Source organism: Mauremys mutica, chromosome 9, assembly GCF_020497125.1.
Source record: "Mauremys mutica isolate MM-2020 ecotype Southern chromosome 9, ASM2049712v1, whole genome shotgun sequence".
In the NCBI taxonomy this organism is placed as follows: Eukaryota; Metazoa; Chordata; order Testudines; family Geoemydidae; genus Mauremys; species Mauremys mutica.
The window spans coordinates 73,679,345-73,823,523 of NC_059080.1; the positions used below are offsets into that span (position 1 = coordinate 73,679,345).

Genomic DNA, 144,179 nt, shown 5'->3' on the forward strand with positions numbered 1-144,179 from the left:
AAATTGACTTTGCACATATGCCAAAGGCTTTTGGGAAAAAGCACCTTCTTGTTTTGGTTTGCCCTCTGACAATAGGGAGCTTAAGCTTACATTGGCTAAATACTGTCAGGAAACAGGGTTAAACTGGCCTCAGGTACTTCCCTTGGTCCTGTTTCACCTTCGTACTCGCCCAACCCGTGTATTGGGATTATCCCCCTTTGAACTGCTCTATGGACACCCCCCTTTCAAAGGCGTGGCGCTACCACGTGCTGATGTTTCACTATTGGGAGGGGATCATAATATGACCGCGTGCCAGTTTCTCTCCCTACAGGCTCGCCTCCGTACCCTTTGGAAAGCGATCCACCCGTTCCAACCAGGGGACTTCGTCTGGGCCAAAAAGTTCGTTCGTGGCGACGCCCTCCAGCCGAGGTTTACTGGACCCCACCAGGTTCTTTTCACAACCCAGACTGCAGTGTTCCTGGAAGGACGCAAATCCTGGATCCACCACTCCCACGTCAAGCCAGCCGTAGTGGACCACAGTGACGAACCAGCAGCTCTTGCCACCACTGAGGATACTGCCTCTAACCAGTGGACCAGCTTACCTCTTTCAGACATCAGACTTAAATTGACTCAAAAAAATGAGAGGACCTTTTATTCTGACAACTGTATGTTTTTTATTATGCCTTTTTATTTTATTTTCTGCTTATGAAAAATGCTGTGTTTTTGTAAACAACACCTACCCTGACACTTTTCAACGTACCAAACATCTAAGGGAAATGGCTAAGAACTACTCCTCTGGCCAGCCACCTTATGATTGGTGGGGAGCCTTATGGAATTGGCTGCCTGGATTTGGGTGGGTTAAAAAACTCTTGGTGGGTGTTGTTGGGGCCATAGTAATCCTTATAATACTGTGTTGCTGTATTCAATGTGTCCCCTCCCTCATAAACTCATGTGGGTCAGTTTATTCTTTTTCTACTTCAGCCAAAGGCCTTACTCTCTTCAAGTTGGCCCAGGCTGAAATTGCCAAGCAACCTTTGGCTCCTTAAAATAGGGTGTAGCTTTGGTAAATAGTTATCCCAAAGCTACAAATGGAGGAATGTTGAGTCTGAACTCTTTATGCACTGAAACTTAACTCAGACTACATGTCTCTGTCTGAAACTTTTAATCAAAAGTTTTGACCTGCGAACTACTCATGACCCTTCCCCTCCCAATAGGTAGCCATAAGTAGCCATCTCCTCCTTTGTCTTCTCCAATTTGCATTTTAACCTGTTTTATCCCGTAGAATCTTGATTGATTATGCATGACCATTATGATCTGTTAATCACTTTGTTTACTTCTGTGTATAAACATTGATGCTCACCCCTAATAAACTTGCCACACTTACTCCGAAGCTCTGCTTTTAAGCTAAGGATGGTGTGAGCCCGTTGATCAACGAATTGTTGTCTGGTCTCTGACAGATTTCTGAGTCCTATACCAACTCCGCACAAACTCGGGTGCTGGAGAGGTGAGTAGGACTTGCTTTTTACCTAACAATGCCACCATCCATTTTTCCTCTTCTCTATATCCTTTCCCCAGCTTTCTTCCCTAAATATTAAGGGGCATTTTGCTTACCAAGTTCTGAGCTCCAAGCTTGCCTCATTATCCTACCCATTGCAAGGGCCTGCGAGAAATAGCCATTCCTACAGCACTCTCTCACTGACTGGTGATCTTCTGTCTTTGCCTCACAGCAACACTCATGCTACAGGCAGAATGAGAAGCAAAGTCCCAGCTGCAGGAAATAGTGCACATCTGGTGGCATGGGAACTGCATAAAGAGAACAGCTCCCAAAACTGAGAGCAGGATCAGGAAGGGAATTATCATTTGATCAAAGTACCAGAGAGAACATAAAAACATAAGAATGATTGTACTGGTCATCAGCCCAATGGTCCACCTAGCCAAGTATCCGGTCTTCAGTGGCCAGTGCCACTACTCTGCCTAATCCTCCCCTTTGTTACACCCCTACCAGCACACTTCACTTCTGGGGCCTTATTCAGCACTCTCTTACACCAGTGTTAACCTGGCGTGACTCCAGCGCAATCAATGGAGTTACACCGGGGTAAAACTTGTGTACGTGATGATGGGAGAGTCAGTCCCCCGACACAAACGCAGCACGCTGCAGTGCGTTTATACAGACGGAGCCAGCGACTCGCGGCGGGGCTGGCAGCGCGCGTCGCACGCTCCCTGCCGCGCGCTCATCAGGCGAGCCAGGCCCGCCGCCCGCATCGCTAGTTCGGCCATCGATTCGCCGCACTTCCCCCCCCCCTCAGCGCGGCCAGTCCCCTTCCCTCTTCAATCGGTGCTCGATTCTTTGCCGCCAGCGCTGAGCCAGGGAGAGAAGCAAGATGGCGGACAAAACGCCAGGCGGGTCGCAGAAAACCAGTGCGAAGGTGAGGCCGCCCCGCGGGCCCTGCCAGCGGCGCCGCTGCCCGGGGCCCGCTCGGGGCAGGGAGGGTGGCGGCATCTATCCCCGGGGGCGGGGGAGCCAGGGCGCGCGGGACGCGCGGGCCCAGGTGCGCAGGCCGTGCGGCCTGCTCCGTCCCCCCCTCCGCGGCGTTGCTGCGGGCTGCTGGCGGCGGGCTGGACGGATGGGGCAGCGGGGCGGCGGGAAAGGGCTGGGGCAGATGGGGCAGCAGGGAGGTCGGGGTCCAGGGCTTCTCCTACTGCCTAGGCAGTATGGGAGGGGGGGTTTCTAAGGCCTGCGGGATGTGCCCCCCACCCTGCACCATCAGCCCGCGGGGCCCCCTCCGGCACCCACTGCTGGCACCACGTTCTCCCCGGGCGGGGGGTGTGTGGGGCAGAGCGGGGTGCATCTGCAGCCTTGCTCCTCTGGGTTTGCCCCCTCCCAACGCTGCACTTTTGGGGGGTGGGATCGATGCCCCCCGTTACCTGGATTCGTGTTAAAATAGTTCTTCTTACTCATTTTGCCACGTTTTTGTTTCATTGAAACACTCACAATCTCAGTAGCTTTACAGGGCCTTGTTTGAAGGCCTTATTTTTAAAGCTTCCTGCTCTGGTGATGAACAGGTTTGTTGTCAATTTCACTTCCAGATTGAAAACATTTTCCTTTTACTCTGTTTTATGCCTAAATTATTTGTTATAACGTCTCTGTTAGGGTGGGGGGCAACTCAGGTATTCTTAGGCCATGTTTACATTACCGTTTATGTCAATAAAACTTATGTTGCTCAGGGACATGAAAGAAACACCCCATGAGGGACATAAGTTTTGCCAGCATAAATGATAGTGTGCACAGCACTATATTGGTGGGGGAGCATCTCCTGCTGTCATAGCTAGCCACTCACTGAGGTGGTCTTATGTCAACCAGAGAGCTCTCTCTCCCTTTGGCATAGAGTAGCTACGTGAGCAATCTTAGGGCTGCATCCATACAGCTGTAAACTTACTAGTGTAGATGTGACCAGTGACTGGAGAAACAGACAGAGAAATATCCACAATTACATGGCAAATCAAAATTTTCTAGTATCTGATTCCTAGTCGTGTGCTCAGACTGCTAGGCTTGACAACTTTGCAGCCTCATGGAATGCATTTTCTCTGTGTTCCCAATTCTCATGGCTGACATTATTTCCTATAATACTGGAATAAGCCAATATTTCCTACAATCCTGCAGCAGCATTTGCACAGATCCTGTGTCCCCATGGAGTCCCGTTGCAGTTGTAGCATTGGGGCCTATGAACTGTAGCCTCTTGACTCAAAAGTCTAGAAATGTTTGGAGTTTATTTTTTTGTGGTAGTGGGTGGAAATGAGGAAGAGGTTGTTATAATAATCAAAGGCCCCAATCCTGCAGACACGTGCATGTGCTTCACTTGATTCATAGGTATTCCCATTTCCTACTTCAGAAATATTAAAACCTGTTTTGGGATTGTTTCCCAATTGTGGATTAGAAATCTGTAGTTACTTTGGGATTGACTTTTCTGTTTCCATCTCCTGCTTCTCACTTCTGGTTGAAAACATTTGTTTTCCGACAGTGAGTCAACTTTATTGTCCATAATTAACACTGTTGAGGATTGAGAGGCTCGAGTCAAAGCTATATGGTAGTCACTGGCTGGCTTGTTTAAAGCCACACAGGAAATCTGCATTTGATCAGGGTGGATGCTTAAGAGTAATACCCAGAAATGGGAGAACCGTTTATTGCCTGAATCTCCCACAAAAGTGAGGAATCAGTAAAGACTATAGTCTACTCCAATGGTTGGGTGCTCTCCAGCACCTGGCAACGATTCTAGGGATAGTGAAGCCATAAATTCTCTTCCACTTAATCCCACTGCAGGTATTAAGTTATGTCTACACTGTGGACCTTACAGTGGCACAGCTATATTGCTGCAGCTGCACCACTGTAAGGTCTCCTGTGTAGCTGCTCTATGATGGTGGGAGATTAAAGCACTCCTAATGAGCGGCAGTAGCTGTGTCAGCGTGAGAGTGTCTCCCGCCGACATAGAGCTGTCCACACCAGCGCTTTTGTTGGTGAAACTTACATTGGTCTGCGGTGTGGTTTTTTTTCACACCTGTGACCAACAAAAGTTTTGCTGATAAAAGTGCTATTGTAGACAAAGCTTTGGAGTGGCCAGCCATAAACAGTATGTAGTTCTTCTTCCTTGCAATTGGCTATTCAGTCTTCCCAAGTGGAAGGCTCATGGTTCAGAAATAGGATATGGGACTTGGAGAGCCAGGATTCTGTTTCCATTGCTACTCAATACGTAAATTATTTAACCTCTTACTCAATTTTTCCTTTCACCAAAATGGGGATAACTTATCCTGCTCAGGGGAAATGCACTATACACCTCTACTCCGATATAACGCTGTCCTTGGAAGCCAAAAAATCTTACCGCGTTATAGGTGTAACTACGTTATATCGAACTTGCTTTGACCTGCTGGAGCACACAGCCCCGCCCCCCCGGAGCGCTGCTTTACCGCGTTATATCCAAATTCGTGTTACATTGGGTCGCGTTATATCGGGGTAGGGGTGTATAAAGGTATTAAATATATAAATGTCCCCCATCACTGGGATGTTTTTTTCCATTGATTTATTCCAAGTATGGTCAGAGAGGCTTATTTCCCCAGCCACTGACTTCAACCAGGAAGCGGACCCAAAGTCTGGGAAGGGAAAATATACTCTCAAGCTGAACTTTATATATGAGGATTTAGGGGATGGAAGTGTTGAAAACTGTTCTTGTATTTAAGGGTAATTAGGAAGAGGTACATTAAAGTGTTGACCTGAATCAATATTTTGCCTTCCTCTGCAGCAATGGGCATGGGACATTAGAGTAAACAGTGGATTCCTTGTAACTTGAAGTCAAAAATTGACATTTTCATCACTTTAACAGTGCAAGGAAGTGTGCACATTGCATTGGTTTAAGTGAAGCGGTGTATTAATAAAAACTGGGAAATAGCACTCACCTACTTATGAGTGGGCAGCTTTCTCTGGTGGGTTACTATGTGCCAGGAACAGTGAAGTAAAATCTACAAAAATGTGCTGAGTTCCAGTGTGGTTGCTGTCCATAGGATTTGAAGGGGCAGTGGTGTTAACTTTCAGGTGGTATTTTAGTTTTCATTGTGTTGCTACCTAAACGTGTAAGCAGGAATAAGAGGGGCAGGTACTCGCTCTTTGGCAGGTGGAAAAATATAAAAGAAATGTGTCCTTCTCTTTCTTCCTCTGCTTTCCAGCAGTGATGGGTTGACTACCAGCTGCGCCTGTTTAGCAGTAGCAGTATAGTAATAAATTCAAATGTCATGTGCTTCAGAAGAAATGACTTCTAATTCTTTATTCAGGTCTACAAGTAATATGGATTTAAATAGTGAAATAGCAAATATTCTTAGGTATAAAACTTAATTTCCAGAAATGTATGCTTATTTTGATATAAACTTATTGTAGACAGGTATGTTAAGAGGTGGGGTGAAGACAGTAGTGGGCCTTGAAAAATGCACTTGCTCTTAGTGAATGGGAAGATTTCCCTTTTGAGCATTGGAATTTAAACTATTAGTTTCTACTGAGTTAAAGTTTATATATGAGTATAAATTTGTAGCCCTTTAAAATTTCAAGATAACCCTTATAATATGGGCAGATACAACATTGTGTGACATGTCACCTTCATGTTGGTGCACATAACAAAATTGATGTGGTGGGGGTGGGGCCGAGGGGTTGGAAATGTGGGAGGGGGCTCAGGGCTGGGGGAGAGGGTTGGGGTGCAGGAGTGTGAGGGCTCTGGGGGTGTGGGCTCTGGGGTGGGGCTGGGAATGAGGGGCTCAGGGCTGGGGCAGAGGATTGGGGTGCATGGGGTGAGGGCTCTGGGGTGGGGCTGTGGATGAGGGGTTGGGGTGCTATGGGGCTATGGTGGGGAGAAAGGTCTCTCTCCTGTAGCAGCAGCACCTGGGGGTGGGGAGAGGCACTTCTCCCCGCTGCGACAGCTCTGGGGTTGGGGCTGCAGGATGGGTGCTCCTCCTCTGGCCCCAGCAGGACATGGGTCCAATCCGGCCATGTCACCCCAGCAGATCCGGTTGACCCATATGCAGCTGGGTCCGGGCTGCTGTGGCCGCCCTTGAGACTGGCCTGGACTGTACTGTAGCAGAGTTGGGGCTGGGGGAGGGGTACCCCTCCCCTGGCTGTGGCAGGTCTGTGGACAGGTTCCCTGAGCGCCTGCGTGGTGCTAAATAGGCTGCTGCACGGCTGTGCAGCTTGCTGGGAACTTAGTTGGCTATGTTCCCAAATTAAGGTTTGTGAAGTATTTTGAAAATAATGCTCTCAGTGTGCATTTTAAAATGGTTTTTCATGTAGTACTGTGGAAGTGATATGACTCTTGTAATCCGACTATATTCGGGCATTTAAATTAAAAAAATAATAAATTAGAATATAAGAACGGCCATGCTGGTCAGACCAAAGGTCCATCTAGCCCAATATCTAGTCTTCAGACAGTGGCCAATGCCAGATGCCCTAGAGGGAATGAACAGCATAGGTAATCATCAAGTGATCCATTCCTTGTCACCCATTCCCAGCTTTTGGCAAAAGAGGCTAGGGACACCTTCCCTGCCTAATAGCCATTGATGGACCTATCCTCCATGAACGTATCTAGTTCTTCTTTGAACCCTGTTATAGTCTTGTCCTTCACAACATCCTCTGGCGAGGAGTTCCACAGGTTGATTGTGTGTTGTGTGAAAAAATACTTTCTTTTGTTTCTTTTAAACCTGCTGTCTATTAATTTCGTTTGGTGACCCCTAGTTCTTGTGTTATGAGAGAGTAAATAACACTTCCTTATTTACTTTCTCCACACTAGTTATGGTTTTATAGACCTCAATCATATCCCCCTTTAGTCGTTTCTTTTCCAAACTGAAAAGTCCAAGTTTTATTAATCTCTCCTCATATGGCAGCCATTCCATATCCCTAATCATTTTTGTTGCCCTTTTCTGAACCTTTTCCAATTCCAATATATCTTTTTTTGAGATGGGGTGACCACATCTGAACTCAGTATTCAAGATATGGGAGTACCATTGATTTATATAGAGGCAATATGCTATTTTCTGTCTTATTATCTATCTCTTTCTTAATGATTCCCAACATTCTGTTTGCTTTTTTAAATGCTGCTGCACATTGAGTGGATGTTTTCAGAGAACTATCCACCAATGACTCCAAGATCTCTTTCTTGAGTGGTAACAGCTATTTTAGATCCCATAACTTTTTTTATAGTTGGGATGATGCCTCATGCTTATCAACATTGAATTTCATGTGCAGTCAATTTTGGACTTGACTAATTTAGTATCATCTGCAAACTTTGCCATATATTTGTTTACTCCTTTTTTCATATAATTTAGGAATATGCTTAATGGCACTGGTCCCAGTACAGATTCTTGAGGGACCCCCACTATTTATTACTTTCCATTTTGAAAACTGACCATTTATTTCTGCCCTTTGTTTCCTATCTTTAACCAGTTACTGATCCATGAGAAGACCTTCCGTCTTATCCCATGACTCTTTACGTTGCTTAAGAGCCTTTTGTGAGGGATCTTGTCAAAGGCTTTCTGAAAGTCAAAATACACAATATCCACTGGATCCCCCCTTGACAACATGTTTGTTGAACCCCTCAAAGAATTCTAATAGACTAGCGAGGGATGATTTCCCTTTACAAAAGCCATTCGACTCTTTCCCAACATATTGTGTTCATGTATGTGCCTGATAATTCTGTTCTTTTACTATAGTTTCAACCAATTTGCCTGGTACTGAAGTTAGGCTTAACTGCCTGTAATTGTCAGGATTGTCTACAGAGCCTCTCTTAAAAATTGGCATCGCATTAGCTACCCTCCAGTTCTCTGCAGCGAAAGCTGATTTAAGCGATAGGTTACGTACCGTAGTTAATATTTCTGCAATTTCATATTTGAGTTCCTTCAGAATTCTTGGATGAATACCATATGGTCCTGGTGATTTATTACTGTTTGTTTAATCAGTTTGTTCCAAAACGTAATCTATTGACACCTCAGTCTGGGTCAGTTTCTCAGATTTGTCCCCTAAAAAAATGGCTCAGGTGTTGGAATTTCCTCACATCTGGTACAGTGAAGACTGTCGCAGAGAATTCATTTAGCTTCTTCACAACTGCCTTGTCTTCCTTAAGTGCTCCTTTTTTACAGTGACCCCACTGCTGGATTGTCAGATTTTGTAAGTACCTCAAAAGCAGGAAGCCTAACAGCAATTTTTTTTTGTCTTTTGCTAGTTGTCCTTCAAATTGTTCTTGGCCTGCCTAATTATATTTTACACTTTACTTGCCAGAGTTTATGTTCCTTTCTATTTTCCTCAGTAGGATTTGACCTCCAATTTTTAAAGGATTCCTTTTTGCTTGTAACCGCCTCTTTTACTCTGTTGGTTAGTGAAGGTGGCATTATTTTGGTCCTCTTACTTACTTACGTATATATAGAGGCGGGCGTTTGGCCTGTCTGCGCGAGTGGGGGTTGGCTGCAGAACCACTGCCTGATGCCACTGCACAAGTACCTAGGATCTGGGAAGTTCTGAAACTGAAGCAGGACATCTATGCCTGCCTGTCTGCTCATTATCTCAAGTCACTACAGGATAATACACAGCCCACCCCAGTTCACCGGAAACCCCTTGGGGTGAAAAATATATAGTTTGAGCCTCTATAATTATGTTTTTAAATAGTTTTCATACAGCTACCAGGCATTTCACACTTGTGACTTTTCCTTTTAATTTCCTTTTAACTAGCTCTCTCCTTTTTGTGTAGTTTTCCTTTTTGGAGTTAAATGCTACTGGGGTGGCATTATACACCTCTTGGACCAGATCCTGTGCCCCATTTAGGACTAAATCAGGAATGGCCTCCTCCTTGTGGGTTCCTTGATTAGCTGCTCCAAGAAGCAGTCACTAATGGTGTCTAGAAATTTTATCTCTGCATCCCATTCTGAGGTGACATGTACCCAGTCAGTATAGGGATAGTTAAAACCCCCATTATTATTGAGTTTTCTGTTTTTGTAGCTAGAGCCCTGTGCAGATACAAAAATGATCCACTAGGATCAACCCATGATTTGACCTGCAATCTGCTAGCTGTCTTTTCATAAAATCCTAGAATATCAGGGTTGGAAGGGATCTCAGGAGATCATCTAGTCCAACCCCCTGCTCAAAGCAGGACCAATCCCCAGATAGATTTTCACCCCAGGTCCCTAAATGGCCCCCTCAAGGATTGAACTCACAACCCTGGGTTTAGCAGGCCAATGCTCAAACCACTGACCTACCCACCCCCAAATAAAAAAAATAAAAATAAAAATGGAGATATACCTATCTCATAGAACTGGAAGGGACCCTGAAATGTCATTGAGTCCAGCCCCCTGCCTTCACTAGCAGGACCAAGTACTGATTTTGCCCCAGATCCCTAAGTGGGCCCCCTCAAGGGTTGACCTCACAACCCTGGGTTTAGCAGGCCAATGCTCAAACCACTGAGCTATCCCTTCCCCCCTGTATCCACATCTGCACCAGCAAGCCATCCCACAAGGGCTAGTGACCGGGAGGGGGGAGGAGAAGGAGGGAGTGGGGGCAGGGTCTAGCAGGGAAGAGACAGCGTGAGGGTGGGGACTGGGGGTAAGGGACAGCATGGGGGTGGGGTATCGAGAAGAAGGGGTGATGCAGAGGAGGGAATGGACATCACATTGTGTGCTGCTCCCGGGGGCTTATGAGCAAGGGCAGCAGTAGTGCATGTTGCATCACAATAGGGTGGAGGGGTGGGGGTGCTGGGGCCCTGTTTGCTCCAGTCCTTGTGGTCAGGGACAAGCCCTGCTGTCCAGGAGCTGCCGGGCATGAGACTGGGAGCGCGTCCAGTGCTGCTGGGTCAGGCCATGGTGGGGACACTGACGCTGCCCGACGGGCCCGAGCTGCTGGACAGGAAGTGGCTGGACTGGCTGCTGGCCCCACAGGCTGCGCAAGCTGGATGGGCCAGGCTCCATCAGTAAGTCCTGTGTGATTGTATCTGCATCTGATTCGTTATCTGCAAAAATGATCCGTGGATATCTGCAGTTTTGCAGGGCCCTATTTGTAGCCTCTCTGCCTGAGTATTTCACAGTCACTGTCACCACCAGCTCAGCGGTTCGTAGTATATTCCTATTGCTGCACTCTTATTAGTCAAGCATTGAATTTCTGTCCATAGAGATTCTGTGTTACAGTTAGATTAATTCCAGTTTTTTACTAAATTTGACTCTATACTTTCTTTCACATATAATGCCCTCCCCCACCAATGCGACCTACTTTGTCATTCCTGTTTATGTTATATTTTGGTATTACCATGTCCCATTGGTTGTAATCATTCCACCAGATTTCTATGATACCTATTATATCAATATCCTCATTTAATACCAAGCATTCAAGTTCATCCATCTTTGTATTTAGACTTCTAGTATTTGTGTTCAAGCACTTATAAAATGTATCAATATTTAGTTGTCTGTCTTTAAGTGATGTAATTGAATAGAACTTTTTTGTCTGACCTTATTATAGTGGACTTGATACTCACCTCTGTAATTTAGGTAGTAAAAATATTTCAGTTCGAAACTCCTGTTTCAGGTGTTTATATCTTTTTTTTAAACTTAGGGTAAACATTTTCAGGGTTTAGACACTGCTTTACATTCAATTATTTTTGGAACATTTGAACAAAATTGTTTGGATGCAAGCAGAGAGGGGGAAAACCAGCAGGCTCTCCGTTAGTGGGCAAAAAGGTATTCTTCTTCGAGTGATTGCTCACATGCATTCCAGTTAGGTGTGCGCGCGCCGCGTGCATGCTCGTTGGAAGACTTTTACCCTAGCAACACTCGGTGGGTCGGCTGGGCGCCCCCCTGGAGTGGCGCCGCTATAGCGCCAGATATATACCCCTGCCGACCCGTCCGCTCCTCAGTTCCTTCTTACCGCCCGTGACTGTCGTTGGAACAGTGGAGTGCGGCACTGCTGTCCTCCACAACCCTAGCTTCTCGCTTGTTTCTCTATCTAGTTGTTGTATATAGTTCATTTTTTTAGTATAGTTGGATTTGTTTATTAACTTTTAGTTCTAGTTAGTACATAGTTACGGGGAAATTGAAGCAGCTCCTAATGGAATCGGCACTTAGTCCTGCGGCGCCGGCACTGACCGCCCTGCAGTCAGCTTTGGTGAGGAGCGTGCCTTCGGCACCAGCTCGATCCGGTACCGACGTCCAGCGAAGACAGCAGCTGGCACCGGCTCTCCGGCACCTTTCCCCTTCGGGGAAACGCAAGGCAGCACTGGCCTCGTCCAAAAAGGACTGTATGTCTAGGCCTGCAAGCTGACCTTCGGCACTGGCGCCGGCACCACCGCCGCCGCAAGCTCCTAGTGTTGCACAGTTGACTCCGGCACCTCAAGAACCGTCGAGTCTGGTTTCACCTTGCTCCCCGGTGCACACCGCGGTCGAGCTCGCTCTCCAGAGACCTTCTCAATGGCAAGAGAGCTGATTGCGCTGGTGGAGCCACCGCAACCTCAACCCCCGGCGCCGCCGGTGCGGGTTATTAAATCAGTGGGCCAGCCGGCCAGAATGAGGCCCCCTTCCCCGATCAGCAGGACAAACGTCACTCCAGATCTCGGTCTCGGAGATGTTCCCGCTCATGCCGGTCTTGATCTTGGCACCGCTCGCAGTCCCGGTACCGCTCTCCATCGCGGTACTGGTCGTACTCGCGGAGACGCTCCTGATCCCGGTCACCGGACAGGCGATATTGGCACCGATCCGGCTCTCGGTACCGCTCATCCCGCAGCCGTTCTCACCATCGAGACTCGAGATCCCGGTCGACCTCCCGGCACCGGCACGGTAGATGGTCCCGATCTCGCTCCTGGCACTGTCAAGACCGGCGCCGCTCCCCGGTACCGTCCAGGGATAGAACGGCAGGATCGGCGGCACTGTCGCACAGCCTCTCGGCACCACCTTGGCCTTCGAGACAACCATCCGTTTCCTCCCATGCTGACAGTGCTGCTTACCAGCAGACTGAGCCTCAAGGCCAGGACCAAGGCCTTCCTCAATGGGCTTTCTGGACTCTGTGGGCGTACCACGAGGCGCAAGGGCCCCATTGGCGACTCAACGCACCAGGCCCTCCGACCATCGAGCTCCGGAAGCCACTGTTAGCAGGCCTCCTCCCACGGACGTGGAAGAGGTGCCACTGGCGTCCAAGGATCCTGAGCCTCCTCTCGCTGTAGAGGCGCCGCAGCCGCTCTCTGAGCCTCCACAGGACCCTCTGGTACCAGGCCTGTCCTCCTCCTCTCCTGATGAGGCAGTTGCAGGAACGTCGTCCTCGGGTCCTCCTCCTATTGACCTTCGGGCACATCAGGACTTGTTGAGGCGGATAGCCCAGTATATGAACCTGCCGGTTGAGGAGGTGGCGGAAGATGAGGACCCAGTCGTGGACATATTAACGCCGGATGCACCCCTTCGGGTGGCCCTGCCGTTTATCCGCACTATTCAGCGCAATGCAGATACCATATGGCAGTCACCGGCCTCCATCCCTCCGACTGCTCGGGGAATGGAAAGGAAGTACATGGTCCCGTCAAAGGGCTATGAGTATTTATACACTCACCCTGCTCCCTGCTTGTTGGTAGTCCAGTCAGTCAACGAGCGTGAACGGCATGGCCAGCAGGCGCCGGCGCCTAAGTCAAAAGAGGCGAGGCGCATGGACCTTTTAGGCCACAAGGTCTACTCGGCCGGCGGCCTTCAGTTGAGGGTGGCCAATCAGCAGGCACTTTTGAGTAGATACACCTTTAATACATTGGTGTCTCTAGCTAAGTTCACCGAGCTTGTGCCCCAGGACTCCCGTCCAGAGTTCACGGCCCTCTTGGAGGAGGGTAAGAAAGCGTCCAGATCGGCCCTCCAGGCCTCCTTGGATTCGGCGGCCAGGACCTTGGCCTCCGGTGTAACTATGAGGCGCATTTCGTGGCTCCAAGCCTTGACTCTCCCGCCTGAATTACAACAGACAATTCAGGATCTGCCTTTCGACGGTCAAGGTCTCTTCTTGGAAAAGACGGACCCAAGACTGCAGAGCCTCAAGGACAATCGCATTACGATGCGCTCCTTGGGCATGCACACCCCGGTAACCCAACGGAGGTCCTTCCGGCCCCAGCCGTACCGCCCCTACAATCAACCCAGGCCGCGACCTGACACCAGGCGCTGTGGCAGGGTGAATCGGCGCAGACAGTCGGGCAACCAGGGGAACCAACCCCAACCGCCCCCGAAACCTGCTCCGGGGTCGAAGCAGAACATTTGATGGGACGCCCGAGGACGGCCCATCAGTTTAGTTACTGGATCCTTCCCCATTTTTTTCCAACCATCTCTCCCATTTTTTCCCGGCTTGGTCCCAGATAACATCCGACAGCTGGGTACTTCGCACGGTGGAAACGGGTTACCACCTCCAGTTTGTTTCGCCTCCTCCCTCCCACCCACCCACTCTATCCGTCCCTCTTCAGGGACCCTTCTCACGAGCAATTCCTCTTGCAAGAGGTCGAGACTCTGTTGAGTTTGGGTGCCATAGGGGAGGTGCCAGAAGGCATGAGGGGCAGGGGTTTTTACTCCCGCTATTTCCTAATCCCCAAGGCGAAGGGAGTTCTGTGTCCAATCCTAGACCTCCGAGAGCTCAACAGATTCCTGGTGAAGCTCAAGTTCCGCATGGTGACCCTGGGGACCATTATCCCCTCCCTGGATCCGGGCGACTGGTATGCCGCCCTCGATATGAAGGACGTGTACTTCCATATCGCCATTTACCCTCCTCATCGACGCTACCTTCGTTTTGTCGTCAATCACCAGCACTACCAGTTCATGGTGCTCCCCTTCGGCCTCTCTACAGCACCGAGGGTCTTCACCAAGTGCATGGCGGTGGTCGCTGCAGCCCTCCGCCGTCGTCGGATACATGTCTACCCGTATCTCGACGACTGGCTGGTCCGTGGGGCGTCCCAACTGCAGGTGTCGCAGCACATGTCCATGGTCACAGGCCTCTTTCACAGGCTAGGCCTCATGATCAACACCGAGAAGTCTACCTTGACGCCAACGCAGAGGATAGAATTCATCGGCGCGGCCCTGGACTCCAACCTTGCCAGAGCCTGCCTCCCTCTGCCTCGGTTCCAGACCATGGCTTCGATCATTCGAAGCTTCCAGTCCTTCCCGACAACGTCGGTGCGCACCTGCCTCAGCCTGCTAGGCCACATGGCCTCGTGCACGTTCGTGACCCTGTATGCGAAGCTCCGGCTTCGAACTTTTCAAACATGGCTCGCGTCCGTATACTGCCCGCTCAGGGACACGATAGACACGGTGGTCACGATCCCGGGGACAGCCCTCGACTCCCTCAACTGGTGGTTAGACCCAGCGGTAGTGTGCGCCGGAGTCCCTTTCCACCCCCCCCAACCTTCCATCACGCTGACCACAGACGCCTCGGCCTTGGGGTGGGGTGCACATCTTGGCAGCCTACACACTCAGGGCCACCCCATGAGCTGGCCCTGCATATCAACATCAGGGAACTGAGAGTGGTTTGCCTGGCGTGCCAGACATTTCGAGTCCATCTGCAAGGACGCTGCGTGTCCATCTTCACAGACAACACGACAACAATGTACTAAATAAACAAGCAGGGAGGGGCGCGTTCCTCCCTGCTTTGCACGGAGGCGATGCGACTGTGGGACTTCTGCACAGCCCACTCCATACATTTAGTGGCATTGTTTCTCCCGGGAGTACAGAACACGCTGGCAGACCATCTCAGCAGGTCATTCCTATCTCACGAGTGGTCGATTCGTCCCGATGTCATTCACACAGTTTTCCAGAGGTGGGGCTTTCCCCAAATAGACCTCTTTTTGCCTCCAAGGAGAACAGGAAATGCCACCGGTTCTGCTCTTACCAGGGACACTCTCAGGGCTCCCTTTCAGATGCTTTTCTCCTCCAGTGGACGAGTTACCTGCTGTACGCCTTCCCTCCGTTCCCCCTCATACACAGAGTGTTGCTCAAGCTCCAGAGGGACAGGGGCCACCTCATTCTCATTGGTCCGGCATGGCCGAGACAGCACTGGTACACCCTGCTGTTCGACCTCTCAGTGGCGGACCTCATTCCCCTCCCGTTATGGCCAGATCTCATAACGCAGGACTTCGGCAGGCTTCACCACCCAGACCTGCAGTCCCTTCACCTCACAGCTTGGCTCCTGCGTGGCTGACCCAAGCGGAGCACACCTGTTCTGCTGCAGTACAGCAGGTGCTGCTAGGGAGCAGGAAACCTTCAACTCGGTCGACTTACCTCGCCAAGTGGAAGCGTTTTGCCCTATGGTGCGATCAGAACGATCTCAATCCTCTCCTGGTGTCTATTCCAAAGATATTGGACTACCTCTGGTCCCTCAAGGAGCAAGGCCTCGCGGTCTCCTCCTTGAAGGTGCACCTGGCGGCCATTTCGGCCTTCAGGCCCAGTGAAGGGGGACGTTCTATTTTTTCTAATCAGATGGTTTCCCGCTTCCTTAAGGGGCTAGAACGATTGTACCCACAGGTCCGGCGCCCGGCCCCTACCTGGGATTTAAACCTGGTCTTAGCCAAACTCATGGGGGCCCCTTTCGAGCCTATGGCCACGTGTTCCCTTTTATATTTGTCCTGGAAAACAGCCTTCCTTGTCGCTATCACTTCGGCGAGACGAGTCTCTGAACTTCGTGCCCTGCCGGCTGACCTGCCGTATACGGTCTTCCACAAAGACAAGGTGCACCTTCGGCCACACCCCTCCTTCCTTCCCAAGGTGGTGTCTGCCTTTCATGTTAAACCAGGACATCTTCCTCCCTGTGTTTTTCCCGAAACCGCACACATCGCGCTGGGAACAACAGCTTCATACCCTAGACGTTCGTAGGGCTCTAGCTTTTTATATAGAGTGAACGAAACCCTTCCGGCGTTCGCCCCAGCTCTTTGTGGCAGTAGCAGACCGCATGAAGGGCATGCCAGTCTCTTCCCAGCGGATCTCGTCTTGGGTGAAATCCTGTATCAAGACATGCTACGAGCTTGCTCAGGTGCAGGCTAGCCATCTCACTGCTCACTCTATGAGGGCACAGGCCTCTTCTGCCGCCTTCCTGGCCCATGTCCCCATCCAGGAAATCTGTCGGGCGGCTACCTGGTCTTCCGTTCACACCTTTGCTTCCCACTACGCATTGGTTCAACAATCCAGAGACGATGCAGCCTTTGGCTCCGCAGTCTTACATTCTGCCACGTCTCACTCCGACCCCACCGCCTAGGTAAGGCTTGGGAATCACCTAACTGGAATGCATATGAGCAATCACTCGAAGAAGAAAAGACGGTTACTCACCGTTGTAACTGTTGTTCTTCGAGATGTGTTGCTCATATCCATTCCAGACCCGCCTTCCTTCCCCACTGTTGGAGTAGCCGGCAAGAAGGAACTGAGGCCATGGCTACACTTGCAAATTTGCAGCGCTGCAGCAGGGTGTGAAAACACACGGCTCCCAGCGCTGTACGTTATTCCCCACAGGGAGGTGGAGTACGGACAGCGCTGGGAGAGAGCTCTCTCCCAGCGCTGGCGCTTTGACTACACTTAGCGCTTTGAAGTGCAAGTGTAGCCATAGCCTGAGGAGCGGACAGGTCAGCAGGGGTATATATCTGGCGCTATAGCTGCGCCACTCCAGGGAGCGCCCAGCCGACCCACCGAGTATTGCTAGGGTAAAAGTCTTCCGAGCGTGCACGCGGCGCGCGCACATCTAACTGGAATGGATATGAGCAACACATCTCGAAGAACAACAGTTACAACGGTGAGTAACTGTCCTTTTTTCAATCAAGTTAGCTTAATATGATTGAAAAGGCCTATTCTAGGCTACAACACAGCTGGATAGCACCTTCAGACTTGTTACTGTGTATCTTAATGAGTGTTAATGTAACACATTTGAAAAGTTCTCTTAACTCAATCTAACACAATCGAAAAATACAACCTTTTGCTGACTCACTTAAATTGTCTACACTTAAACCGCTACAGTGGCAAAGGTGCAGTATCACTTCAGTGGAGAGAGACACTACAGTGACAGGAGGGGTTCTCCTATAGTAGTTAATTCATCTTCTTGAGAGATGGTAGGTAGCATTGTCTTCACAGGAGGTTAGATTGGCTTAACTATGTTATACAGGGGTATGGATTTTTTATGCCTTTGAGTGATGTAACTGGGTTAACCTAACTTTTTCACGTAAACATGGCCTCTGTCAGTGTGGAAGAACGAAAGGCAATAACCATGAGAAAAAAGTTAACAGTACCGGTTGGTTTAATTGTTGCTATTCAGAAGCATGGGTAGCAGTGTGTAAATGTCAAGCAATGACAGTTTCCTTTGGGGGTACTTGTAAAGCTGTGAGCAGCAACACAGGCAGGGACGAGTTATTCATGGGAGAGTAGTACCTGAAAAATAGATTCTGCTGTAATGGTAGAGCAGTGCAAACTCTCCCCCTTTGCAGCAGCCGGGAACAACTGGAGGAGATTAGTGTGTCACATTTATTAGACATCTATAAGTAGAATCTGATACAAAAGCTGGAGTCCAAAACAGTCTCTAAAGCTGCACCTTAGCAGAAATTCCATCACCCTTCCCGGTATTTAGGGTTGGTTTCTTTCCCACGACATTGCTGTTGGATCTGTTGGTGGGACATGGCATCCCCTCTGTTTTTTACATCTTCTATCTAGTATGTTTAATCTTCTAGCAAATTTACAAATGTTACATGATCACATGAGTGGATAAAAAAATCAATGATTTTATAAACCTTTTTTTTTAAATTGTTTTTTATTTAAATCAGTATTTTTATTAAAAAAGCATCTAAAGATAGTTTTAATTAAGATACATTTATAGCTCAAAGATATCTGATCATGGAATGGGGATTATAAATTCTAATTCTACAGTATGAGACATAATATAATGTATGGAGATATACCTATCTCCTAGAACTGGAAGGGACCTTGAAAGGTCATTGAGGCCAGTCCCCTGTCTTTACTAGCAGGACCAAGTACTGATTTTGCCCCAGATCCCTAAATGCCCCCCCTCAAGGATTGAACTCAGAACCTTGGGTTTAAGAGGCCAATGCTCAAACCACTGAGCTATTTCTTTCCTGGATTCAACCTGTAGTAACATTCAGAAGATGAGCCTGAAAATCCAAGGTAAAGCTTACCATCAAACTACAGACTAAGTGGCACCTTTAGCATAAACACTCTTTATAAACCTCAACCTACCTCCCTCATTCAATAAATATTATCTATAAAAAATGAAATATTTATGTTTATAATGAACTATAGCCTGCCTAGTAATTACTTCTGTTATTAAAAACTGGCAAACTCAATTCAAACTGATACAAACTAATTTTACACCATTAACAAAATGAGGATGACTCAGTCCATGCCATTTTACAACAGTGCTTATGTAATATCTATAGTTATTTAGCTTTTATTGTCACTCTTATACTGAAAATAAAAATGATAATTCAGTGCTTTGTGGCAAGGCAAAAGGCAATTTGCATAGTTATCTTTTTAGACAAGTAAGAGAATTAGGATCCCCTACTCACCTTTCACTGAAATTCTAGTTATCTAAAAAGACTGAGGAAAGATTTGCTAGTATGTGCCACAGATAGGCCTTGCCAAAGACAGGTGGTTTTTGGCAACAAGTTCTTAACCTTTGCTAGCTTTTTGTTTTGTTCAGCCATGAACTATGTCCCTTTTTAAGTGATCCTTATGTAAAAGCAATTATATTTAAAGATATCCAATTTGTTATTAAATCAATTAAAAATAAACTAATGCAGACACGACAACATATGAAGAGCAGTACATATACATATGGTCTCACCATAAATAGGGTATTTATTTTAGAAGAGATTCCTTATTAAAGCTCTCTTAACGGTGGCTGAAAGTTCAATTTTCCCTTCTCAAAGAGTAAGATCCTTAATTTTAGATGATTATAGTTAATTGAAAACATTTTTAGAGAGATGCTACAGAACAGAAAAAAGTGCAAATTACATTAAATACATACATGCCTGTCCCTCCCTTCTCACATTTATCTCCAGACTTCTTTTCTTTGTCCAGATCTATTCCACCCCCAACAATCTTCTGTTCATTGAACTTTTTGAAACTTTGCACTTTGAGAGACAGGTAAGGGATTGACTCTGTGTACACAAATTTGCAGAGGGACAATAGGGTTGAGGTTTGTTATTTCTCACCTCTCTCTCTATATCTATTAATTTATTTTATTTAAAAAACATTTTTGCTGTTAACAAGCATGTTATCTCTGGAGACACAAATCCACAGTTTGAGAACTGCAAAACTAAGCATCTCTGATGATATCTTCTAGACTGAACACTGAGTCCCATTGGGTAGATAGAAAAATTAACCTAAATAATCTATACAGAAGCCCCTGGAACCCCATAAGATTGGGTCCCTAATCCATGAATTATTGAAACTCATTTACAAAACTTTTCTTAAACATTACATGAATGTATTGTCTCATACTATAGAATTAGAATTTATAATCCCCATTCCATGATCAAATATCTTTGAGCTATAATGTATCTTAATTAAAACTATCTTTAGATGCTTTTTGAGGAAATAACCTATTTTATAAAAAAAAATGATTTAAATTAAAAAATCCCATTTTTAATTTTTTTTAATAAAATCATTGGTTTTTATCCACCCATGTGATCATGTAACATTTGTAAATTTGCTAGAAGATTAAACATACTAGATAGAAGATGTAAAAAACAGAGGGGATGCCATGTTCCTCCAACAGCAATGTCGTGGGAAAGAAACCAACCCTAAATACCGGGAAGGGTGATGGAATTTCTGCTAAGGTGCAGCTTTAGAGACTGTTTTGGACTCCAGCTTTTGTATCAGATTCTACTTATAGATGTCTAATAAATGTGATACTCTAATCTCCTCCAGTTGTTCCCGGCTGCTGCAAAGGGGGAGAGTTTGTACTACTCTACCATTACAGCAGAATCTATTTTTCAGGTACTACTCTCCCATGAATAATCACAAGAATGCCAATAGATTACAATATGTGTTGCAAATCCTTGAGCAAGTGGAATGAATGCATGTTTTTGTCCTTTCCTATCAATTTCTGGTTTCCCAAATATTAGGCTATATGGAGCCATATTTTCTTCTGCACTGAGGTCCACTTGTCAGAGCAGGTTGTGGTAGGGTGGCATTTCGGAGCCAGTTTTACAGCTCCTGGATTCTTTGGGTTTATCTATGCTTGCCTTGTACATTAGAGCAACCTATAGATCTGAAAGAGTTCCTATGCACTACCTGAACAGCTTTAAATAGTAATTTGCAGGGTATGAATCCAGGCCATGACTTTTCTAACTCTTGGTTTACTTGCTTGAATTTGGCAATGATTACAAATTATTGCTACCTGATAGATTTTTGGAAATCACTGTAATCTAGCTTGTTGGTCTCATTCTAAATCTACAGCATAAAAAGTCAGAAAAAGCCAGAAAAATTAATACTCTTGTTTGTTCTCTGACAACACACGTTGAATTGATGTTGAGATTGACCCTTTTCCTCTCTCCTTCCCTCCTCCAAAATTTCTGGAATGGCACACTTGTGGGGTAGAGTAGAGAACATCGTGCTTTTGTGCGTTCTTTACATGAGTTTCAAATGTTGTGTCCAATCTGGCATGTTTCACATACACCAAAGATTTTATCCAATATACTGTCCTATATGCCTTAGGCAACACAGATGAAATTTCACATTCTACATATCCCCACTGTTGTTGAAGTTATGTACTAATGAAGAGATACAGCCCTCAGAAGGGTAATTTCTCAATCTCCTATATTAAGTTTAATAAAACAGCTTCAGTTACTTATTGGAATATAGTGGAAAACAAACTTACAATTGGGTCTAGATGTCCTTAGGGTTCTGTATAAATTCCCTACAAATATTGTACTACTTGGTGCAAAATGGTTGCTTTTATCCTCATTTCTTTTTTTGGAAAATTGCAGTTCTAGCAGCTGCAAGCTTGTGGATTACTATGATATGGGGATTATCTCTTGTATACTTAGTTTTACCATGTTCATGGTGTTGGAGATGTTTTCAAATACATTAGTTTTCTTTGGTAATTGATATCCTTCTCTTTTGCGGATATAGCTGTCCTATATACATACAGACACCTCAGTGTTCAAGTGAAAAAACTCATTACAAAATAAAGCTTACTAACATCTACCAGCTACAAGGTTAAAGGCTAATATTAAAAAAGATATCAAGAAAGAAGTAGAAACAAACATATCTTTCAAAAATACTAAATTTACTATTCATAGAAAAGCAACAATGCTCTTCACTTTTTAACACAATTTATATATCAAGCCAATAACTTTAAATGTGTTTCATGTAATTGATTAGTTTAAAATCAAATTTGATGTCAACTAGTATGTGTTTTACTAGTAGGGGTTAACTTCATTGGGTTGGGAAGGTTAAGATTAATTCTATTCAATTCTGGTTAATCACAACATAGTAATAACTTTTACTAATATTACTCCTGGGGGAATGTCCCCTGCAGATTTCTTTGCTTTCTTGGGGGAAAAAAAAAGACTTGACGGGGAAGTAAAGGGAAACCTGCAAGAGTGGTCACACGCCCCTCCCTGGCAGCTCAGGCAGGTTGGTTTGGGCACCCAGAGCAGCTGGTAGAGACGTAAATCACCGCTGGGACCGGGTGTTGGGTGGGAGCTCTGCAGTCATGTGTGAGAGAGACATGCTGTGTCCCATTTGCAACATGCTCGGCATGGAGAGGCAGGGCTTTGGGATGTTTCTGAGGAGGTAGGTGTGGGGCAGAGCAGAATGTAGAAGCCTGCCTGCTTAGTGAATTGTTCCCATTGTCTCTGTAAATTCCCCCAGGATTATAAAACAGGTGTAAAAGTTTTAAGGCTCCTTTACGTTGCCAGAGTGGTGTAAAGGCCTGTATGGCCTTCTAAATGCTTATGGTGCTTTAGTGATTAGAACTTGTCTAAATTTTTGGACTGAGAAAAATTCCTATCAAAATGTGCTCCGTTAGCTGTTTAGAGCTGACCTTTTTGGAGATGGTCAATAGCCAATAGTGTGCGTTTGATTCCCCAGCCCTCACTTGCTCTTCAGTTGCCTGTGATGTAACACTGAGCATATGGCTGCATATATTTGTTGACTAATAACTAGAAATAAAGGGTCAAACCTAGCTATATTACTATTAGACAAAGGGAGTTTGAGGATTTCCTCCAAAGCACCACACTCCCATTCTCTAGCCATTGTATTGTAGTTTAAATAAATTACCAAAATAATTGAAACTGGCATGATTATATTGCATTATTTTGACAAATAAAACATGCAGAATTTTAAGTGTGCAGAATTTTTACATTTTCGCGTAGAATTCCCCCAGAAGTATCATATCAACAAATCACATTTATTAAATAATTTGATAACTTAAGACAAATATAATGAGACAAATAACATTATCTTTGAAACCACTTCATGTTGACAGTTTCAAGATGTAAGCAGGTTCATTGCAACAGGCCTGGAATTAGTGTTTAAGGTGGCCTCCTTCCCTTCCTGAATCCTGGTGGAAGTGATCAGTTTATGAAATCCAGAGAGCAGAATTGAGATGTTTATGGATAAGGGCAAGAACCCTTTTTCTATTCTTCTTCCTTTGTTGCCTCTGACACTATCAATCCACATTGAGTATGCCAGTTGTACTGCTCAGATACTTAAAAAAAATCTTAAATATACAAGGGCAAAGATGCATGCTGGGATAGAGATGGAAGAAATTGAAATGAAAATGGAATCCCAACAGCTGCATCTGAAAGGGCCAATGTCTTTTGCTTATCAGTAAATGCTGCTAGTATATTCTTAAGTGACTTTTTTTCCCCATCATTTGCAGGTCAGACTGCCAGATACGGTACAAACGACTGGATCTGCCGATAGTCACGTAAGTCCTAAAGAATATAGCTATTAGATTGCAAAGAATACTTCCCCTATTTTGCCACAGTCAGCCCCCACTGCTGGGTAATACATATAAACTATTGATATTCATTAGTAAATGATTCATAGAATTATTTTAACCTTGCTAGCCAGTCTCTTGAATGTCTGTCTGCCTCCTGGGCTTTTAGCATAATCCAGTGGTCCCCCAACCTTTTTGTGTCCAGTAGCACGTTCATGTTTTCAGAAGAGTGTGGTGGGCGCCAACAATTTTTCAAGGCTTATTTTGTATTTGTACATTAAATAATACGAAAAACATCATATTCAATATACATAATATAAGCAGCAAAGAATCCTGTGGCACCTTATAGACTAACAGACGTTTTGGAGCATGAGCTTTCGTGGGTGAATACCCACTTCGTCGGATGCATGCGAAAGGTATTAATTAAATTATTCGGCAATTATTCTTTCATCTTACCATGTGAATTTGATCTTTTTTATCTACCTGTAAGAAAAATTAAGGAGTTTTTACAAAGTAAATATCATAAACAGTTTTCATCTTATTTATTTTAAAAAAGTAAAACATTTTTGAACTGCTGGTCCAAATATATTTATTATTCTTATTTTAACATAGAATGAAGCCTGCAGCCCCGGAGTTCTCTGTCCCTGGCAGGCGCTAGGCTGTGGCTTCTCTCCCCTGCTGGGCACTAGGCGGGCGCACATAAATGCCCCGGTGGGCGCCATGGCGCCTGTGGGCACTGCGTTGGGGACCGCTGGCATAATCCGTCTGCAGGCTTCAGAGATATGACACTCCTCATTTTAGCACTTCAGAATATTCTCTTAAATAATTTTGAGAATTTGTCTTCCCCTCACCTCTCTTTCTTGCCAGAAAGGGGTAGATTACTATAACAAGATCCTTTCCTTCATAATAATTACCAATATTAGAAGAGCTCTATATAATAATAATAATTGCAACTGCAATAGATGCTTGAATAAACTAGTTGTAAAGAGAGGATATATAGTTGAACAATTTGTTCAGTGTTCTAGACAAAGTGTCGCTCCTTGGCTGCTAAATTAAATGATCTTTTAAGTGACCTGGTGTGTGAACTATTGTTTTCTAATTTAAACCTCTGCTTTTTAGAATGCCTAGTAGAGCAGATTTTGACAAAGTCGACTGGTTAGGTTACTTGCTTTAAAAAAAATTTTTTTTTTTTTGCCTTCTTGTGGTCATTTCTTATTTATCTCCATTATATATCTGGTAAATTGATAGGCACACAAGCTTCTGAGCCAACACACAAATGATCAATCAATATCGCCAATGGCCAGGGTTGGGTGCGCTGGATGGGGAGGGCTCTGAGTTACTACAAAGAATTCTTTCCCAGGTGCCTGGGAAATAGAGCTCTGAAACACAGCACAGCTTAGTTTGCACACAGGATTTTTTCAAAATTTCAGTCTGTATATGTTAGGTGTTCTGTTGTTAGCTGCAAAATTGCTTATAAATCACCAGCATTATTATTTAATGACAGGATGTAGGCAGCTTCATTACAACAAGCTTGGCGTTAGTCTTTGAGGTGTCCTCCCTCAATCCTGGTGCAGAGCCTTTGTATGAGTTAGAAAGACCTAGTTTGAGTTCAGTTTCAGGGTGAATTTACAGGCCTGATAGCGACAAAAATATCCTTTTCCTTTATTTTTAATTTTTTTTTGTGTGATATGCTCTGAAAGTTGAGACAGTAAACCTGTGGAGCCCCTGATTCTACTTAGTTACTTTTTAGAATACCATTGCACTTCAAAGCTGAATCAGTGCATAGCTTAACAAAAGTTAGGAAAAAAAAAACAACCCCAAAAACCAATCTACAATGTTGATGATTTATAAGCAATTTTGAATCTGATAATGGAACACTTCACATTCACAGTTTCAGTCTAGTTTTGTATACTACAAATGGTGTACCACGTATGGTCAGCAATTACAAACATCACTTTCGTTCTGATCAGCATACTGATATTAGGCATGTCCAGACAATCCATTCAGTTTGGGCCTGCCTACACTAAGCGAGGAAACCGTTGCAGGGATGCTGCATAAAAGGGTTGATTGTGTTGCTTGACTTTGCAACAGTTTTAGTATGTAGAATACTGATTTTTTTTTTAACACACCCTCTTTTGATGTTTCTGAAACACAGTTCACCATCCAACTGAACTCCCGAATCACTTCTCCCATAGTGACTTGCACCTTTCAAAAGATGCAGGAGATTTTGTATGACCTCCAAATGTGAAAGGCTATATATTGTGTGATTGAGCCAGTCAGTGCAGGTGCAATACTTGTGACTTCCTGCTCTCACAGGGGAGAAACCACTGTAGACTGCACCAGCTCAGTTTGGCCTGGGCTAAATATTTGCTCCCCAGCTGAAATTAAAAAACTTGTTACTAAGCTTGCTAGCCAAAAAAGATGAAGGGTGTATCATCAAGCTCAGCAGCCAGTGCCGTGGTGAGAAATCCTCTATCCACCCCAAGCCTCTAGGAAGGAAGCAGGTGTTTAACAGAGTATTGATCTTTGATCTTGCCTGGCCTTTCCATCCTTTGTATCAGCCTCTTCCCTCCATGCTCCAGTCTGACTACTTAAATGGCAGTTTTCTCCTCCCTCGTTTTGTCTCAATTACTCTCCTCTTTCTGGCAACCTCTATTTTTTGGATGGGACGGTATTCCCAAATATTCAAGTACCTATCTCTTTTTATAGTTTTTCTAAGCCATATATAATTCCTGTCAGTTTTGTAGCTCCTATAGGATTTTGAATTACAGCAAAGTTTTCCTGGGAATCATAAGGGCACAAAACTGCTTTAAGACAAGTGAGCCACTTCACTCCCCAGGCCAAACTTCTCAGTGTTCAAGAGTAGTGAGCCTTTGGCCTTCTTATTCTCTTGTTCCAATTGTTGGACTCTATTCTTGTCACACATCTAGGGTGGTGCACGTGTGGACACCAAGCAAGTATTATAGTTCACGTTATTTCAAGCAATAGCTTCTTATTGTGCTTTTTCATGTTGTGTAAAAATGGCTTTGAGTAGGAAACTTCTATTAGAAGGGGTGGTAAATGGCTGAGACATTGAAATTCCTGGGAAATTCCATTCCAGACAGAAGTTTTTAAGCTAACATTTTTTTTTTTTTTGCTGCTGATTCTGAAATCTCTTTGGTATCATGACTCAGTTGTTCAGTTTACTCACTTTAACTTCTCACAAAGTGTGGGACCTGCAATTTAAAGAGGTTGTGTGTTGCTGAGTTAGCAGTTATTAGCATCGTGTATAAATGAGTTGATAGTTGTGGTAGGGCTTTGAAAATATTTTTGGGGGATGAAGTGTCATACCATATGTAGAGATGTTCTGGTGACTGCTGGGGATATTTTCTTTATTCCCAGATGTAGATTCTTAGTTTCAATAACAAACAGAAGTCAAATTATTTAAAAATTGAGACTATTTTCTACTATCTTTTGACTATTGGAATTTCAAAATAAGTTTGCTGTCTTGTCTCTTCTGCTCTTCCCAAACCTCCCCCCTGCCCATTTCTTGGAGAAGTCCTCCCTCTCAGTGCCTTACCATCTTTCTTCAGTCAGCGAAGCAGGAGAATCCTGCATATGATCAATTATTACTATTTCAGTTGTGCAAGTGTAATTGTGCTTTGTGATCTTCCTTCTTTGATAGTCTTAAGGGGAAGAGATTAAATTGGGAGAGGCAAGGAGAATGAGAAATTGGGGAATGAAGGCGCTGGTCCTGAAAAGTCTCAAGAATATAACTTTCCTCTGTATCTTCCCATAGCAAAAACATATATTTAAACTCCTCAGCAGTCCTTTCATTTTATTTCCATTAAAATCCTCCATCATCACTGGCTAGGATCACAAAATCATTCTTCTGGCCAAGATAATTTAATTAATTGCAACTCTTTTTCAGTGCTTGTCTGTATTTCTTAAATGGCTGCAGGGGTTGCCACTGAGTTATGGAACATATTGTTCTCCAGGTTTAAGCAAGTAGGCATCTTCGGCAGAGTCATCGTCTGCTGACCCATGTATTGGACTCACAGACTTTGTTAGGTTTCCCACAAGTTAGCTCAGAACATATCACAAGACCACCAACCTAGTTCATCTAAATTTGGATGTTAAAAGCCTCCTTCCTAGGCTATTGCTGAATAGTTTTAAATTATCAAAATATTTCAAAATTGTATTGCTGTTGAAAAACTACCTGTCCTGAGGGACAAGTCCAGGCAGACTTCAGTTTTTTTCCAAGTAACTAAACCAGATTGGGTGAGTTCTTTCAGGTAAAATGTTACTTTGGATGTTAGATTCAAATAATGAGATGCATTTAAAAATTACTTCTCTAAACATTCTGTTCCTTTTGTAGCCTCTTTTGGAAAACAAACTTAAAGCATTCAGTATTGGCAAAATGAGTGCTGCCAAGAGGACTTTAAGTAAGAAGGAACAAGAGGAGTTAAAAAAGAAGGTAATGGTAAATAGACCAGGTTTTTTTTTCCTTCTTTTATATATGAAATTACCTTGTCATTATCTTATCCAAATGAAGAACTGGCAGTGAAAATAAAAATTCTGTTTCAGAGAATTGGTTGTAACTTAACTTTTTAAAAATGTAAGTAAATAATACCTTAACTGTATTAGTTTATTTCATGTGGTAATTTTAAGAATATTTGCTGCCAACTGTATTGGGGAGCACAGAAGTCTGCCTTTGAAATGGGGAAAAAAGCCAGGATAAGTCTAAATGAGAGATCAGATCCTGTGGCTTTCCTGTAAGCTTTGGGTTATGACAATCCAGCGACTGTTGTGACATTCAGTCTGTGAAATCAGTCCCTCCCTTTGACCTACTGTCACCTCAGGTGACTTTTCTCTTGTGTGGTTTTATGTTGTATATTATTTGACTTTAATTGCTACCAAGAGAATCAGTGGTACTGTTCTGTTTAGATATTTCAGTGCTGAAAATGTTTTATTCTACAAAATAGATTTTACTTTCAAACTAGAGATTTTTATCTTGGGAACACAGTAAATTTTTGTTAAATATGATTTGCTGCAGAAATGCACATATCTGATGTAAAATGGCTTAAGAACATATTGAAATTTGGAATTTTAGCAAAGGCCTTTAACATGTTTTAATATATTTTAACTCTACTTTTGTCTATGGTCTTTGTAGTGTTTTTATGTTTCCCGTCTTCTTTTTAGTTCTGAAATTATAAATCATTTAAAAAAAAATCAACTCTACATTTATTAAATGAAGCAGCAAAGAATCCTGTGGCACCTTATAGACCAGGGGTCTCAAACTCAAATGACCCCGAGGGCCGCATGAGGACTAGTGCATTGGCCCGAGGGCCGCATCACTGACACGCCCCCTTGCTGCCCCTGGCCCCACCCCCAATCCACCCCTTCCATGAGGCCCCGCCCCTGCCCTGTCTCTTCTCCACCTCCTCCCCTAAGCGCGCACAGTTTTAATAAATATATACACTCAGTAATGCACCTCACTCAAAGGACAAAACACGCACTTAGATTTACTGCCTAAGGCTCTGGGAGGGAGTTTGGGTGGGGGAGGGGGTCTGGATGCAGGCTCTGTGCTCGATGCAGGCTCCAGGCTGCGGCAGGGGGTGGGGGTGCAGGCTTTGGGACGGAGTTTGGGGATAGGAGGGAGTGCAGGGGTGAGGGCTGTGGGGCTGAGGGCGAGGGGTACATGATGCAGGAGGGGGCTCAGGGCTAGGGAAGAGGGTTGGGCTGTGGGGTGAGGGCTGTGGATGAGGGGTTCATGATGCGAGGGGGCTCAGGGCTAGGGAAGAGGGTTGGGCTGTGGGGTGAGGGCTGTGGATGAGGGGTTCATGATGCGAGGGGGCTCAGGGCTAGGGAAGAGGTTTGGAGTGTGGGGTGAGGGCTGTGGATGAGGGGTTCATGATGTGGGGGCGCTCGGGGCTGGGGCAGAGGATTAGGGTGCGGGGGGATGAGGGGTTCATGATGTGGGGGCGCTCAGGGCTGGGGCAGAGGATTAGGGTGCGGGGGGATGAGGGGTTCATGATGTGGGGGCGCTCAGGGCTGGGGCAGAGGATTAGGGTGCGGGGGGAATGAGGGCTCTGGCTGGGGCTGAGGATTAGGGTGCAAGGTCCTAGTGCCTGCCCTCCGCCAGTACTGGCAAGGCAGGCTTCCCTTACCCTGAGCCTCTCCAACCCCAAACCCTCAGCCCCAGCCAGAGCCCTCATTCCCCCCGCACCCTAATCCTCAGCCCCAGCCCTGAGCACCCCCACATCATGAACCCCTCATCCCCTGCACCCTAATCCTCAGCCCCAGCCAGAGCCCTCATCCCCCCCCACCCAAATCCTCTGCCCCCCCCCTGAGCGCCCCCACATCATGAAACCCTCATCCCCCCGCACCCAAATCCCCTGCCCCAGCCCCGAGGGCTGCCCTCCCCCCCCCCCCCCCCCCCAGCCCGGCCCCGGCGGGTCCCGCTTCCCTTCCCCCGGCCCGGCCCCGGCGGGTCCCGCTTTCCCCCCCCCTTACCCGAGCGCGTCTCCGGCGGTCCCGCTCAGAGCCGCGTGGTGAGGGGGCGGGGCTGTGAGCTCCCCGCCGAGCGCAGCGCTCAGCCCAGCGCTCCCCGCCCCGCCCCCTCCCCACGCGGCTCTGAGCGGGGCGGGGCTCAGGCGCTCGGACGGAGACTCGGCGCTCTATGCGCCGAGGCTCCAGGAGAGGGGCGGAGGCGGGAGCCTCCGCTCTTCTCTTGGGGGCCCCTGCGGAGCTCCCCTGGGGAGCTCCGCGGGCCGCAGGGAAGAGCTCCGCGGGCCGCATGCGGCCCGCGGGCCGCATGTTTGAGACCCCTGTTATAGACTAACAGACGTTTTGCAGCATGAGCTTTCGTGGGTGAATACCCACTTCTTCGGATGCAAGAAGTGGGTATTGCATCCGAAGAAGTGGGTATTCACCCACGAAAGCTCATGCTGCAAAACGTCTGTTAGTCTATAAGGTGCCACAGGATTCTTTGCTGCTTCTACAGAACCAGACTAACACGGCTACCCCTCTGATATTTATTAAATGAGTAATCATATTTGACTATACAAACCTAGCTGTTTGTCTCTAGTTCTTGTGTTAATAATTCTTCCCACATTCCTGCTCTGAAAAATTGTCTTGTCTGAAAGTGAAATTTATATTGAATTAAAACAGGTATCATGAGCTCTAGAAAATGAAAAGGAAGGTCATATAGCTGCTTAAGGTTAGATGTCTCACGGATGCTGTTTGTAAAAATAGTAAACAGATTTAACATTGGTGTGTAGGAGGATGAGAAGGCAGCTGCAGAAATTTATGAAGAATTCCTTGCTGCCTTTGAAGGAAGTGATGGTAATAAAGTGAAAACATTTGTAAGAGGAGGAATTGTTAATGCGTCTAAAGGTAAGACTTGAATATTTTATCCCCAACAACTTCTGGTTAATTACAAAGAAAAAGGTTAGGTTTGGATTTTATTTTGTGTTTAATGAAGTACGTTGCTTGCCAAAAAGTTTCTCTATGCTTATAGGACGTGTTTATATAAATCCTTAGCATGTTAGTGAAATTATCACTTTTTTATATTAAAAGGAAAGTGTTGGGTTTTTTTTAAACCAACTACACTTTACACATGCCTTTCCTGAGTATTACAATTGCAGAGTGTGATACTATTACAGCATTTCATTTTGATTTATAAATAACTAATTTTTTAGCTTCTGTGTTGGAGACAGAATTTCATAAATAGATTAAAAAAAACTGATTTGGCTCATTATGTAGTAACTGTTAACTGAGTTCCTTTTTTAAATCCAGATGAACATGAAACAGATGAAAAACGAGGTAAAATCTACAAACCTTCAGCACGATTTTCAGATCAAAAAAATCAGCCAAATCAGCCATCCTCTAATGAGAAGCCTCCATCCCTTCTAATGATAGAAACCAAAAAGCCTGTAAGTTATTCTTCTCAAAATATTTTCTTCCTGTTTAATCCCTATTCAAAGCACTTATACACATTAACTGCGTAGAGTAGTTTTATCTCCATTTTTTATATCAGAGGAACCAAGACATGATGGACATTAAGTGATTTGCCCAAATCATATAGTAAGTCATTGTAGAGATTAGAATGCAAAGGTCTACTAGCCCTGATGCAGAGTGGTATCCAGGGCTCTCTAAAAAATGGTGCTCTGTCTTAATTTTGCGCAAAAGAACTATTGTACATGCTCTAGTATTCTTTTTAATCAAGATAACTTCATCATGAATTAATACTTGGTGAATATTAAAAGAATGTTCCCAATCGCTTTTGAAATATATATAGTTGGTAGCACCAGCTATTCTGAAGGTTTCAAAACAGTTTTCATTTTAACCATCTGTTTTCAGATGCGTGTAACTTTAAGAAACTTTTACCTTTTGGACTGATCTACATTTTCCATGCTTGGTCTCTGTCTCAAGGTGAATTTTTTTGAAGCTTAAGCAAAATTCCTTCAGTTCTTTGAGTTATGACCAATAGTTTGCACGACTTGCAAGTCTTCTAAGATGAAGCACTTACTTTCTCTTTCATTTTTCTCTTTTTTGTCAGTTTGCATGAATATTGTTAGTTTGATTTTGTTTTGCTTTTAAAAAAACTGGAAAAAAATACAAAAACTGTTAGGGGCACATTAAGATTGTGCAACTGAACACTCAAGTCAGAAAATGTGCAAGTTAAGGTTTAACCTGCAGACTTAATGCTCTTCCTGTGTCAATCCATTATGATAGTCTTTAACTACTTAATCATGTTTCCTAAATAGAATTCCTTCTACAGTCTTTAGATATGTGTGAAGCATCTATCGCATTGTGTACTAGTGTGGGAAAGTAACAAGTGATATTAATGCGAAACCACCCCAAACATAAAACAATATGCTGTGGATTTAGATAGTAGAGTTGGATACTAACGGACAACATAGAAGATACTTCACAATGTGCAAAGATTTTCAGTTACAAAAAAGCTACTTAGTTGCACTTCTTGAGTGCATTTTACTCCTCCCACCGAGCCCTTCACTGTCACGTTGCTGTAAAAATGTTACTGTCTGTGTAGCTCTGTAGTGAAGACTTGCCCTTAGTCACTAAGGATGTAGTTAACTTTTGTGATAAAGTAAGTGTTAAGACTGCCAAAGAGAATTACAAGATGTTAAACATGTATCTTAAGTTGTAAAGATAATGGTTGAACATGAGAACACAATTAAAGGTTTCATTGTAATGTATAAGCACGAAGACAGAGTTAAGGTTTACATTCAACTTTAACTTTTGTATTTCCTGACTTTGTGTTCAGAGGGCTCAGCCTTAATGTTTTTAAAGGTGGGTTTTTGTCTGTGGTTCAGTCATTAGGAAACCTGTAGACCAAAGATAATATGGATTGGAAATCATCTAAAATACAGGTCACCCAAACATTTCTTTGACAAACCATTCATTATATGTTCTTCTGAAATATTGGCTGATGTATCCTTTATTTTAGCCTTTGAAGAAGGGGGAGAAAGAAAAGAAAAAGAGCAATTTAGAACTCTTCAAAGAAGAACTAAAACAGTAAGTTTGAATGTGCATGGAATGCCATAATAAATTAGCAAAAATGGCACAAATGTTTGAATTTTCCCCTCTTACAGAGCTCAAACCAGGGCTGAGATCAGGGTCTCAAACACTTGAGTGCTATGCCAACAAAGTGCATGGCATCCACTCGCCCTTTGGAGGAAGTCAGATTTCAATGTTAGTAGCCAAAGAGTTTGCCTCTTTTTAAGCATGCTGGCAAGCACTCTTAAGGCCCATGTGCCAAATGGATTACACTGAGTATGTGCAGACAGAGAAGCCAACAGGGTTTGTTGCCTTAAAACTTTCACAGCAAATAGATAACTCAAGGGGATAAGCAGTAAGCCTTTGACCTTTACTAACTTGCCCGTATCAGTTTGAGTCCCAACATGGGCTAATGTCTGGAAAATGTTGTAAGTCACAAAACGTCTAAAAATGTTAAAATGTCTGTTGGATTTTTGTTTTATTTTGGGGGAATGCAATTCCCCCCCCCTTAAAAAGATGTGAATGCTTGCTGATGGGCAGGGGAGCATTCTTGGGGGTGGAGAACTGGGAGGAATGGGGTGAGAGGGGTTTGGGGCTGGATCATGAGGGGAGGGATAAATGGGGTTAGGTGGGAGTTCAGGTGAGGGACACTGGGAAAAGAATATGGGGGTAAGTTGCAGGTAGACTGGGATGTATTCGAATATCCACAGATACAGTTAGAGCCCTGCAAATCCTGCAGATTCCTGCTTTGTATGTTTCAGGGAATAGTAGGGGTGGGGGAGACACCAATCTTTTCTCACATGCTTAAAGTTACTGTAGCTATCATTGAATAAAATTACAAAGTTATTGGGAAACTGACCGTATCTGAGATTTCTCTCATTGGCTCTGTTAGCAACCACACACTCCAAACATTTCAAAGCATGACCATTATTCCCATTCCGCTGCAAGAAATTGTGCTGGAGTAAGAGGGACACAGCACTTAGGAATCACATAGCAAAGGGAGAACAGTGCGCTGTGACTCAGAAAACCTAGGCGCTCTATTTGTTTGTCATTGGCCTGCGTGGGTGACTTTGGCCAAGTCACTTCACCTTTCTGTGCCTCAGTTTCCCCATCACTATAAAGTGAATAATGTTTACCTCCTTGCGATCTAGGGATAGTGTATCTAAGAGTTAGGTATAATTTTCATTACTGGTCCACGGGTAATTAATCTGTCATTAACTGCACACCTGTGTGGTAATTACAGCTGCCTAAATGACTGCTAACTTCTACCAACAATATTTCTCATGCTGTTAAAAACACTGGGCAATTAAATGGGGAAAAAACCTTAGTGAACCCAGACAGGTCAGGATATCTGTCTATAGCTTGTGCCATTCCAGAGCGTCGAGTTCAGCAAAAGTCAAACTAGTGAAAACTAGGAAATACAGAGTTAAGGTACTGGCCCATGCAATCTTAACTTTGTCGTCTTTGAGCCATTTTCCAGTAAATCCATAACATGCACACTCATGGTCTGCCTTTGCTCTGTATGGAACAGGAGTTTCCTATGTTCTTGTACTTAGACAACTCCACAGAGAGAACACCACATCTACTAGATTTTTACAATTCCTTCAACCCCTTTTACTCCCCTTTCACCCTTGTGCATGCAAATCCATTAAACACTCTACTTTCACTTACCCTTCATTCACCCCATACCTAATTGCTGACAATCTCCAAGGGGACTACTGTGCATCATTAGTGACACAACTCAGTGCTGAAATGAGACCTACTGGATTTCTGAAGGTACATATACACCTCTTTCCTTTGATCTCACACACAGGATTTGGGGAGAGGGGTCACATATACCCATAAAATGTCATGCACCCCCCCCCCCGATAACTTCATATCACAATCAACTCTTCCGTGCTGTGCCAACTAATTCCTTCACCATTCAATATGGCTATACCTACAGAGTGAATGCAGCTGGGGTTCATGCAGATGCCTATTGCTAGCTCCAGGGGGCAGAGTTAAGGTTGCATGGGTGTGTACCCTAACTCTGCATATCCTGTTTTTCACAAGTTTGAGTTTTACCGAACTTGATGTTCTGGAAGGGCACAAGCTTTTGTTGGATAGCCTTAAATCTGGGATAACAGAATAGTGGGTTTTTTTTTTGACTTTATGCTGGTGTTCTTGCTGCTCCACCACCTCTGGGACTGAACTGGTCATAGCAGCAATGATAAGTGTTTGCAAAAAAAAAAAAAAAAAATCAAATCCTATTGTAAGACTCAACATTAGTTCGAAGTCTCTGCTAAAATGATCAATAAAATTAACAGTGTTGACACTTAAACCTTTCTCTTTAGGGTTGAATCTGTCGGAGCTCTTTCAGTTTGTCTGATTATGGCCTTTGAAACTGTGCACTATTGCCTTCCTAGTTGGAAGGATATCCTTGTAACTAGAAAGGTTAGAAATGTAATTCAGCTTAAAATAAGACCTAAATTTTGCAAAAGATAGTAAAAATACAAAACTCTGTGTGGAGAACCTAAATTCCACAACATGTCTGAAGTATTTCCAGGGACTAGCAATGAGTAATATTAATTAAGGGTGCTTTTGCGGATGACCCAGGATGACTACTTTGGATCAGTTAGCTGCTCTTGCAGTTTAAAGGGTAAGTAGAGATCAGAGTTTGGATTGGATCAACCAATCACCAACATTATACTTCATTATCCAGCTAGAAAAACTGGGATCAGGGCATCCTCTGTTTTGCTAGATTGCTCTCAGTGCAACTTCCATTCCAAAGAAGGAACTTAAGTTTTTTTGCTCTTCCTATTACTTGAAAATGAGCCACTGAGTACCTTCAAGAGTGAGTACTACTTTTTATCATACTGTCACTGGTTATATGATGTATGGAAACTGAAGCAAAATGATCAGATACTATAAAGGAAGAGGAAGTTGAGGCTTCTCTTTTCACTCTCTAAGGATCCAAAGAAACAGCATGTATTTCAGTAGTAGATTTGTTCCCCTTCCTGTGTATTGGAATAATGAATAACAAAGTATTTGATTGTGTCAGTGTCTCTTACACTATGGCCAAAGGAACTGTGGAGTGATCGTGGTAATGAAAGATTTCAGTTTTTTCAGTGAAGATGGAATACAAAAGCAGTTTAGTCTAAACAAACCAAAACAAGAAAATTCTGTGGCTGAGCTTTGCACATATCTCATTGGCTATGCCGAGGACTTCATGTCCATGGACCAGAAGCAATTTATAGGCTCCAGAGTGTTGCCTGTGATCTCTGGTTTCATTAGATGACTTGTGGAGCATAGTATTGTGGAGAGCGGGGTTGGGAGGTGTTAGCTTCTGTGTGTGTGCTTGTGTGCTGAGATCATGGATCTTAGCCGGGGGATAGAGCAGATTGTAGCTGAAGGGAAAACAGTCAAAATATCTTATCCTTGGATAAGAAGGTGTGCAAAGGAGGGCAGGATGGTCTGGGAGGGTGCGGGATTGAAGAGCGTTTTTATTAACTTAATTGAAGAGCAACAGTCAATCTACAGTTCAGATGATTTTTTTTTTTTTTAATGAATGGAATTGTTCTTTAAAAACAGAAACAAGGTCTTTTATAACTGAGTACAGAATCCTCTGGAGAGAGTCTGAAAATAAGGTAGACTCTTTATATCAGTGGTGGGCAACCTGTGGTCCGCACGCTGCATGCGGCTCGTGAGGGTAATCTGCTGGTGGGCCACAAGACAGTTTGTTTACATTGACCGGAAACGGCAAACCGTGGCCACTGGGAGCCTGTTTCCGGCCAATGTAGACAAACTGTCTCGCCACCCACCAGTGGATTACCCTCACGGGCCGCAGGTTGCCCAGCACTGCTCTATATCACAGATAATAAAATACCTGTATGCCATGATATTACATGTTTTGTTTTGGTAAGGTAGGATAGGTGAAAAGGACACTTGGGAGTCTTGTGGGATTGATAATTGATATAGAGACATTGGGTTATAAATCCACAGATAGCCCTTGTTGATAGTGACCAAACTTTATTACTGTCTCATGGCTAGTTTGTGTATATGAAATGAATTGGTGGTCTTATTCTAGCTCCTAAAACACAGATACCTACATTAAGAAAAATCACTACATTCAGCAAAACGTCCAATGATTGAATATTAATTTGTGTGACATTAATGCCAAGAGGCCCCAACTGAGATTGGAGCCTCATTGTGCTGTGTGCAGTACACAACATGAGAACAGGTCCTACACCAAAGAGCTTACAATCTAAATTTAGTCAAGACCGAGAAAAGGTAGGAGAGGAAAACAAGTACAGAGAGGTGAAGTGACTTGCCCAGAGACACATGGTAGGTCAGTGGCAGAGCAGGGCACAGAACCCAGGTCTCCTGATTTTTTTTCAGACTGGTGCCCTAGACCTTGATCTTGTAAATTGAACAACTTCTTGCACCTACAGGTGGCCCATCCAGGTTGGGGTAATGGCACACTAGGGGGGTGAAATGGGGAAGATTACATTTACGACTATTTGAGTTGTCCCATTTCTGTGGCTAAGTGGAAAACTGGCAATTTGATACTTTTTACTGCCACTACCTTCATTTTAAAATGACTGCTAAAATGACCAAAGAATCATATTTTGGAAGATATTATTTGAAAATTTGTTTATTAGGAATAACTTTGAATTGTAGATAATTGCTACCTGTATTTAACATTTTTGTAGAATTCAAGAGGAGCGTGATGAAAGGCATAAAACAAAAGGTAGATTAAGTCGTTTTGAGCCACCCCAGTCAGATTCAGATGGCCAGCGCCGTTCCAGTAAGTAATCAATATTTTATTATGTTTGTTTGTTTTATAAAATGTATAGACTAAATATACATAATCTCTTTTTATATAGTGGATGCTCCTTCAAGAAGAAACAGATCTTCTGGTGGTAATATAGATTCTTTTTTCATTTAGTACCATATTGTGTCACTTTAATTAATGTTTGGTTATAATAATATTCTCTTCATTTTAGTACTGGATGATTACGCACCAGGTTCACATGATGTTGGAGATCCAAGCACAACGAATTTGTATCTTGGAAACATTAATCCTCAGGTAAGGTTGGATGTAGCCATGTAATTAAGAGCAGGAGTTACATTTGATCCAGTTGAACTCTTTCAGGAGTTTGCTGTAGATTTTTATCTCAGTGAAATTTTGTTTTATGGTGGCTAATTATGATTACGGACTAAACACTTAAAGTATTATATATTAGTGAAAAATGTTATGGCACTGTAGAGATCCGGGTTTAGATATTTTAATACTGAGGGTAGGGCATTCTCTGTGGAAGCATTTCTGCTATAGAACTCCTTGCTGGAAAAGATCAGGCTGAGGTGAAGCCTGACTGTGGTTGGGTCAGAATATGAGATGTTCCTTTTCAAGAGAGCCTTCCCCATAGAATATCACTCATAAGCAGCACCACCCTGAAAACTCCCAAGCATCTACATAATCTCCTGTTTTTTCAGAGAATTGAGAGAAATAATATCACAACACTTAGATACCAAGGTGATATAGGTGCCTTAGAAAAACTGTAACTGGATGCTAATTCTGGTTTATTTTCCTATAGATGAATGAAGAGATGTTATGTCAAGAGTTTGGGCGTTTTGGACCATTAGCTAGTGTTAAAATTATGTGGCCAAGAACCGATGAGGAAAGAGCAAGAGAGAGGAACTGTGGTTTTGTTGCCTTTATGAACAGGAGAGATGCTGAACGAGCATTAAAGAATTTAAACGGTAAACGGGACTTTAAATTGTGTCTAGTCATAATTACCTTTTAGGGGAGGCCTGAAATATAAGTTTGGGAGACATGTATCTTAGAATTAAGTTCTTTCAAAATGAAATAATGGAAAATATTGTGTGTCATAGAAAAGGTGGAAACTTAACCATATTTTTATTTCATTTTTACTTGCTGGTGCAGTTTGAAACACCTTTTAAAAAGTCTTATAATGGCTTCCTTTCCTCTGAGAGTGGAAATAATTTTTTCCACAGGGTGGGAGAGATACTACTATATTATAATAGTTTAAATGGATACCAGTGAATTGGTTATTTTTGGTAAATTACTAAAGCTGTGTGAATTGAGGCCAGGTCTATACTTAAAACTTGTGCTGGTATAGTAATATTGATTAGAGTTGTGATATTTTTACATCATTTTTATATTGCCAAAATCTTATTGTAGATGCAGGTACACTTGCAAAAAAGTGTTTTGATGGTGTAGCTTATTTCATTTGGGGAAATGGTATAACTATACAGTGAAAGCACACTCTTGCTGATATTAGCATGTCTACTCTAGTGAATGTACAGCAGCACAACTGTACTGATGCAAGTGCACTGCTGTAAGATTGCTCATGTAACCACTCTGTGCCAATGGGAGAGAGCTCTCCCGTAGACATCATAAAACCACCTAAACGAGAGGCAGTATCTATGTTGGCAGGAGAGCGTTGACTGTGCACACGAGCACTTATGCTGGCGAAACTTAAGTCGCTCGGGTGTGGTTTTTTCACACCCTCAGCAACATAAGTTTTGCTGACATAAGGGGTAGTGCAGACTTGGCCTAGGTTACTAGTATGGTACCACTGTATTGGCAAATCTTTTTTTAGTGTAGACTAGGCCTAAAATAAAGCTGTATAGACTATTTTATAGCTCATCAATTTGAGTTGAGTATTAGAATCAATTGAATTTAACACAGAGATCATAAAGTTTTAGACAATGCACAAACCTTGTGCTGTAATACTGGCAAGGGATAAAGAGAAGAATCTGCCAAGTGAAGATACAACATAAACCTTGAAAGAAAAAGTACTTATTAAAGTACTGCTTTTATGTAGGGGGATGAGGGGAAAGGCTTTCTCTCCAGCCCACATTTCCATTTTTGTTGTTGTTGCCAGTGAGTGTATTATGATTAATACATTTTCACTTGGATTAAGGAAGATATGACCAGCTGTAGAATGGCTAATTGTGATTAGTTTAGTTTTCCCACTATGACTGCTAGTGGTTGCTTTGACGTTGAAAGTTCCCAGAGGGCATTCTGGCAGAATTTTTTGGATAATGAAGAGATCATGCTCCAAATGTGCATTTAAAATTTGAGTGTACAATATTGATTTGCACTCATTAAACAGTTTATCTGTGAATAAAATGTCAGATTTTTTTTTTAACATGGTAGTTATTTATCCCAGTTTGGGTAAATATTTATAAATATTTAACTATTTTTATTGTTCTTGCTTTATATACTTCCTGTTTTGTAATGAGGGCTTCTTACCTTCCCTGTATCCTACATTCATATTATCTTTGGCCTTCCTTAAGGAGTAGCTTGTTGTTTAATGTTTAATATTCATTTCAGAACTTCCATATGGAGAAAACTAGTATTTGGAAAGCTAATATTTGCTCAAGCGTTACCATTCTGACAACATTTAAGGTTTAAATGTAGTATGCTGACCATGTTTCATTCTGTTTTATATGGATTGCGGAACAGCATTCAGCTGTGGATCAGCCAAAATGATTAGCAGCTGTGCTCAGACATGGTGAAATGTCATAATATAGACCAGGGCTTGGAGACTGGAGTGTTAAGCTTCAGTAAATATGCAAAGAACCTATGATTACTTTGGATCTTGTTGGTTCTTTAAAAATTCAAGTTATGTGCACTGTACTCTCCTGAAGGCATACTTTGAAACCCTCCAAAAAAAAAAAATTATGTAGTGGGCTTTGGTATGATGTAACCTGCAGTTTTGGGTATAATCTTACTATACAGTTTAAGATTAACCTTAGTATAGGCAGGCCCAGCCCCCAAAGCCATAATGAAACATTGCAAACAGTGGCACAACTTTGATGTAGCTTTCAGTTTAACTATAACCTTTCACTTTTGCAGGCAAGATGATTATGTCCTTTGAAATGAAGCTAGGTTGGGGCAAAGCTGTACCGATTCCACCACACCCAATATACATTCCACCTTCCATGATGGAACACACCCTCCCACCACCTCCATCAGGACTGCCTTTTAACGCTCAGCCTAGAGAGAGATTGAAGAACCCTAATGCTCCAATGTTACCACCCCCAAAAAACAAGGAGGATTTTGAGAAGGTAACTTAAAAATGTAACCTGGGCCATATCTAATTTATAAATATTAAATCTATGGTAGTCTTTTTCAATGGCTTTATAGAATTGCATTGTTCAGTCTGTTTCTGGCGGCCCTTAGCTACACAAACTGAGCTGTTCCCTGCCTTAGCCCAAGGGACTTTTATCCCTGAGGCATTGTCTGAGTACATTAGGCCATGGTATTGGGCCTTGTCTTATTTTCATTACTCTTTTAAATCTGGCCATCATTTTCCCCCTCCAAGCTCCCTGGGTTTTTTTCCTCCTACGTCCCCCCTTTTGTAAGCTGCCAAATTTGCAGTATCTAAATTATTTCCTTTAAAGCAAATGTTACATTTGAATTCAGATAGCTTAATTTTTACACTAGAATGAGCTCATAAAATAGTTCTTCTGTCTAGATGGCTGCTAGTAAGTTCATATATTGAGTCAGTATTTGAGGATAGTTCAGAATATTTTCAGAGGTTTTTAGAACATTAGCTATGACAGTAAAAAATGAAGGGTAAGTATTTTTTTTAAACACAAACCAATTTGATTTACATTTGTAAGAATTTGTTGATTCTTTAATGAATGACACTTTAATGATAGGGTTATTTTTTAAAAGGCTTGGGAACAGAGTAGCAAAAATCAGTATGAGCCAGGTCAAATAGTTGAGAATTGTTTCATAAATTAAAACTCCTTAATTATTCTCAGTGTAGTACTTACTCAGTGCATTGATGTGCATTCCGACAGGAATGTTCTAATACTCTCAATTAGTGAACTTTTGTGATTCACTGAACACAACCATCTGCTTTTTATGTAATTGCTTAGTTATAACTTTCCAGCAGTGATTGCCTGCAAATCTTGTGATAGATGTGTAGTATTTTCAATGCATATGTATATTTTTGCTTGTTACTTGTTAACAATACTCACATATTCTATGTTTATTATCTGATGTGACTTCATATACAGACTCTGTCGCAAGCCATAGTCAAAGTGGTTATCCCAACAGAAAGGTACATGTTTTTCTTTATTATTACTGATCTAAATATAGAAAATATCCCCTTCGGAATTTTAAAGAAAAATTGTGATGTTGAGGAAAAGGTAATGGCTTGACTGAGCAATGGTTCTTTCATACTACTTATAATGGAAATTCATTTGTTTTTACAGTCTATATTTCACATTTTAATATTTACCTCAGCAGTTTTTGGCAGAGAATAGCAGAATTATGATTCTCAGCAGCCAGAGTTGAATACTAGGGTATAGTTTGTGTAATTTCATCAGAGAACATTTGTCTGAGAAGTATTTAAGATTAGTGATAATTTTGTAGGTCTTGCCATTAACACCTGGATACTTTAGGGCTATAACATTTCTATATCTAATATAGTACTGCTTTATTTTCTGAATTATGAACATATAACTCAGAACTCTGGTTCAGTTGACCCTATTAATTGAGCTTTAAGTTACCCTTTTAAAAAAATTTACACACAGCAGTCAACTAGATATGTAATCAGGTGGAAAAGGGTGTTCTGTAATTCAAGGAGTATGTATTTAATTTTGGCCTTACATTAGTGGTAGAAGCATTGATGTAGGTATACCCTTGCTCAGTTAAGCTAAAACCTTTTCCCAAACATAGGAACACAACACTGTTTTTAAAAGTAAATAACACAAAAGAATACCAAATTCTCTTTGACATTGGCCTTGGTGAGCAACACCAGCTGAACTGTCTGCGGCAGCGGGGGACCAGGAAAACATCATGGGATGGATTGGGAAAGTATACAGTTTTTGACCAGACATTGGTACGATCGGCTCCAATAAATGTGGTTTTATTGTAACTGAAAGACATTTTTTGTTGGCCAACTTAAGATAATTGACATTTTTAAATAATGCACTTTAAACTATCATCCTTTTGTACTACACTGTTTTTATTGTCATAAAATAGCCCCTATTTTTTTTTGTATAAAGACTTTTTAAAAAATATTTTAAGGCAGTAGTATAAACATTTTACAGTATACACAAATGTAGTGGTAATTTTGCTAAATTTCAGGGTGATGCAACTTTTGAATAGTGATGTGGGATAATTATAGTGGCCAGCAGGGATTTGCCTGTAAAATCAGATTTAGAAAGATTTATTACATAGTAAAGCAAGTATTAAACTAGGAATGTGTGTGGTGCAACTAGCTTTCAGAGAAGGCTATGCTCCCATTTTATGTATTGCAGCATTTTGAAAGCTCATGTGGTAAGGAGTACTCATCACATATTAACTGAACTGTATTAGAAAATAACTTTAAATTCAACGTTTTTTAGCTTCCTGTTGGTAACTTGATTGAAGTGACATTAGTGGTGCCAGTAGTGGGAAAATACAATACAGTGTCCCTATTGTGCAAACATTTAATTTATGTGATTGACTTCAATGGGACTACTCACATGATTACAGATAACATGTAAATATCTGCAAGATCAGGGGCCTAAGTTTGTAAAGCCAGTTTCCTTCCTGTTCATTTGAACAATATTTAATATTGCGCATATATTAGTTTAAACACTGAAGATTTTCTGTTTGCATTTTCATTGTTTTGCAAGAGAAACTGGTTTTCAAGTATTGGATTCTCACTGTAGGTATTAGAAGTGATATGACTTTTTCAGAAGTGTGATGTGCTAAATCTTTCATCATATTCAGTCTTGCAATTAGGACTGAATATATTTCTAAAAACAAGAAATCACAAGTTAATGGACTTGATGATGGAGTTGCTAGGTAAACTTCCATGGCTGTGTTATGCAGGAAGTTGGTTTAGATGATCACAGTGATCCCTTCTGGCCATAAAAATCTGTGATTATTATCAGCATCAGGAGGCTTGAAAGTCTAATTGTAATTTTACACTATTTTCAAATACAGTTAGTTTGCACATTCTGAAACATTCTTGCTACTTGGACTTTCAGAACACGGCACTGAATAAAATGGCTTGCAGAATTACTTTGAGTATGTTCTCTGCAGAATGTTTCCAAGATTGTCAGATGTATTAGTATGCAAAAGACCCCTGAGTTCTAGGTAGGGCTTAATTGAAGTACTGCCTTTGGTCTTTTGTGTGATATATGAAGGAAATGTAGTCCTATTCATAATTAATACATAATTCAGACCATTTGCCAATTTCTAAAGCTATAAGGACAGATTTTGTTTCTTTAGTCTTAAATATTTTTTTCATTACATTCTTTAGTTTTGTGGAAAAAAAATTGTCCGCTTAAGAACTTTACATCTGTGAGAGCTTTGAACTATTAAGATGGTAAAAAATAAAATAGTAATTACCTAGTAATCATATTAAGCACTTTGGTACATGGAGACACAAATGAAGTAATTCTGTATCTTCTTTTATGAACAGTTACCAAATTTTAAACATAACACTTTATGGGTTATAACCTAATTTGGGGTCACTGAAAGGGAAATGTGCGTACAATGTTCAAAGAGCCAATATCCTTTTGTTTTGCTTTAAATAACTCATATGAGGTAAAAACACAAACCAGCTAAAAGTAAAGCTGCATTTGTTTTGCTTGCACCATATCTGAAATACTTATATCATGAAGCCTTTCATTGATATGTGTAAGCTGTGACCTATATTTGAAAACGTAAACTATAGTTTCAAAATGTAAACTACTTTAATAGTAGTTTAGCCAACAGAAGGTCACTGTTAAATAGTAAATATTTTTTGATTGAAAATCAGTTTCTATTGCAGGAGTTTTTGCCAGTCTTTAAGTGGGCCTAAATTTTCAACTTAAAAAATACTTTCAGATTTTCTTTGGACAGATTTGTCTAACTGTGAATGTGTAAGGCTGTTGTGTGGAGCAACATGGGGTCTAGCTTTCTTTATAGAACTTGGAATTGTAATTTGGCTCATTGAGTTTGGGTTGCTACAAAATGGTATGTTTTGGTAAATGATGTACAGGATTGTTTTAATGGCATACATCTTAAACGTTGACCAAAAGTATGTTGGCTCCTTAATGGCCTAATTTTAATAAAATCTCCACCTGGTTTGTGTCAGGAAAGCTGATGCACAATTTTGCACGCTCAGATATTTCTTTTGTATGTCTTTTAGCTTGAAAGCTGGATGGAGTTTCTATTAAATAGGTTAAAATGATAACTTGTATTAATTTTGAGTGCAAGCAAACAGTAGACACAGTCTACAGAACACTGACTAACTTTTAAAATGTATCAGCACTAAATGATACGTTTTACATTTTAATGTATCAGCACTAGTTCAGGGATCACTATTTGACTAACTGAGATCACTTTTTGGTGTTCAGTTGCCCTTTTTTATAGCTAAGATCATTGTTAGTTTTGGCTAAGGCAGAAGATGACTGTGAGCTAAGTTGTTGATGTTTAGGAATAAGAGCTTCACTTAGAAAATGCACACTCCACCTTTATCAGGCATCTTTTCATTTTAGTATGCCTGTGTTCTTGATGCACGGCTTTAATGTTGCTCCATGTTACCTTATTTTTCTACTATTTTTTTTAACAGTACAGCAAAATAATCTCCTGCACACAGTTATAGTATCTTAGGTGGAGTGTAGTTTTGTATAGCGTTAGGTCTGAATCCATTTTTCTTTAACTGTGTTGTTGTTGTAGGAATTTGCTCGCATTGATACATCGAATGATAGAGTTTGTGGTACGTGAAGGGCCTATGTTTGAAGCCATGATCATGAACCGAGAAATCAACAATCCAATGTTCAGGTGCTTATTTTTGTTTAATATGCAGTAATACTGAATCTGTTTGTTATTGTTAGCAACTATGTTTTAAAATATATTGTAATGGGAGATGCTTTCTGGATGGATATCTTGAATGTAAATAAGTTAAATTTTAGAAATTAGTGAGGTTTACTAATTGTTCATGTATCCTGAATCAGGATGAAAAGCCAAAACGTCAACGTTTTTTGTGAAATGAAATTTCCTCCCCCCCCAATTTCTAAACAAAATAGTTTCAAAATGAAAAATTGAAGATTTTTGTTAAATAACAAAACATTCAGTTTTGACATTTTCAATATGATTTTTTTCTAATTTTTTAAAAATAAAATGTTGGTGCAATTTAGTGAAATTCTGGTTTGTCAAAAGGCTGTTTTCCAATGGTAAACTGTTTTGGTGAGCTCTAAATACTCATACCGTTAAAGCCATTGGTGAAGTCAAAACCTTACTGATAATCTACAGTAAAATTATCTTTAAAATGACATGTGACTCCTAGTAATCGGAAGAGTTCAATGTCATTGATGATAGTAGAGTACAAAATGCATATTTTACATGTGTTACATGAATGCCAGTCTTCAGTAAAAGTTAGGTGCCTTTCTGTTAACTTTGAGCAGGAACTGGATAAGATCTGTGGTTGAAATTGAGAATTTCTGTCTCCCAAGAAACTCTGATCTTTCGAAATTTCCCTTTGTCCTGAATCTGAATGAAACTTCAAAATTTCCTGCAAAACAAAATTTATGAAAAACATTAATTCAGAAAAATCAAAACAACCTTATCTTAATTTCAATAAGTTTGAAGTGCTTCATTTCAACTTTGTTTTGACTGTCATATTAATTTATGCTATTACAGTGTTTCTGTTTCCGGTTTGTTTACCTGCAGGTCCAGCCGATCACAGCTCCCACTGGCTGCGGATCACTGCTCTGGGCCAATGGGAGCTGCTGGAAGCGGCGCGGGCCGAGGGACTTACTGGCCGCCGCTTCCAGCAGCCACCATTGGCCTACAGCGGCGAACCATGGCCAGTGGGAGGTGCGATCGGCCGAACCTGCGGACAGGGCAGGTAAATAAACTGGCCCGGCCTGCCAGGGGCTTTCCCTACACAAGTGGTGACCCTAGTTTAAGAAACACTGTGCTATTATTATGTTATAAAATTCTAAACAAAGCACTTTGGCCTGTCACAGTGTTCCCACAAATGTTTAGATTTTGTCTAATCAGCATTTTCAAGTGGAAAACTGTTCAGTTGGAAAACTTTTGACCAGTTCTGGTCCCTCATGTACAACTTGAGTAACTGAACTATATTCTAGAGAGTACCTCTACAGCTTCTAATGCAATCTTAGGGGCTATAGTAGCCCTTCAAGCTGATGTCTCCCCCTTGCAGTGAGACAAGCCACTTAATTTGTGTAGGTCCAGTAGCTGTACTGCCAAAATCCTACTCAGTCCTGGGGCACAGGGAGCTCTAATGGAGTTTTGCTTTTCATCATGCCGCTTGTGTATGTCTCCATGTGTTGGTTCCCCAAAGCTGCTCTCACTGTGCAGGGGCAGCACTCTACTTACGATGCTCTTGGGTCGCTCTGTGGCCAGAGTGGGATGAGGGGAAGGAGTTGCATATTGATGCCTTTCATTTCTTTAAATAGTATTTCCTTTTAATTGTGTTTCAAATGTATACTTGAAATGACATGCTTTACTTTTTATTTTCCCCACCCCGGCTTAGGTTTTTGTTTGAAAACCAGACTCCAGCCCATGTATATTACAGATGGAAGCTTTATTCAATTTTACAGGCAAGTAAAATGTTAGTGATAATTCACAATGTTGCACATGATAAAATACAGGAACACAGTGAAATATTATTGCTCTTTTTAGGGAGACGCTCCAACGAAGTGGAGGACAGAAGACTTTCGTATGTTCAAAAATGGATCATTTTGGAGGCCACCACCATTAAATCCATACCTGCATGGGATGTCAGAAGAGCAAGAAACTGAAGCATTTGTAGAGGAACCTAACAAGAAGGGTGCACTTAAGGAGGAGTAAGAACTTAAGATCTAGTATTTCCAATTATGTCATCGTAATGTCTTACTTGCTAATTTGTTTTTGGTTGTTTTTTTAAAGTAGTATGATATGCCATCCCAGATGCCCTACTGTGTTTTACTGTAATGTTAGGAGTTTGGAGCTCTCTTAGAACTACTGTTATGTTTTTAGTACAGTTTATGGATTTTTAGTGTGATTAATTTCTAGTCACCTTTCGCTTTTGACTTAGATTATGTTTAGTTGGCTCACCCTGGCTTGTTTAACTGCTTGAGAAGTGCTCAGTCTGTTTAAGTCAGGGTAGCCCCCTATTAATGGGGGTTGGGAGGATGATGTCAAAGTATTTGTTGGTTTCCTATCTCCATCTGTTGGTGGGTGAATATAATTCCAGTGTCTGGACTGGAGAAAATAAATGAGCAGGTAAAACATTACCTGCTTTGGATGTCTGAAAAGAGTTAAATGTAAATGTTGTCCCTGTTTGCTCATCCTATCACCAGAATTTGATCTATCTTGACCATATTCTACTGATTTCATTGACTGGAAATTAAAATATGAAATAGCTACTAATTGGCAGAGGGAAACTTAGTTCACAGGGCAATATAAAGTTCTGTTCTTCCATTTGCTGTAACTGCGATGACATGTTATTAACAACAGTAGTGCACAAAGTGATATGTTGCAAAAGGAACTTTGTGGCTGAACTTATTGAAAACAGCCATCTTAACTTGAACTCAATTCAAAACAAAAGCTGGAAAATTAAATTATTCTCCCTACAGTCTTGTCTTCTATTTGACAAACAAATTCTAAGACTATTGTAAAGAGAGTTCACAATAAGTATTCTTGTATATACCTTTTTGTATCCAAAACCCTCATAAAAGATTGAAAATCACGGGCCTGATACTCCTCTCAAATAGACATACATTTGGAATAACTTCATTGAAGTCAATGTAATTAAATCACTTGTTATGCTATTATGACAGAAAAATAGGGTCTAACATTTCTTTCCTTATAAACATCTTCATTTTGCCAACTTTTTTCCCCATGTGTTGCTAAAAGCCAATGTGTGGATTTCTGTTCCATTATTTGTTCTTTCTTTTCACCAAAATAATTATTGTAATATGTGTAGCTTTTTAAAATAGGGTATAAATTGGCATAGACTAGAGGAGAGTTTTCAGTAGCCTTTAGTCTGTTTTAGTGGCTAGTTTGTCTTTACATTTTGTGTTTAGGAGTTTTTCATCTTAATGAATATGTATACCTTTATTCACTGAAAACATACAACAGATTATAATATTAAGGTTACTTTGGCCCTAAACAAGTTGATCTCACTACAAGCTTAATTAGAACTTTATAGGCAAAGTGCTGTTAATTTATATGAAAATGTTAAAAACACTGTGAAATTTTAGGCAGAGAGACAAATTAGAGGAAATCCTGCGTGGATTAACGCCTCGTAAGAACGATATTGGCGATGCAATGGTTTTCTGTCTTAATAATGCTGAAGCTGCTGAAGAAATTGTAGACTGCGTTACGGAGTCATTGTCCATTCTGAAGACTCCTCTTCCTAAAAAGGTATGAAGAATTTCTTTAATCATACTATGTATAATTTGGGGACCTTTCTCTATAATGGGTGCATGCAGTTAAAAGTATCGTTTCCCAATTTTAAGATGATACTGAGTTTCTGTGTTAAAACCAGAGTTTGAAGTTGGTTTTCCATTCTTCTGAGAAGTGCCATTTTGTTCAAGCAAATTCTTATTCTCTCTTTGCCTAGTATTTTTCCATTCAAAACTTTTCACATTTTCCATTCCTTCCAAATTAGCCTTGTATATGGGTGGGAAGAAGAATGGGAGGTTGCCTTTTCACTGTCTGAATAGAATATTGTGAGTTTTCATACATATAGAAACAAATCAGAATTCTAATCTTTACCTGATATGATTATACAGCATATGTATTTACTGAAGTTCTGATGACTGTTCTTGCTGGAAATGGATCTAAACATAGGAAAAGAAAGCTGGCATCAGGCTAGTTTAATTTAATTTAAAATAGACCAAAGTCTTTTGAATTTGCATGTCTTGTATTTATCCCAAGATATCACAATATTATCACAGCATAATTTAAATTTTTAAAAGTTGGTCATAATTTGGATCCTCTTTATTGTAGATTGCAAGATTATATTTGGTGTCGGATGTGTTATACAACTCTTCAGCTAAAGTTGCCAATGCTTCATATTATAGAAAATTGTAAGTATCAAGTTTTTTGAATTCTTTATAGAAATAAAGGAATGTAATTATAGCTTTAAAAGTACATTCATCTAGTTTTTCCCTCTGGATGAAAGGGGAAGTGTAATATTGTATTGTAAATAGAAAAGGATAAACCTTCCTCACTTTACTGGTGTGGTTATGCTTATCATGCTCTCTCATAGTATATAGCATGCTTTTAAAATATGTCATAAGTGTGCCCTTTTTGCTTGTTTTTTGGTTTCCCCCTCCTCCCCCCCATGACCATCTTTTCATCTATGCACATGGTTTTCATTGGCTTGAATTTTGGAAGTGACCTTAAGATCCTAGTACCCATTTGCAACAGTCAGGCCGCTGCCTTGAACAATTTTCTGTTGTTTTTGCTTTCCATTTCCTGCAGTTTCCCTCACCTAGCTTCTTAGTTTTCATCTTACTCTTGTCACCCTTTTGTAGCCTAATTCATATCAGCGGATCAAATAGCAGCAGGGATTAGAATGATAGGAAGAGCTGCTCCTTTGTGACCTAGTTTATCACCTCAGTTTCTTATTTTGTGGTCAGTTGTACTGAATTTAATTCCAAACGTGCTGAACTTTTGGCGTGAAAGAGACAATGGCAACTTGAAATCAAATTCATTTTAAAAATATGAGTTATTAGGTGTTTCAGATATATCTGTCCCTAAGTTTCCTTGCTGAATTTTACTGTTTTACAGTCACGTTTCTTCTCTCCAATGTTGCTGTGTAAAAGGCCCACATAAACAGGAGAAGCATATTGTATAAGGAAATCAAGAAACTGACTATATATGAAGTCCTGTCAAATGCACAAAGAATACAACTGAAAGAATATCGAAATATTTTTTCCTCCAGTCTGTGGTGTTCCGTTGTTAGCTCCCTCCCTTTCCCTCTCTCCCCAGTTTCTGCAGTTACTCATGCAGGTGGCCCCTCACACCAGCGTGGAGCCCCATTATAGAATTGGGGCTGTTGCTGCTTGTAATAATAGTATAGCAAGTAAATCTAGCAGACAGAAGTCTCTTTTAAACGTTGACTTGGTCCTTTGAAAATCTGGAAGATAGCTATAGCACAGAATCTAACTCAAAATTTTCCAGGCACTATAAGAGGCACAGTATAGAACTTGTGACCAGGGAGAGGGAGCAAGCCTTTGTACCCTGTTGCTCCTTGGTTTCTTTGGGGCCTTGTTAAAGTTACGGTAGCCTCCCAAGGCTGCCTTGTGGGCTGCAGCACTCTTTGGACTCTCCAAAACTTTGCAGCCCTCCACTCAGCATGCTCCCATGTCAGGCCTTGTAAGAGAGGCTTATGGCTGTCTTCCATGGTGTCTTCACAGAGGGACAGTTTCCTGCCTGGATACAGTGCTTTTATGCCACTTCATCCCTACTACATAGTCTAAAGGGTTTGAAGTACTGATGGGTATCTCCCCATGTAATTCCACCATTCACTGAAGCAAATTTCACATATGGTAACTGTATTTGGTTTATAGTTCAGTTCATGGCTATGAATCCTCATGGTGAAACCACAGTATTTAAAAGGAATAGGTTCCAGGTGCATGTGATTACAATCTAGATTACAATCCTCAAGTTACACTGTTTAACATAAGAAATGTGTTTAATTCCAGTTTTGAAACAAAATTATGTCAGATATTTTCTGATCTCAATGCTACCTACCGTACAATACAAGGCCATTTACAGTCGGAAAATTTCAAGGTATGTGCATTATTGTTAATATGACATATTGAGAACATGAATTAGTATTATACTTCTGCACAAGAGAATGTGTTCATAACAAAAGTTGATTAAACCCCAAACTTCCAAATTAAGGATAGTACCATTTTGAACTTTCAGAGTTCCATTTCTGTCTCTTCTATCATAGATATAGTAGCTTTGAATTTGTGTTCAAACTGTGTCCTTATACAAATATTACTTTTAAAATGCTTAAAAGAAGAAAAACAGCTTTTCTATTAGAAGGTTTTTGCCCGATGGGTAGAGATCAATGTAAATGAAGAAAATACAACAACTAATAGATTAAATATGTAATTAAGTATATACTCATGGAATTGGGAAAGAAATGTAGGATTTGTTCTGGTAGGGTCATTTTTTAGTTTTGTATTAGACAATGTACATTTCAGTGTAAGAAATCTTAATGTGAGAAGAAATTGCTGGACACAGAATACACAATCTTATTTTCACCCTTTTTGTTTGTTAGTAGTTGATAATTAGACTTTATAAAACCTTAACAGAGAGTGGCCATTTGCTACTTTTAAACTAAATTTATTTCTAATTTCTATGTACAGAAAACATACAGTATTGTTTTTCTCTTGAGAATTGATTATATGCCAAATGCATGTTTTAAAACTATAGTTTTATAATGCTGTGCTATAAACTGATAATTTTAAAATACCTCTTATTACAAAGTGCTAGCATTTTTCTATTTTTAGCAACGGGTAATGACATGCTTCAGAGCATGGGAAGACTGGGCGATTTATCCAGAACCCTTTTTGATCAAACTGCAGAATATTTTCTTGGGGCTTGTAAATATTATAGAAGAAAAAGAAATAGAGGTAAGTGCTTGGCTTAACTAAAACTAAATCTTGATAATGATGCAAATAGGGTGAAGCAACCAGAAAAACTGGCAAGGATTATTTTGGCACCCCCGATTGAGTGAGTGTTGCTGCTGTTTATGACAGGTTTGAAATTTATGAATTTTGATAAACTTGGCTGTTAGACGTTTTGGAGCATGAGCTTTCATGGGTGAATGCCCACTTCGTCGGATGCATGCCCACTTCGTCGGATGCATGCCCACTTCACCCACGAAAGCTCATGCTCCAAAACCTCTGTTAGTGTATAAGGTGCCACAGGACTCTTTGCTGCTTTTACAGATCCAGACTAACACGGCTACCCCTCTGATACTTGGCTGTTAGATGTCACCTGAGCATCCAAGAGAACTTCTTTCCATCTATGCCCTGGAAGATAAATGTGACCGTTTCTTTCAGATATAGAATCATAGAATATCAGGGTTGGAAGGGACCTCAGGAGGGAGGGATAGCTCAGTGGTTTGAGCATTGGCCTGCTAAACCCAGGGTTGAGAGTTCAATCTTTGAGGAGGCCACTTAGGGATCTGGGGCAAAAAATTGGTCCTGCTAGTAAAGGCAGGGGACTGGACTCAATGACCTTTCAAGGTCCCTTCCAGTTCTAGGAGATTGGCATATTACCTATCTAGTCCAAACCCCTGCTCAAAGCAGGACCAATCCCCAGACAGATTTTTGCCCCATCCCTAAATGGCCCCCTCAGGGATTGAACTCACAACCCTGGGTTTAACAGGCCAATGTTCAAACCACTGAGCTATCCCTACCATAATTCATGCCTTTGTCATTTTCAGACTAGATTACTGTAATGCAGTATATCATGGGGTTACATCCTAAGACTATTTAGAAACTGAAGCTAGTGCAGAATGTGACAGGCCATTTACTTTGTACTCTAAGTACCTGGTAGAGCTGACTTGTGAATTTCCAGGTGGAATTTGAGGTGTTGGTATTAACCATAGTATCACAGTTGAAATTAGTGGAGCTACTTGAGCTGGAAGTATCCCAGTTTAAATGAGGGAACTATTGTTGGTATGTCATTATGCAGGATGGCCTCTGCAGTTTGCATACCCCCACCGTGGTCTGTCAGAGCCAGGAATTGCTTTTGTTTTTTTCCCCGAGAGGTAGTCCGAAGGATGTTTGTGTGAGGTGCCTGGATGTATAATTACAGTGGGATGCACTGTACACTCCTAGTTGTTAAACACCCAGAGCATGGGATGGATCATTACTGATGTTTTTATAACTAAATACATATATATCCTAAATGAGGAAGGTCAAGTCACTGGAGGCTAGTAAACAAATACAGGATTTGAACAAGTCTTTGCATTGCAGCACTGCCAAAATATAGTATACAAGAGATGGTAACTGAAATATAAATGGAAAGTGGGATTGCTCTTATTGTATTGTGAATGCTAAGAATAGAGTCAAGAAAGCATAGAAGCCTGAAGGAAAGTGCTTGTGCCTAATGTATTAGAAAGATTCTTTAGGAATGGTTAATTATGTGAATATTGCTTTGTGTTGCTACCAAGGAGGGAGACTATTTGCCAGCTGCTCAGTTTAAAGTCTTTCAGGGAATCTTTCACATATCTGAAGTCAGGTGCACAGCTGTGTATCCTTCAGTGAATTAATGCATTTGCCTCATGAGCCAAACCCTGTACTTTATGTACGTGTTTCATCCTCCTTTCCTTTGGATATATGGAGATGGCAGAACTCTTAAATAATGTGTGGACAGATTTCATCTTCCTAGTTTTGTATGAGATAATTTAGTTACTTCTGTTGAAATTACACAGCAGTGTAGGGAGCAAATATCAGTTTAGAGTAATGCACTAATATATGTGCTACTAGGAACGTTTTGTTATTTTCTATTTAAGGTGTGTTTGAAGCTATAATTAAAAAAAAATCCAGCAAGTAAGTAAATGTTACCTGAAATGAATTAGAGAAATTAAAGTAAACAATGTAGATCACTCATTGGGCAGCCCCTAGCTGAAGGAATTTAAGTATTTACAATAAATATATTTGCCTACAGGAAGTACCAGATGATCTTGATGGAGCTCCCATTGAGGAAGAGCTTGATGGTGCACCACTGGAAGATGTTGATGGAATTCCTATTGATACTGCTCCAATAGATGATCTTGATGGAATCCCTATTAAATCGCTTGATGATGATCTTGACGGTATACCTTGTAAGTTCAACTTGTAATTTGGAATTCTAGGTTTTCTGATATAATGTACTTAATGCTGATATAGGAACTTGACTTGAAAAAGTTAATAGCCTGGTGCCTCATTGTAAACTTGAATTTCAAAATGAAGTACATGTAAAAATTGATCGGCAACAAGGAATAAGACAGAGTATTTAATAAGTAGAATGTTGAGTTCATGATTGACTCTATTTTTAATCTTATGATGTCAACAAAATTAGTTTATAATTTGTTGTTTTTAGATCGTAATCTCTTAGGGCAGGGACCATGACTCCCTAAATGTTTGTGCAATGCCTACCATGGTGGGGCCCCAATCCTTTTGGGTGTTAATAGTGATACAAATAATAAATAAGATGGCACAGGGCACTTAAATATTTTATTACACTACAAATGCCCTATAAAATTCAACATTTAAGATCTACTGAGAGAACTTTTGGACAATGATTTTCTTTATATTTTTTTCCTCAACAGTGGATACTTCTGAAGAGTCTAAAAAGAATGAGCCCATATTCAAAGTTGCCCCTTCAAAATGGGAAGCAGTGGATGAAGCAGAATTGGAAGCTCAGGGTTAGTTTAAAAAAACGTTTAAAATTGAGGCACTTTTGTAAGTAAATTGGAAGTTTAATGTTTTACTTGGCTGCTTTTCATGAACACTTGTAAGTAAACTATCTAAAACTATTCATGCAGTTTAAATACTTTCAATGATAACTGCTTCCTTCAGTTATAATTTTCTGTGAAGTAAATTGAGCTTTGTTCTGCATCTGTTTTTCATACTTTAGTAACGTCAACTTTAAAAATCTTCCCATGCATAATAAATAAATATTGGAAAACATTTAGTGATATACTACAGATTACCCATTCTCAAATCTTTATTCTAAGGATAAAATGTTTGAAGAACACTCAGCGTTCCAGTTGCAAAAGTAATGCAAATACTTGGGCTCCGAAGTCCCATTGATTGCTATTGAGACTTAGACTTATAAGTGCCTATATCACTTTTGTAAATGGGACTTAGGCTTCCGAAAGTTACTCAGGTGCTTTTGAAAATTTTACCTTAAGTGTGCTGTATGTTGTCATTAAATAATAAATCAGAAATATATTTAACTATTCTGATGAAGTGCAGATTTGACTAAAGATGTACCATACATACTCGGTCATAAGCCAGTTCATTTATAAACTGACCTCTGCAAGATGGATAAGTAAAAATGGCAAATTTTTATGACCCATTCATAAGCCGTTGGCGGGCCAAGATGGTTTGTTTACCTTGAGCGTCCACAGGCACGGAGGTAAACCCAAGTAAACAAAATGTCCCCGCCCACCAATGGCTTACCCTGACAGGCCAGGACAGCAACTGGTGGGGAAATTTGGGGAGAGGGAGAGGGGGAGAAGCTGGGGGTCAGGGGAGTAACCCCTGTGACCACCCCCTACATGACCCCACCCCTAACCCGGGACCTCCCCAGATAACCCCTCCCCGTGTAACCCCTTCCCGCCCTAGCCTGGGACCCCCACACTCTGCCCATTCCATCCCTTCCCACCTTACCTGGGGCGGGCAAGGGGAAGATGTCTCTGACTCAGCCAGAGATGCTCCAGCAGGCTGGGTGGTGCGGCCGCAGCCTGCCAGCCCCAGAGCTGCAACTGCTTCAGAGGCTGAGGGGAGAGCAGCGTGGCCAGAAGAGGAGAGACTCTGGCCCCGCCTCTTCTCTTCTGGCTCTGTTGACTGTGCTGCCTCTCCTTGCCCCCTCTGTTTTTTGTTTGTTTGTTTGTTGGGGGGGGGGGGGGGCTGTGTCCCATCTCTCCCCCTCTCTATACCCGTTCATAAGCCGATGTCCTTCTCCGATGCTTCCCTTTTTTATTAGAAAAATTTGGCTTATGAACGAGTGTATACGGTAATTCATTTCCATAAAGAGGGGATATTTGTAGTAAACACTGGATGCTACAGAGTTTTGCATTTTATAATATTTACATATGACAAATTTCAGATGAAGTAATTTTTGTTTGTTTTTAGAACTTTCTTATTTTTTCTTCCAGCTGTTACAACTTCTAAATGGGAGTTGTTTGACCAGCATGAAGAATCAGAAGAGGAAGAAAATCAAAAGTAAGGCTCTAAATGTTTCTAGTTTACCCATGTAGGCTTCTTTCTGAAAGTTAGGGGCTGTCTTATTGAAGTCTGTTTAGCATATCTGGCGCATAAATACCTTGCAGTGCTGGCTACAAAAGTGCCATGCAAATGCCTGTTCTCACTTTCTGGTGACATTGTAAATAAGAAGCGGGAAGCAGTATCTCCTGTAAATGTAAACAAACTTGTTTGTCTTAGCGATTTGGCTGAACAAGAAGTAGGACTGAGTACACTTGTAAGCTCTGAAGTTTTACACTGTTTTGTTTTTGAGTGCAGTTATATAACAAAACAAAAAAAAAAATCTACGTAAGTTGCACTTTCACCACAGAGATTGTACTACAGTACTTGTATGAGGTGAATTTAAAAATACTATTTCCTTTATTGTTTTTTACAGTGCAAATGTTTGTAATAAAAAATAACATGCACTTTGATTTCAATTAACACAGAATACTATATATATGAAAATGTAGAAGAACATCCAAAATATTTAATAAATTTCGATTGGTATTCTATTGTTTAACAGTGCAATTAAAACTGCAATTAATTGCGATTTTTTGAGTTAATTGTGTGAGTTAACTGCAATTAATCGAGAGCCCTAGTTAAAATCCAAATTAAATTTGAAAAGAGGGAGAATATGAAAATGTAGAATTTGAAGCAAGGTTTTTAGCACTGCATACCTTTGTCAATCATTTCTGCATTCTAATTTCATCAGTTATTCTGTATAGTAATGTTGTCAGTGAAACTCTTTCAAAAGAAGCTGTATTCAGTAACCCATTAATGTCAAATAATGTGTGTCCAATACTACCTGAGGTTTGACATGTGAGACTTGCATAGAGTTATGTGAACCCATCTAAAGCTTCACTTTCTACTTTGAATCAGAAGAGCAGGTAGTAGTTTTCCCATATATATATGATTTTCTGGATACTACTAGACCTCATGCAGTGTTATAGTTCTTGAGCAGTCTCTGGTCTTTTGTTCTTTAAGTAGCTTGAGAGCATCAATAATAATGATTACAGCATCGTAGACTGGATTATGTGTTGAGCTGCAGCACTCTAGTGGTGAGTTTGGGAATACCATTATAGAGTCTGATACTTTTGATGTCTGTTCCTAGGACTGAAGGAAGAAATGTAAAAACAGAATACTTTTGTTTTGTTTTGGAACTAACTACATTTGAAGAAGAAAAAATTGCATCACTTAGCCTGATCCTGTAAATAGTGTTGGGTCACCATTTTTAGATTCATAATTATCAGCATAATTATGGACTAAGTGACTGAGTTTGTATAGTTTTTGAAGTGCTTTGTTGGGATGCATTTAGTGTACAGTGTAAAATAACTGAAGCCTAAATGTATGTTTTATTTAACAACAACAACAAAAAAAACGGTATTAGGGTAGCTACCTCATGCACCTGGTCAATCTCTGACACAGTCCACCATTAAATTGCAAGTTTGGGTGTATCAGTTATAAGATTAACTTATCTAGAAATCTGCAGAAGTACAGACGTAAGACTGTAAGAAATACAGACATTTCAATAAGTAAGATTTGTAATGTTCAAGCAAATTATTGCATCAAGTAGATATCTGTATACTAATAGATTCTGTACTTTTGCCCTTTCAAGTCAGGAAGAAGAAAGCGAAGATGAGGAGGATACTCAGAGTTCTAAATCAGAGGAGCAGCATATGTACTCCAATCCCATCAAAGAAGAAATGCCTGAATCCAAGTCGTCAATCAAGTACTCTGAAATGAGTGAAGAAAAGCGCGCCAAACTCAGAGAAATTGAGGTCAGTGTTAAAAAATAAATAATAAAAAAAATTAAAAATAAAATAAATGGATTTATACCAAAAATATAGTTTTTATATTTTGAATTAAATAATTCTAGTCCTGCAGTATGGATTCTCCTAAGTTCATTCTATTTTATAGAAGAGTTATATGTACTTAGGAATATCCACCCACAAAAATGCATTAAAGAATGAAAAATGAGGGCATGAAGGGTCACGTGAAGTACAGCCCTGTTCTTCAGTTCTGTTTTGTTTTCCTTCCACGCCACCATCCGCCTCAGCTTGCTCCTTGCTCCTCTTTTCCACTCTTCTGGCAAGTGGGTGTGACTCTTGGGCTATTCAGGGACTGTCAGATCCCTTTGTGGCTCTGTCTCTAACTTACCTGCCTCAAAGTTTCTTCTCTTTCCAGTTTTTCTTCCTATCTATTACCACAGATGGAGCAGTAAAACTTCTATCACTTGTTCTAAGTACCAGGGTCATAAAGCAAGGGAGGCAGAGACTGCCTAGGCAGGTGGGGAATTTAACTGATGGTCTTAGTTCGGCATGTAGTACTTGCTCCTTCTCCCTTCCTCCTCCAAGCAGAGTTGCAAGAATGTCTGCTGAACTTGGGGAGCACAGATTGTCTCTAGCCCCTCTTCTCACACACCTGTAAGTGGCTGATCGGCTGAAGAGCTAAGTGGGAGTGGAACTAAAGGCCCTTACTCAGCATGGGCTCAATCAGCAATGGGGGGGCTTTTCGTTGCAGGTGCAGTACAAAAATGCATGGGCACCATTTTCTCCAACTTTTTATTCAGTTTAAAGCCCTGTCAATTGGGCTGTGATACTTGAAAAGCTGAGATCTCTAGTGCACTCTGACAAGAAATAAAAATGACATTACAAGGGGTGGGCCCGTGGCAGAGCCAGGGGTTGAGCAGTGAGCACCCCCTGGCACATTGGCTTCAGTGAGCACCCCCTGGCACATACTTTAGTAACGTCAACTTTAAAAATCTTCCCATGCATAATAAAGTTGGCACCTGTAGCTCCAGCCCCGGAGTCAGTGCCTATACAAGCCACATATTAACTTCTGAAGAGCCGAATGGCTTCAGAGCCACAGGTTGGGCACCCCTGGCTTAATGATTCAGTGCCGCTTATATGCAGAAACTGAATAGTGTTAAATTAAGGCTTTAGAAAAAGGTGAGAAGTTGGAGTAAAGTTTTATGGTCTGAACCAGTTTGATGGGAAATTTAATGTGCAGAGAAAAAAATGAAGTTCCTCACAGGAAAAATTCCAAAGACTCCCTGGCTACTACTGTGACTGTTGAGATACCATCACAGTAAGGATGACATTACTTATAGCAGTGCTAGTGAGCTGAAAGTCCCTACTGTAATGGATAGTGTATGAAAGAATATTTACATCATTAAAATAATCCGCCTTGAAAGTGAATTAGTTTACAAAAACATCCCAGAAGAGAAGGATAATTTTGGCTTGTGTATCATTTCAGTCAGATAGAATTTGGGGTTAAATGGAAAAAAAAGACAATTTCTAAGAAAACCTGCAAATGAGAGGTTGAAACAGGGTATGGTAACAGTAAACTTTCATTTGCAAGAAATATATAGGCAGTGTTCCGAGAGAGATTTTTAGGGTGTAGCATAATCAAATGATGGACACTAATTGAGTAGAGGTTTCAGTGGTAGCCAGGAATAACTGTAAACAAATCTCAGTCTTTATTTAGTTCTTCTTAAGTGTGTAAATAGTTGCACGAGACTAAGGTCAAATACCCATTTTCTCCACTTTGATGTTGATGTCCTTTCATATGTGACACTTGTACATTTAATATTGAGAGAACAAAATACACAAATTCATTTCAACCAAGTTTCATTTTCAGCCAGTTGTCTAAAACCTGTGAATACTAAGTCCAATAAAAATGTACTTTAAATGGTCGTTATTAATTTTGCAGCTTAAGGTGATGAAATTTCAAGATGAGTTGGAGTCTGGAAAAAGACCCAAGAAACCAGGCCAGAGTTTTCAGGAACAGGTTGAACACTACAGAGACAAACTTCTTCAGAGGGTAAGAAATGTTCTTTATATATTCAATATGATTCTAGATTTCAGATTTAGTGTTGCACTAAGGTAATGTAGTAACAAATGCATTTAGTTGACATTCCACTGTATTGTTAAATTAAGTGTTTCAATTCAAATGCAGTTCATTGTGATTTGGGTCCTTGCCATCAGAATGTGTTGAGAAGAAAACACTCAACAGTTAAAGTTCTAACAGTAAATGTATTTTGCGGAAAAAACAATGCGTAGAAAAATAGTGCTGCCAAAAATAGCTTGTAGTGCAGGGGTAGGCAAACTTTTTGGCCTGAGGGCCACATCATGGTTCCAAAACTGTATGGAGGGCCGGGTAGGAAAGTCTGTGCCTCCCCAAACGGCTTGCCCCCTCTTACGGCCTGCCCCCTGATTGACCCCCTCAGAACCCCCGACCCATCCAACCCCTGCTGCTCCTTGTCCCTTGACCGCTCCCTCCTGAGACCCCTCCACCCCCATCCAAACCCCCCCCCCCCCCCCGGTCCCCTGACTGCTCCAACCCCTATTCACACCCCCGCCCCCTGACAGGCCTCCCAGGACTCTGACGCCTATCCAACCCCTCCTTTTCCCCGTTCCCTGACCCACCCATCCAACCCCCACTGCTCCTTGTCCCCTGACTGCCCCCTCCTGGGACCCCCCACCTCTAACTGCCCCCCCCGGGACCCTTCCCATCCAACACCCCGTCCCCTGACTGCCCCGACCCCTATCCACACCTCCACCCCCTGACATGGCCCCGGGACTCCGACGCCTATCCAATCCCTCCTGTTCCCCCCCGCCCCCTGTCCCCTGACTGCCCCTGCCCCTTATACAACCCCTTCGCTCCCTGCCCCATTACCATGCTGCTCAGAGCACCAGGACTGGCAGCCGCGCCACCCGGCTGGAGCCAGCAACACCGCCACACAATGTAGAGCATCGGGGCAGGCTGGCGGCTCTCGCAGCCGTACTGCCCAGCAGGAGCTCACAGCCTCGCCGCCCAGAGCGCTGGCGGCACAGCGAGCAGAGGCTGCAGGGGAGGGGCCGGGGGCTAGCTTCCCCAGCCGGGAGCTCAAGGGCCGGGCAGTAGGGTCCTGCCGGCCAGATGTGGCCTGCAGGCCGCAGTTTGCCCACCTCTGTTGTAGCAAATCAGTAAAGAAGTGTGAGAGGGTCACTTATAGACCTTATTGAGTATATAAAACAAGGTAGAGTGGCTTGAGTGGAAAAAAATCTTCAGTTTACACTTAAAGGTGTGTTCCACATTTTTGACTATTCTGTTGGTAAATTGATAAAAACTTCATTTTGTCAAAGGCTTCCAAATAGCGCGAGAGAGAATGGCGTTCAGGACACACATTAGTTGAAACTCCTCTAGTTTCCCTACACCTCAGTTTGTTCTAGCTAACTCCAGCTTTGTGCTTGCACCCCAGAATGAATCATTCTGCAACATTACCACTACTGTTAGTCCTCTGTGGCCTCCAGAGCCGGGTCAGAGGAGCTCTGAAAGTGCTACATTACAGAATTTTTAAAATATGTCCAAAACAATATAAAAATTGAACTTCTCAAAACCATGGCATGTAAACAAAAAACACTTTTAACCTGAGCTTCTCTGGTCTGACTCCACAGTCTGAGTTCTAGTAATGATGGCTGTCAGGCTGTCTGGAGTGGCTCACGAGCATAAGTACCAACTTCAGGGCAGACTGTGAGGAAGCAGCGCACAAACCCCAAACAGGTTGCGAGTTCTATACTTAGAGTTCATCAGGAGTTCATACTTGACTGAAGCGCTATAGCAGCTTTAACATGGAGTTGCAGACGGTCTTCTTGGGTACTCGGTCTATCTTGCCGCTCAGGCAAGTTTGCCTTTGTGATAGATGGTCCCTTACACCCAAAATCACAATAATACTCAGTTTACTCCCAGTTCCAAAGGGCCAGTCACTTACCCCAGGTCAGCTGCACCATAGATCTCTCACCAAAGACAACACTTGTAGCCAATCCTATTATAAACTGACTAAAGAGTTATGAACTAAGAAAAGTAATGAGAGTTATTTACACAGTTAATGCAGGTAAACACACACACAAGTTAGTCCTAGGTTCCAAAAAGTAATAGAAGCTGCTGTTGTGTGCAAGCTCTGTTGGCATGTCTACGCAGCAAGTGGAGACCTGCGGCTGGCCTGTGCCAGCAGGCTCGGGCTGCGGGGCTGTTTGATTGCATACTTCTGGGCTCAGGCAGGAGCCTGGGCTCTTAAGACCCTGTGAGATGGGAGGGTCCTAGAACTTGGGCTTTAGCTCTAGCCTAGAAATCTGCACAGCAATGAAACAGCCCCGCAGCCCAAGCCCTGCGAGCCAGAGTCAGCTGGGATCTAGTTGCTGCGTAGACATACTCTGTATGTTCTTTAGGGCTAACCCAGGCCAAGCCCTGGGGCCCTCTTGCTTATGTTTGCAAATCTTCTCACCTCAGATTTTAAGCAGCACAGAGTTACTGTTCCTTTTTCCAGGAGTTTTTATTCCCTTCACGCAGAGTTCAAGTTGATGGGATGAGTCCACCTGCACCTCTCCTCTTCTTTGGTGTGTGTGGGGGGGGAAGCAATCAACAAAGTCCTTGTTCTTTGATGTTTCACAATGGCTCATTTGGTTTCAGTGGGCCTTGTTGGTGGGCAGGACCTAACACCTTCTGTAAGAAACTAGCATGTCTACATTAATTCATACTCCTTTCCAGTTTGATGACTTAAACAATTACAGAGGTTTACAATGCACAAAACATAGGACACAGATATTATAAGTAAGATTAATACATGCAGCATCTGGCAAGCATGCCATAAAGACTAAACACATTATTATAAATCTAATACCTATTTTAAAAGTAACAGGTGAACCAGACGGGTTTTCAGCTATGCATTTGTCAGTATTCAGTGAGGCCTAGGGGCCTTGGCGTAAGCTGCAAAGAATCCTGTGGCACCTTATAGACTAACAGACGTTTTGCAGCATGAGCTTTCGTGGGTGAATACCCACTTCTTCAGATGCAATACCCACTTCTTCTTCTGAAGAAGTGGGTATTCACCCACGAAAGCTCATGCTGCAAAACGTCTGTTAGTCTATAAGGTGCCACAGGATTCTTTGCTGCTTCTACAGAACCAGACTAACACGGCTACCCCTCTGATACTTGGCGTAAGCTGGCACCTGGTCTGCCACCATTACCCAATTACAGAATTATTGCTTCTGGCATGTCGCAGCAAAGCTTGGAACGACCCAGACAATTTATTGGAAGCTAAACATAAATGTACTAATTTGTGTTGAGTGCTTCTCTGACTCTCTTCCTTTGGGACATTCAGCACACAAATGTAAGGGTAACTCACTTAAAAATAGATTTGCAGGTCACCTTTAGGAAAGAGACCTGTAAAAGTCCAGAATGGTGATCTTTGGAGGAAATATACACATCTGGAGAATGACAGTAGCTGTTGGTGCTTTGTGTTTGAAACCAGTAACTTCTGTTTTTAAATGTAGTTGACATTTAAAGAGTCTTTCCTTACTCTAAAGACTAACAAATTTATTGTAGTATGAGCTTTCGTGAGCTACAGCTCACTTTTTGCGGATACAGACTAACACGGCTGCTACTCTGAAACCTTTCCTTACTCTGTCTTCTCTATAATTGGAGAGAGAAGTGGTGTTTATCTTGTGTAGCAAGGGTGATGTATGTAGTAAAATGAAGTTGTTTAAAAAAATAAAATCACAACCTAAATAACCTTGTCAGATGCTATGTGTGTTCTGCAAGTGCTTGATCTTCATCTGAGTTCATTCTAGCAGTTTGTAAGCATAGATTTCTGTCATTAGCTGGCTTTGTTCTTTTTTAAATTTTCATTAAATTGTAAATAAAATGTAAAAAATATAAATTCTAAATATTAAATATGGCAATTATAAATGACGTTCTTTATAACACTGGCATCAAGAGTGCAGTTTTTCTCTGTTTGGTGAATAATTCTTTTCTTTGGGTTTGCTGCAAAATAAACCTAGCAGTTCTGCAAAAGAGTGGTGCGTAAATGGCTGATTTGCAGTTAGTGCATTAAGCTTTGAGATGGTTGCTCTTTTCTGCCTGTTTAATTTACAATAAATGAGCATTTCAAAGGTAAAGTTGCCTCGTAGTATGGCAATCAGTTTGAGAAAATAGCAGTGTTTAGCTGTTTAACAGCTTCATTGTTGCTAAATGCTCCAGGTCTGTCCAGCTGAAACTAGTCTGCTGTACTACCAAACGTGCCAGCTAGCCCATTAACAATCCATTGACTTCAGTGGCATGGTAGTGTGTAATTGTACTACAGCAGGTGTAGTGCACTAGCAATGCAAGGTTAATGCTTTAACTGTAACTATTTCATATTTAAAAGATACAACATTAGAAATAATATAGTTGTCCTGGGATTTACTGTAATGTAGAACATAATCTTTTTGAGATATCTAAGCATTTATATTATAATTGTTTCTCAAAAGTCAGTCCATTTGAGTTCCTGGGCTGCTATATTAGCATCTATAATTATGGTGCTGCTAAGCAGCACTTAGTGTTATTGGAGCATCTGGAGTGCTTCATCCTCCTGATATAGAGTATAGTAGAATTTTCTGAACTACAGAGGGAATTTTGAAATAACAAAAATGTAGACATGGTGTTGAAGCCCACATTTTATCTTGTTTCAGTGCCTGTGCTCAAACTCGCTAACTGTATAGTCCTGTCTCCTGTAATCCGGGGGGGGAGGGGGAGAGACGAGATCCAGCTGGCAAAATTAAACAACACATGTTCAGCCATCATCCAGTATTGTCTTCTTTTTAATGTTATTGTTGGTGCATGTGACAGCACACACTGTTACAGGGAGGAGTGGGGACTGGTACAGTACTTTGATTTCATTTTTCTATAACGTTGGATACATAGTCATAAGGTAGTCTATAGTTTCATTTTCAAGACAGGGACCAGAATGTATATATTTAAGTAGATAGAGGTACCCTCTAACTCCTAAAAATGGAAATTTAGAAAATTTAGGTGTTAAGATATTTACATTTTATGAAACCTATCAGTAAAAGTAAATCTAAGATTTGTGGGTTGGTGTAACCATTATTTTCTCCTGCTCCCCAGATTCAAATGTTGATCCTGTCCCTCCAAACTTGTAACCCAATAGTGGATACACTGGATACCTTTTCTCTGTATCATAGAACAAATCTTACCTAAATCTCAGTTGTTTTTAATAACTCAGGAAAAAGAAAAGGAGCTGGAAAGAGAACGAGAGAGAGACAAGAAAGACAAGGAAAAATCTGAATCCAGATCCAAAGACAAGAAGGAAAAAGAAGAATGTACACCAACACGAAAAGAGAGGTGCAGCTTTTATTCTGTCCCAGAGCACATGGAAACCACTTGTTTAATAGCTTTGTAGACAATATTAGACTTTAAATTAAATTTTATTTGTAGTTCTTGCTGTAATAAAGGAATTCAGCTATTTAAAATTTAATCTGATTGTAGGACAGTAAAACACAGGATTCTGAGTTTAACAGATTTTGTATTCTAATCTGCCCAAACCACTCCTCAAGTAACTTTCTGAACCTTTTGTTTCAGTCAATGCATCTGGAAAAATGGGTACAAATAGGACTTCTATGAAAACAATGCACTGTGTTTAGCTGTGATTTTAGGAATAAATTAACTGTGAAATAACTTTTTGGTCTGAAAACTGGATCTAAAACTAAATTACTTTAGGAAAAGTAAATTGCTCTGATCTCAATATTCTTCACCTCATTACGAAAGTATAAACAGTTTAATTGTACAGTCGCTTTTAGTCTGCATACTGGCCCTCTACTAACGTATGTGTTTAGCTGGAGTCTTGGCACTAGCTCAGTAAGCATAGCTGCCTTATTTGTAACTTGTGTTGCTTTTTCAAGAACTTGTAGCAATATTGTATTTAATTGCAACTTTGTCACCAATCCATAAACAGGGATCAGTCATAGGTTGTAGTTTGTGACCCAGATAAAAAGTCTGATCAAGTACTGACCTATTTGGAAGCTGTGATTTAAAAAAAAAAAATTAGCACTACGCTATTTTTAAGGAATGAATGAATGAAACTGCATATTAAATTGGAACAGAATCTGTACAAACGGAGGGGATTCCTTTTTGTAGGGGTGTATATGTGTGTATAAATTATTATTTTTGGTTATTTTACAAAGGAAAAGACGACACAGTACATCTCCCAGTCCGTCTCGCAGCAGTGGCAGTAGACGAGCAAAATCCCCATCACCAAAATCGGAGCGCTCAGAGCGATCTGAAAGATCCCACAAAGAGACCTCACGTTCCAGGTCATCTCACAAAGATTCTCCTAGAGATGTCAGTAAAAAAGCCAAAAGGTAAGCTAGGCGTTTCTTCTGGAAATCTACCCTAAATTATACAAGGCAACTGTACCAATAAACTGTATGATTCAAGGTCCTTCCTTTGCCTAATGCCAAACTACAATAATAATCCCCCAGTTCTGGGATTGACAACAGAGCCTCCTTTGCACACACCACCACAGCATTAACGATTATTCAGTATCTTTCATGTCATGTTTGAGAAATGCAACTTTAGCAAAGATTCTCACTGGTGAGAGCTCTGGTGTAGACACAAGTTTTTGGTGGTTTATGGAATACGTTTTAGCAGTGTCGTGAAGAAAACCACGGTTTCCCTGTCTACGCTAGGGCTTTCAATGATGGAGAATTACTTCCTAAATTCCGTACTCTAGATATGGTGCAACTATCCTATTGCTGCTATCACCAAAATAGTGGTCTCTGGTTTATACTATGCATGAGATCAGATATATTTCTCATTAATATTTTATGTGGTTTGTGGTGTTCTGTTTGCATTCCAAAACTCAAGATTACTCTGAAAGTCTAGATTGCTATATGCATTTTGTTGTAGTCATGTTCCTGAAGTTTCAGCTTCTACTATTAGTGACTCAGCAGAGAAGAGAAAAATTGTTATGGTGCATTATATTTGTGATGTTTCTTATTCAAGCAAAAGTAAGCACCTTCTTGTAGAGAAAGTTAGCAAATATATTAAACCAGAGAGTTGTTTTGGGATAATTACATCTTTCTACAGAGTTCATGCAGTGGTCATATAGCCTGATGAGGCATGAAATCAATTTAGATTAGATGAGATTAATCACGTGCATTAAGAGTGGACCAGATGGTGCAGTAGGTTTATTCATTATCCATTTGTCTGTAGACTCCTGGGTTTGGTCACAACCCATGAACATGTTTGGTTAGAATGCTAGATATTTTCCTGCTCAACACAATTTAGCATAATTGCATGGAATAGAAACGAGCAATGTTGGAATAAGTTGGTGTTAATGCAAAGGCTAAGGTGCATTTGCAGAACCACATAGGAAAGCTTGTGCATTGTTTGCCTGCTTTAAGTGATACTGATTGGTGCTGTTTTTCTCATACTTTCTGAGCACTGAAACTGAGTCAGTGCACATACCATGAGGGGAGAAATTGTACACGCTAACTGATGTGTGCCTAGATAACCAGTCAGTCATTTCTGTTTACAAATGACAAATAAAGTAGAACCCTCTTTATCTGAGCCTCTATTATCCGTCTCTCCATATTAACCACCAGCACACACACAGGGATATGGGAAATTGATGCTTCAGCCCCGGGGTAGTGGGTTAGGGGCTTTCAGCCCGAGCTCCATGTGGTGGGGCTGAAGCATTTAACTTAGCTGGACCCAGTGTAGTGTGGGGCCCTGAGCAATTGCAACAAAAAGGTTGAGAAACATTGCTGTAGATGGTCCCTATAATGTTCAGGGTTAAAGAGAAAAGTGTGTAAAAATGATCAATACATGTACAACTTGTTAAAAACTCATGTTGGTTTTCTTGTTAATAAATGAACAAAACATTGTTTGCAAGAACTAGGGATTTGTATATTCTGTTAAGTAAGAAAGAAGGGGGGGTGTATGTTTTAATGCTTCTCTGTGAGGGGTCAGCTAATTTTAAAGCAACTCCACATCTTAAAATGGTGATTGCCCATTATCCGAATTTTTGATTATCTGATCTGGTCCCAGTCCCAATTAGATCGGCTAAACGGAGTTCCCCTGATTTTATTCTAAAGTAGGTCAGAGGAAAGGGCCATATAGCTGCAGAAAAAAAAAGCAAAGGAATTGTGTCAGTATGTAATGAAACTTTATTTTTCAGGTCACCATCTGGCTCAAGGACACCCAAAAGATCAAGAAGGTCACGATCCAGGTCTCCTAAAAAGTCAGGGAAAAAATCCAGGTCGCAGTCCCGTTCTCCACACAGATCTCACAAGAAGTCAAAGAAAAGCAAACACTGACAAAATGTTCATATTTTTTATGATGCTGTCACTTATTGGAAATGCGGTTTTGTTTTTGTGCCTGAACAGTCTGTTTAAAAAACAAACAAAAAAATCAAACAAAAAAGCATTCCTGAATTTTTTGTGAATGCATGTGTATACTCATGAGTAACTGCATCTGTAGACCTGTCATTGTTTTATATTGTACAAAATATCTTCATTGTGACTATTTCCCCAAATGAAACATTTTTGTGTTTAGAGATTTCATCAGAAATGTGTGTATCTGATCTGCTGGCAGTAGTGATATTTTTGTTTTAGAATGTTGTGACATAGCAAAAATAACACAAATGTTTTCCCCCTTTTTGTAGCTTTGACAATTTGAATTAGATTTCAAATAAAATCTGAACAGAAATTTAAAACGTGGTTTTCTTGCCCCACTTATGACTCAGATCTTTAGAGGCATTCATAGTTTGTTTGGAAGTACTGTGTATTTCCGACATACTATGCTGTTTAGAAGCTTTCTTCAATGGAGTATACAACATCAACAGCTGTGGTCCTTTTTTGTTAGTTTGAATATCAAAAGAAAAGCACCTTTGAATCCAGCTGATGGATGTAATTTCCCATTGTGATGCTTAATGTAGGAGCATTTGACTAGTTTGGTGCCTACAGCTGGGCACACTTAAAAGTTCTGATGTATTAGAGATGTTACCAGTTCTGGTGGTATTTCTCTATTTTAAGTATGGGGAATATCTCTTGAAATCAAAGTGAATTTTAAGTGTAGGGGTAATATGTGCAATGATGCATCTATAAGCCACATTAGTGGCATGCCTTGGGAACAGTGAAAGGAAAAAGGGCCAAAGGCTGAATGATTTTCCTCAAGAAATATAGTTACAATGATTGCAACATATAGTACATTCTGATTTGTTTTTCTAAAGTGGATTTTTATTCCTAAAGCAGAGCTTTTACATTACATGTTTTTTTATTGAATATATTTCCCAATTGTGAAAACTGTTCAAAATAGATTAGAAGAAATTAAATTTTTATTAACTTGTTTTTTATTTAATCATATGTTTGAACCAAACAACTGTAACTTTTTCTTCATTTTAGATTTTCGCCTCCTTTACTCTGCTCTTTAGGCCTTGATGTAACTTTAAATCTCTTCAGCTTGGTCTGCAACACTTTTTTTTTTTTTTATGGAAGAAAAAAAGAACAGGAGGGTTCAGTGTTAATACTTGGTGGTGTGGGTGGATTGTAATAAAAATGTAAAATAAAAAAGGGACCTGGCCTCCTGTGAACTGTTTCTGAAAGCCAAAGCTGTGCTTATCACATCCATGGAGTGCTAGATGACCTATTATTATGCTGGTGTACTTATAGCTTTTAAAGTCTCAGCTTTAAAAAAAAAAGGGGGGGGGGAATTGTATATTACTTGTATGTCTCTAGTCAGCTTAAGTTGCTGAAGACAGTTGAAAATACAGGATCTCAATATCGTTATTAAAACCTCTATATTTGGCCCTTAATCTTTCCTCCTCTCTTCCCATTAGAGTCTTTGAGTTAGTGATAATTAAACTAATGTAAATGTGATTGTTAGAGGTAAAACATTATTGAAGCTTGTCCTGACAGCCTAGGAACTAAAGGAGACATTCTAAACCAGGGATCGGCAATGTTTGGCATGTGGCCTGCCAGGGTAAGCCCCCTGGTGGGCTGGGCCAGTTTATTTACTTGCCGCATCCACAGGTTTGGCCGATCGTGGCTCCCACTGGCTGCAGTTCACCGCCGCAGGAAGCGGTGTGGGACGAGCGATGTGCTGGCTGCGGTTTCCCGCAGCCCCCATTGGCCTGCAACGGCGAACTGCGGCCAGTGGGAGCCACGATTGGCGGAACCTGCGGACACGGCAGGTAAATAAACCAGCCCGGCCCGCCAGGGGGCTTATCCTGGTGGGCCCATGTGCCAAATGTTGCCGGTTCCTGTTCTAGACCCTTAAATATAAAGAGAATACATGTGTGCTATGAAGGCATTCTTGCCATGACTTTTCAATGGATGCATTACTCACAAGAAGTGAATACACAGTCATGTATTAGTTTCTGTAAAATGGAGTAAACAATTTTAGAAATGTTTGTGTTCATTTTAAAAATATTTCTCTTATCCCTTTGCCTATAAAACCAGACAGGCTTAGTACTAAGAATTCAACTATACAGGCCTTGGAATGAAATAATTATATTATTATTTTTTTAAATGATCTAAAATAGCTTCTATTTCAATACTTTGATTTCAAAATATATAGGGCCAGAAGCAAATATGACACATTAGTTGAAGGGGATAGTCCTAATTCTTCAGTGAGAGGGCGCCCCTATTTCAAATAAAAACAAAAGTAGCAGAGTGCAGCTGATTCAGATAAAGGTTCAAGATAAATGCAGTTTATTACATGAACATCATACTGACATCTACAATATGAAGTGTGGAAGTTATGTTGGGGGGTGGTGGGGAGGAATGTAATGGTTATAAAAAATGAAAAACCATATGTAAAGCCTACTCTACAAGAGTTGGGAATTCAAAATTATTATAAAATTGCCGTTATTAGGCAAGTTCTAAGTCAAGTAACTATAGACCTATAACAGCATGGCTAACCGCACTGCTGTATTTTAGAACAGCTTTTATCAGCACTTTTAATTTATAAATACTTTGTATTGACATTCCCATCTATTTTGTTCTGTTTGCTCATTTTTCTGGCTTTGGAAAAGCTGTTTAATAATACACCTTCAAGAGCTATTAAGAATCCGCAAACTTGATACCAATTTTATTGTTGAAAGGGACACCTTTTTATACCATTTGTTCCAGTGTCTTCCATGTACATAATTTTGTTTATAGCTTGCCTTGTCTGGCAAAGTGGTTGTTTTGTTTGTTTTTTAAACAAACAGAATCTTTACACAGGAAATGCTTAACAAAAGACTTAACTAATATTGGAGATGCAAATTAAATTAAATAGAATAAAAATTTCTCCACATTGTCTAACTCTTGGCTGAGTGACTAGATATAGTTTTCATCTGAAATTGCAAGAAGTACATTTTTCTGATTATGTACAAGAGAAATCTGTGTTTCAAGTGTGGTATTGACTGAACCAGGGCCAGGTGATCCCCCCCCCATAATAACTGAGGAAAAAGGGGAAGCACAGCCAATGAAATACACTTCACCTCTCCTTAGCCTTGGGCTTACAGAAGCCCTTATGTACAGTTACTGCATGACTGGGGGCTCTAAGAGTTATTGGGTCTGGTGTAGTCAGGGCGAAGGAATTTTACTGCACTGCTTATCTTACAGCTGGGATGGTGTGCATGTGTGGATGGAGGAACTGGTGGTGGGGATTTGGAAAATGGCAGAGAGAGGTTGGTCCTTGTTCAAGCTGCTCTCTGTTTTGTAGAGTTGGGTTGTCCAATGATCATCTGATTATATGGCAGTTGAGCACAGCAACCCCCTATCTTTCCATGTGCCCTCAAACCCTCCCCATTTGAGAAAACCTAAGTAGAGAACATCGAGTCACTGATTATCCTATAGAGTATTCCCTTGGAGGTGCATATATAAGCCTTAATGATGTGGTTTATACAAAAGCAAGGAACTTGAGTTTAACCTGCCATAGCATGGAGTTAAACAATGGAGTCCCATTCTGGCTGCATAGTGTCCCTAAAGCATAAAATGCTAGGTGATGATGCTTACCTTAGTGCTTCCTTAAACACTGGAATTTAATGTATGCAGTGTGTTATTTAATCATCCTTTAATCTGGTATGCACAGATTTAAATTGGTGAAGCGCTTTCCCAGTTGTATGCTAAACTCAGCATTATATGCCCTCCTGATAGGCATTGCTAAAGAAAGGTCTCTAGATACAGAGCTGTTGGAATTCTGAGTAGCTGCAAATTTATCCCTCTTTGTTTATGAACCAGTCCTGACTTCTCTGAATGTATTTGTGTTAGCCAGATTGCAGGATTTCTGAAATTTTCCATGTGCGGGCCACATTATAGCTGTCACAAGAGACTCTCCCCATTAATATTTGCTCATGTGGAAAATCCATATTAGGCAAGTTTAGGCATAGTATTTTAACAGGTGGAAAGGAGGAGAGTTAGCATTATACGGCGCTCTAGTTCTCTGCAGACCTTCAGTATGTGCTTGTCAGACTAGAGTTCAAAACCAGCCAGTTTATACAATTTCAGCCTAAGTCTTGGTCTCAAACCATTCAGTTTGGTCAAATTCAGAGGGGGGGCTTTGGGGTGAGTTGCAGTGGTTAATTTCCAGGTACCCAGCCTCCAAGTAGAATTCACAGCCCTGAGTGAGGCACCCAGGCTCCATGTTCTCCCATGGGGAAAGTTAGGCACCTTAAAAAAAAAAAAAAATCACAGAAGCCACCAAGCTGAGCAGGGAGCCATCTAAGCTAGCCAATAGGAAATGCTAAGGAGATTCCCACCACACAGAAGGAGTTGGGCACCTAAGTCCTAGCTGGAGGCAGGCATCTCCCTCTAATCCGAATTCACAGCTGAGAGCCTGGAGTTAAGCACCTAAGCCAGGTCAGTCTTTTCTCAAGAAAAACTGGCCATGGCCCTGCTTATCCAATAGCCCAGTGGTTAGAGCACTCATCCAGGATATTTGGAGATGTGGGTTCAAAACCCTACTTGGCCTGGTTTGGAGCATGATCTCCCCCCTTCCAGCTGAGTGCCCTAACAGCCAGGCTAGAGCATATTGTGGGGTGGGTTGGTCACTGCTGTTGAAGCTATCTCACTTAGTAGCCCACAAAAGCTTATGCTCATATACATTTGTTAGTCTCTAAGGTGCCACAAGTACTCTGTGGATACAGACTAACACGGCTGCTACTCTGAATGCTTAAATATTCATTGGTTTAGAGAGGGAGAGAATGACTGTATTACCCAATAATGGGAACTCACCTGAGATGTGGGAGTCTCAGGTTCTAGTCCCTGCTCCAGATCAGGCAGTGTGGGATTCTTTAAGTAGATACAACTGTGTATTCCCTTTTAGGTCTCGGGGGCATGCTGGAGCCAGAGAATTTTGCCTAGCAGTACCCGTAGAGAGGCAGTGCTCGTGCTTTGGCTGCAGCCCGGCCACAAGCTATATGAGGCATCACTGTCCTGACCCTACTCAGTTCCTTCTTACCATCTGTGGCTGGAGTTGGATCTCTGTTTTTAACCTCACAATCCCTCTATTTTTAGTGTTTTTTCTAATGGTATATAATTAGTATCCTTAATAGAGTTTATTAGATTTAGCATGCATTAGCTATAGTTTGTGTTTTCCTGGTAATGCCCTCACCAGGGTTTAAACATCGTCTGTCATGTGTTGCTTGCTGTGCCTAGACAAAGCCCAAGGAGCAGCACTCAATTTGCATATCATTCACCAAATGGACTCAAGTGCGAGGTATCTTCATCGGAAGCAGCACCTGCTCAAATAGGCCACGTAACCTACTTTGAAACAGAGGCCCTCATCAGATCGAAGGTCGCCCTTCGGTTCTGAGAGTGCTCCCACATCGTGTTCTGGAGCTGGCACCTCTCCAAAGAGATGAAGGAGTTGTTCCCTGTTAAGTGTACTGTGGAAAAGGTTGCATAACACCACATAACACCAACCAAGACTGCTCCAGGTCCCATGGGGACTTGTCTTCCTCCTCCAGAAGTAGCACAGATTGGCATAGGGTGAACATTGATGCACAGGCTGGAGCAGGCCCCGTCAACTGTTGACTCTGATGTCTGTTGAATCTGGTACCAACAAGGGCAATGGTGGCACTGGTTATTTCCATGCTGGTGGCGTATCAGGCCACAATCGGGACAATCTCCCCCGCCTCTCTGTCCCAACCTCTCCCTTGGTCCAGGACTTTGCCAGAGCTGCGTCTTTTATAGCCCCGTTGTCCGGGTGGGCCACTGACCTTGTAAGTCTTATCAGCACTGTACGGCAAGATCTCCCTTTCACAGTCAATGGGAGTGGAGCCAGTGCTTGGCTCAGCGCAAGGGCCCTTCCCAGCACCAGGAATGTCCTTAGCATTCCTGTGACACTCACTTCCCTAGACTTCAACACCATTAGTTACTTTGGTACCATTGCTGACGTTGGGGTCAACACTACTTCCAGCACCAGCAACTGAGGCCTACTTGGTGCCACCGGTACCGTTTCCATCATCGGCACCAGCTCCCTCCTCATTCTGGGATATAGATGAGTTGCACTGGTTGTTTGCACCACATGGCTGGCTCCACCTCTATCTCCTGAACTGGGACGCTTTGGCATCCAGTTTGGGATCTTCATTCTCTCACTTGCCATTGCCTGACCTGCATGGGTGGCTGTTCATTGAGCTCTATGGGTACCCCTACCAATGGCCTCTATGGAATCCATGGGATGCTCCTCAGTGGAGGAGGTTCCTCTCCTTGTCTCACTCAAAGGCAAGATTGACCAGGTCGGAGGCAGTGACCATTGATCTGCTGAAGACCCTGGTACTGGTGACCCTTCCCCTTGGGGAGTCTCCAGAGTCATCCACCCAGATCTGTCAGTTCTGAAGGCAGATCTGGCTCTGGCACCTATCTCTCAATTTTTGTCCCCAGATGATTCCACAGTGCTGGGATCTTCCTCCTCTTAAGTACTGGAGGATTTCAAGGTGCATCAGGACCTTTTGCAGCATGTGGCTGTTTCCCAAGGTATCCAAGAGGAGTTCCTGCAGGAGAACACCCACAAGTTGGTGGATATCTTGTAGTTGTGTGCCCTGGGAGAATCACCCTCCCTATTAATGATGTGCTTCTTGAGCCTGCGAAGGTCCTCTGGAGCACGTCGGCTTCAGTACTGCCTGCAGCAAAGTGCATGGAGCAGCACTACTTTGTTCTGGTGCAAGGATTTGAGGGGTTTTATTCCCATCTAGCCCCAAATTTCCTGGTTGTAACCATAGTGAATCATAGAGACTGCCAGGCAGATTTATCCACTCCTAAGGATAAGGACTAAATGAATTTACCTGATGGACAGGAAGATTTACACCTCCTTTTCCTTGCAGTTTTTAATTGCTAAAATATGGATTTTGTGAATTCTGGCTATGTCTGAGTTTTCAGACTAGCTGCCCCAGGCCTCAAGAGAGGAATGTCAGGCATTTATCACTGAAAGCTGCTTGGTGGCTAAGACTTCATTGAAGTCCACACTGGACAGCATGGATATTTTGGCCAGAGTGATGGCCTTGGCAGTGACCATGAGGAGGGTGTTCTGGCTGCAGAATTCGGGTTATAAAGGATTTGCCCTTTGATGGCCAAGCCGTGTTTCTGGACAAGACAGATGCGACTGTGCACTTCTTCAAGGACTCTACAGTCTTTGGGGGTGTACATGCTGGTGCTGCAGACATCAGTATGGTGGGCAACAGCAACAGCAGTATCATCCACAGGGCATATTTGGGCAGACTTTCCCTCTCCTGAGAAGTCTGACTACCCCAGAAAGAGGCACAGATCCCAAGGGAGGAAACAGTTGTATCCGGGGTTTGAACAGTCCACACACACACCCCCAGAGGCCTCCGAGAACCCATTTTGTCTCCTTGGTCCAGATCAGTGTTTGTCGGTGCTGCTTTCTCCCCATCTCTGTTTGGGGACAGGCTGGCATGCTTTCACAATGCTTGGGTCCTAAGCACAATCTGATCAAGCTATACATCCAGTTCCTCTCCATCCCCTACACCCACCCTCCTTCCCCCTTCCTCTTCAGGGACTCTTCTCACATAATACTGCTAGTCGAGCAGGTCCACTCTATACTGGCTTTAGAAGAGGTGGAGGAAGTTCCACCGGAATGCCAGGATCATGGCTTCTATTGGTACTTTCTGGTGCCCAAATCTAAGAGAGGGGTAAGACCCATTCTTGACCTTCACAGCCTCAATAAATATATCAGATACATGAGGTTCCAAATGGACACACTATCGACTATGCTCCCTGTGTTGTCTCAGCGTGACTGGTTTGCTGCTTTGGACCTTCAGGATGCCTACTTTCATGCGGCAATTTTGCCAGGTCACAGAAATTTCTTTCAATTTAATTGTGGCAGAGCATCATTTTCAGTACATGGGTACTTCCGTTCGGGCTCTTTTCTGCCCTCAGGTTTTTACCAGTGCATGGTGGTTGTGATGGCCTATCTCAGGAAGAGAGAAATCCACAGGTATCCATATCTGGATGACTGCTTACTGAGAGGCAGGTCAAGAACTTAAGAACAGCCATACTGGGTCAGACCAGAGGTCCATTCAGCCCAGTATCCTGTCTACTGACAGTGACCAATGCCAGGTGTCCCAGAGGGAGTGAACCTAACAGGTAGTGATCAAGTGATCTCTCTCCTGCCATCCATCTCCACCCTCTGACAAACAGAGTCTAGGGACACCATTCCTTACCCATCCTGGCTAATAGCCATTAATGGACTTAACCTCCAGGAATTTAGCTCTTTTTTAAACCCTGTTATAGTCCTAGACTTCACAACCTCCTCAGGTAAGGAGTTCCACAGGTTGACTGTGCGCTGCGTGAAGAAGAACTTCCTTTTATTTGTTTTAAGCCTGCTGCCCATTAATTTCATTTTGTGGCCCCTAGTTCTTATATTATGAAAACAAGTAAATAACTTTTCCTTATTCACTTTCTCCACACCACTCATGATTTTATATACCTCTATCATATCCCCCCTTAGTCTCCTCTTTTCCAAGCTGAAAAGTCCTAGCCTCTTTAATCTCTCCTCATATGGGACCTGTTCCAAACCTCTAATCATTTTAGTTGCCCTTCTCTGAACCTTTTCTAATGCCAGTATATCTTTTTTGAGATGAGGAGGCCACATCTGTACTCAGTATTCAAGACTTGGGCATACCATGGATTTATATAAGGTCAATAAGATATTCTCTGTCTTATTCTCTATCCCTTTTTAAATGATTCCTAACATCCTGTTTGCTTTTTTGACTGCTGCTGCACACTGCATGGACATCTTCAGAGAACTATCCACGATGACTCCAAGATCGCTTTCCTGATTCGTTGTAGCTAAATTAGCCCCCATCATATTGTATGTATAGTTGGGGTTATTTTTTCCAATGTGCATTACTTTACATTTATCCACATTAAATTTCATTTGCCATTTTCTTGCCCAATCACTTAGTTTTGTGAGATCTTTTTTAAGTTCTTCACAGTCTGTTTTGATCTTAATTATCTTGAGCAGTTTAGTATCATCTGCAAACTTTGCCACCTCACTGTTTACCCCTTTCTCCAGATCATTTATGAATAAGTTGGATTGGTCCTAGGACTGACCCTTGGGGAACACCACTAGCTACCCCTCTCCATTCTGAAAATTTACCATTTATTCCTACCCTGTCTTTGTTCCCTGTCTTTTAACCAGTTCTCAAACAGCCAGTGTCCATGTGGAATACTTACTACCGCCTGCCCCCATACCATAAACTCAACACTTCTTTTGCAAATATGTTCACAAATCACCTTTTGTATTAATCCAGCAGCTCAACACAAGAGGGCTCTCTAAGGTCCTGGTTTCCTGCATTTTCTGTTCTGGTGGTTTTTCTGGATTTTTAAATCTACCTCTGTGCTATTTCAGTGTTCTGGGGTTGTATTCAATTTTTTTGTTAGCCTATCTTGCATGGACCTAGTTTCATTTTGTACAGACAATCCCTGCAGGGTTGCATTGATACTGTCTTGTCCCGATTATTACATTTAATTAAAAAAAACACCTCCCCCCCCCAAACAATAACTTGACATTAATAGCTAGTGCTTAGCTCGAGTAGCTTTCTTTCAAACATCTAAATACTGCAAAATCTTGGCTTTTGGGGGAAACATTTTCCAAAGTACCTTCAGGATTTAATTCCTCCAGTATTTTTATTACTTTTGCCCTTTCTAAAATGTAAAGGTTAGAGAGGGTGGAGGGAAGAGAACACACATTTTTAATTCATGGGTTAACACAAATACCACAGTGGTTAAATTTGATAAGACCTACAAAATGGGATGACTTTCAAACTTGGGTTAGCTTTATTTAACAAATTTTTGAGCCAGATTTTAAAAAGTTAAAACCACATCTAAAATACCCCCGCATTTATAATTAGTATGTATGTTGGAAACAGCCAAGATATGGTGCACCACAATTGAAAGTTTATAGCAGGGAAAGTCCAACTCAATCTCCTTTAAGGAGAAGTATCACTAATGGTCAGCCAATGTTTTAAGCAAGTCTCTGCACACTAAGAAGAAAACATTGCTGTATTTCCAAAGTATGCATGAGGGGAAAACCTGTATTTTTGCATTCATTCAACTCTTTCTAAACAGACCAAGTAAAAACAATGGGAGTTTTGAGTGTGCAAGGAATGCAGGATCTAGCCTGAAATGCCTAATCCATTCTGGGCAACTTTAGTTAATTCTTTACAACTTTTTGTATTTCTCTGTCCACCGTACCCAGAAACTTTGGGAGGGGCAGGGTTAAATATTTACACCAGGTGGAGACTGGACAAAATCTGAGTCAGTTATCTTATTCTGTAGACACATTTAGGTCCCAGTCTTGCAACTGGTGTCACATAATTGGACTGTTGTGCCTATGTGTTGTCCCTTGCAGGCTCAGGTCCATAGTCTCTGTTTTACTAATCATTGCTGTGGTTCTACATTGAATGTCACTATAAATGGTCATCCTCTCAGCGTGTTTATGTCTGTATGCATTTATGCTAAGCATTAATGTGTTTTCTTCTCAATTTGCTTATATCTGCTTCCCAGAATGTCAGTTTTGGCGTGTGTTACTATGAAAGTCCAGCAAGACAAGCAAGCTGCTTACAATTGAGGCTAATGATGGCTGACTTGGACAAGATGAAAATTCACAGTGACTCTTTTTCAAGCTGTTGTTTAATGCTTATATTATGGGAATTCCACATTAAGTGAACTCTCATTTCAAAAGTCATTGGGTTTATTATGGAGTTATGAAATTGAGCTAATTTCCAGAGCTACCTTTCCAAACATGCTTGAGTTTCCTATACTTAATAGCATCCAACTATTTCAAATAAGTTTTTGAGCAGTTGTAATTCCCCTTTGTTCTTGTTAATGGATGAGTTATATTCTATAGTTTAGAGTTAATTCATACTGTTATATAGATTGACTCATTCAAGGTGGAAACAATTTCATTTTAGTGCTACAACTAAAATGCTAATGAATTTCATTCTCATGCTGTAGGACCCCAGAAGTCTTCCTATCTCAAGCAAATGCATGTTATTTTTTTTTACCTGTTTCAATCACAACACCGTCTTCATGATAAGCCTGTTACATTAATAACATCTCTCTTGTGTCGGGATGTTTTGCTGTTTAACTCTGTGTAGTAAGCTGGAAAATTTTGCGGTCACTTCAAGAGGAAATGATAGTTTCACATTAGCACTTTATGCCTCATTTGCTTTATGATTTTTGCACTTAGTGCAGAAAATTTCCAAATTACATTATGAGAATAAAATTGTCAGTTTGTCAACGTTCAGTTAAGTAACATTTTTATTTTTAACCTTTTATCTTTGATGGCAATAGCTTATATATATTTATATTATGCTAAATACAATTTCCTGTCCTTGCTAACATTTCTGTGGGTTGATTCTGGTTCTGCATGTTCCTCTGTCATTTAACTGTCCAAGATTGTATAATTTCTATTGCTCTTCTCTCACCTACCCCCACTATCTCCATTGATGTCCTTTGTTTCTCAGAAACCCATCAATGAGGCATGGGGTTGTCACTCTGTAGTTACCTGTATGCCCTGTCTTGGTCAAATAATATCTTCCACCTCTACCTACTGCTTAGATATCAAGGCAATAGGTAGTTTTTAAATACCTATGGCAGTTGTGGAGGATTGTTTTGCTCTTCCTTGCTCATACCTACTACCCAACACAGAATCTGGGTTGTGCTCCACAAGACTTGTTTTTTATGGGCCTGACCTCAAACATGTCTGGAATCCACCCCATATGCCCTGGTGCCACTATGTTGGACACCAGTGCTTGGCTGCTGACAAAGTATGAGCCATTGGCCAACAGAGCTCAGAATGCATTTGGAGATTGTGTGGAGGGAAAACATACAGTAGATCTGTATAATTCAATGGCTCTAAAATATTTCCCCATTGAATTTCATAACAGGCACCCTTGAACCAATTGGAAAAAAAGCTCAAATCTGGGATTCCGATAATCTGGGAAGGAATGACATGGGTATGTGCTGGGATTGACTCATGCCCCCAATCCACAATATGCAGCATAACCACAATGGTTAGATTCCACCATCATCTATTTTCAAGACCCTGATCAGGTTAGAGGAACCAGCAGAAAAGTTTTGGCAAAGGTGAAAAGGAACCGTATCGAGTGGATATTTCTGGAGGCCAGAATGGTTCAGTTAGAGCTCTTCTTCTGCTGAGCATGGTGGGGTACCAATATCCCCTGCAATGTAATCTGGTAAAACCAGAAGCAAACCACCTGGGAGATGAGGAATTTCATCCATGCCTATGATACGGAGATAGCCAATGTACAGATATTTATTACAACTGGCTTGTGTTACTTTGACCAGTGTATGTGTGTACCTTTTGGACACTGGTGCTGGTTTTATTTTTCCTGGCACGTTTAGTTTATTTCCCATGCAGTCAGGTGAGAGAAATGCCTGTTAAGTAATTTGTTAGACATCTAGATGTGGGTAGATTATTGGAAAAAGATTTGTTAAATTGTTCAAAATTTAGGGCCATAGTAGAACTCTAGTGTGGGTGTGATTTGAGAGGTTGGGGATTTCTTTTCTCGCTTATGTTAGAAACCAGTTGACCAGCAGGATTGATAGAAGTTTGACCACAGGAAAGCCCAATCAGGGCTATGCATCAGTGTGTGTCACTAGCCACTCTGTTGACTTTCTGAGTGCCCAGTTGGATGAGCTGGAGTGGGACACTGGAGTCCCTTGATAATACTTTAGAGGAAGTAAAGAGCTTGTTCCTCTCCCTCAGCTTTCAAGGACTTGCAGGCCCACAGGAGTTAGTGATGAACTGTGGTTTCATTTCAAAATTATTTTTCATACACATCCTTCTTAGCAGATTGTAGGTTAGTTATAAACAATATTGAACTGAACAATTGCCAATCTGGATTCATATTTTAAGGCAGTGCAATTAAAGTATAAAAGTTACCAAATGACTCACTTAATTTCTTTTTGGAATATAGTACAACTGCATAACAATTGAAACAGGAATTGCAATTTCAGTACAACTCAGAAATAGTGACTTCACTGCGCAATAATGTCCTCAGGGCATTCATAACATTCTAGTGTTCCTTCTACTGCAAAAACAAGAATCTGCAAATAGCAAAACTTTATTGAAAATGCCACTTTGTTTAACTGGAGACAGACGTATAGTAGAAACAGGAGGAAAAACAGTTCACTACAGATTGGATGCCCAATTTGTTAAATTCCAAGCAGAAGTTATCAACTGCTACTTGCATTTTGACACATGTCGCTTGGTTTTGGTGATTCATTGCAGCACAGCCTGATGCGTGAGCCGTTTTGAAGAAACAGCTCAAAGGGAAATGGCTGTTTCATTGCTACACCAACAGTTTAGTATAATATCTAAGACTTCAGCCATTAGTAGGAATGTAAAAATAAATAAATAAATCAGCAATTACTTCATGAGGCATTGAATAAGCTGCTGGAAGTTATAAGCAGGGCTAAAAATGAATGCTTTAAAATATAATCATGCTACAATTTCAAAGACTGCTGCTTCATTTTTCTCCTTTCCCCAGCAACAGTATAGCTAAAATAAAATAAATATTTCCACAGCTTCATAGCTCTTCAAGATCTTTCATTCCATTCAGGCTTTTTTGGCATCTGTTCAGCAGAGTAAATATCCCATTCACATTTTGAACATTGCAACGTATTCTCATAACTCACATCTTGCTCTCAGAACCCAGCTTCCACGCAGTGTTTGAGAAACTAGCAGTGCACACACTTGTCCTTAACAGATCTGCAGATTGTGTTGGATAATAAGTTCTAGATGTTAGTATTTTATCTATTTAGAGTACTCACCTGTAGCTATTACATTTTCTAAGCACATTATACCCACATTTAAACCTCAAACTTTTATCAAAATAGATCAAACAACTTTTACAAGAAAGGACTTCCTGAAAATCTTCTCAGCCCTAAAAAGGCCTCCATCTCCTCCTACGCCCACTCCGTCCCTCCCACTGGGAAGCCAGACAGGATGGTGAGTCCTGCAGCTCCTGTGGGAAATGAATGCCACAGTCCAGGAGCCCCTCAATGAAAATGTCTTCCACTAGTCCCTCTCTAAATTAAATGAAGGGCTGTTAGCATGATTGCCTCAGAGAACTGCAGCTGACAGGGTAAGTGATCTCTCAACTAGTCAGAGCTCAAGTAATCTAAGAGGTTTATATGTACACTACATATTTATCTCAGTCAAGATTGATTGTTCCCTTGCCCTTGCCCACCCTCCCTATCCAGACATGACTCTCCCCACTCTGATATGTGTGTTGCCTATAGCAGAAGTTGAGGTAGCTACTCCAGTCAGCAGCCAAAGAGGGATCTCAAGGTAGGATGAATTGACTGATATTCAAGAAAGTCAAGAAAGCTCTAGTGTGGCAGCAGGGCTGTGACACAACAGTCAGTGTAAGTGAGTCCGCCTATGCCTTTCCACAATGCCCCAGGAAACTTCTCATGGTGGCCTTTCTTGCCATCTATCTACTCTCCATTTCTAAGCAGTGACCCTGACTAAAAGTCACTTAGCAATCTATATAGCCATAGGTACTGGAAGTAGGGGTGCTACCGCACCCCCTGGCTTGAAGTGGTTTCTATTATATACATGGTTTACAGTTTGGTTCAATGGCTCTCAGCACCGCACTATACAAATTGTTCCAGCATCCCTGTATATAGTTTGAACAAAATCCAGATCCCCAATCATAAGCTGCTTCCAGTTCCAGCAATGCCCATAGATTCTGATACAGAACTCTTCTGTTTGATAATGGCTGCTAAGAAGCCATTATTTAAGCATGCTGCCATCTCGCCAGAGGCTGCCATCAAGGTGTTGGTTGTACTTTGGTCTGATGCTAGCGCACACCATCATTTTGGTACAGAAACTGAAATGCCAACCTATATCATAAAATTTCGCAGAAGCTAGCAGCAACGGGAATCCATTATACTGGAAAGCACAGCAGAGAGAAACTGGAGGAGTGTAATGAGGCCTATTGAAGGGGTAAGAACAACTGAAAGCCAGGAGTTCCCCAATGCACTCTCCATTTTATTAGAAACAGTGATGCAGGACTGATACAGAAATAAGGAGAATGGTTATCCAGAACCAGCTGGATTGTAGAAGCTCCTTTTTTCTCCTTATATTCCCTGAAAGGGACAGACACCTTCACCCATAATACCCTTTGAAAGCATTCACAACACCGTTTTGAATGGCTCTATAAACTTCCTGAGAAGTTTTGGATCTAACAGCATTAAGTGTTGCACCAGTGTGGATGCCTGGTGTACCAGAAAGCCCATTATTGATAGTTGTCTCATGCTAGCCTGAATCAAGATAAATTAAATTAATGAGAGAGACACTTAAATGAGGAAAGTCTGTAGCATAGACATACCCTAGGTCTTTAAAGATTAACATGTTAGGTCATAAGAGTGGCCATAGTGGGTCAGATCAGTGGTCCATCTTGCCCAGTATCCTGTCTTCTGACAAGTATCAGAGGGGTAGCCGTGTTAGTCTGGTTCTGTAAAAGCAGCAAAGAATCCTGTGGCACCTTATAGACTAACAGACGTTTTGCAGCATGAGCTTTCGTGGGTGAATACCCATTTCTTCGGATGCAAGTGGTGGAAATTTCCTGGGGCAGGTATATATAAGCAAGCAAGAAGCAAGCTAGAGATAACGAGGTTAGATCAATCAGGGAGGATGAGGCCCTGTTCTAGCAGTTGAAGTGTGAAAACCAAGGGAGGAGAAACTGGTTCTGTAATTGGCAAGCCATTCACAGTCTTTGTTTAGTCCTGAGCTGATGGTGTCAAATTTGCAGATGAACTGGAGCTCAGCAGTTTCTCTTTGAAGTCTGGTCCTAAAGTTTTTTTGCTGTAGGATGGCCACCTTAAGATCTGCTATAGTGTGGCCAGGGAGGTTGAAGTGTTCTCCTACAGGTTTTTGTATATTGCCATTCCTAATGTCTGATTTGTGTCCATTTATCCTTTTCCTTAGAGGGGGTAATCAGTAAGGTAATAAGTAATTCCTTAGAGATAAGAAAAAGGATAAATGGACACAAATCAGACATTAGGAATGGCAATATACAAAAACCTGTAGGAGAACACTTCAACCTCCCTGGCCACACAATAGCAGATCTTAAGGTGGCCATCCTACAGCAAAAAAACTTTAGGACCAGACTTCAAAGAGAAACTGCTGAGCTCCAGTTCATCTGCAAATTTGACACCATCAGCTCAGGACTAAACAAAGACTGTGAATGGCTTGCCAATTACAGAACCAGTTTCTCCTTCCTTGGTTTTCACACTTCAACTGCTAGAACAGGGCCTCATCCTCCCTGATTGATCTAACCTCGTTATCTCTAGCTTGCTTCTTGCTTGCTTATATATACCTGCCCCAGGAAATTTCCACCACTTGCATCCGAAGAAGTGGGTATTCACTCACAAAAGCTCATGCTGCAAAACATCTGTTAGTCTATAAGGTGCCACAGGATTCTTTGCTGTCTTCTGACAGCAGCCAGTGCTGGCTGCGTCAGAGGGAGTGAACAGTTCAGGACAATTTATCGAGTGTCCAGTCCCTGCTTCAAGCAGTCAGAGGTTTAGGGACACCAGAGCATGGAGTTGCATTCCTGACCATCATGGCTAATAGCTATTGATGGATCTATCCTCCATGAATGTATCTAAAGCTTTTTAAAAATCCAGTTATACTTTTGGCCTTCACAACATCTCTGGCAATAAGTTCCACAGGCTGACTGTGTGTTGGGTGAAAAAGTACCACCTTATTTAAACCTGCTGCTGCCTATTAATATCATTGGGTGATTCTGGTTCTTTTGTTATGTGAAGAGTTAAATAACTTTTCCTCATTCACTGTCTCCACACCATTCATGATATGCTAGACTTTTATCATATCCCCCCCTTAGTCATCTCTTTTCTAAATTGAACAGTCCCAATCTTTGTAATCTCTCCTCATATGGAAGCTGTTCCATACCCTTAATAATTGTTGTTGCCCTTCTTTGTACCTTTTCTAATTCTAACGTATCTTTTATTGAGATGGGGCAACCAGAACTGCACACAGTATTCAAGATGTGGACATACCATGGATTTATACAGTGGCATTATGATATTTTCTATCTTATTTATCCCTTTCCTAATGGTTCCTAAAATTCTGTTAGCTTGTTTGACTGCTGCTGCACATTGAGCGGATGTTTTCAGAGAACTATCCATGAAGATGCCAAGATCTTTCTTGAGTGGTAACAGCTAATTTAGACCCCCATCATTTTTTTATACTTGGGCTTATGTTTTCCAGTGTGCCCTTTTGCATTTATCAACATTTAATTTCATGTGCCATTGTCTTCCCCAGTCACCCAGTTTTGTGAGATCCCTTTGTAACTCTTGGCAGTCAGTTTTGGACTTGAGTCATTTGTAAATTGTAAATTGCCACCTTACTGATTACCCCCTGTGATGGGGCAGCTGCCCCACACTGGCTGGCAAAGGGTTAATAGCAGCCCTTGGAGTGGCTGTGCAGAACCCAGCCAAGCAGAGGAAGGCTTAGAAGCAGCCAATCAGGGCCAGGCTGGGTCCTATAATGCAGGGCAGAGAGGGTCAGTCTCTCCCTGGAGCTTGAGGGAGAAGGACTGGCTGCCTGTAGAGAGAAGTACCTGGGACAGTGCAGTGCTGGGCAGGGTTGGGGGAGCAAGTGGAGCTCCAGCCTATGGCCTTGATACAGGGGCTGAGTAGGTGCTGGAGCTATGGGGAAGTGGCCCAGGGAAAGCAGGTAGTGGCAGAGGGGAATGAGAGGCAGTGAGCAGCTGCCAGCTACCTTGGGTTGGGGCCCAGAGTAGTGGGTGGGCCTGTCCCACTTTGCCCCACTGGCCACCAGGGGAAGTGGCCAGCCAAGGGACTGCAGTTTTCCCCTGAGCGAGGGGCTGGATTAGGGCCTGCAGTTTGCCACTGCAGTGAGAAGTGTCTTTTCCTATTAACTAGGGCTCTCTCCGCTGGAGGGGTATCCTCAGGGCAAGAGGATACCTTGACATCATCTAGAAGGAGGGTTCCAATTCTGGGATTGTTTCCCTCCGCTCCGGCTTGATGTTCTCCTTTTCCAAGACTTTCATTCTCCTCAGCAGCACGGAGACTGTCAGACTGGAACAATTTATCTAGGGAAGAAGAATTTATTATTTAGGGTGGGACAAGGGATCCAGTATAACTAAGAGTAATGGTAAGAAATTAGACTGGAATGGGATGAAATTAGAGATGAAAAATTTATACTGAGTATCACAAAGACTATCCTAAGGATAAGATTTGTTAGGCTGTGGAACTATCTCCCCAGTGGAAGAAGAACCTTTGCTTCAGACTCTATTGTCTGTTTTTAGGGCTGTTTTTAATACCAAGGAACATGTCCAAATTCCTAGGGAATTTTATACGTGCATAGAATTCCAAGTTGCTAGTGTGTTTTCATTATGCCTTATCCACTTTAGAAATCCTTGTTTTAAATTAATTAGAAAAAGGAGTCGAGCTCTTTGCCTGTTCCAGGACAATGCTGACTGAAAATCAATTGATATGTCTCAGCTCCAGCACTCACTGTTCTCATCTTTTGAACTTTCTTCTGTTCCTTTTATCACACAGAACAATGTATGTCACTGCAGTTGCTATTAGTGTAAATATGGTGTATTCTTTATTTTCCACAAACTAGTTACAATTTGTATTGGCTGTGAAGTATCTATGGTAACAGTTTGTGTGATTTGTTTTAATATACTGTTCATATCTGAAAAATTATTAGTGTGAAGAACTACAAATGTAAACAGTTTGTATGGTGATAAATTTAATTAGGAATTGACAGTTGTTTTCCCCTCATAAATATCTATGAAACATTCAGGAAGAATGTATTGCATTTCAAAATATACCAGGATCCTTGAGTGAAATCCTGATGCCAATGACATCAATGGCAAAGCTCCCATTAACTTCCATGAAGCCAGGATTTCACCCCTTATTAAAAAAAGAAACACAATCCCCCCAAACAAACTCATGTTTGGATCTTCTATTTTTAAAACAACTCAACAGTTAAAGTGAAAATGATCTGCCCAAAACATTGGATAAAATAGTCTAGCATCTGGATTAACCTCAGGTCTTGACCAACCTTAAGATAAACTGCTGCTGGGAGCGCTGCAAGATCCAGCAGGGACAGTTCAGACAATGTTGCCAAACCCTAGGTCACTGAGCCCTACCAAGGACAGGTTGACATGCTACTGTGATCTTTACTGCTCATGTCCCAGTGCAATGTGGTTTACTTCATGCTGACAGAGCTATGGGGTGAAAATTTGAGACACCTGGAAAATCAGGATATCCTTCACTGCAGACAGTTCCTCCCTTCCTTTTGTTTAAAAGGACCCCTCCACACACCTGCTTTATTCCCTCCCTCCCTGAACCACCACCGCTGTTCTGGACCCATTCCCTATTGCTCATGTACCATGTGGCTCATGTTCATGTGGCTGAACAGAGCAGTTTGGGGTAAGTAAAAACACAGTGAATCTTGGACCTTGCAGTGGGGACAAGGGCAATCAAATGGCTATGTTGGAAGCCCCTTCTTTAATTATTTTTTATTAGCCTCTGAGATCCAGACACACTGAGGCCCTGATCCTATAAACTTGCTCATGAGTAACTGTATGCACCTGAGTACTTTAGTGGGACTACTCATCTATGGGCAGGTCTACACTACAGCCGGGATCGATGCTCGGAGATCAATCCACCGGCAGTCAATTTAGCAGGTCTAGTAAAGACCCACCAAATAGACTGCAGATCGCTCTCCAGTCAACCCCTGTATTCTATCCCTGATGAGAAGAGTAAGATAAGTTGACGGGAGATTTTCTCCCATGGTATAGACCTCGCGGTAACTTGACCTAAGGTATGTTGACTCCAGCTACGTTATTCACATAGCTGGAGTTGCATAGCATAGGTCGATTTACTATGGTAGTATAGGCATAGTCTTAGTGAAGTTAAACACGTGTAAATATTTGCATGATTGGGGCATAAGATGGCAGACCTTTTCCCCTCGTTCAGAGTAGAGTCTATTTCATAATCTTCATATCTCAAGGACTCTTAAGTTAAATCCTTATGCGCTCAGGTAAAGCTAACTCATGAAAATAAGGTCGTCTTTCCAATTTGCTCTAATCCTTTTACCTCTTTGAATCATTGGATCAGATTTTAATTTCAGAAGCTCTGCATTACCACTACTGTAGGGTTTTCAAATTTTTCATATTGGCTTTAAACTGTCAGAACTTATTTGTAAAGGCATATGAAGAACTTTCCTAAGACTTGTTACAATTGAATGGCCTTCAAAAAAATGTATCTTTAATTCTGCCTCCTACCCCCACCTCTCACTAGATATAACTAGGAAGCAGGTGAGGCTTTGGAGAGGCTTCTCAGGCATCTACATTAATAGTTACAGATGATTTTGCATCCTTTGCTGAGCCTCCTTTAGAAGGAGAGTGAAATGTAGTTTATTTACAATTTAAAATGTCTTTTAGATTGGCAGTTTTCTACTGAGACTGAAGAGTGATGTGATAAAACTGCCCCTAACTGGGCAAACCTTTCTGGTATACAGTGGTTTAGCTTTTTTCATATATAGTCTGCCTCATCAGATGTTAAGTACTCAGATTATGTATGCTCTGGCTCAGTCACTTTCCTTCAAAATGTATATATTGTATTCTGCTATTGTTTCAAAATCTAGGGTCAAATTCTGAGAGAGGCTGAGCACCAGCAACTCCAATCAAAGCCAGTTGAGTTACATGTCCTTAGCACTTCTCAGGGTTTGGCCCTTACTGTTTACCACTTTATGCTTTTTTATTTTTGATGCAGTAATTCAGTTAACTTATTTCTTTTGAAATAGTTTTCTCACACAGAGGTGCTACTTTGCTAATTGCTACTTTGCCAGTTGTAACACCTGGGTTGATTTCATTGACTTCAGTGGGTTGAGATTCCCTCCGAGACCTCTTTTCACTCGGCTTCCCAAGACCTCAGTTCAACTCCAGCTTTCGTCACTCAGGTATCTTTACTTGGCATAAAGCAGTGTAACCCTGAGTTAATCAGACTCAAACACAGCGCGGGTGGATGCAGGGTACATCACAGCTCCAAAGTTACTCAGAAACCCCTGCCCTTTATATACATTATGCATCTCGTATTTACTATACTTTCCATGACGGGTTTTAGATTGGCTTGGTTACTTTTCAGGAACCAATCCCTGTGCAGCATGCACTGTCCAGGCAATGACCATGGTTCAACTTTCTCTTTATCTCGTCTCTCCTTCCTAATTTATTTTGTCCCTTGTTATCTAGTTCATAGTAAATAGTTCCCTGGACATTCTCCCTCTTATCTTAGTTGGATCAGACATTCTGTCTCCTTAGTCTACTGACCTATTTACTTATTTTATTTAGCACAAACATTCCATTTTCAACCTGATGATTCATTTCCCTAATTCTATATTCCAAAAAATGAGGCCTCCATGTGTTAATTACTCATAACAGGCCAGGCCTCAGCTACACAGTGGCACTCTGCATAGCTAGAACAACTGGCATGATTGGGATGTAAAAAGAGAGCTGCATATGTCTTGCTTAAAATTTGATTTGAAAATATATAAAATATCCATTTGTTAAGGCCCAGATTCAGGAATGTACTTAAACATGGTCTTAAAGTTAATCGCTTTTCAACTGAATTCAATGAGATTGAAGCACATGTTAAAAGTTAAGACTATGCTTAAGTGTTTTCCTAAATAGGGATTGTGATGCTGGCAGATTAGATGCCAGCTCATGCCAAGGCCCAAACCTCACTGAACACTGACAGATGCATAGCTGGAAACCAGTCTTGCTTACCAGTGAGTTAGCATTATCAACATAGATATAAGATGTGAAGTTTATAAGAATGTATTTTGTGTTTAAACTTCATGAAATGCTTGTAGAATGCCGCATGTATTGATCTCACTTGTAACCTCTGTAGCCCATGGTATAAAGTTATATTGAATGTTTGCATTGTAAACGTATGTAATACTGTAACTCCCCAACAGGGGCGGCTCCAGGCCCCAGCACGCCAAGCTTGTGCTTGGGGCGGCATGCTGCGGGGGGCGCTCTGCCGGTCACCGGGAGAGCGGCAGGCAGGCAGCCTTCGGCGGCATGCCTGCGGAGGGTCCGCTGGTCCCGCGGCTTCGGTGGCATGCCTGGCACGCCTGCGGGAGGTCCACCGGAGCCACGGGACCGGCGACCGGCAGAGCGCCCCCCGCGGCATGCCGCCGTGCTTGGGGTGGCGAAATGTCTAGAGCCGCCCCTGCTCCCCAAACAGGAAAAGAAGCATCAATTAAGGAAAAGATCTCGTCCTGCACACAAGATGCCCCATTGAAGGCAAATGAGGTATGGTGTAGCTTCAAAGGATAGGGCACCTGTTGACTGCATTCCTAACTCCCTCCAGGAAAGAGACACCTACTCATGAACTCATCAGTGTGTTGTCTATGGTGGGTGGGATAAAAATCCCTGACAAGGAGAAATTGGATCTCTTTGGCTGTTTGGACTTTCACAGGGCTGGAGCCACGAAACAGAAGCAGAGACCATGAGGGTCATCCTGGGTTAGCCCTAAAAGACATTCAGTGCTGACAGATTGCTACAACTCTGTCACCTTGTGGAACCATAGGCTATAACTCATTTGTGTATATATGTTGCCTGCTTTAACCTGTAAATAACTCTCACATTTCTTTCCCCTAGTTAATAAATCCTTAGTTAGCTTACTACAGGATTGGCTACAAGCGATGTCTTTGGTGTGAGATCTGACTTGGGGTAAGTCTATTGGGACTGGAAGCAACCTGAATCTTTGGAGATCTTTTGTGTATGACGATCAGCTATTACTAAGTCCAGCTTTCTGGGTGGCAAGGTAGACTGAAATATCCAAGAGGACTGTCTATTACTCCTTGATAAGACTGTTATAGTGCTTCAGGAGCTCACATTTGTTACTAGGTTGGTGAAATCTAATTACAGGACAAACCACCAGTTTGGGGTGTCTGTCCTACTCTTTCGACAGTCTGTGCTGAGGCTGGCACTCTCAGTCAGGAACTATTCCAGACAATGTGACAGGGATGTTTTCCTGACTCAGCATTTAAGGCAGTAATTTTATCATACCCTGACTTTTCTGCAAAAAGTGCTAAGGCCTGAGTAAAAAGGTCAAGATCATGGGGCCAGATCCCCCATTGGTGTAAATCATCATAGCTTTTTTGAAGCCAATGGAGCTATGGCAGTTTATACCATTTGAGAATCTGGTCCATAGAACTATAGTGAAAAACAGATGTCAAATCACAGTTATCTTTAGTTTTATACCTACAATAGCTTATACATTTCTTCTACTTGAAATGCAAACAGCAAGAACAATGCATATGGTCTGACAATGATTTTGAACACAGGTTGTGACACTTGGGAATCAACCATTCGTATTGATCAATCAATCAATCACAAATCAGGCTTCCCACTTCTAAAATACTTTTAAACTTGGTAAGGGGAAGATGAACCTTGTGTTTCCTATGTGGAATTAAAGTTTTTGCTGCAAGTCCATGGCTCTGATTCTTTGCATTCCTGCAATGTTGTTACTGAATTGCTGTTCTCTGTTAGCCTCCCATGCAATCAGAGGTCTTGTAGTTCTCAGTGATATTTGTTTATCTGTTCCCCGTTAACACCCCCTACTCACTATCCAAAATCACCAAACGTCAAAAATTATGTATTGAAAGAAAGAAAATAAATCATGGAATCCATGACTCCCAAGAAAAGGCTTTGCCCATATTTTGTATAGCTCTAAACAATGTGTTTTACATGATGGAGCCCCAAATTCAGCAACAAACTTTAATAAATAAATCCCAACATACTTGCAAAAAGTAATCTGTGTCTGTGGCTTTGCAGTGCTTGGCTTTCTGTGGTTTATAGCTAATGTGTTGACAATTAAAAAAACAACAAACAAAATAACCCCAAGGTTGCATATCACTAGTCGAAAGTTGACTCTCTCTTTCGGGGAGTTAAGTTTATTCTGAAGTATTCACTAGTATCCAGTTGCGTTATGTCCCAGCCCTACAACTTGTTCCACAAGGATATAGACAGAACCTGCACAGAGCCCGACTGACAGAGCCCTAGGTGTTTGCATGGGTGTACAATTCCACTTGCATGCAAAGAAGATTATATATATCTCTTGTTTTAAAAACTAAGTCCTCCATTCTGCAATGTGTGTGCATAGGTCAAATCAAACGATCACTTAGTCCCATCCATTCCTAGCTATGCCTTAACTGTAGTCTTATGATAATGTCACTGGAAATATTTTTACATTTATCATTCCAGGCAGAGGGATGATACCATTTGGTACAAGCAGGGAATCATAGAAGCCAACTAGAACTTTAACATTTAATTTTCCTGATTAGTAATGTCATTTTGAATGTCATCACTTTTGGAAAGTTCATGTTTGTTTGTTTTAATATGCTATTTAGTTTTTAAATTATACAGGAATTGGAGATGGTTCTGCAGTTTCTGATAAAATTAATGCCTGTCTTAAAACAAGTAAAATAAAAAAAATTCCTTTTTCTTTTTAACTTCCTTATATTTTAATTATGGCTGTTGATTACTTGCAGTTAATTCACATGATTCACTCAGAAAAAATGTATCACGATTAAAAAATTTAATTGTGATTAATTGCACTGTTAAGCAATAGAATACCAATTGAAATGTATTATATTTTTGGATGTTTTTCTTCATTTTCAAATATGTTGATTTCAATTACAACACAGAATACAAAGTGTATAATGTTCACTTTATATTTTATTACAAATATTTGCAAACTATAAAAATGATAAACAGTATTTTTTAATTCACCTCATACAAGTACTGTAGTGCAGTGGTTCTCAAAGCTGGTCTGCTGCTTGTTCAGGGAAAGCCCCTGGCGGGCTAGGCCAGTTTGTTTACCTGCTGCGTCTACAGGTTCAGCCAATCATGGCTCCCACTGGCCGTGGTTTGCCGCTCCAGGCCAATGGGGGCTGAGGGAAGTGGCACGGGCCGAAGGATGTGCTGGCCGCCGCTTCCCACCCCCCCATTGGCCTGGAGCGGCGAACTGCGCCCAGTGGGAGCCGCAATTGGCCGAACCTACAGATGTGGCAGGTAAACAAACCAGCCTGGCCTGCCAGGGGCTTTCCCTGAACAAGCGGCGGACCAGCTTTGAGAACCACTGTTGTAGTGCAATCTTTGTTGTGAAAGTGCAATTTACAAATGTAGAATTTTTTTGGTTACATAACTGTTTTGTTTTTTGAGTGCAGTGTAAGACTTCAGAGCCTACAAGTCCACTCAGTCCTACTTCTTGTTCAGCCAATTGCTAAGACAAATAAGTTTGTTTACATTTATGGGCATCCGTTCACATGGCACTTTTGTAGCCAACATTGCAAGGTATTTAAGTGCCAGATATGCTAAATATCTGTATGCCCCTTCATGCTTCAGCCACCATTCCAAAGGACAAGCTTCTATGCTGCTGACACTCATTTAAAAAAATGCGTTAATTAAATTTGTGACTGAACTTCTTGTGGAAGAATTGTATGTCTCCTGCTCTATTTTGCCCACATTCTGCGATATGTTTCATGTTATAGCAATCTCAGATGATGACCCAGCATATGTTGTTTGTTTTAAAAACACTTTCACTACAGATTTGACAAAACTCAAAGAAGATACCAATGTGAGATTTACAGCACTCAACCTAAGGTTTAAGAATCTGAAGTGCCTTCCAAAATCTGAGAGGGATGAGATGTGGAGCATATTTTCAGAAGTCTTAAAGGAGCAACACTCAGATGCAGAAACTATAGAACTGAACCACCAAAAAAGAAAATTAACCTTCTGCTGGTAGCATCTGATTCAGATGATAATGAACATGCATTGGTCTGCACTGCTTTGGATTGCTATCAAGCAGAACCCATCATCAGCATGGACGCATGTCTTCTGGAAGTTTGGTTGAACCATGAAGGGACATATGAATCTTTACTGCATCTGGCATTTAAATATCTTGCGATGCCGGCTACAACCATGCCATGCAAACACCTGTTATCACTTTCAGGTGACATTATAAACAAGAAGCAGGCAGCATTATCTCCTGAAAATGTAAACAAACTTGTTTGTCTGAATGATTGGCTGAACAAGAAGTAGGACTGAGCGGACTTGTAGGCTCTAAAGTTTTACAATGTTTTATTTTTGAGTGCAGTTATATTTTTGTACATAATTCCACATTTGTAAGTTCAACTTTCATGATAAAGAGATTACACTACATTATTTTTATTGGGTGAATTGAAAAATACTATTGTTTTTTACTGTGAAAATATTTGTAATAAACATTTAAAGTGAGCACTGTACACTTTGTATTCTGTGTGGTAATTGAAATCAGTATATTTGAAAATGTTGAAAACATCCAAAAACATTTAAATAAATGGTATTCTATTATTCTTTAACAGTGTGATTAATCATAATTTTTTTAATAGCTTAACAGCCCTAATTTTAATGTTTTTCACTGTTAGGAATTGTTTTAGCTTCAAACTGACTCTTGTCCTTTATTTCATTAATGCTGCAGTACAATATTAGTATGAGGACAATATTTCATATCATACATCCACACTTTATTTAGGTATTCACATAACTACTGCAGACTTAATATTGCCTAATTCATGGTATCACAAACCTTTTCCAAAAATAATTATTTGGACTTTACATGGATGAAGGGAATTTCATCCTACATACTAATCTATGGAAGCTCTTATGCATCTAATTTATTTTTTCTTTTGCTCCTAACTTTACACATCTGATGTCAATGGGAGTTTTTGTTGTGAAAGGATTGAGACCATGAATAAAGGAATTGAGTTATATACAGGATATATTTATGCACTGCAGGGTGTTTATAATGAAAAAGGAAGGATTCTTTTGAAACTATGTTATCTAAGGTTTATAGTTCAGTAGTTTTAATTTGCATCAGATTGAAACCCTGCATATGTTGTCAACTAGATGCCAATTAATTCTCTAGAATGGGCTTCAAATACTTCACTGGCCTGTTCTAGCTAAAAATTTGCCTTTGTTTTAAAATAAAAATGGAGATTTTTGCTGGCATATTTAGGGCTTTGCTATTAACTTTCGGCTTTTTTAAAGAAAGAAGCTATTTAAATTTGAAAAGCAGCTGTGACATTTTCGTCATTCTTGCCACTGATAACCTGTTCCAGGGAAACTGTAATGGTTACACGGGTATTGTTTCACACAAGCAATAAGTGTCTTATTGTCTTAAGGGAAGTGGCTTAATCTAGGCCATCCCAAGCCATAGTGGTGTCCTATGCAACCCCCCCATGGGGGGGGCTGTCCCCAGGCCTCTGTGCGGGGGTCTGTGCCCAAGGTCTGTGGGGGGCAGGAGCAGGTGTGGGGGGGCAGGGGGAACCACCCCCCAGCACAAGCCGGTGGAGCAGGTTGGGGCTGGGTCGCTCCACTTCCTGCTGCCCAGTGATTGCAGGGCGGGCCCGAGTCTGCACTCATGGGGTGGCGGGAAGTGGAGTGACCTGGTCCCAGCCCACTCTGCTCTGCTCCCTTGGCTCCCAGCCTTGGGACTTGGGGGCAGGGGAGAACTGCCCCTCAGCACTCACCAGTGGTGCGGAGCGGGCTGGGGTTGGGTCGCTCCACTTCCCACTGCCTGGTGAGTGCAGAGCATGCCTGGATCCCTGTTGCAGTCCCCCGGGACATAGCTCAGGGGAAGGGGTGGAGTGGGGGCAGAGCTTGGGCAGAGCAGGGGTGGGAAGAGGCAGGGCAGGGATGGAGGCTATGGGGAAGGGTGGAGTGGCATGGAGCAGGGGCAGCTTTTCTGGCCAGCTCAGCCAGCTAAGGGATCAGGCTGGCTGCTGGAGCAGCACATAGCTGAGTAGGGCACCAGGAAATGTGGGGCAATTTGGTGCCCCAAATTTCCTGGTGCCCTACACAGCTGCTTAGTTTCCATATGGGTAAGGATGGCCCTGGTCTTAATCCTTGGCAATGACTGCAGCCCTCACATTGTCAAAGGCAGATCTGATACTGATGCCCATACTGAAACCGACAGGATGGACAGGAGGCCCAGGAACTGTGCTGCACTACAATGTCTGCAATGGCCTCCAGAAGTGTTTCACTTTGGGGAGAGGGACAGCCAAATCCAACCTCCGCAAAGGGATGATCAGTTAGGAATTCTGTTAATTTCCAGTTTCCCTGAAGAAAGCATGGGATGATTGGGGCAGTATGACAGTCTGCATTCCCAATGTCTTGTCAGTTTATTTAGCTGTTGTGGCAGGCCTGGCACTGCACCACCCCTCCCCTCTGTGGCAGGGGTGGGATGGGAACCTCGCCACTACCAAGTTCACATGCCCTTCTCTCTTTGGGTGGCCAGTTGCAGCTAATGGCCTCCTTCCCCATAACCACCCTTTGGTCAGGGTAGTGAGCCTAGCAGCCAGAGTTCGGGTAACTCACCCCAAATGTCTGGGCAGTGTGGCCCAATGGCCAGGGACCATATAAATTGCTCCCTGCATTGGAGCAGTGTGGCCTAGTGGCCAGAGTCCATACAATCCCTCTCACAGGTGAGGTAGTGCAGCCTAATGGCTGGAGTCCAGGTAACTCGCCCAAAGTGTCAGGGCAGTGTGGTCCAATGGCCAGGGTCCATATAAAATCACTCCCTGCATTGGGGCAGTGCGGCCTAATGGTCAGAGTCCATACAATCCCCCTTGCAAGCAGGGTAGTGTGGCCTAGCAGCCAGAGTCCATAGGATTCATGTGGTGTGGGGGTGGTGGTAGGGGGACCCGGGCCCACCCTCTCCACCGGTTCCCAACCCAGGGCCCTGGAAGTGGCAAGTTCCCCTTGCCACCAGCTCGGCGGGGATCCACCCGCAAATACGCCAAGCATCTGTGCGGCTCTAACACCGTTTGCCTCTAAAGTTCCACTGGGTCACTTCCTATCATAAATCCTGAGTTCTCTGCTTTGGGGGGTCCTTCGGTCTGTTCCCCTCCTGTAATGTACTCCATCTGGGCATCAGGATGCATCCCAGCTTGGCTGTCCTCCGGATTGTGGTGCACAAGTTGTCCCTCCTTGGGAGCTGGCAGAATGCCTCCTTCCCCTCCAGTGGTCAGCCCAGACTGAGCAGCTCTGCAGGCTTTTATACCTGTTCTCCAGTTGGAACATGCCCAGCAGAGCTTCTGGGGCGTGGCTTCCTCTGCTAGGAAGGAAGGGTTAACCCCTGCGGTACCAGTGCGGAGCCACTCAGCCCCCATCACAGTTGCTTAATTCTATGTTGTGTGTTTTTGTTTTATTACTTTTTACTTAATGAATTGTAGTACATGATGAGCCAGGGGTCAGAATTTTAAGTTTATTGATGGATTCTATGAACTGGTGTATGTGTTTAGAATTTCCTGACTTTTGAGATCCAAAAAATAAACTGCTCCAGAAAGGGCTTTTGTTAGCATCATTAGGACTAAATCTTTGTGGATAATAAATCTAATTAACAAAAGAATGTTCAGAGACTGGAAAAGAACAGTGTTTTCTAGCAGAACCTCTGCAATCCAATTCTGATCAATTGAGTAATATCAATTCTCAATTTACAAGAAGGAGAACCAAAAATACTGTCCTGGCTCGAAATATTTAATATTATTGACTATTTGTTTCTCCACAACTTGCATTGTATTTTCTGTAACTGAGGAAGAAAGAGTTGAAAGGAAAAGTCATGCATAGATATTTTCTTTACTGAAGGGAAAAGAATGATTAAAACTTCCTTAAGGCATAGATTGTCTTTATCCTTCTATCTTGTACAGTACCAAACACATTGTCAGAGCAAATCAAATATTACATAAGAATAATACTTGAATACACTTCAGCTCTTTCCTCCCCTCTTGATATACAAGACATTAATAAGGCTAAGATTTTGTCATGGATATTTTTAGAAAAAGCCACGGACAGGTCACATCCAATAAAGAAAAATTCACAGAAGCCTGTGATCTGCCCCTGACTTTTACTAAAAATATCCTAAAATGGGAAGGGGCTAAGCAGCTGTGTGGTGGCTGGGAGCTGCAGGGTTCCCCTGCCTCCCCATGGCAGCGAGGAGCTGCTGGGGTCCCCCTGCTGCCCCAGGTGGCCAGAAGCTGTGAGGATCCCCCTGCCCTGCGGAGGAGCTGGGGGGAATCCCTTTCCCCCCATGGTGGCAGAGAGCTCTGAGGATCTCCTTACCTCCCCTGGTGGCTGGGGGCTGAGAGGGACCCCCTGGCAGAGGTGGGGAGTTGTGTGGGTCCCCCATAGTGGTGGCTGGGGAGCTGCGGGGGTCCCACTGTCACCAGCTGCAACGAGTATCTGCGGGGATCCCCTTGCCTCCCATGGAGGCTTGGAGGCTCTGCTGCCTCAGGCAAGGAGGTTACCTCACAGCTCCGGGCTGCTGCAGGAGGTGGCAGGACCCTGCAGCTCCCAGCCACTGGGGCTGAAGTCATGGAGGTCTTTGGAAGTCACAGATTCCGTGACTTCCATGACCTCCATGACAAAATCATAGCCTTGGACATTAGCCATCTTCCCTTCATTTGTGATAGTACTTTATGTGGAACAGAATGTAACACTTGCTTAAATCTCAGCAATATATCCTGCGAAAGAGGTTTGTTTGGAGACTTCCTCATAAAATACCATGAGAATGCTTCTCTTGTAGTTTTCCACTAAAATGCTACATCTCTAAAATACATTAACAGGAATAAAAAGAAGATGGGTTCTTCTAATATCATAATAAGCAAATGTATCCTTCGTAGGATGGTCAATTTTAATATAGTTCAGACCTAGGTTGCTGAATATACCATCTGGCCTGAAGGGTAGAGTATTTCACCCAACCCTTCATTGAACCAGAAACACAGCTGCAGCACTAAATTAACAGCAGAGATAACAAAATCTATTTTCAGTCTCTATACAGTAATGGTGGTTATGCAGCTGGCTGGAGATGATTTAATGTAGAAAAGTATTGGATAAATAAAGCAGAAGGAAAAAAATTAAAATGATAGTTTTGTTACAAACCTGCATTCATTGACACCCTAAACTCCTTTTGAAGGAAATACAGTTTTTGGGTATGCCAAGAATACAGGACTGAGCTCTGGGTGGGCTAGGGAAGGTAGACCCTTTCCCTCCCATCCATTACAAACTCAACTTACAGACTAAAAGGGGTGTGCAGTGTTAAGTTTTAGTGTATTGTAGAGTGAACTGCAAGAAAGAAATGATATAACATGATCTGATCCCCTTCTACTGAATACAGTAATGATTAATAATAATCAATCTTCCTGTTGCTCTAGGTAGTTGGCTATTCCAACAAATTTCTAACATTTTTAAGAATCAATAATAATTAACATTTTGCATGTCTATAAGCATCTTCATCTGGGAATCTCAATGGTTTTTAAGTGGTGCCAAGATTTCTGACAAAAATCTAAAATGTAAATAAAAAAGGCAACTACACATTTACAAAAAAAGTAGTTAGTGGTGACCTGTAGAGGAAATTTTTAAAAAGGGGGAAGGGAGGTTCTGTTTCTTTTTACCCAAGAAATATTAGGAATGTAAAGTTTGGTTTTCCCTGCTTTTGCTGGAGGCCATGTTGAAGGATCTCTGATTGAGAACGTTCTCATACTTTAACTGAAGGAGTGGAGTAAGATGTTGAGTCTTTAACAAAAGCTCTTTTTTCACTCAAGTGTTGCTCAGTTGTTCAAGTTAAATAAAAATTAACAAGAAAAAATGGAGCATTTTTAACGTTCTGAGTAAAAGTTCTGTCCTTTCGCAGTTGCTCACTTCAAGTATCTTGTAATATAATCCCATAGTTCTTCAACCACCATAGTGATTTCCAAGTAGACAAAACTTGTTTCTAATGTAAAACAAAACAAACAAACAAAAAACAAGCATGAATGGGTGGGGTGTACGACAGACCTTTCAGGACTATTAAGTCATAAAGAAGTAAAAACAAGGCACAACTTTCTGTCCCCTCCCCTTTTTTTTGGCAGGACACCTTTAAAAACTGCTTACACTGCTCTGCATGGAAATCTGCCATGGTAACTCCCTTTGATGGAGCTTTTGCCTAAGGAAAATCTGAAGGATTTGTGTCCATTATATATGAGATCTTGCAAAAGTTTGTTGCTTACTGTTCACAGGGAAAAAAAGTGCAACATGTGAGTAGAATGTATAGAACACAGCAACGAGGCAAAAGATTTGATGCCTTTGTCACAGATCTTTGACCTAAAAGGCCAGAATTTTAAAAAACAGATGCCTAAAGTTAGGCTCCTACATCTTTATTTAGGAACCTAAATAAGTTACTTGATTTTGAAAAGCGAAGAGCATCCAACAGGCAGCTCTTGACTTCAGTGGCAGCTGCTGCGTATGCACAGCACTTGTAAAAATTAGGACACTTATCTAAGTACCTTAATATGGATGTAGGCGCCTAACTTTAGGGCTTAAGTGAGAACACAGGAACACATGTGCAGGCCCTCAGGACAGGGGTGAATTTCACACCTAGCACATATCACATACTGAGAGAAAACCATTCATAAACAATCCACAGGGTTAAAAAATTCACTGAATATTGCTGAATAATTAATATACTTGAGGAAATCTGTCTGCTTGTGAATATTCAATAAGCAGAAAAATAGGTTAAATTTACTGGATAAATTATTGATTTTGATTTTTTTTTTGCTCGTCTCTAGTAGAGAGTGAGAGTTATAAATAAAGAGCTGTATTTAAAGCATATATTGGTCAAGCAAGTACAATTAAAGGCGTGTGAAGGCTGAGCAGGACCACAAAAGTTTGCAGACTTGTTGTGGTGCTAGAAGGGAAAAACTCTGTCAGACTGTCAAACGTGAACAAATTAAAATATGTATAAGGTTATTAACAAGCTGACTATGAGCCAGCTGGCGACACATCTGTAGAAAAGAAGTTCCTAGAAAGGTGTATTACAAAGGTTTTGTAAACTTCCTGTCTGAACAACATGCCTGGAATCACAGCAGAATGAGTCCAAGATACTATGATAAAAGATGTATCTGTTATTTACTAAACAAGGGGCCTACGAGCTTATGCTAAAAATGCCAATCATTATAGATTGCCAAGCATTTGTAGGACTATTATAAAAGTGGACAGACCTGTCGTTTGTGCCTATCACAAATGAAAATCTAGAGCAAAGGTTCTTAGACTTTCTCATAACACATCCCACATCTTGAGAGAGACTGTCTCATGGACCAAACCCCTTCACCTACTAGTCATTACCCAGCCTCCCTATTGTCTCATGATTGCATAGGCCATTCCCCCTCCTACTGACAATCCAATAACATCCTGTGGCAATCACACCACTCGGTTACTTGGAAAAATAATATTAGCAGTGTACATGAATGTATTTTTAACTTCTTTTTAATACAGTTTAGCATCTGGAGAAGAGGTGATTCAGAGCTAGCTCTTTTCTGAATACTAGCTAGTGGTTCACAGAGCACAGCTCTGGGAACTCCAGGGCCCTAATGAGCTCATCAAGGATATTTAGGAACTGAAATATTTGAAAGACACTCCTAATAAATGAATGAAGCTGCTGGACAAGGACATATTGTTTTACTCTATACAACCAAAGAATCAACAGGGGCAAGAGAAGTACCTGCATACCTAGCGAAAGATATAGGCTCAAGATTTATTTACCGTATTAATTGCAATGGCTTTGAAAAGGACTTTACAAAAGCTGACCATTACTCCAACTTTCCAGATACTTCTACTGTCAAACACAACATGAATTATTGTATAATGTACCCAAAATCTAAATTAATTATGCATGGAGTAACAGCACCAGCTGCAGTCATAGACAATGGTCCATAGTATTACACTAATGGATCAATAAGGTTTGTCTCAACTTGCGTGTCCAACATGTCACCAGCATGCTACTGTGTCTCCAAGCAAATGGCAAAATAAAAAAGGGTGGGACACAGATTCGAATGACTGCTGAAAAAAAACCCAGGAGCGTGGTCAGACCTCTATATGCCATTAAGGCTACGATTTAGTCTTCCAGAGACCTCCATGACTTCACCCTACGGTGATCAGGAGCTGCAGGATGGCGGCTCCTGGAGTTCCAAGCTGTTGCGGGCGGTGGGATACTGCACCGTTCATGGCCGCCATGGGTGGTGGGGTACCCCTGAGCTCCCGGCCACTGTGGGAAGTGGGGAAACCCTGAGAGCTCCGGGTCACTGGGGGAACCCCTGAGCTCCTAGTTGCTGAGGGTGGTGGGGGCCCCTGGAGCTGCCGGTGGCAGGGGAACCCCCAAGATCCTAGCCACCGTGGGCTCCTGGAACTGCAGGAGGTGGGGGTACTCTGCAGCTTCTGGCTGATACGGGAGGCAGGGGCACTCCACAGCTCCCTGCCCCCACGGGCAGTGGGGGGATCCCCAGAGCTGCAGACGGTAGGGGTACCCTGCAGCCCCCAGCTGCTGCAGGCGACTTCTAGCCCCTGTGCAGCTGCCCCATTTCAGGCAGTGTGCGAACCCAAAGATACCCATTTTGTCACAGATATTTTTAGTAAAAGTCATGGAGAGGTCACGGCTTCCATTAATTTTTCTTTTTTGCCCATGACCTGTCTGTGGCTTTCACTAAAAATATCCATGACAAAATATTAGCCTTACTTATCATGCAGTGCCATTAGAATGCAGGGCTGTTAGTGGGACATACATTGAAGAGAAGACTTCTCTGCAACACTAGAGTAGTCTAAAAACATTCTTGTGTAAAAATGGACAATTAAAAATACAAAGATTGACAGATCATCCAAGCATTTTGAGTGGCCAAAGACAATGGATTTGGTGCATGTAAGAATGTTCAGTCTTGGAACCATGTGTTCTGGAGCAAGTAGAATCTCTTATTATGCTCTGACTGAAAACAAATTTATGGAAGGAAATTAGGCTACTTTTGAAAACTACTGAGACATCTGAGTACCAGTCAAAATTCCACAGAAATATTCTGCACTTGACTGGACAGGACTGGAGCCAACAGATAAAGAGCAGAACAGGACTTCGAAAAAATGAGATGGAAGGCAACGAAAAGAGTAGTGACAGCGAAAAGGTGAGTGCCTGATAATAGACATGTTGTTACCCAGAGCTGAAAAAGAGCTCTGTGTAAGCTTGAAAGCTATTGTCTCTCACCAACAGAAGTTTGTTCAATAAAAGATATTATCTCACCCACCTTGTCTCTCTAATGTTGTTACAAGGGCATTTTCACCATTAGTTTTAACATCCTCAGCGTGTCATTGTGCCGCCTTTACTTCTTGACTAGTAATTAACTGAACTACATCTGAAGAGTGGGTTTTTTACCCACAAAAGCTTATGCCCAAATAAATCTGTTAGTCTTCAAGGTGTCACCGGACTCCTTATTCTTAACTGAACACAAAGACTGAGAATTGAAAATACTGTGACGGAATAGTTCATGCCAGTGACTGAGCTGGGAACAGAATTCAGGTCTCCTCAGAGATAACAGTTCTCCTATTGGGGATTTAAAGCTGAGGTTCTAAAAGCCGCCAAACAGCATGAAGACTGAGCCACTGCTTTCCTGTTTGCTTCTCTCTATAAAAAAGTGTTTCTTTACAGAATGAACTCGTAATTAAAGGTAATGGAATTTTGGAATGATGCCTAGAGCTGTTATAGAACAAAATGTGTTTCTGAAACATAAGCGTATTTGGGATCCGGGCAAGAAGAGGACCTGGACCTTATTGTCTATATGGAGTTAATACTTCCTAAATTACCTGAACTGAATATACATGATGATCTGTGATGTGCTGAAAACTCCTACTACATATACATGCAGAGGCCAGGTGAAATATCGACTTAATTTTCAGACATTCAAGACTGTAATGGCATTTGGTGGCAGCCCATGTGTGACAGTTTTTATCCAGGATGTGTGGGGAAGTTTTTATTTACCTGTATCTTAGCCCTTCCTGAAGCACAGATTGAGAGAAAGCACTTTAGGGCAACAAAACAAAGCATCAAAGAGGGAGTGAGAGTGAATATTGCCTTCAAAATTCCTCTGGAGAAGCTGCACCAGTGTGAACTACTTTTGGAAAAAAACAAAACACAACCTTATATATATATACACACACACACACAACTACAAAAACAAACAAACAAAAAACTGCAGTTCTGTACAACATCTTAATCAATTTGACTCTCAGTTTTCCAGCTGTAAAATGGAAGTAATATTACTTTCCTACCCCTTTGGGGTATTGTGAGGCTAAATCCATAAATACGTAGGTGTAAAAATACTCTGATGATGAGGGCTAAAAGAATATGTAGGCAGATGTTAGGAGAACTGAAGCTAAAGTAGGCCCTACTCTCAAAGCTGTTTCACATCGCTATGCTATTAGTAGTGGCAGACTATGATAGTGAAGATTATAAAGCTGAAGGCTGACAAAGATTTCCAAGCAGTTTGTTTCAAAGTGGAATTGTCATGCTAAAGCCTACCCCATATATTCTGTTAGTAATGTGGGCTTGGCTCTAGGGACAGACTGGTCTGTGCATTCCAAAGTCAGTGAATTTGGCTGACACTTTTGCTGAGCTGGTGAAACAATTCCTTTGGGAAGAATTCTTTGAAATCCCCAGACATGAAAGCTGTTCTGGGAAAGTCTCAAGATCATTTGCTGCAAAATTTCATGCCACCTGATGATGATTTGCAGGGTACGTTATTTGTGCGCTAAATTGAATGGAAAATCAGGATGGGCTTATTACAAACTGTTGCTCCTGAACCACCTTCAATGTGAAATCATTTTGTTATGGCTTGTCTTCACACAAAAGTTGTACTGCTTTAACTATACTGGTACAGTTCAAGTGATACAACCCCCCTCGTATGGATGCAGCAATAGTGGTATAGCTTTTTCCCATACAAGAAGAGGACTAAATTAGGCCAGCACATGGTACCTTTATGCCAGTACAACTGTGTATATACTAGGACTGTAGGTATAAGTATTTTGGGAAAAATCTGCATTCCTTACAAATAGTGTACAAAGCCAGTGTAGACCAGGTCTGAGTTTGTAGGGTGGACCATGAAAATAGTAACGGGGGAAAATAAATCTTATGACTTGAAACAATTGCTCAAGCCTGGCTAACTCTCCAAAAATAACAGCCTGTGGCTGCTGAATGTTTCGCCTGAGTGTCTAGTATAACTGCACTGGATGAGACTTATTAATTAATTGTTACCAAGCAGAATGTACATCCCATCTCATTTTATAGGCCAGATTCTGATACGTTACTCATGTTAAGTAGTAACTCATGCCTTCAGTAGTCTCATTGAAATCAACTGGCATAACAGTTTATTTAAGTTGCTGGTCAATCTGAGTAAATATATCAACTTGTGACAGATTTTCGTTACCAATCTGCCTAGAGCATCAAGTGATCTGGCTGATGCTGCAAGATCATTTGGAGAGGAGATGACGTAACACACCAAGTGTTTAAATTTTAAAGCTTTATTAATAAAATAATAAAATTCAGCAGAGAGTGCTGGGAACTCTTTCATGTTACTCAGGGGGAAAAAGAAAGCATTAGAGCCCCAAGCCCAACCCACTTTTATACTCACACACACTACCCAAAGCTGGCCAGGCCTGGGTGTAATGTAAGAAGAAGAGGGGAAGGGGTGGACGGGAGTTCTTGCCTTGGGCCCAGGTCGTCCGGGGGATCTGCTGTAATCTCCGAATTGCTCCAGGTCTTAGGAGGGTTTTAAGTCCTGGGCTCCTTTGGGGGTGTGTCATTCTGCAACCTCTGTTCCTGGTGCTTCTTGTGCCAGTACAAACCACTTTTTGTGGTCAGCCAAGTCTCGGCTGTTAGCAGTGTCCTTGGGTGGGGGCCAGCGTCTTATTTTCGGACTGAGCTTGCTAGCTGCAGTGTTGAGTTAACCCATTCTCTGCTTTCTTCTTTCTTCTCCCCCTCTCTTGGCCTTTTGTACTCCTGCAAAGGAATCTTCCATTCCCCACTCACACACCTTTGACCCTCCCCAAAATGCTTTGCGATGCTTGCAACAGCGTTAGCCACATACAATGCTGATCTGCCTTCCCTGGGGACTCCATTTGAGGGGGCTTTATAGGCCACAGCTGCGAAGTGTTGCCCTCTGCAATCCATATGTGCTGATAGAAGATGTAGTTAGCGCAGCACATACCGCTTAGCCATGTTATTGGAGGGAGCCACTTTCCACATGTTGCAATGAACCACCCAATCCCAGATAACACGTGATGCCACATTCCCAGAATGCTAAGCCATAATTGCCCGCATTCTCCACCAAAACTGTGACAGATTTTCATTACCAATCTGCCTGGAGCATCAGGTGATCAGGCTGACACCGCAGGATCGTTTGGGGAGGAGATGATGTAACACACAAAGTGTTTAAATTTTAAAGCTTTATTAATAAAATAATTAAAAAGAGCAGAGAGTGCTGGGAATGCTTTCACGTTATTCAGGGGAAAAAAGAAAGCATTAGAGCCCCAACCCCCAACCCACTTTTATACTCACACACACTACCCAAAGAAGAAGAGGGGAAGGGGTGGACGGGAGTTCTTGCCCTGGGCCCAGGTCATCCGGGGGATCTGCTGTAATCTCCGAATTGCTCCAGGTCTCAGGAGGGTTTTAAGTCCTGGGCTCCTTTGGGGGTGTTTCATTCTGCAACCTCTGTTCCTGGTGCTTCTTGTGCCAGTCCAACCACTTTCTGTGGTCTCTTTCCCTTTCTCAAAACATCCTGGCTCCGGAGACTGTTTTCTTTTTTGTTTTGGCCTTCATTGTTTTTGCTGTTATTTTTGCAGCTCTATGTCTCACTTAGTTCTTTTTTTTTTTCATGGCCGCTCAGGCACATTCAAGCCCCTATCTTTTTCGGCTGTCAGCCAAGTCTCGGCTGTGAGCAGTGTCCTTGGGCGGGGGCAGCATGTTCTTTTCGGACTGAGGTTGCTAGCTACAGTGCTGAATTAACTCGTTCTCTTCTTTCTTCTCCTCTCTTGGCCTTTCGTACTCCTGCAAAGGAATCTTCCATTCCCCACTCACATACCTTTGACCCTCCCCAAAATGCTTTGCGATGCTTGCAACAGTGTTAGCCACATACAATGCTGATCTGCCTTCCCCGGGGACTCCCTGATGGAGGGGACCTTTGGGGTGTGACGTACTGGCCCTATTTAAATAACACACTTCTGGAAGCAAAGTCCTACTAGATACCTAAAATTCTTGGGTGAATTAGGCCTGGTGAAAACACTCTATTCCCTGCCAAACACATCCAAAAAGAAAGTGAATGATGAATTGAGTATTATTTTAAAATTTATCTGTTCCTATTAGGTGCAGCAGCAATAATAGTGTAAAGGCATCAATAAATGTCCTGTGCACACTAGCACAAAGGTATTGAAAATAATTTAACGTAATATGGTTTAAGCTGCACAAATGTCCTAAGACAAAAACATTTACATCACAGCAATAGAGGACTGGAACCTGTACAGCACTTTGCAATGAATAGACGCATGGGACAAGGGAAGGTATTTCCCAAGATTCCTGACAGTGTTTTCACTAACCTCTTTTGCTCAAATTTTTACTGCTCAAAGCAGCTCTAATTTCATAGCATAGGGCTGTGGAGCAATAGCAGTAAATATTGCATTAGTATTTTCAACATGCTTGTAGGGGCTGGCTATGTGGATGCTAGTCTGGCAGCATTGTCTGTATTGACCTTTCTCTGTACAGTCCTATTACCAGTAAAAATAAATGGGTTCATACTAAACTGTGTTTAAGATAAACCCTCCAAAAAGGATTCCTAAACACAACTGTAAATAAGTTGTATACTGGACATACACCCTGGCTTAGATGCTTTTTTAAATGTTAGTTCTAAATGCTAATTTAAATGTTGTGTATTTAGATCAGGTCAGAAACAAGGAAACCATAGAAGGCCAAGAAAAGAGAGAGAGAGAGAGAGAGAGAGAGAGAGAAGTGTAAAAGCCCAAAACCTGGGCCAGGGTTGCTGTGGTTCGCAAACTTCATGGTGAAGTGGACACGGGAGCGTGGACAATTTGTCTTTGTGTAAATTTTGTCATCCGAGTTTTGTTTTCAGTTTTCACTTGTGTAGACCCAGAGCCATCCCTTGGGTATGGTGAATTGGAGTGACCACACCGGGCGCCACACTTTAGGGGGCCCCATGGGAAGGGAGGTAAGGTGAAGGTGGGGTGAGGCGGTGAATGGGGAAACAAGCGGGGGGGGGGTGAGGAGCCCCCATACCAGAACCTCTTCCTTTCCCCAGCGCCTCCTGCCTGCTGGCGGGACCCGCCAATCAGTGCCTCCCACCTGCCTGCTGTGGATCAGATGTTTTGCGGCGTCAGGAAGCGCTGGGGTGGGGGGGGGGCAGGGATGGGAGAGGAGCAAGGGTGCAGCATGCTTGGAGGTGGGGGTGGAACTGGGTGGAAATATGATTCCCCCCAAGAAAACTTGCAACCTCCTCTGCAACTCCCTTTTGGGGCAGGACCCCCAATTTGATAAATGCTGGTTTCCCCTGTGAAATCTGTCTAGTACAGGGTAAAAGCACACAGAAGACCAGATTTCAAGGGGGGGGGGCAGATTTCACGGCCCACGATGCGTTTTTCATGGCTATGAATTTGGTAGGGCCCTAGCGATGAGCTTCCCCTGAAGGGGTGCCTAGCTCCAGCACCTACCTGAGCTCTTTTTCTCAGGGCAACCAAGGTAGGGGCTATTTCGAAAACTTTCCCTTCCACTCTCCCAGGAGGAGGTGTTGGACCCAAGCCGGCCATTGCGCGGGTGCGCTGCGCAAGAGCGCGCTCCTAGCGCGGCCGCTGCCTCTCTCCCCAGCCGCAGCGAGCGCAACCATTGCAGAGCAGGGCGATGGGGGCGGAGAAAGCCAGAGGACTGATGGCTGCAGCGTCCAATAGCGGAGCGCGGGACCAGAGGGGAGGCGGGGCCGCGTGCGTTTTAGGCTCGCGCTCTGCAACCCGTTCAATAGGCAGGCGGGCGGGCGGCTCCGTTTTGCTCTGCCGGGAGCCCGGGGTGCGGAGGAGCAGCAGCTCGTGCTCCAAGTGTCTCTCTCGGGCAGCTGGGCTTGCAATGGAGCCCGGGGTGCCGGAGGGGTGACGGCCGAGCGCCGGGGGCTGCTGTGCGCGGGGTCGCCCGCCGGAGCTGGTACAGACCGGGCCGGCGATCGCCAAGGCGGCTCTGACCGATGCGGAGGGAAGCCGGGGAAGTAGCCCGCCGCGACCCCTTTGCCTGGCGCTCGCTGCTCCCCGCATCCGGTCTGATCCCCCCCGCCCCGCGCCAGAGAGGCGGCGAGCGGGGGACGGAGCGCGGCTCGCCGCAGCCACCCAGGAGGAGCCGCCGCTGCTGCGCGGGAGGCGAGATGCACTTTCGGAGCGCTCGGCAGCTCAGCAGCACCCTAAAGTTTCCCCCCTCCCGTGCCCCGGCTGCTTGCTCGCCGCTGGGCTGCGGAACGGAGACTCCCGCTGCTGCCGCCGCGATGGGCCAGCGGAGCGCCGCGCGCTAGCCGGCTGCAGAGCCCGGCGCTAGGGGGCATCGGCCAAGGGGGGAGATCGCTGCCGCTGCTGCTGCTTCCCCCGGCCCCAGCCTGCCCGCTGCGGCTATGAAGGGAAGAAAGAAACGAAAGTTGCTGTGAGCCGGCAGCTGGGGAGACCCGCTGGCGCGAGGCTGGAGCACGGGCTAGTAACGAGGGCGCAGCCCCGCCAGGCAGCATCGGCTGCCCGGACTGGGCGTCCCCACCCCCGGGGCGTGCGGCATGCCAGATCCGCCGCGGGAAGGGCTCTCTGCTGGGGGCATGCGGGCAGCCCCCCCGGACCCGCGCTCCGTGTGATGTGATGAGCCACAGCTGGCGCCGGCCCGCCGCTCCTGCCCCTGCAGTGCTGCTGCTGCTGCCCTGGCCCCCGGCGCGTCTCAGCATGAAAGTCTTCCGCAGGAAGGCGCTGGTGCTGTGCCTGGGCTACGGGCTGCTGCTGCTGCTCACCATGCTCAACCTGCTGGACTACAAGTGGCACAAGGAGCCCCAGCAATGCAACGAGCCCCCCCCGGCCCGGCGCGCCCCTTCCTCCCCGCAGCAGCCCCACTTCCAGCCCCGCTCGGACATCCGCTCCCTCTACCGGCCCCCCGCGCCGCCGCCCCGCCAGCGCCAGCTGGTCTATGTCTTCACCACCTGGCGCTCGGGCTCGTCCTTCTTCGGGGAGCTCTTCAACCAGAACCCCGAGGTCTTCTTCCTCTACGAGCCGGTGTGGCACGTGTGGCAGAAGCTGTACCCGGGGGACGCCGTCTCCCTGCAGGGGGCGGCCCGGGACATGCTCAGCTCCCTCTACCGCTGCGACCTGGCCGTCTTCCAGCTCTACAACACGGCGGGGGCCGGCAAGAACCTCACCACGCTGGGCATCTTCGGGGCGGCCACCAACAAGGTGATCTGCTCGTCACCGCTCTGCCCGGCCTACCGCAAGGAGGTGGTGGGCATGGTGGACGACAAGATCTGCAAGAGGTGCCCCCCGCAGCGGCTCAGCCTCTTGCAGGACGAGTGCCACAAGTACCACACCCTGGTCATCAAGGGCGTGCGCGTCTTCGACCTGGCTGTGCTGGCCCCCCTCATGCAGGACCCTGCGCTGCAGCTCAAAGTTATCCACCTGGTCCGGGACCCCCGGGCGGTGGCCAGCTCCAGGATCAAATCCCGGCACGGCCTGATCCGGGAGAGCCTGCAGGTGGTGAGGAGCCGGGACCCCCGCATCCACCGCATGCCCCTCCTAGATGCCAGCCACAAGCTGAACAGCAAGAAGGAGGGGGGAGGTGGCTCGGATTACCACGCACTGGGGGCCATGGAAGTGATCTGCAGCAGCATGGCCAAGACCCTGCAGACTGCCCTGCGTCCACCTGACTGGCTCAAGAACAACTATCTGGTTGTCCGCTATGAGGACCTGGTGGTGGATCCCATCAAGACTGTGCGGCAGGTGTATGGCTTTGTCAATCTGGTGGTGAGCCCGGAGATGGAGAAGTTTGCCCTCAACATGACCAGCGGGCCTGGCTACTCCTCCAAGCCCTTTGTGGTGTCTGCCAGGAATGCCACCCAGGCAGTGAGCGCCTGGAGGACAGCATTGAGCTTCCAGCAGATCAAGCAGATTGAGGACTATTGCCACCAACCCATGGCCGTCTTGGGCTACGAGAGAGTCAACAGCCCCGAAGAGGTGAAGGATCTAAGCAAAACATTGCTCAGGAAGCCAAGGCTGTGAATGGGGCACAGAGGATGCCAACAAGCATCCTTTCCAAAGGGACAGTTAACCACTGAGCAGGTTTGAAAACAGTCTTCTTTGCTTGAGAGAAAGGAGTGAGGGGAAAAAAAACATCTGGTATTCCTTACAAATGCATTCATCAGGAATTCAGGCATTCCTCCAAAGACCATTTGTGGGTAATATACATTGACATTTTTGCATTGCTGGGTTATATGCAATTATAAAAAAAAAAAGTAGGATTGATGGTATTTGTAAAACCCTTTCCTCTCTTATATCCAAGGTGAGATTCAGTACCAAAACCTTGTTTACGGACTTCTTGTTGTGACTGTGATAATGAAAGACTTGTGCAATTTCTGAGACATCTGTCTCGGTCAGGATGGGTTGCAGTGGAAACATAATATTGCACATTGGGTTTTTCTATTAAAAGTAAATATTCACGTGATCTAAATAAAGAAAACAATAAATGATATTCATTTTTATATTTACCTCGATTGTCTGGGAATCACACACATTGCTTACATACAGCTTGAAAAAGTACTTGCTTCAGATGCACATTTGATAGTAACAAATACTTTTTATTGGGCTCGGGGGCTGGAGTGCAACTTTCTCCATGTTACCTCGTGTTTAGAAGCTGTTTTCTTACAAACAAATACAAATCCCATAAATGCTGTGAAGGTTGTGTGGCCATATGCGCACAGCCAAGAGAGATTTCTCTAAGTATTTATTGTTTTGTTTTTTTTTAAAGTGAAACATAACTTTTTAAATATAAGTGCCACTATAATATATTCATAAGGTTTGCCATCACAACAATATTGTTGTCTTGAAACATGTGTCAAGGAGTCACTGTTAAGTAGAACAAATGGTTCTACATGTGGTCTTAAAAATAAAAGTACAATATTTAAATGAACATTTTATAATAATGAAAAGGTTTGCATGTGTGCAAACTAAATAAACATCTATATATATTGTAGTGCAAATAACTGCAATGGATAGATAAAATACTTGAAGCATACTTCTGGCATGCTTGTTGTCAGATGGTATAAATGAAAACAGAATAAAGCTAGAGTTTCAATGTGAATAGTATAGAACTATTCATTTTCTGTCGTGTGTGTGTGTGTGTGTGTGAACATACAGGTTTTGGTATGTTGATATGTTGGGTTGATCCTGCAGTCCTTAGCGAGGCAAAACTACCCTTTGACTCCGAGAGACTATTGGCTGGATCTTCACTGTGTGTAAACGTGCTCAGTTTTGCTGAGGACCAAGCCCACTGTTAAATGTGATAAAAGTAGGAGCTGTTACTACTCTCACTTCTGTCATACGATAACTGCAGGTACCAGCAAGGACTTTATTTAAGGCTGGTGTCATTATTCTCCAATACTGTTAAAAGATCTGTTTTGAATGTTGAGGTTTAAGCAACCAATTTCTTGCCACAGTTTTCTGATTTTGAGACCACAGACTTTTCTGTGGGAAGCACATTTTACATTGCTTATCTAGATATTGTGCCTTCAGAAAATACAAAGAATTTCTAGGAAGAATATAAATAATAGGAGGAGGAAGAATAAGAATTGGTTTGTGAAAATATATTTATTATAAAAGAATGTTGATAAGTGTGTGTGAAAACTGTGGTTACGTGTAATGTCTTTCTTGTATTAGTATTGAATTTTAAGCTAAAACAAGATGTTAATCGAGACTGAGACTTAAGATATTTGACTTATGGATAAAATATTGGCAATTAGATGTCAACTTGGTTTGAAAAGGAAACAGGAATATAATAAACTAGTTAAAAAGCTTATTGTGCAAGGTTGCATATACGATAATGTTAATGATCAATTTTATGACACATAACCATTCTGTTAATTTATTAGCAGTGGCAGTAGAAATAACAGTGTAACTCTTTTCTCTGAGAACATTTGCAGGTAGATCGTTAAGTGAGATGTGTTTCAGAGATACCAATGGCGAGAAATGAAAGAGATTCTTAGTTAAATTAATAAACAAAATGCATATTAAAGTTTATTATGGTAGTGGAATTAGAGGTTTCCTGTTACCACCACAGATACTCTCTTTTTACATCAGAGGGGTCCCAGACATTCAGGCTTGGACTGTTCTCAGTTCAGCTGACTCCCAGCTCAGGCATCCCCGAGAGCAGTGACTAAGGACTCCAGTCTTGTTTTAGAACATGCTGCTTGATTTATTTTTTATTTTGTTACCTGCCCTTGCTTCATTAAGTGCATTTCCTCCCCTCGTTCTCCCTCCTCCCCCGTATAATCCTATTCTGCTGCTTTATAGTAGCTGCACACGGGCTCCATAAACTCTGACTAGGAGGGGAACAATCTCCACTGGGCTGCAATAACATTCTACAGCCACCTACTAGGAAAGTGATGCAGGCTGTGCCATTAGAGACTCTGAAAACCATCTCTGTGATGCTTTCAGATCCTGCTGTCTTGAGTATGGGAGTTCTAATGCAATTTCTGAACTAGTATCAGAGGGGTAGCCATGTTAGTCTGGATCTGTAAAAGCAGCGAAGAGTCTTGTGGCACCTTATAGACTAACAGACGTTTTGGAGCATGAGCTTTCTGAATTAGGATCTCTCATGTGGTAGTAAATATTATCTATGTTGTTTTACCAGCTGTTCTGATGCCAAGGACAAAATCTTGCTCACCTCATTCATTGAAAACTCCCATTGGTTTCATTTGGAGTTTGGTGTAAGTAAGATGAGCAGGAATTGCATGTCTCTTTCACATACTTGATATATTTAGCCCTCCCCAGCTTTGCAAATCTTTAGGAAATATCTTTGACTTTAAATATTCTAAAATCTTTCTCCATTTTGCTGAGGGAGTACTAACTGCTCTTTTGACACAATGCATTCAAAGTATTGGTCTAGGATCTGCATTATTTTACTGACGTAAATCAAGAGTGAATGGAGTTGGTGTGACCTCAGAATGGCGCCCATTATCCGAGCTCCACCTTTCTACTTTGCAGCAAGAATTTAACTGACAAATGCTATTGCTGCATCTGGGCAGATTTCTGTGGATGAAATGAGTGATGGAGAGTTTATGTAGATATGTTTATGGTCCTGCAATCCTTTTTTAGGCACAACTTGCATTGAAGTCCATGAAGTTTTTGCTTGTGTAAGGACTGAGAGATCAGGCCTAATATTTACTACTTCTCCATTAAAAGCAAAAAGAAATATACAAACATTTATCAGATTAAAAACAAAATGCCTGGTATCACCCTATTCTAAGTTTTAAGAAGGGAGGATTAAGAGAACTTCAAAATGAGAAAAGCAGTAACAGTTGAAATGGCAGAGAAAACATGAGGTGAGAAGATATGAAAGTGATTATAAAAGTTTGTATATATCTAAGAATCTGAATCAAAGAACATGCAGTCTCATTTTAAAAAGTGCAGGGAATTACACTCTATGATTATTTTATAATACCTGTTTATATGTGGTAGGATCACTTTTGATATTTTGTTAGTGAATTTAGTACTCCTGAAATTTGGGAATCGGTGTTATTAACGTGAACCAGGCATAGCAGGAATTAGTGCACTAGTCAAGTTCTCCTGATATGGACATGTGATACCTCCGGTATTCCAGTCCTTGATCTCTCTTGAACAGAGACATAATGACAAATTGTGTGATGGTTCTGTGATGTGAACAAGTGCAGAAAATTATACAATTTTATATATGACCATACAATTAATATGTATGTAACACTGACCAGGATGCTGCTAACCTAGAAAACAATCGATTCAGCCACAAGATGCAAAATCAACATCAAACTAAAGTTGCTTGCACACAAACCCTTCGAATCCATTTAAAATGTAAAAGATGCTGACATGCCCATGGATGCTGAGACTGACTTAGCTGGTGCAAAAACTGAAGGTCAGATGAAATGTCCTCAGGTGTTTTTTAATAAAGGAGGCACATTTTAAGTTGATTCAAAATTCATGTATGAGTTTTATCCCTGGCATGGGATAAGAGGGTGCAACTGACTAATCTAACACCACAAAGCTTATTTTTTACTTGTGATTTGAACCTTGGTCTCTAGAGATGAAAGGCTAGCTGTTATAGTCAATTCTGAAACACAGTATTTTTCATCCTGTAGACATGAGAAGAACGGAGCAGGATTATTCTTTTTTCCTCTTACATTGTTAATTGCTATGTTGTAAGTGGTCTTGATCGCAAGGGCCATTTTTTACTGCAGCTTCCACAGTGTGGAAAGGCATTATAGGGGGCACTTCAGTTTTGATCCAATGCATCCTTTTAATTCCAGGCTTGGATGTCTTCGGAGCTGAGAATGCCAATCATGCCAGATTACACAGTGGCTTTGTAATGTGAACAGACTATCAGCCAAATGCTATCTGCCCTATTCAAATCCCATTGCTGTCAGGGGGTTAAATTCCATTTCTGTCTAATCATCATCACTCCCATAGCTGCATTGGTCATTGAGGCACCATCATTGATGAGAAATCAACCAATTGTCACCACCCTAACAATCGTGTGTCCGTGGTTGAGTCTCCGCGAATTCCATTCCTGTCCACCCTTTTATGTTGTCAATCCATCTCTTCTTCTCTCTCTAACTTGCATTGCTGAAATCCACTTGAGTTACACCCAGGATGAATTTAGTCCATTAGAACTACACATATGAATAAGGCAAGTAGGATTTAGTACATAGACTATGGGTTAGTCTGAGGCCGCCATACAGGTATGTATCCATGCCATGCATCCAACCTGCATGATCAATGTCAAGTTTCAGTTGGGTGATCAAAGGCTATTGCTTATCCATTGTGTCATCACTCCTAAGAAAGTTCTTATAAAAATGGGTCTGCGGACTAATACCAGTAGTATCCACCACATTACAGATATTTTCTCAAGGGAGGCTGAGTGATGTTGATTCAGTGGTAGCAAATGAGGTTGTTGGAAAGCATTAATATTAAACATTGCCACTTAATTTTTATTGCACCTGTAATTCTGCACACAAGTAATCAAATTTTGCTGAGATGATGCTTAGATTCTGCATACTATTTATTTATATCAACTTTGGAAGGTAGAAATCTTACTCATATTTATTTTTGTTCTAGTCCTGAGTTTGGGGTTTTCCAGGTCATGAGATAATGAAAGAACAATAACACCTGATGGCAGAGCAGTCCTGCGTTATTAAGTATTTAGCAACATGACCAACTGGAAATCAAACCATAAAAAGCTAGATGTAGATCAGTCTAAGAATAAGTAATTAGAAAGCAAGTTGTGCTATAGTTCTCAGATAAATAAAGAGCCCCCGTGGGAGCCACTGCACCCAGCAATTGAGTCCAACTTCCTTTAACAGCATCAGAGTATGAAAATAAAATAGTTAAAAACAAAGCACATTATACATGGGGGGGGGGCGGAAGGTGTATGGGAGTGATCAATAACCTCCAGCCTCTACAGTGGCACCTGAAATATAGTGCATCAGCATCAATCAATGGGAGAAAAGCACCTGTGTGTGAAACCAGACATCACATTCTTTAGCTAGTCTGTAAACTGGAGTGAAATCCTAACTGCACTGAAGACAATTACAAAGCTCTCAGTGGATTTTACCGTGGGATCTGAGAATCCTCTCCAAAAGTCAGTGCAAACCTTATGATTTGCAAGGCCCTAAACAGAGTGGAGTGTTGGATAGCTGGAGGGCAAAAACCAGGGTTGGACTGTGGGCATCTTCCTCCTCTGATCCTGCGGCAGGAGGTATCTGGCCAGCCTGTGAGGTGTTGAGTCAATGCAGTACTATGAGGCTGTCAGAAGCTTGTGCCTAAGGTTGGCGCTGTCAATAACAGCATTGCCCTGCTGGGACAGGAATGAAAATGAGGTTTTCACCTCACTCCATCTCTGAAAACTAGAACATGAACATAAGATGGGGAGACCCTCACCCTTGCTCCTGAAAAAAATCAAGAAAAATCCAACCACAACCAAATTGAAGAGCACTATGAGTCCGATCCCGTAAGGTGGTGAGCCTCCTCTACTTCTCTTGGCTTCAATGGGAGTTTGGGTTGCTCAGCACTTTTACAGAACCATGTCCCAAGGGCCAGATTTTTCAGGGTATTTAGAGATGCATATCGAAGCCTAGTGGGGATTTTCAAAAATGCCAAGTCTCACTAGGCCATGCACCACATTACCTCAGTATCTTTAAAAAGCTGGCCCCAAATTGGTAACTTTGTATGGTTAACGTCTTGCCCTTTGAAAGGACTTTTTCTGTGGACTGTCACTGCAGGTAACAGGCACGTCTTAACATTCTGCTAATTGCAGCAGTACATTGGCAGCAGCTCAAGTCTTGCAGAGGGCCAGCAGTAAAATGGTTAATGAGCAATAATCACTTTTGGAAAAGTGGATTCATAAGTAGGATGCTGAATCCAGCCTTGTCCCTGGTTTTACCCAAGAGAGTAAAAGGCAAGAGAAATTCATTTAGGAGAAAGGAAAGGAATACAAAGTAGAGTGTCGCAGAAGTTGCTCTCTACTGAAAGAAAAAGGAAACAAACAAACAATACAACACAGCAAGGTTAGAGGAGGAAGAATAAAGACATCTGCACGTTAAAAACAAGATTAAGTCCTAAAGGGGATGAGAGAAAATGCACAGTTGTGATACATTATAGCAGTTTAAATTTATTCTTGATCTATGGAAAGGATTCCTCTCTTTGAGTCCTTTAGAAACATTTACATTTTTTAGGCACACTTTTTTGTTTGTATCTTTAAAATGAATTTTAACATGGAAACATAATTTATTTGAAGGCATCAGGTATAAGAATATTGGTTTTCCAAGCTTATGTTGCTTAGAGGTAGCAATGCCTGTGCTGACTTTTCATCTTGGTTTCTCTCCTCAGACCTCTATCCATGAATTTCCAAGAAACCCAGTAGCCTGCTAGATTCTTGGCACCACCATTAATTCCAGCTCCCAGATGGTTCCTTCTTTCACTTACAAGGAATATCAGTAGCGATTTGTTGTAAGCCATGTGTATATCTCATAGCACTTTTTTAACATGAAAGGTGCTAAGAAAATGGAAATGTTTAGCAGTCATTTGGCTGGAGGAAGAACTAGTGCCAGCCTTCCACACCTTATTATACACCACTGATGATTCCTATGGAAATTTGTTGTTTAGCTATGAGACCAATCCTGAAGCCCTTACTGCTGTGGTTAGTTCCATTAAGTTCAATAAGACTACTCACAGGAGTAAGGGCTTTAGGAGTAAGCTCTCTATCTTCAGATAGCACCATCTATAGAGTACATGATACATATTTAAAAGCTATTACAATGAGTTGTAGCAGTCTGTGGAGTGGTGACTTTGTATTTGATTTCTCATGATAGAAGGGTCCTCTAGGACTTCTGTGGTCCCCCATGGCCAAGACTCCATGGCTCCATTGGAGCCTGTCAGGGCTGCTCCTGAATCATTTGGAAGGGTTGCTGTAGAGCGATGTGTGGTCTTTCCTTCCCACAGGAGCATAGCACACTGACTGTTCCTGCCTATGAAGAGCTTAGCTTGAGTTAGAAACTGAAACGCAGGGTTTATAATGATAATGGTGAAAAAAAACCACCACAGTTGCCACTATAGGACGTGATCTATGGCTGCCTCTACATAAGCAACAAATAATTTTTAAAAATTGCACAGAGTTCTCCTTCAGATTCCTGCCTCTTCAGATGGGGTTGGTCTAGGCTTCTTGTTTGCTCAGGTCAGAAAATTATATTCAGCTCCTTTTCAACAACATGTAGCAGCCTTACAAAACTATAATGAAAACAAACCAATAGATGCCCAAAATCTGCTCACCCAACCTTTGCCAGGAGCCTTAGAATGAAATAACACATATCACCTAATTCTCGACACACTAGTTTTACATCAGTGTAATGACTTCAGTGGATACTCCTGATTTACAAGCATGTAAGCAAGAGGAGAACTACACTACTTTATTTGTCTGTCAAAAAATAATCACATACCACGGGGGAATCGAAATTTTGAGACCTGAAATGTTATGTGTAAATAAAATGAAGGGGCCCAATTTTAAAAATAGGAAAGAAAGGGGCTGTAATATGAGGATGAGGGAGTCCTAAGTCCATGAATCAGCATTAGAAACCTACTCCTTAAGCCTTGTACTGATGGGTAATTGTTCACACACTACCCACCTCTGAAAGATCCCACCCATGTGTCTGAAACTGTGATTGAGGTGGGTGATTGAGCCTTTGCTGTGGGGAGTGCCATGGTGTGGAAGTTAGTGGAACTCACCTCCCCCGGGATTCCATCTCTTTTACGTGTCTCCCTACAGTTAAAAATCACCATACACCTCTCCTCTTCTTCCCCACACCAGTGTTCTTGATCCACTACTGTCAGCTTGTTTTTATTACCTCATATTACAGCCCCTTTCTTTCCTATTTTTAAAATTGGACCACCTCATTTATTTTAAAATGTTTTGAGAGTGGAATTTTATTATGAATTTATTATATTGTATTTTTTTAAATTCCCCTTGTGTAGTTGTTAGTGGTGGAGGTGGGTGCTCTGTGGGTATAATTACTGTTAGGAGAGAGCTGGTGGTACTAAAATATACCTGTCCCAGAAAGAGCTGTTTGGTCTGGAAGTAATGTAGAAATGGTGAAAAAGAGCTGGTGAGGCAAGCATTTCACTATGTGAATCAACAGGAAACTTTATATATCCTGGGGCTGAACGTAGCCATTTGATTGATACAGTTGTTTAGCATAGGGTCAATGACACAAGGTGTTATAGGTTCTTTCATGCTGGAAAGAGAAAGAAAGGTACATCATAGAGACGGAATATTGCAGAAACTGTCCAGACAACATCTACGGTAACGTTTTCCCATCTGTATGACTTAGAATCAGGGAGCCCAATCCTGCAAGAGTCTGAGCCCCTCAATTCTCTTGACTTAAAATAGGAGATGAGGGTGTACAGCACTGGTGTGAAGTCCCTCAGAAATGGGTGGGATTGGGTCCAGAGCCATTGTCTGCATCATGGTGGAAGTTCTTACACTAGAGAGGGTATGATGAGGGAGTCTAAAGGCTGATAAGTAAATGGAAAGGGCAAATTAAATTTTGTTTGGGAAGATACATTGCCAAGCACCTTTGCAGCCCTGGGCCTGCAGATACTGTATGGATTTTCTTTTGCCTCCTTTGGTCCTTTTAGAAGACTAGTTCAGAGAGCCTCTTAAAGGTTCCCTCATGGTAGGAATCACTATTTTCCATTGGAATCCTTTACCTTTAATTAGCTACAATTTTTGTGCCTCTCTTTGTGCTGAGCGGCCATGTCAAGCAAACCTCTGAGAACAGAGCTTAATGCTCCTTCATAGAAGAGTTAACATGAGATACTTTGCTCTTGGCCATTGCCTTCCCTTGGTAGACCAAACATGTCAGCCTGGCAATGCATTCCTGAGCTATGTGTGCCCTGGGAATAAGAGATTGTTTATTTTTATTTGTAAACATTAATTGTAGCATTTGTAAAAGGTGCCACATTGACAGCCATGAGCTCTGAAGTCTTCTGTTGTAATCATAGCACAGGTGCACAGTGGAGCATGGACACTTTCCACCAGCATATGGAAGGGAACGTTTCTATGAGTGAGCATAGTTAATTCTTCTCCCTCACTCACTCCTAGGTTTCTCTATTGAGGGTGCTAACAAGGATATCAAGGAGTGTTAACTTGTGTGGAGGTTCCTGTGGGTATGTCTACACTACGGGATTATTCCGATTTTAAATAAACCGGTTTAGTAAAACACATTGTATAAAGTCGAGTGCACGCGGCCACACTAAGCACATTAATTCGGTGGTGTGCGTCCACGGTCCGAGGCTAGCATCGATTTCTGGAGCGTTGCACTGTGGGTAGCTATTCTGTAGCTATCCCATAGTTCCTGCAGTCTCCCCTGCCCCTTGGAATTCTGGGTTGAGATCCCAGTGCCTGATGGGGCAAAAATCATTGTCGCGGGTGGTTCTGGGTAAATGTCGTCAGTCATTTCTTCCTCCGGGAAAGCAACGGTAGACAATCATTTCGCGCCCTTTTCCCCTGGATTGCCCTGGCAGACGCCATAGCATGGCAACCATGGAGCCTGTTTTGCCTTTTGTCACTGTCACCGTATATGTACTGGATGCCGCTGACAGAGGCGTTACAGCAGCGCTACACAGCAGCATTCATTTGCTTTTGCATGATAGCAGAGATGGTTATCAGTTGTTCTGTACCGTCTGCTGTCATTGTAAATTGGCAATGAGATGACAGTTACCAGTCCTTCTGTACTGTACTGTCTGCTGCTGTCATGGGTGCCCCTGCCTGAGGTCGGCCGGGGGCGCAAAAGACAAAAATGGGAATGACTCCACGAGTCAATCCCTCCTTTATGGTATCTAAAAATAGAATCAGTCCTGCCTAGAATATGGGGCAAGTGTACTAGAGAACCAGTGTATCAGAGAACCAGAGAGCACAGCTGCTCCGTGTCAGATCCTGCAGAAATGATGAGCTGCATGCCATTCACAGGGGGTGCCCCTGCAACAACCCCACCTGTTGCTTCCCTCCTCCCCCAGCCTTCCTGGGCTACCATTGCAGTGTCCCCCCATTTGTGTGATGAAGTAATAAAGAATGCAGGAATAAGAAACAGTGACTTATTAGTGAGATAAAATGAGGGGAAGGCAGCCTCCAGCTGCTATGATAGTCCAGACAGGACATTAAGCAGTGTTGGGGAGAGGAGCCCAGCATCCCGCTGCTATGATAGTCCAGGCAGAACAGAATCTTTTCTTTACACATATAGGGCAGGGGCTGATGGAGCTCAGCCCCCAGTTGCTATAATGAAGACGGTTACCAGCCATTCTGTACCATCTACCCAGGCGCCCCCGGCCGACCTCACCTGAGGCCAGCCAGGAGCACTCACGGGCTGATGATGAGGACGGATACCAGTCCTTCTGCACTGTACCGTCTGCCACCAGGCTGCTGATGATGATGGATACCAGTCATATTGTACCATCTGCTACCAGGGAGGGGGGAAGAGGATGCTGAAGTTCACTGCTGCAGCATCGCGTCTACCAGCAGCATTCAGTAGACATAGGGTGACATTTAAAAAAGTCAAGAGAAGATTTTTTTCCCTTTCACTTCTGGGGGTGGGTGGTAAATTGACAAGCTATGCCCTGAATCACCCCGGACAATGTGTTTGACACTACAGGCATTGGGAGCTCAGCCAAGAATGCAAATGCTTTTCGGCGACTGCAGGAACTGTGGGATAGCTTGAGTCCTCAGTCCCCCCTCCCTCCCTCCATGAGCGTCCATTTGATTCTTTGGCTTTCTGTTACGCTTGTCACGCAGCACTGTGCTGAGTCCCTGCTGTGGCCTCTGTCTGGAGATTTTTTAAAAATGCTTTGGAATTTCGTCTTCTCTAACGGAGCTCTGATAGAACAGATTTGTCTGCCCATACAGCGATCACATCCGTACGGTCCATGCTGGAGTTCTTTTTGGATTTGGGACTGCATCGCCACCCATGCTGATCGGAGCTCCACGCTGGGCAAACAGGAAATGATATTCAAAAGTTCGCGGGGCTTTTCCTGTCTACCTGGCCACTGCATCCGAGTTCAGATTGCTGTCCCGAGCGGTCACAGTGGTGCACTGTGGGATACCGCCCGGAGGCCAACACCATCGATTTGCGGCCACACTAACCCTAATCCGATATGGTAATACCGATATTAGCGCTACTCCTCTCATTGGGGAGAAGTACAGAAACCGGTTTAAAGAGCCCGTTATATCGATATAAAGAGCCTCTTAGTGTGGACGGGTGCGGCGTTAAATCGGTTTAACGCTCCTAAAATCGGTTTAAACATGTAGTGTAGATCAGGCCTGTGATGCAGATGTGACTGTTAGGAACTGGGCTGAGAACACCAATTCATTTCACTTTCAGGCACCGTTAACTAAGATTGCATTGAGAACAGTTACCTAGAGGTGAGAGGTAAAGCTATGTGAATAACTGATTTTTTTCAGCTGGGTGACAGTTTTGAAAAAAAAGCTGGTCAGTGTCAAATCAAATCTTCTTATAATGGGGGGCAGTGTCACCACCATCGCTACCACAGCCTCTTCTGGCTGTTTTGTGAATAGTGAAAACTATTCATGTCAAATTTGCAAAACATTTTGGTTCAGTTGAAATTGCATTTTTTGGCAAAATCGATTCATCTGAAAAATTTCACCTGTCTCTGTAGTGAGGCGGCCTGGCTCCCAGCCGCCCCTGAGAGGGACGAGCCCCTCCAGATGCCAAAGAGGGCGGAGCCACTGGAGCCTGCGCCCACCCCCCAGATGTCAAGGTGCAGGACAGGAAGTATAAAAGCCCAATCCCAGGGCTCAGAAGCTGCCTGACCGCCGGAGAGGTTGGACGCTGGTGCCCTAGTTCCCACTGGGGAGACTCCTGCCACCTGTGATCACCGCGATGACTGGCTATACCAGTTGAGGCCAGACGCTGACCATATGCCAGAGAAGCCAGTAAGCCTACCGGTGAGAAGTGATCCAGAGGAGCTGCCCAGCTTACCGCTCACTGGGTACCCTGAGGGCCCATGGTGCTTAATTCTGAGGAGGACACTGTCCAGTTGCAGGTACTGCTAGAGGGGAAGGTCGGAAGTAGCCCGGGGGCAGCCGACCCTAGTCTGGCTGTGGCACACCCAGAGCTGATGTCAGTGTATTGCAGCCAGGATCCCCACTGACACAGCAGCAGGTCGCCTGCCGCTGTTAAGGCCTCGGGCTGGGATGCAGTGGAGTGGGCGGGCCTGTGTCCCCCCCTGCCACCCCACTCATGGGTGGCAGTCTCCCCGACGCTCAGGACCAGGAGCCTGGGCTTTTGTTCTTGAACTGTTTGTTCCCTGACCCAGGGCCTGGGTTTGTTCTGGAACTATTTGCTCAGCCCCTGCTTGATGACCTGAGCTCCCGCCTGGGCACTTGCAGCCTGCCCTTATCCAGGGCCGCCAGTCACTGAACTATTTGCTCAGCCTCTGCCTGTGGGTCTGAGCCCTTGACTGTTTCCTGCCCCACCAGGCTAATTCCCCGACCCGCTGGACTTGTGTAGTGAGGCAGCCTGGCTCCCACCGCCCCAGAGGGGGGCGACCGCAACAGCACACGCCTACAGTCTCCCTTATCAATCCTTTGTGCCAGGCACACCCTTTGATCATACCATCAGGACCGTTTAAGATTCTGACTTTCACTAGTTCCTTCGGTCTGAGCTGAGTCTGCGCTTTTGAAGGAAGTAGAAAGAGATGTTTACTTGGTCACAATGCTGAGAACATGTAATTTGTAACTGGCAGAAAAGATGACTAATTCCCCTATTTTTATAGAGTTTGGTTTCAGCTGGTGAGAAACTTGTTTGCCAGACCAAATATTTATAAAAGGAAGCAACTGTTTATTAAATAAACGTTAGCTTTATCTGAATAAAATAATGGATTTGTACTACAAGTCAAATCGCTACCTCTTATTCCTGGAATTTCATAACATCTGAATAATGCTCATGGTTAACACTTGACATGCTGGTTTCAGCTGGGGAGAAAATATACTTTCTTAATAATTTATTAAAAAAATCAAGACTGTTTTCTGTATTATAAAATCACAAAAGGCATGACATTTTCAGCTTACATGTACAGATATACTCACTGTAACAAGGGGGGTTGGGTCCTTTCAGGGATGGGCCCTTTAGAACTTTAGGTTTTGCATTACCCTGATCCCAATTCAGCCTCAAACAAGGGTGTTCTGGGGGATGTAGTCGGGAAGGTCTAGAGGGAGTTGTAGGCTTGGCAGTAATGCATGCTGGGGAAGGGATATATATATACCGGTATATATACACACACACTGCCTTTTACCAGTGGGGGAGAAATTCGATCTGTTGCAAGTTTCTCTGCAGAGAGAGAAGAGATCAGGGAAAAGGCAAAACCTAAATGGCTTTGTTGGTTGACAAGGTGTGTGTGTGGGGGCCTCTGGACATCCAGAGAGGAGGAGGAGGAATGAAGAAATAGAACAGAAAGGCAACCTGGTGAGAGGGGTAAATTGTTTAGTGTGAACCCTGCATGCTGCCCTGCATGGTTGCACCTGGTGGCTTGAGCTTGGTGTAGTTCACAAACTCCCCCAACTCCTGTCCCTTTTGTGGTGAGGGAGACCCTGGTGCATGTCTATGTAGGATTGTCAGTTGCATCCCCTCTTCCCTCTCCTCCTGCACTTTTCTCTCTACCTCCATCCATGGTCCCACAAAGTTGCAGGACCTCCTCCATCAACCTCCTCTTGGTGCTGGGCAAAATGGCTATCCATCACTCCAAGATAAAGAAGCTGTAGGGGGGTGGGGGCTGATATGCAATTGTGGGACCTATTTCTGGTCTCTTGTTTTGTCATGACTCTGGCCAGAAGTCCTCTGGGTGGTGTTTGCTGACTCCTTCAATGCCTTTGAGGAGCAATGGACACTGCCTAAGGTTCTCTGTTTGGCATCTTCTTCTGATTCCTTGATTTTCAACCTTTGACCTGGATCCCCTTCCTTTTTTTCTCCTTTGCTGTAGCCTGTAATCAATTGGAGACTGGATTTATTGATTCCGCCCATTAGTTGTGGGGGAGGGCCTTCAGTTTTGGATGGGCCTAGATCCACCAGTCCAATACTTCAAATAGTACACACCTACACCTGATGAGGAGAGGTAAGAACTCAACTACCCGCACAAATATTACAAAGGCTGCTGCAAATTTGACTCTTAAAGCTAAAACTGTAACATTTAACTTATTCTGTATGCTGAGTAAGGGTGCTCAGAAAGTAGAGATTTTGTTTTATGTTATGCAAACTAATAAGGAACAAATCCTGCAGTCCTTACACAAGCAGAACTTCTAGAGAAGTCAATGGAACATTTGACTCAAACCAATAAAAATCATGGCATTTTCACTTGTTCCAGTGCCCAGCAGTGACAATGCACATGAGGCCTGATTATTAGACTTCAGGAACCAGTAGGTGCACTAATGCACATAAGGTGAGACTGTCCAAAGCACTTGGTGTTGGCCTAAAGCACTGCTCCCAATGAAGTCATTGCGGAGTGAAGTCAATTATAAAACTCACGATGGACTTCAATAGGAACAGAATTAGCCCCCACTCCTAGAAATCTACCTCCCTGTGATGACTGTAGACCTTCTGGTATAAAAGAGTCCTCACTGCTTGGGGGAATCTGAAATACTTAGGCATCTTAGCTCATTGGTTTAACATACACTGGTAAGATACATAATTAATAAAACACCATTGCGTTAAGAGATAACGCATAGACATCTGATTCTCCCATAGTAATCTTTTAAGTAGACTAACTGCCCTGATTAAAGTAATTTAGGAAAGAGCCATTTGTGAAGTTGGTGTCAGGCATTAGGGAATAAGTCATGGCTGAGCAGGACACACAGAAGGGAGCATGGTTGAAGTGCAGATATGAAGATTGTTCTCATTCCTGTCCTCAACAGACAAATCTTACCACACAGTAGGAAAAAACAAACATTTTTGAAAAATAAGAGCAGTATTTGAGGTAGTAGCTGGGTTGGCCAAAAGCAGTCTGTTCCTGAAGTGTGGATTTAAATCAAGGATTAGAACAAAGAGATGAAAATTTACTGAGACTTATATAGATTTCTGTCCCTGTCTTTTAACAAAATATATATTAGCAATCAATATTACTTCCTCCTGGTTGTCTACGTCCTTTGAGGTGTACACTGCAGTTACAATTTCAGGAGGCGACTGCTAACTTTCATTTTTATGAGTACTTGTGTAACACTGCAACCATGATGCTTATTTGGGGGCTGAATCTGTGAAATGCTAAAAACGTCGTCTAAAATACAATGTTTCTGGTTTCCATTGGCTTCAATGAGAGTTGTGGGCTCTCAGCACTCTACAGGCAGAGTTCTGCATCTTGCAGAATCAAGCCCCTACACCTGCATGCCTTAGATAGAAGTGTACTTAAGGTGCATGCACCTCACAATGTACACGAGTCCACACCTTCCTTACATTTAAACTATGCACTTGAGGTTTGATTATTCATCCAGGACCTCTATGATTATGCCCTTAGTCTTACAGGTGCAGAATTACACCCACAATATTTTTTGCCTATCCTGCAAATCCTGAGGGCAAAAACAGAGGCCAGTGTATAAAAAGGTGGCCTATAATGCTTTTCAGCTAGCCCAGGGAAGTGTGTTGTTTTTGAAATTTGTACCAAATATAATGTCATCTAGGACTTATTGAAACTCTGCTACACTATACCACAGGGGTCGGCAAGGTTTCAGAAGTGGTGTGCTGAGTCTTCATTTATTCACTCTAATTTAAGGTTTTGCGTGCCAGTAATACATTTAAATGTTTTTAGAAGGTCTCTTTCTATAAGTCTATAATATATAACTAAACTACTGTTGTATGTAAAGTAAATAAGGTTTTAAAAATGTTTAAGAAGCTTCATTTAAAATTAAATTAAAATGCAGAACCCCCCGGACCGGTGGCCAGGACCCGGGCAGTGTGAGTGCCACTGAAAATCAGCTCATGTGCCGCCTTCGGCACACGTGCCATAGGTTGCCTACCCCTGCTATACCACAATGAAGAGTGTTTGCTTTAAATATCCTATAGTGCCTTCCATTGCTGCAGCTGATGTTTGCCCTGGCAGCCATTTCTCTCATGGCTCCATTCATTTATTTATTTAAATTGTTTTTCCCTGAAAAATTGGCTAAATTTCTGAATGGCTCTATTATTTCTGAGGCCGTCTTGGAATTGGCAGCTAAGTGGTCTCTGCTTGACGCTATTGTTTACTTAGCTGCTTCTTCACCATGATTTCACTCTAGTGACATATTAGGTGTCGGAAAGTCAATACAGGGAAGTCAGTAGTTGTTGTAGCTGCTTCAGAAGTAGATGCATCAGGCCTGGTAGTTGATCCATCAAGTTCACTTGCTAGGTTTGTTTCAATAAATGTTTGATAATCTAACATATTGTGTACTTATTAGGTGATGCCCGTTGAAGGCTAGATTATTCTGGTTGACACAGTGTGGGTGGGTGCCAAAGAGCAGGTGGAAGGAGTTCTCTAGCTCACCTGTGGGGAGTGCAGCCAGAATTTCTTGGCTCCAACTCCTTGAGCACAAAAGGGAAGTGAGCATAGGCTAGTGTGGCTAGAAGTGCTAGATAATGTGCAGAGTATCCAGGGCCTTGTCCTTTCCATGCACCCTTGGCCACCCACATGCCAGGCATGAGCTTCCATAAAGGAATGATCAGATTCGGCTTCTAAGCACACTCTCCTCTGCCTGTCTCAGTAATCCACTGGGGATTTACACCCCCACAGCTTTTCTCCCTGGTAAAAGGCTGACTACAGCCTTTAATATGCAGATTGATTGAGCAATGAGATGACTGAAAAGGAGACATACATTATAGCCATGAATCACGATTCAGATTTGATTGTGTATTATATTCTCAAATGTGATTCAGCTGAAAATACTTCTGATTCCAGGATAGGAAGTGATAGGTAGGGCATTAGCTATAATGGGTCATGAACTTACTCACTACACAATGCATCTGATTTTACTGAGTGCATCTTTTTCAATAGGGAGTCTAGCTCCTCTGATGGGAAATAGAAATGATTTTGCGAAAATCAAGCAAAATCAAGATTTAGGTTACTTGATGGGATTGACAAAAAGAATCAAGTATAGGATGCATATTTCTGTCTGAAGCTCATCAAATTCATGATACAGCCAGATCCAGATCTAGGCAGTCTGGAGACTGGTAATGCCCATCTCAAGCATGGCAAAGATTTGTTCAATGTTTTACTTAAAGATTTTTTTATAAGACTGTGCAGTTATAGGAACATTCCCCTCCTCTCCCCCTGTCCTCTATGTTTCTCAAGATGGCTGGAGGCCAATACTGAGCAAGGGAAAGCTTTTCTACACTGAAGAAATAGTCAGACTGAAAATGTGAATTAAAGGTTGTGGCAGGGGCCCCCTATATTTATTTAATTAAATACTAGGCATTAATCTTCTCTCTCTACCCCTTGGACCAGGAAATAGTAGCTGGGCTTGGACCTCCTGGGCCCCCTTCCCACAGTTAGGCTGAAGAGTGACACCAGAACTGCTCTGCTCTGCTGAGGCTGTATTAACTCACTTATAAGCTCTTCAGGGCAGTGATAACCTCTTACATGTGTGTACGCTGCCTAGCACAGGGGAGCCTTGATCCTGGTTGTGTCCTCGAGGTGTTACTGTAATGTGGTTGCTAAATAATTAATACAGGTGCTCCAGAGCTTCATTAGATCATATAGTCTTCTCCCAACTCTCTGGACAATGCAGGATTTATTTCCTAAATGTCAAATACAAAACTGATAACAGACCTGACACCTGATCTGTGCCTAAAGGTGAAGATCAAGAGAATTAGAAGTCTGAAGGCAAAATATAGAAAGAAAATGAAAAACTTCTCAGAGGAAGCTGCCAGGATAAGGAGTTTTCCTGGAGGGTATTTTCTCCTCCTTTCTATCTTTTGAAGGTGTATTTCTTAGACTCATTGCTCCAAAGGTAAGAAAGTTCTTCAGGTGCAAACTCACCAAAGGTCATACTAAAATGAGGTTTTTGAGGCTATAACTTAAGGATAATTATATGGAAGAGGGCAGTTCTTCTGAATGAAAAAAGTCATCAGGAATTTGCACCTTAAATTATTCTTTGTTGTTTGGACCTTGTGAACTTGATGTTTGGGGCAAAGTTGAAAGGGGGATAATCAGATGAATGCAAGTATCCTCTAGCAATGTTTCTTCGTAAAGAAACAGTTGTCTTAGTTTTTATTGATGAGATCTCTTTAACATGAACATGGCTCAGGAGAAGGAGATCCCTTCTAACTATGCTAGGATTTGATCCTGCAAGGTGCTGAGCAGCCATGTGAAGTGCCCAGCACTCCCACTCTCATCAATGGGAGTGGAGCCTGTTCAGCACTTTTCCAGATCAAGCCCTCAAGAGGTGTGTTCATTCCATGAAGCTGCCCTCCTCCAAAGGCAGTGTCCTTGTGAAGTGCTGGTAGGTGCACGCGAACAAGAAGGTATTATAAATGGGTGCGACAAGATGGATTGTTTCTTGGGGACTGAGACAAAGGGACAATGAGAATGTGGGGCAGAAAGGCACTTCCATAAAATAAACTCAACTCTGCAAACTATGGGCTCTGATCCTGGGAGGTGTTGAACATCTGTGGAAGCCTAATCAACAAAGCAAGACCAAATTTCTGTAAAATCACATGATCTTTAATGTACCTTTGAGCCCTAACTATAGGAGCCCAGATCTTCTACTATAGCATTAACAACCTCAGGTGCAGTTTCCATGCTTTGCATTTTGCTACCTAGTCACACTCAGTTGCAAACATTCAATGAGGGAAGAGAAACACACTACATAGTCGAATCTACATGTAGATCAGCTTGCAGGAGGGGGGAAACCTGGCACAATACATTAGATCAATGTATTCTCTTTGGTAGTAGGCCATCCCTTGTACTTCTGGATGCTGAACTAGCACTCCACCCAGCTGTCTGTCCATCTTGTTAAATCTTCCATAATTACATCTCTCATTATACACATTTGGAAGATGGCTCTTTGGTATAAGTGAGAGTGTAATAAACCTCTTGTGTAATTTGTTTTTTTTACTTATTTTTAAGTTTTTTCTTTACTGTACATTACATTAATTAAACCATCTCAGAATCCTAGCCAACATGCAGTAAATCAAATGCAAAGAACACTTCAGAATCAAGCTAGAAGTCAAATCATAATGCATTTCCATAGATAGGGATTGTATTACAAAGAAACACTGAACATCACAAGTCCTTTTGCATTGCTGTGGAAGGCATTATAGATAACATTAACAGTGAGATCAATAATGTAGTTATAACTGCTATTTATGTACATTATGATTTTTAAGGGAGTATGAATAATGGGAAAAATTAAAGCAGGGAGCCTGGAGTCAAAGGATCTGGGGTGTCTTTCTGCCTCTGATTTTGCTTTGAGATCTGGTTTTGCTCCTGCCTTTTCCACTGACTGGCTATAAGACCTTGGGCAAAGGCATTTCACCTTTGCTGTGCCTCATTTTCTCCATTTGAAAACACTAGAGTAGTAATACTTACAAACATTTGTAAAATTATTGAAATCATCAGATGAAAGACATCGTATTGTATTTTTTTTATAACTGTTCATCTTTAGCCTTCTGAATAGATGCTAATAATTTGTATAAAATTTTCATTCCAAAATATCTGAAAGCATCAAGCCATCTATATACAACTGCATTGAACTATAGCCTTCTGATTGCTAATGAGTCCACAGGATAGAAGGATATTTTAGCCAAGCACTTATGGATAAACACCTACTAACAAACTAAATGCATAAGACCTTATTCAAGCACAACTCTTGTTGATGTTATTTGACTCACAGTGGATTGAATTCTACTGACCGAATTAAAACGTCAGGGTTCAATCTCCTACAAATAGACTCATGAGATGTTTGTGCCACACAGAGCAGTCAAGATGGATTTTTTTTTGAAGTCTTACCTGAGAGCTCAGGCTACAGCAAACTGCCTGACACTCAGTTATTTCTAGCTGATAAAAAAAAGGACTGAGTTAACTCTGCTGGGACTTGAACCTACAGCAGCAGAGAGGCTAAGCTGAAATTCCTAGTTGCTAAGATCATTAAGCTATCCCCATATTTATGGGGGGGAAAGAGCAATATTTGTATAGGCCACAAAATAAGGCAGACTCGTACTCCTGAATTAAACTATTAAAATATCTGTAATAGCTGCACAGCTCATTTCAGCAAAGTTCTGTACATATTATTCATCCTGAAGAAAAGAAGTGTGGTGAGAAACGTATGTGCCTGCATTTTGTTTCTGTTTAAGGTCTGAATAATTTATTAAATAGAGTTTACTCCACATGTAAGTGGACAATTTAGTCAGCTGCAAATCTAAAAATAAGGGATGGAGTTAGCAGATAGGGGCTTTCCAACTTCAGACACGGTAAATATGTACATTCAATTAAAATCACACTTAAACATTTACTGAAAAAGGAAAGAAGAGTGAATGGGCTACTGTAGAGCTAGAACAGAGATAACTTTCACATCAGCCAGAGTGGATGTTCTGGAGTGAGTGTTTCCTATTCTGTTTGCTATCTGCTTGTAGCCAAGAAGCCGTGTTTCTCATTGCAAATTCCTCATTACCCCGTTACACGTACTCTCCACTGGAATAATTAATGGCCCAATCCTGCAACCCTTTTCTGATGTGAATAGTTCTTTCACAAGGATCAGAATCTCATTGCAGTCAAGGGGCTACTTGAGAAAGGGCTGCAGGACCAGGTGCTATCATTAGAATAAGGGGCTGCTGAATGCAAGGGGCAGTTGTATTGGGTCATATGATTTCCAGTGTGTCTTCAAGGACAATCTTACATTGCTGCTAATGATGATCCAATCCTCTCTCTCTCATTGAAATGAGTAGCAAAACTCCACTGATGTCAAAGGGCTCAGGCCCAACATAAACAAAGAGTGGAAGTTGATGACTCACGATAATGAAAGTGATTAGGACATCATGTGTTCAGAGCTGATTTACAGGAATAAGTAAAGATCATAGTGCCTCTGACTCAAAACAGCTGAAGGCAGTGTTCTGTCCCATCCTCCGCAGTCCGTTCCTCCTCTCCCCCCCCGAAATGCCACTGTTCACAAAGGGAGAGAGTATCTTCATGCATTCACATTGAAAAATGGCACTTGCATTCCAGATGGTAGTTATGCAAAGACTCTTCTAGGGGGCAAGCAGGAGTATTTCCCTTTGCCCATGTTTAGGGTGGATCATAGCAGTGGATGTCTGTGCTTTTCCAAATTATTAACACCAGATTGGCAATTTTTTTTAAAACATGTATGGCATGTAGACTTCCAACGTGGAGCTGCAATCTGTCCATTTTGGGGAATGAACTATCTGTGCCTGTGATTGGGTGTCCACCCCACACAAGGCCTGAAGGGGTAAATGAAGCCAATTAACCTATAGGCTGAACCTGGAGGAAAGCCAAGGCATGCTAAGACCCAGCTGGCAGATGAAGTCCATCTGGGGGAGGAGCTGGGCTTTATAAAGTCAGGAAGTTGGAACAGAGGGGGACTACAGGGAAGTAGGTGGATGTGCGTGTTTGAGGGTAGAGGGTTTAGTGGTCTGTAGTTATGCCCTGAGAGGAGGGAGTTTGAGCTGGTACACCTAGAGAAAGTGGGGACCCAGAAGGAGCAGCAGGGTCTGAGTGAAAGCAGACCAAAACTGCTAAGTATTGGGTTCCTTGACTGGAACATGGAGTAGTGGGTGGGCCTGGGTTCCCCTACTGGCACTGTCAGGGCAGTGCCAGAGAAGACTACCTCAGACCATTCATGTGGAAGGACTTTGGTAGCCCAGAAGGGGGAAACGCTGAGTGACCTACCCAGATGGCCAAGTCACAAAGAGGAAGCGGGAGCTCTTGGAGTGAGAGAAGGGCTGCAGACTGAGAGAGACCAAGAGATGGCGTGCAACTCCAGGAAGGGGTGTTGGCCTTGCGGAGCTATTCCCCTGAGTGGCCAGGAGGTGGTACCATCCAAGTGATGAGTAGAGCACCTTGTCCCACACATTATTAATGTCCCCTGCATTGCAGTGACCCGTCTCTTAGCAGGTGGACTGTACAAACGTGTCCTCTTCTGGAATCCATTAGACACCTAAAAAGGGGTACTTGAGAGAGGTATGAGGCATGATGTACAGCAGCAAAGCAAATGACTGCAGTTATGGCTTGGATATGCAGAGGCATCATGTCACAGTATAGGGAAGTGATAGTCTCTGGGTCAAATTCAATCCAGGATCAATGCTGGCTGATACTGACAGAGGTTCCTGATGGAGGACAGCTGCCAAGGGGAGACTGTGGCAATGAAAAGTGGCTGCAATCTTCCTCTTTTCTTGGGGCTGAAAAGGGTCTAGAGAAGCCTGAATAGTGGATGTCACTTGCTGGGGAGAAGATATAGCCAGCACAGTTAGGACGTGAGCAGCTTCAGTATTTCCCGAGCAACCCCTAATATTGATGCTCCTATAGAGTACATGGAAAACTTGGAAGCTGTCTTCCCCCAGCAGAAATTCCCAGGACAGTTGGGTGACCATTGTCTGCTGCTTTCCTTGGAGTGAGTCTTCTCTGGTGCAGGAAAGTTCAGTTTAGAAACACCCAGTTATTCTAGTTTTGTGACTGGAGCTTGGGACTGCTGAAGTTTGAACACTGTGGTACACGTAGCTGGGTAACTTGAATTATGTACTACACCTGCGTGCTGTCTGTAGCAGCAATTGTCATTTTGTGATGAAGAATGCTACAGAGGAGATGCACATGCTGGCTGATCTCTCACAGAAACTTTACTTTTGTTCATTGTTCTTTTTGTGGTTGTTTGATCAATGTATCAAATGAGCCAGGATTTGAACTATCCTGGCTAAAGAGAAAATGATACTAAAGAAACCTAGCTTGTATCAGAGTGCCTGTCCTCTGTGCCCATGTGTCTGCCCTGCCATCGCCTGGAGCACTGCTCTGCATGGCAGTGAATCACTGAGAAAACAAGGAAGAGACCTGCTGTAGGAAAGAAAATCAGAGAAGATGTGACATAGGGGAGATAAGGTGCCTCTGTTAATAAATATTTAACATCTAAACAGAGAAAGCAACAGTGGCAATACATGGTGTCAGCAACTGGCCAACGCTCACTCACAAAACAATTTAATACTAATTAAAGCTTCTGAGCACTGTACAGCTTCACCTATGTCAGGCAAATTGAACTCTGTTTAGAAGTGGGCAGGAATTATGTAAACATAATTTCTATTTTCTGGTTTATTAGCAAACCGTGTAACATTATCTTGAGAAAACTGTGACCATGGATGAGCTGTGTCATGGCACAGAGCCTGGCTGTGATATTTTCAGAGGAATAAAGGGCTGCACTGGTGTAAATGAGTCTGAGACCAGGATTGGGCACATGTTCAGATTCCTGGGAAAATACATCTTCCCTGTAACACCATCACCAAGAGGACAACAAAATTATGCATGAAATCCTGGCTCCACTGGTCTGAGGGGGGCAAGATTTCACCCTATATGTATGAAGCTGTCACCTTTGCCATCCCATATAGCTAACACTATCACTAGGGGAAGGGGGTGTGCATGTATCGGAATTGCATATGGGAAAAGTCTTCTGTCATACTGGAGACACTCCACTGTTAAAACTGAGATCAAAATTGAACCTCTTGCGTTTTCTGTAGATAGTTTTTCTCTGTGTCTGATTAATATGCACCAAGGTGTAAATTTTTCAAAGGGTATCTGGGAATTTAACCAGGGACTTCTCTGAACCAAAATTACCCTGGCTACCCAGATAACGAGAAGGAGGAAATCTTCCCAGAGCAGTGGATTTCAAAGTAAAATTATGACTGTGTGGAACGTTCTCACTTTATTCACATTCCAAACTCAGGCTGAAAAAATTTTCATGCTATACTACACAGGGCCCCAATTCAGCAAAGCACATACACACATGCTGAATTGGGTCCCTCCCATTCCCATCCCAACTGACAACCAGCGGTGGACTCCTGGAATACACAGGTGACTTATGAGTGCTTACATATGAACAAGTTTGGGAAAGCAAAGCCATAACCATGCTGTCATGTCAAGCTGCATCTTTTGTCTTGCCCAAAGCTGATGAAAGATTAGAAGGACAAGCATGAGAAGCTAATTTGGAAGAATTGTACAAATGGCCTTGCAGGAAACTTTCTTGTGTTAATATTTGAGACGAGTAAAATACTCTTGACAAAACTAGAACACTTTGTGCCTGTTGATCTAATTATCTGGAGAAACAAATTTGGCCATAGGCTCTCTAAAGGGTTCTCCACCTGGCCTCCAAATTATTAACTAGAGCAATTGTAGGAACAATTAATTGCAGACATAAAGCTATTAGACACTGATTTCCCTGATTTGCGGGCACAGCATCTAAATGCAATCTTAACTGCACCTTCAGTTTTCTAAGATGCCATATTTGAAGCATTTTTAAAATGTTGCTATAGAAGCTTGTTTTAAAAACAGAGATCTAACTATTTATATTGGCAGTAACCAATTTGCAATTTCAAGGCAGTACAAGCAGGGTGTAGGTTATCAAAAACAAATGAGTAAACAATATTCAGATGCTGAATATGGAAATGTTTTGTTGTTCTTTTATAGTTCTACGATTGCTGGGAGTGCAGACTTTCTGGGCTTTGACCTTCTGGAGTTAGTTATTTTGGCTTTGATTTGTTCAGATTTTTAAAATAGACAGTTCAAATTAAATGTAAAAGTTCGGTTCATTTCAGGGTAGCATGTAAGGGGAATACTTCTGTTTTCCAAAGTCTCCTACTCTACTTCCTGTGTTTATTAATCTGACTTCTCACCTAGGCCTCTCCTTATAAATTCCCTTTCCCAGCTTTCCACTGGACCACTAAATTATTTCCTTCTCCAGCTTCAACTACCAGCTAGTCTAGTTTCTCTTCCTATTAGTGACAACTTTATCCAAGCCGAGCACGTGCCTGACGGCTCTTTTGTAGGTGTTGACAGTAGGAAACACTAGCTCTGGAATGTCTTCATAGGAATTTACCATATAGGAATAAACCAATGCTACGCCCACTAGTGCTGACATTAAGGGTAGGTGGCAAAGGTGACCAGTGTGCCTCCTTGTAGTTTTAGGCCCTCTGCATTATTAAAACAATGTTTAAAGATGACTGTGTAATGTAGTTCAGCCAGAACCATGGTACAACATGATTTATTTTTTGCCTGCAAGGACAGAAAGAGACCATGTTAGAGCCAAGTCTGAGCCTTATCTACCATTGGTTTTCTTTTGAAAAATCTTCCCTTTGTTGTTAACACTTGTAGCTCCAGTGGGAGCACTACTGCAGATAGGATAGCAAGTAGCTTCAGGCACCTTATCATCGTGTTATTTAAACCTTCGCCAAACAACGTGAGATGTTTTACTCCACCCTGGAGTGATTTGCTTATAACAAAGAAAACGAAGTACTACTTCACACAACACACAGTCAACCTGTGGAACTCCTGGGCAGGGGATGTTGTGAAGACCAAAACTATAACAGGGTTCAAAAAGGAACTCGGTTAAGCTCATGGAGGAGAGGTCCACCAATGGCTATTAGCCAAGATGGTAAGGGATGCAACCCCATGCTTTGGGTGTTTCTCAGTCTCTACCAGATGCTGGGCCTGAACAACAGGGGATGGATCACTTGATGATTGCCCCGTTCATTCCCTTTGAAGCATCTGGCATTGGCCAGTGTCGGAAGACGGGACACTGGACTAGATCAGCAGGTCTCAACCAGGGGTCCAGGGCCTCCTGCAGGGCTGCGAGCAGGTTTCAGGGGGTCTGTCAAGCAGGGCCAGCGTTAGACTCACTGGGGCCCAGGACAGAAAACCGCAGCATCACTGTGCAGGGCAGGGTCATAGCCACAGGTGGACCTGGGTGGGCTGTGGCCCATCCACTTAGCATCTAGGCCCACCCAAATGGGGGCTGGAACCCCTGAATCCACAGGCTGGGAGAGGGGGTGAGTTGTCCCAGGTGGGCGATGTGCCTTGTGGCAGTGGGGCTAGTGCTGGGGCCAGCGACTGGGGCAGCAGCTTGTGGTGCTGGCAGGAGAGGGATGCGGCTGGGCGGATAGACACTGAGCTAGGGTTGGGGAGGGCGGAGCTTGAACCATGGTGGGGGGCCCCTCTCCTACCCATGGGCATGTCCTGTAGCCTGTGTGCCCTGGGCATCCTCACTTCTGGTGCCTGCTGAGTGGTAAGTGTTGGCTGGAGAGGGTGAGGGGAGGTCGGCCCCCACTGCTCCCCATCATTGCCCACCCACCCAAAAGTGAGGGTTCACCCAGTTTTCCTGTCCTAGTTATGCCACTGGTGCAGGGCTGAAGCCCAGGGCCCTAACCTTGCTACCTGGAGCTGAAGTTGAAGCCTGAGCAACTTAGCTTTGCAGGGCTCCCTGGGGCATGGGGCCCTGGGCAACTGCCCTGCTTGCTACTCTCTAACTCCAGCCCTGGCTTTTATATGCAGAAAAAGAGCTGTTAGGGGCACTGGTGGGAGTTTTTATAGCATGCGGGGGGGGGGGGGAGGGGGAGAGGGAGGGGCACAGCTCAGAAAGAAAAAGGTTGAGAACCTCTGCACTAGATGGACCCTTTATCTGACCAATATGCCCATTTGTATGTTCATATGGATGTATAGACTCACATTATGTACAGTGTTTTATCTGTGATGGAGTGTTCACTCCACCCCTCACCTGAAAGGGTTAAGAGAGCTGGGAAGGGGCTGATTAACCCGATAAGCTGCTGCCGGGAGATAATTAGGCTGGCTAGGCAAGCCCTAAGAGAGGATAGAGCCCAGCTGGACAGGAACAGGCTGAGCTGGGGTAAAATGAGGCAGCTGAGAATGGGGGAGGGAGGATTGTAGTAAAGAAGCCTGCAGTCATTGTCTAGTCTTAGGTTTCAGAGGGGTAACCGTGTTCATCTGTATCAGTAAAAACGATGAGGAGTCCTTGTGGCACCTTAGAGACTAACACATTTATTTGGGCATAAACTTTCATGGGCTATAACCCACCTCATCAGATGTATGGAGTGAAAAATACAGTAAGCAGGTATAAATATACAGCCCATGAAAAGATGGGAATTGCCTTACCAAGTGGGGGGTCAGTGCTAACGAGGCCAATTCAATTAGGATGGATGTGGCCCATTCCCAACAGTTGACAAGAAGGGGTGAACAGCAACAGAGGGAAAATTATTTTTTGTAGTGACCTAGCCACTCCCAGTCTTTATTCAGGCATAATTTGATCGTGTCAAGTTTGCAAATTAATTCCAGTTCTGCAGTTTCTCGTTGAAGTCTGTTTTTGAAGGTTTTTGGTTGAAGAATGGCCACTTTTAAGTCTGTTATTGAGTGTTCAGGGAGGTTGAAATGTTCTCCGACTGGTTTTTGAATGTTATAATTCTTGACATCTGATTTGTGTCCATTTATTCTTTCATGTAGAGACTGTCTGGTGTGGCCAATGTACATGGCAGAGGGGCATTGCTGGCACATGATGGCATATATCATTCTGGTAGATGTGCAGGTGAATGAGCCCCTGATGGTGTGGCTGATGTGGTTAGGTCCTATCATGGTGTCCCTTGAATAGATATGCGGACAGAGTTGGCAACGGGGTTTGTTGCAGGGATTGGTTCCTGAGTTAACGTTTCTGTTGTGTGGTGTGTAGTTGCTGGTGAGTATTTGCTTCAGGTTGGGGGGCTGTCTGTAAGTGAGGACTGGCCTGTCTCTCAAGGTCTGTTAGAGTGAGGGATTGTCCTTCAGGATAGGTTGTAGATCGTTGATGATGCGCTGGAGAGATTTCAGTTGGGGGATGAAGGTGATGGCTAGTGGCATTCTGTTACTTTCTTTGTTGGGGCTATCCTGTACCAGGTGACTTCTGGGTACCCTTCTGGCTCCGTCAATCTGTTTCTTCACTTCCCCAGGTGGGTATTGTAGTTTTAAAAACACTTGATAGAGATCCTGTAGGTGTTTGTCTCTGTCTGAGGGATTGGAGCAAATGTAGTTGTATCTTAGGGCTTGGCTGTAGACAATGGATTGTGTGATGTGGTCTGGATGAAAGCTGGAGGCATGTAGGTAAGTATAGCCATCAGTAGGTGGTATTTAGAGTTCAAATAAGCGATGGTCACATCGTGTCCAGGAAGTGGATCTCTTGTGTGGACTGGTCCAGGCTGAGGTTGATGGTGGAGTGGAGATTGTTGAAATCCTGGTGGAATTCCTCAAGGGCCTCCTTCCTATGGGTCCAAATGATGAAGATGTCATCAATGAAGTGCAAGTAGAGTAGGGGCACTATGGGATGAGAGCTGAGGTAGTGTTGTTCTAAGTCAGCCATAAAAATGTTGGCATACTGTGGGGCCATGCGGGTACCCATAGCAGTGCCGCTGACTTGAAGGTATAAATCGTCCCCAAATCTGAAATAGTTGTTTTTACTGATACAGACTAACACAGCTACCCCTCTGAAACCTAAGACAGTGACTGCAGGCTTCTATACTGCAATCCTCCCTCCCCCATTCTCAGCTGCCTCATTTTACCCCAGCTCAGCCTGTTCCTGTCCAGCTGGGCTCTATCCTCTCTTAGGGCTTGCCTAGCCAGCCTAATTATCTCCCAGGAGCAGCTCATCAGGTTAATTAGCCCCGTCCCAGCTCCCTTAACCTTTTCAGGTGAGGGGTGGAGTGAACAGTCCATCACAGGTTCACAGATAAAACACTGTACATAATGTGAGTCTATACATTCATATGAACATACAAATGGGCATATTGGTCAGACAAAGGGTCCATCTAGTCCAGGGGTTCTCAACCTTTTTCTTTCTTCCCTCCCAGCATACTATAAAAACTCCCACCAGTGCCCCTCACAGCTCTTTTTCTGCATATAAAAGCCAGGGCTGGAGTTAGAGAGTAGCAAGCAGGGCAATTGCCCAGGGCCTCATGCCCCAAGGGGTCCTGCAAAGCTAAGTTGCTCTGGCTTCAACTTCAGCTCCAGGTAGCAAAGTTAGGGCCCTGGGCTTCAGCCCTGCACCAGAGGCATAGCTAGGACAGGAAAACTGGGTGAACCCTCACTTTTGGGTGGGTGGGCAATGATGGGGAGCAGGGCGGGGCGACCTCCCCTCACCCTCTCCAGCTAACGCTTACCACTCAGCAGGCACCAGAAGTGAGGATGCCCAGGGCACACAGGCTGCAGAGCATGCCCATGGAAAGATGAGAGGGGCCCCCCACTATGGTTCAAGCTCTGCCCACTCCGACCCTAGCTTGGTGTCTGTCTGCCCAGCTGCATCCCTCTCCTGTTGGCACCACAAGCTCCTGCCCCAGGCTCTGGCCCCAGTGCAAGTACTCAGAGGAGGGTGGAGACAGAACCCGATACAGGCAAAGTAGGAGCAGGCCAGGGAAACAGTAGCAAGGTTTAGGGCTGTGCAGATCTTGAACGCTGGTTGTAGGGTTCCTGGGTTAGAACCTGGAATAGTGGGTGAGCAGGATGGCCTGCATTCTCCTACTAGTCACTGAAGAAGTGGTACAGACCAAGCAGTGGAACAGAATATTATGTAGAACAGTTGCCCTGTGGGACTTTGATACCCCAGAAGGGGAGAAAACACACAGTGACCTGACTGGGGGGCTAAGCTACAAAAGGAGAGCAGCACCCTGAGTCACATAGAGAAAGACGCTGCAGGATGTGCAAATGAGCGGCAGAAGCGGGTGTTGGACCTGGAAAGAACTAATCCCCAGAGCAGCCAGGAGGAGGTGCCCTAGTGTTGAGTATATCCTATGACAGAGCCCATCTGTCTTTGCAGTAGTGCTTGTAACAAGGAAAAGGGTGAATGGATTTTGCTTTAAGAGTCTGGGTGAGGAGCAGTACTGCTTTTGTGTTGAGAAAGGCAAAGCCTAGTGCCCAGTCCTCCAAGTGTTCTGCAGGCACAAGTCCCTTTGATGTCCATATGAGTCCCACATGCAAAGGGATTGCAGGACAGAGTCCTTAATGTGCATGGGTTAGAGGATATGAATGTATTAGGGCTTCCTAACGGAGCCGCTAATACAGTTCATGGGCAATACTTTTATTATGCCAGATGATACTGTTAGCAGCTCATCACAGGCTAGTGTTGACTGAAAGTCATAGCTATTTGATGGCTATTCAGTGGCCTATGTGAAATGAGATGATGATCTCAGGTGTCCTTGGTAGGGAAAAGCCACCATAATAATTGACACCCTTGTCAGTGTAAGGAGAGAGGCCACAGATGGATTAGGTAAGGAAAATGCACTATCCTTCTATCTCTAGAAGGTCTAGATTGAGGCATGTTTGGCAGCTCACACCATTGCTGCTCACTCTGTATCTGTTTGTGGGATAAATAGAGACTTTAGGGCACTGACTCTGGTACTTCTCATGAACCCTAATTCAACCATAAAAGGATCTGAAGATCTCAGTTGTTAGTGAAATCTAGCTATGGCTATCAGTTACTCTTTCTCTCATGCAGACTTATCGAGCTGGTTATTCTTTTCTTTTTTTCCCCAGTGTCCTTCACTTTTCCATTTAGTGTGTTTATACTGGCATCACAATCTGTTTAAATTCTGTCTTCCTCAATGTAGTTTTACTTTGGCCCCATACTAATGAAACTGACTAAATCTTCCCAGGTTTCCTTTAGGACAGTGTTTGTATTAATATTCTCCACTGTCACTGCAATTCAGATACCTGGCTATATTAGCCGTTCTCTACAATGTTTGTCTCTCTCTCTCTTATCATTGGCTTGCTGATATGCAGGCTTGGCTGACTAGTTATGTTCTGATAAGATAGGGTTGTTACTGATGGTCCTGTCCCAGCAGAGGTCTCTCTTATCCTCACTGGATCTTTTCCCTCTGACAGTAATTTCCTTTCTCTGCTTCCAAAACTCATTATTATTTTTGACTTTGAATGCTCTTGTGAGGCTATTTATTTATTTAATTAATTTTCTTGATTTTTTTTTTAAATTGACTCAAATTAACAGGCACCTATCCTGTGTTCTGAGCATCCTGTCAATAATTAAAATTAACTATCTCTAGGTTATCCGCAGTAATCAATAATATTAATCAGAGTATTGAAAATGCCATCTCTAGAACTCTGTTTAGGGATGCCCTCCTTGATTTCAGTACCATTATATGTACTTTAATCAGGCAATGACTGCACTCTAACAGGCCTGCCTGCTGCTTCCCTTCTAAGGTTTGCAGCTGGGCAGGACAGCAATGCTTCAGAGTACTCACTGGAGTT

General features: G+C 42.7%; 2 protein-coding genes across 9 annotated transcripts; both read left to right on the top strand.

Moving 5' to 3' along the window:
* The first annotated feature begins 2,272 nt into the window (after nucleotides 1-2,272).
* On the top strand, nucleotides 2,273-69,398 carry LOC123377364 (U2 snRNP associated SURP domain containing). 8 transcript variants are annotated; one of them, XM_045030192.1, is made up of 27 exons: nucleotides 2,273-2,405; nucleotides 23,360-23,407; nucleotides 27,777-27,875; nucleotides 30,682-30,796; nucleotides 31,199-31,335; nucleotides 32,874-32,941; nucleotides 37,615-37,709; nucleotides 37,789-37,824; nucleotides 37,909-37,991; nucleotides 38,500-38,665; nucleotides 40,791-41,002; nucleotides 41,963-42,006; nucleotides 45,606-45,710; nucleotides 47,428-47,494; nucleotides 47,577-47,740; nucleotides 49,139-49,301; nucleotides 49,890-49,969; nucleotides 51,593-51,680; nucleotides 52,412-52,534; nucleotides 54,582-54,738; nucleotides 55,225-55,320; nucleotides 56,779-56,845; nucleotides 58,482-58,644; nucleotides 60,578-60,688; nucleotides 65,907-66,025; nucleotides 66,865-67,041; nucleotides 68,862-69,398. In XM_045030192.1, exons 1-27 carry the CDS (start codon nucleotides 2,361-2,363, stop codon nucleotides 68,998-69,000), a joined length of 2,967 nt encoding a protein of 988 aa, XP_044886127.1. In that variant the 5' UTR covers nucleotides 2,273-2,360; the 3' UTR covers nucleotides 69,001-69,398. The 8 variants fall into 8 exon arrangements, with proteins under 8 accessions (XP_044886127.1, XP_044886128.1, XP_044886123.1 ...); XM_045030193.1 differs by having other exon boundaries at nucleotides 37,789-37,821; XM_045030188.1 differs by having other exon boundaries at nucleotides 2,276-2,405; nucleotides 27,777-27,881; nucleotides 65,889-66,025.
* Nucleotides 69,399-110,154: 40,756 nt separating this feature from the next.
* CHST2 (carbohydrate sulfotransferase 2) lies at nucleotides 110,155-112,881 on the top strand. The gene has a single exon (XM_045030657.1). The coding sequence runs from the start codon at nucleotides 111,012-111,014 to the stop codon at nucleotides 112,410-112,412; it is 1,401 nt and encodes a 466-aa protein (XP_044886592.1). The 5' UTR covers nucleotides 110,155-111,011; the 3' UTR covers nucleotides 112,413-112,881.
* The last annotated feature ends 31,298 nt before the right edge of the window (nucleotides 112,882-144,179 follow it).

Excerpts from the sequence above, each read along its gene's own strand:
- LOC123377364 (XM_045030188.1), top strand. The coding sequence starts at position 2,361 with ATGGCGGACAAAACGCCAGGCGGGTCGCAGAAAACCAGTGCGAAG. Across the intron at positions 23,408-27,776 it reads CTGGATCTGCCGATAGTCAC|CCTCTTTTGGAAAACAAACT; the intron begins GTAAGTCCTAAA and ends TTCCTTTTGTAG. Across the intron at positions 42,007-45,605 it reads GTGGTTATCCCAACAGAAAG|GAATTTGCTCGCATTGATAC; the intron begins GTACATGTTTTT and ends TTGTTGTTGTAG.
- CHST2 (XM_045030657.1), top strand. The coding sequence starts at position 111,012 with ATGAGCCACAGCTGGCGCCGGCCCGCCGCTCCTGCCCCTGCAGTGCTG.